This window comes from Chelmon rostratus, chromosome 12 (assembly GCF_017976325.1).
Source record: "Chelmon rostratus isolate fCheRos1 chromosome 12, fCheRos1.pri, whole genome shotgun sequence".
Lineage (NCBI taxonomy): Eukaryota > Metazoa > Chordata > Actinopteri > Chaetodontiformes > Chaetodontidae > Chelmon > Chelmon rostratus.
In genome coordinates this window covers 19,904,917-20,037,649 of record NC_055669.1, presented here as the reverse complement: position 1 = coordinate 20,037,649, position 132,733 = coordinate 19,904,917, and the positions used below count along the sequence as shown (strand labels likewise).

The 132,733-nt window shown below is 41.9% G+C and overlaps 1 protein-coding gene across 1 annotated transcript; it reads left to right on the top strand.

Annotated features, from left to right (window-relative positions):
- Positions 1–75,509: 75,509 nt before the first annotated feature.
- On the top strand, positions 75,510–131,856 carry LOC121615415 (netrin-G1-like). Its single transcript, XM_041949769.1, has 6 exons — positions 75,510–75,849; positions 98,849–99,492; positions 119,122–119,294; positions 123,306–123,332; positions 124,518–124,562; positions 131,618–131,856. The coding sequence occupies exons 1-6, from the start codon at positions 75,604–75,606 to the stop codon at positions 131,854–131,856; spliced, it is 1,374 nt and encodes a 457-aa protein (XP_041805703.1). The 5' UTR covers positions 75,510–75,603.
- Positions 131,857–132,733: the final 877 nt, after the last annotated feature.

The following is a 132,733-nucleotide window of genomic DNA, read 5'->3' as shown; positions in this document are numbered from 1 at the left end:
GATTATATACTGTCACTGACAGTACCCTGCCTTCAGTGAATGCCAATGAAAGCAGTCCATTGTTTATTTGTGTGATATTAACACTATATTTTTCATCTTATCATTCTGAAGAAGAAATCATTGCAGGGAGGTATTGATCCCTCACTCGTGACAGAGTCTTCATCCATTTTCTGGTCACTGGTGAGTCTCGTCAAGCCTCCTGCTTCCTCGCCCGATAGCTGTCACATCATATCTCTGTCACCACATCTACAAACAGGCCACCTTTAAGTACCCTGAAAGGTGAATCAGAAAAAAAACTGAATTAAGCTTTCACGTGTATACTAATTTAATGTAGAAAAACCTGGAGGAAAGACGTTTCTCGGTCATCAGGAAAAGAAGAGCAGCACGGTGGTGTCAGTATGAAAGTACCATCAACAATGAAAATACTGCAATATTCTTCACATATACAACAGCACAGTTTAAACCCATGGAGAAAGTGACATTTGACTTTTTTTTTAATTCTCTTTGACTATTCAGTGTTACCATAACCTTTTTTCACCAGCGCATTTAATTTGGTGTCTATGCATGACACCACATGACATGCAGTCGTGAGCTGTTGTAGTGTTGTTACTAACTGCTCTGTGAAAAGATAAAAAAACACTGTGGACACGACAAAGACTCAGGTACTGTAACTGGCAAGACAAACACTTCTGAGATCTCATGTTTTCTCAATGCAAAGCACACTTTTAATTTACCGTTTTTCTTTTTTTTTTATATAGTTTTGAAACTCATTTGTGCATCTTGGTATTATTCATGCTCATTTATAGCATGTGAGAGTTGCCTGTTTATATTGTTTGTATTGTATTTATAGCAATGTTGTGATAATACTTTCTTGCTGTCCCTTTGGCGAGGTCGCTCTTAAAAAAGAGATCTAAATCTAAAAGGCAATTTTATTGTGTTCTATGAGGGAAAATTCAATTAAATTAATGAGGATAATCACTATTTTGGATGCAAAATTAGGAAATACTGAAACTCTGAAAGTCTTGCATTGGCTAATCTGTACATGATGCTGTGAATTTTATATCATGGAAATATTCCCAAAGAAACAGAGCTATCATACAATATACAAAATCTGAACTGAGTCCTGCTGCTGTTTTCCTGGTTCGTGTCCAATAAACCTTCTCTGAAAATGCTTATAATATTCCATCTACAACGTAGTAAAACATAAATTAAAACAGAACGCGGGCATTTGCAAATGAACTGTGTTTGCAGACAACGATGTGTTCCCGAACCCATGAAGAGTTCTCCTTTATACAATCATGTGTTCACAAAGCGTTGAACCTCGCTCCATCCTCACTTGTGAACCACCGAGCCTTTTCCAGGATGATTCATGCCCAATCATGATACTATCACCTGTTACTAATCAACCTGTTTACCTGTGGAATGTTCCAAACAGGTGTTTTTGGAGCGTTCCACAACTTTCCCAGTCTTTTGTTGCTCCTGTCCCAACTTGTTTGAAACATGTTGCTGCATCAAATTCAGAATAAAGTTGAAACATTAAATGTATTGTCTTTGCACTGTTTTCATATAAGTATATGTGAAAAAGGACCAGGAAGTTATCACAATCTGTTTTATTTATGTTTTACAGAGAGACCCAGCTTCTTTGAAATTGGGCTTGTATGTAATTTAGTGATATTAATGCATCAGTCAAGTCAAAATTGAAAACTTTTCCACCAAAACACATTTATCAATTCAATCCAAAGTTAAGGAGAATAGAAAATAGCATGAAATGATGTTGATACATTAGTGCATTGGTCTGTGTCACAGTTACCCTTTTCCAACACCTTTCCTGTCCTTGCAGTGAGCATATTCATACCCCCCACCAACAGATTATACAGCAGCACACGGAGCAACGTGAAGGTTGGCCTTTTCTGTCCTCATACATTTCTCTGCTTTAGTCTTTAATGATATCATTGCCCGGCTAAGTCATCTTTTATAGCTGACACCCCACAGGGTGGCCAATATTTAGTCTATGGTGTGCATGTGTGTGTGCGTGTGGTTTGTACCCCAGGCGTCCTAAGTGTAGAGTGTGACAAGCTCTACTTAGCCCCGAATCTTATACCCAGACTCTAATATGAGGCTAAAATACCACTATGTGAAACGGGCGCCCAGCACAACTTTGAAATAATTGAGACAAACTCATTCAGTCCCGGCTCATTTAATGTAATGAGCAAAGTGGGCTGTTCAATTTGCATACTGATAAGATGCCTCCATCAGGATCCATAGCCCCCTCTCATAGTCACTGCGGATATTACATTCAATCAGAGCATGGATTTACTTCACAAACACACTAAGAGAAGTGCAAACTAAGGCTTTCAATTAGGTCATTGCCAAGTGTTAATCACCTCAAAGGCAAATTGGGCAGTGGGTCAACAGCTTCCTGAGTCATGTTGCCAATAGAAGCGCCAACACAGATCGAAATGATCGGAAGCACAAAGCAAATTTGGTCTTCAGAAATTTGTTTTAGGAAGAGAAATCCTGTCTATTCCAGCAGCATTTATATTTCATGTGTTGGCTTTGGGATCTTCTGTGGTGACCCCTTTCAGCTGTCGCCCTTGTGCTTTCTTTATTGATCCCTATTATTGCTGTGGAAGTCCGCCGCTGCTCATGTTTGCTCCCTCACACTCTCTCCTCATTCCAGCAGATTCCAATTGCACAGGTGCTCTGCCTGGCTGTTTGTGCCGCACGCGGCGGTGTGACTGAGCCCGAAACAGTGAGGGCAGCAGCGCTGGCTGGTCTAAATCGCATGTTTGTGCAGTGGCTCCAAGCACTGCTGGAGGAATTAGACCAGCGATGCAGCCCGCGGCCTGGTTCCAGAGCCCACGGGCCTGTGGAGCAAGACTCTCTGAAAGGGAGCAGATGGTGACATGAATAGTGCAGCAGGTCCCGTCCACCCCCGCCCATTGCCTTGCGTGCAGCACATTACCTCAACAAACGCTTCTCATAATTGATGTGCTGGAATGGCCACCTCATCACTGGAATTTGCAGAGTGGCAGAATCATCAAGGTCATTACTTCTTCTCTGACATACTTACTGTACTGTAATGCAGGTTCGGGGACTTCTTAAAGAGGAGTGGACTTCTTTGAAACTTCTTGAAGACTGCTGTGCACATACTGGATCTGTCTGCCCATGTGTGCACTGTGTGCGCTGGTGCAGAGGATGGAGGTTGCAGCATATATTGCTTACCTGACAAATGTAGGTGTGTCTCATAGCTCATGAGGGCCACATTTTAAATCAGGCTTTCAGTCCATATTATTTTCATTTCTGTGAGACAATCAGGAACACTTTCTTCACCTAATTCCCTATCTGACTAAGAGGCGTTGCAGGGGGGGAAAGCCCACACAAACACTTTAATTATATATGGCAGCCCTGGGCAACACATAACGTTAAACTTGTATGACTTGCTTTAGACAGACTATGTCAAAGTCTGTTTTGTGACCCAGCTAGCCCAGTGCTCCGTATTCCCAGTTTAATTTAGAAAAAAACAAGCAGTCTAGCAGTTTCCTCTTGAAATCATTTGGAAATGATGAACCTGAAATCAATTCTTATGCTTTCTACATCAATATTTAACAGCCTCCCTGATTAGCAGCTCCTCCGCCACTGCTGTGTCCATATGTTCCTCTCATGTTTGTGCAGTGAATGTGAAACTAGAGCCAGCAGCCGGTTAGCTTAGCTTCAACCCTGTGAAATGCCGATTTGCCATTTTTTTCACTTGGTTTCTTACACGGATGAAACAGAACATAACATGTTAATTAGCAAGCTTATTTATTTATTTTTTTTACCATTGGACCAAGGCTGGCTAGCTGTTTCCTTCTGCTTCCAGTTTGCCTGGAAGCTAAATGTTTCCTGTCTGTATCTTCATATTTACCTTACAGATAAGACAATAGTGTCTTATCATCTGAGGCAGTGTCCACACGTGTCCGAATATTTTGCACATTTGCTTCTACATTTTGGCCTCTGGTCCTCGAGCAAACAGCGTTTTTTTTTTTTTTTGCCCACTAAAATAAAGTTGTTTAAAAAAAAAAAAAACGCCTTCAGATTTTTCTTTGGAAGGAATGACATCATCACCTCAACTCGCACATGCCCATTGTTGCGTGTTGTAATAAAGTTCACCTTTGGGTAGTGTGCGAGTAAGGTGTTGAATATCGTGACAACAAAAAAGTTAATTAACTGCCATTGTTTGTGTTTTTGAATTAATCCTGCCAAAGGAGAATAAGTGTGGATAAGGCCTGACTGTCTGGCTAAAATGTTGGACTATTCCTTTACTGAACTCAGGCTCACACCCCACTTCGCCTTCTGAGTATAATACACTCCATCATCCCATGTCCCCCTCCCAACGTCTTTGTTTTCTCTCCCTTGCAGCGTGCAGGGTGCAGCATGTTGTGTCCACTGGTTACCGTATTTGTTATGACTGCTGCTTACTGTAAAAACGTATGCTACTGTATGCTTGCCATGAAAATTGAATTAGCAAGCTTCCTTCCCAACGTGGTTCATTGTAAGGTGTTGATAACTTGTCGCTCACGATGCAGCGCTCCCGAACAATGACCGAACCATGGGCTGAAGACGTGTAAACCCTGGGGAAGATGTCACATTTCCCAGGGATATTCATGAGCTTTTCTGGCTTTAAATCTGCATAGAGGAAAACAACAACAGGCAACCGGCCTCTCCAAGGTGAAACACAAGTGTTATTTTATTTATGCCCTACCCTTCCCCCCAACTCCTCTCCTTCTTTGTCTCCTCTCCTTGGGGAGCCGGGCTGCTGTGCCCCAGAAAGCTGACGTACCCAGGCTGAGGGGAGCGGGAGCAATGGGTGGAGATTGTGCAGCTTCGTGGTCACCCAGACGGAGCCGGCACTGAACACATGCAGCAGTTCTCCACCGCTGCACCAACACGCACTTTCCCCGAGCACCAGCTTCACCTCCAGGGACAACAAGAGGGTTTGGTGGGCGAGTACCGACTGAGGAAAGAGTCAACTTTTCATTTGGGAGATAAACGGTGCGGCGAAAGCTGTTTTTAACTTCATGCACAGTAGTGTCAGTCCAGGAGCTTAAATTCAGGTCATTCTGCTTTGTGCTTTAAACATGAATGCAAAAAATAGTAGCATTTTTAAATTAATACTATTCAATATATATATATATATATATATATATATATATATATATATATATATATATATATATATATATATATATATATATATATATATACATGATGGGATACGTGACAGGTCTTCTCCTCCTGTCTTTCTTAGAGCGGCTCCCCTTTCTGCCAGAGGTTGATTGGCTGAGAGCGAGATTGACATGTCAACGACAGCTGCCCGGCAAACTAGCCCTGTTAGGTCAATGCACCCTGACAGCTAGCTGACACCCCAATTTCCTGATGAGCCGCCTGCTGTGCGATGTCTTTTTAGGAAAGCTTAAGACATCCTCTCCCCAGTGCCCCTGCTTAATTTCTCTCCATCACTTGTCATCTGATTATGCGGTTGCTCACTTTGTTGTGTCAGCAGATGGAGAGGGGGTTAATGACTGGTGGCTGAGAGTGCCTCGGTACACCCCCGCCTCGCAGGACATGTCACTTAAGAGCATATAATGGATTAAAAGAGGAGAGGCGGGTACATGTATGTGCATGTGTGACTCTAAAAGGCCATATGTGGTCTCTTCAACCTGTTTACATGCGTGTTTTCTGCTTCCTGTTTCCTTGAGAATACTCTATGCTGAGAGATGGATTATGCGTCAAACGAGACATAAGTGAGTTTAAATAATTTGTTGTGACCTACTTTCTTTTTGGTAATTTAGAAACATATCTGTTATATATACTTTTGTTTTTGTTAAATTACTTTTTGCATTGTTACACCAAAGGTACTGCGATTTTTTTCAGTCTAGTTTAGTAATTTTTATGCACATGTGTATATATTTTTAAATAGTGTTTTTCTTGCCTACCTCATGCCAGCTTGTGCATGTTATATGTGTTTTGTGATATGTGAATTGCTACTGCAACACTGCAGTTTTCCCTTAGAGGCTCCATAAAGTATCGATCTATCCAAAATGAATGAGGACATAACAAGGAAGCTAAAATCATAACTGCACCGACTCACTTTCAAATTAGCGGGATTGTCCCCCGCACCAGGATCAAAGCTGGGGTTGGTAACATCGGAGAAACCAGCGAGAGGGAGCTTCATGTTGAAAGCATCCAACGCAAAAAATCCCATCTCCTCCCTTCCATCCTCCCTCCAAAGCCCCTCCCCCCAAAACACATGAAGGCTCACTGCCTGGCTCCCACCAGACACCTCGTGTCTCATTCGCACGTAAGAAAACACTGAATGAAGTGACTGGATGGTCTCATTACGTTCCTGCAACAGCCACAGGTACTAGGATGTAGAGAGATTTTCAACCAATTAAACAGGAAATGCATCGTATTTCAAACACACAGTCCACAAGAGTGAAAGTGAAAAGAGTAAAATACACACAGTAATACAACAGTTGGTTAAAACGACACACTAGCCTCAGACAGTATAATGTCTAGTTTGGGAAATTCTAATTCTAGTTCTATTCTAATCATTAAATTTTGATTGATCATGTCTATTAGAATTACATATTTTTTAATATATCCTTTTAACTTTGCATTAAATTTTTTGTAACCATAACAGACAGAGAGATGTTTGATATTGCGAGTGTGCCTTCAAACCAAGCGATACAGGACAGTGTTTGATGTCCACTCCCATGAAGACATCAGTCACTGAAGAGGGGAGACGCCATTAAATTTCAGAGAGCAGCGGAAAGCACCCAAAGTGAAGCAACAGTGTCTTGACAAGCCAGAGACAAATAGTGAAGGGCGCGCACTGAGATTAAAACTGCACATTAGGACGGGTTGGAGTCGGTGTAAGTGAGCGTGATGGTTGTTTCTGATTCAGTCGCTCTCGGGATCAGCTCACCTTATTGTGTGCTGTTTGAAATCTGCACAACAAACCCACCACATCAGACTCTGTCGACTATCAGTAATAAATCATGTGTTTCTGAACTACGTGAAAGAGGACCTGAACCCATCTGGCCCAGGTGAGGTTCACTTTTTCCCTCTGGAGGTTGATTAGCATTAAACTAATTGCAGAAAAATGCATGATAAAGTGATGCGAGTTAAGATGCTGTGGAAGCTAATAGCTTCAGAATAATACATAAAATAAAATTTCTAATCAGTGTTGTTTACTAAAAGTGCAAAATTCATTGTCTACTTTTTTGCGGAAAGAATTGAAACATTTGTTGTCTAATGACGGTTTTATCTAATCATCAAACTTTAAAAAAGAAAAACAATTTAACCAAGCTTATTAGAAAGCTTTTTTCATGAGGAAAAAGGATATCACACATTATTTCAATGAAAACGGGCAGATATGAGTAATCATTGGTTGGTATAACAGCTGAACTGAATATTTATTTTGATAGATGGAATTGCTTTATAGCTAGTGAAAAAAAAATGAACAGTGGGTCTTATCTTAGAAATATAAATCTGCACCAATTACATCAAAACAATTTCATATTGGCACATACAGTATAGCTCCACCTCTAAAATGACTCAAAATTAGAATGTAATATGATGCACCTGCAAAGAAACTGATGAGCTTTTTGTCCTTTTTCTAAATGAAGACAAATTGCATTGGTTTTTACATTACTGTTATTTTGTATGTTTTGTATTTTTGTGCAAATTTTGCAAGAATTTTTCCACAAATCTCCCACTGCACACTATTGCGGCCGATTCAGTGAAGCATTAACCCCGGGATAACCCGATAACAGTCACTATATGAGGCTCTAGTGTCAGGCCAATCTCACATCTATAATAAGCCATATCAGACATGGTTTAATGAGTCAGCCTTTTTCCACCCCTAGATCTGGTTACAAACATGCCACCCTGAACACGAAAACACTTCTGGGCCTTCCACGTCTTCCCGGGAATGAATTCACTTCATGCCGTATAATGAGAGTCGGTATGGGGTCCATATGGTTACAGCAGGGTTGGGTAGGAGCAGAGATTGGGAGACAGGAAGGGGGTAATGCACGTTTTAATGAGATGTTAGTCTCCCCGGCACACCTGCACTCCAGCGATCTGTGAGGACTGCTCACTAGAGCCTAGAGAGGTATAAGACCTGAGTAAAGTGCAGTATAAGAGCCGCAGAGTGCCTAAAATGCAGCACTGACTTCATCAACAACTATATTAAATGCATTAGCCTGACTGATTTGGACAAGGCTCCTGATTTGCAGCCCTGCTGAGTTCTCCCTCTGTTGACAGTGAGCAACACAGAAAGCTAATCAGGTATTACTTCTAATTCTATTTAGCATGTGTTTGATGGTCATTTGGCGGTGTGTAGGTTGCTTTACAGATTGGATATCGCCTCAAGTGGATTCTGACTCACAGCATCTCTGACTCAGCCCATGTTATCTCTCTCTGTAGCAGCTAGTTGGGCATTTGCTCGCCACATGGCCAACTCTGAGCGACTCACTTCTGCCATGTGCTCGCAGCTTGGTGCAGCTGCCTTTGTAGCGCCTGCGTCACATGACGGTGATGCGATCGTGAGGGCGAGCCGGAGGTGATAACGGGCAGAGTTCGGGTGCTGTAGAGCAGAGCACTTAAACTGGAAGCTGAATCTGTTCTGTAGGTGTTAAATGAAGTCATCTTTGATTTAACTCACCAAATCAGTAGAGACAGCTCACACACACTGCACAGCAGCGTGTCTGTAATTGTTTTGACCTCGACGTCTCGAAGGCGAAAGATCAAAGTTCCTCGGTGGCGTGGCCAGCAGCGCTCGATACGGTAGCGTTAGTGGCATTTCTTGCCATTCAGCACCGCTCTATGATTTCACTTTGCGGTCCGACTGGGCTAAATTATCGTGGTTTGACTGGGAAATAGCTGCTCAAGGTCAAACTAAGACAAACAGCGTGTTATCCTGAGCTAGAGGGGGGGCCGAGCCTACTGATCTCGCACAAGAAGACCACACCAAGACCACCGGGGGCCTATTACGGGCTACAGATTGTAGGGCCTTGTCACGCATTCACTCTATTTATGCCTCTCAGTTGTCTTTTAAATAATGCATCTCTGTTTAAGCAGAGTCCTGCTTTTTTAAACACTGCACCTGGCACGCTTTGGTATTCCGCAGTTTGCTCCCTCCCGGGGCACAGATTTTTATAAGGCTTTGTGAGGGGGCTTTGGTTCGGAGATGTGAGGGGAGAATATGACTGAACTGAGAGCTGCTGCATGACAATGATGGTTGGAGGAATGGCTGGTTTGTATTGTGTAGTAGCTGGAACGCACAATGCATAATGAGAGAGGAGGATAGAGAATAGAAGCACAGCAATGTAGCAATGCTGATTCAATGAGGATTTCTGTCATTCTGAATCTAGAAAATAAACTTATTTTCACACTTTCAGTAAAAATGCAAGAACTGAATTTCTGCAGTGTAAAGGACTGTGGATGAAAATTAAGTTTACACTCACGCTAATATGGTACTGTGTCCCTACAAATAAAAGAAATTGATAAACAGCCATTAATATTAGTTATTATTTTTGTTGGATTGTGCCTTTCACAAGAGGACACTCAGCATTAATATCTCATACACTTGAGAATATTTCCACCAGCAGGAGGGCAAGGGCCTCTGTCACAGTGTATGTGTGTGTGTGCGTGTGTGTGCATGCTTGCAATTCTTGGCACGCTCGTTTCCATTCCTTGTTTGTGCGCATTCGGAGTCTGGTATTTTTTAATTTTGAAGTTTCCTACGTGTTCTGAGATCTGAGTTCAGATGTATGTGGCTAATGAGGCCTCTCAAAGGCCTATTAGAGAAAGTGCTCTGGACACTCTGATCCGGGTGGTTAGCGCTCTTTCCCCATTGGACCTTTGATTCTGACCCAGTTTTTAGGAAAAGCATAATGAGCTGAATGAGACTAGGTTTATTCTCTCATTAGCTCTGACCTGTGCTCGACAGTATTCTGTGCAGTAGAGTGTAAGTCCCCTCTGTTTGCTCTCTGCTAACTTATTGCAGTTAAAGCTGGTGTGTAACTTCCAAACATCGTAGGTGACTGAGAATTTGATGTCGGCATTTGTCAGGTTTTTTCACCTGATTGTTGTTGCATTGTAAAAAACCAACCATGTCACATTAAGGCCACAGTGAAAGCACCATTAGAGTGTCTTTATCCTCAGCAATGTGCAGTATTGGGCAATAACAAATGGCCGACATACATGGGGCATACGTTTTCTTAATATTGTTAGCACCACAGTGGTCAACTCGCTTGACAGACAGCCTCTGCAACAAACTGAGGATGTGGAATTTGATAGTGTGAGTTTTCCAGACAGGGGAAGCTCTAACAACAGATGCTGTTGGGTTGAATTATAGAAAAGCAGGATCCAGGGGTTTTCTTTCCCCCGTCCACACAAACAAATATAATATCACTGAATGAATTCAAAAACATCATAACAATGTCTCGAGAGTTTACAGGTGATAAGTGATCAAATGTAATCCGCTGAAAGGTGCTTGTTTAAAGTCGTGATGCGCACCACTAATCCGTAACTCCTATTTGACAACGAAGCAAACAGCGGGAAGTTAATAATTAAAATTCCGAAAGATCTGAAAAGCAACATTTCATGATGCTCTGATTCCGAGAATCAAAAGGAAACTTCCACATTTTTCCCTCCCAGGGACTCCCACAGCATCGCTGTGATTGGCTATCAAGCGCATGTCCTCTCATGCACAGAAGGCTGCACAGTGTGGGGGCGTCTGACTCTGCAGTGGAACAAAAGTCCTGAGACGGGCCTTGGATGGAACTAGAGGCAATTAAACAGGTTTTTACAGTCATTTCAATTCACACTGCTGGAACCTGAAGGACTTTTTTTGACTTCAGACTAATGACAGACTGCAGACTCATGGGCGCTCAGGTCAACTGGCTAAAGTTCAACATCAAATATGGACAAGGTTCCCCGCAGGGTTTGTGGAAACAGTCTGGTTTGTTGACATACAAGGCAGGCTGTCTGAAACCGAAAGGAACTCAAACACTGACTGTCAGAACTGTATTTTATTTTGTTTTGGATAAGTTTTGTTCAAGGCACTTTGACATGGTTTGTATGACAGGTGGGACAGCCGGGCACACGTCACCCACCTCCCTGTCCGGTCCTTACAAAGTGAACTTTTCCCAAACTCAACACCAGCAGATGTCACCAGAAGCAAAAGTCTTAATACAGCTGAGAAGTAACTTCTGACCGATAAACTGCACATTAAAACAAGCTTTTAAACACTAAATGCAGCATAATCACAAGCTTTCTAGGTTGTTGGATAAAGTTATATAGAGGAAAGGCAAGTTGCAGTCATGTAAGAGTTTGTACACACACACACACACACACACTCAAGCACACACATGAGAACAGGAGAATGTGTGCACACACATCTTCACTATTAGGAGATTACATGTCTTAGTTGGAAAAGCCGTTTTGACACCTGCTCAGTATGAAAGCAAACATCAACAATGGAGGTATTAAGAACTTTAATCAAGGACTTATTTAACATGATAATTAGCTGGTGACAAAAGCAAACGACCAAACCATTCAATACCAGACGATGACAATTCTAAATCCTTTATTCGTTATATAATTCAACGCAGTCCTCCGCAGACTCACTCCTGGAATTCTGGGCAGGTAGTATCGCTGATTTTCAAAGCACCTCTGTCAGACAAATGTTTAGCATATTCAACACCCCTGGATCAATATGTTGTCCGGTAATAGCGTCTCTCGCGCGCCGCAATTAATTCACTGATGTCGACCTCTGGCTTGAGTTTTAGTGAAGCCAACATCATCCGCCTGCTGATGGGACAGAGAGGGACATAAAGCAAATGACCTGTTTTAATACTCCTCATCAAAGCCCACAATAAAAGATCAAACGGGGCAGGAACAACCAGCGTCTCTCACCGTGACCTTAAAGTAAGATGCTAAACATTGTGTAGGTTGGGACAAAAGGTCAGCTTGCTATTGATCTTTCCACGGCAAGTCTCGGCAACATTTCCTGTCATTCTTTGATGGGTGGCAATGTAGGCGTTTGAGGTGACTTTATAATAATATACCATACAATAACAATGGAATAGTTATGCAGTCTATCAAGGATGGGTGGCCTGTCTGCAAAAACATATGGATAATGAGCAACATTGTGAAGTGCAGTATACCATATGTGCTCAAAAAATGTTCTGCCTCATACCAGTTAAAATGTGGCCGCAAAATGCACCAAAAAACAGAAAGTGCGCTTTTTAAAAGCTGTTATTTAATGCATTCATGTTTTTGTTAATTAAAAATCAAGTTTAAAATGCTCTATTAGTGAGATTTTTAACATTAATGTAGGAGCGTTGTGCGTGTTAGCCAGAATTCTTGTGCATTAGCCATAAGCTAGCGAGCATCGACTGCATCTGAGGGTGTGTGTGTGTGTGTGTGTGTGTGTGTTCAGCATCTGACTAAACTCAGCATTCATTTGATACTCTGGTCCTTTCTGAGATTTCCCTCCAGTCTCTGTTGTTCTTTCTCTCTCATGAAATAAACTACATTTCCCCTCCAGTCAGCAGTCAACGTGGACTGCACCACCATGGCTCGCTGCTGCAGACAGAAGCAAGAGCAAAGATAAATCCACTTTTTGGTCCCAAAACTTTAAAATTTCTCCCGACGCTCCGGCTCAGCCCCTGGCTCTCTCCTCCAGAGCTCTCTGGCAGGCAGCTAGCGTTAGCAGAATAGCTAGCAAGCTAATACATTTACATCACATGGATTTAGGTTACTCAGCAGATTGAGAAAATAGCTCCTTACCAAGCTAAAATTACGAATACATGAGCAGGGAAAAACAAACAAAGAAAAAAAGTTTTGCTGAGTTTCGTTTTGTTTCTGTCAAGTATGAATGAAGTGTGTTTTACAATGATCTGTGAGGTAAAATTGCTGTTTTTGTGAATGGAGTCTGGTGGCTTTGAGGAGAGCTATAAAACGGCTCTTTCTGGTTCGGGAGACGGTGTGGTACATTTGTTTTGGTCTAGGATGTTGCTGCTGTAGTGCGCCATCTAGTGGCAGTGGATGTCATATCTACAACCTATAAGAGTAAAAGTAAAACAATAGGCCTATGCAACAGTGACAGCATAGGCTGCCGGTCACAATGTAGCTATATTAATCAGGGCTTTGAACCGGTTCAAGGAACGAAAACGAAAACCGGGAACTATTTGTATTCTACATGGAACAGAAACGAAACCAGAAACGTTATTATTTTTTATGTTCTAGAAACACTTATTAAAAATAATGGTAACGGTTTACGGTTATGACCGTTTTTATTTTGTTCCTCAAAGTTTCCGTAGCCTACAAATAAAAAAAGTAAGTCTTCTCTTGTACACGTTACAATGACCCGCTGGGGTTCACTTCCTGTGTGACATTCACTGGACGTTCGCTGACTGAATGGAGAGAGAGCGGGAAGGTGGACTGCTATCAAGTCTCTACATCTTAAATAAGAGGTAAATGCAGTTTAGCATTATTTAAAATGTCCATTTCACAACATCAATATATTTGTCTACTTTAATGATGGGCTTGCAAACATTAGGCTAAATGACGTTAACCTCTGTTTGCTAATGCATAGGGCCTGACTAGCTAGTCTTGGTAACACACTACACGAATGATCATACTGAGAATCCAAATCGCCAACATTTTTCCTTTGACCCAGCAACAAACAAATCGAAGTGCAACGTTGAGGGATGTGGAGCCGAAATAGCGGGCAACCATGGGGGGAATTTGCAGAGGCATATCCAAAGACGTCATCCGGACCTCCGAAGTCTTCTACTGACCCGGCACAAAAAAGACCTGGCACAAGGCAAAGTACTCTAGATGCGCTCGCTGTTAAGAAGCCAAAATTGCTCCATGTACCCATTACATCGGAGGCCCTCGTAGATGCATGTTTGGAGCTGGTCAGAGTGAACGGCAGACCATTTTCCTAAATGGAGGAATTTATTCATTTTTTCATGATAGCATATGACAGATTTCAGTATGTCTGTTTTTGCCTGTGCTATACTTCCTGGTTTGAAGTGGGTGGGGCTAAACTGGAAAAATGTGATGTCACGTAGTTCTACGTACCAATCATAATGTAGGAACATCTGATGACAAGCTTTCCGCTCTGCAGAAAATTCTCACCTATTCCATTTCTGATGGACAAGCTGCACAGAGCAGGTCGAGCCAGGCAGGAAGTCAGACACAGGAACGGCATAGAGAATCCGGTCGATTTTCAAAATAAAGCACCCTGTGCCTTGTATATCAGCTGTAAACACAATTAAAACATTGTAAGAATCCATTTAACAGCATAGCCTACTTAGCCATGGTAGAAGCACAGACCCTAAAGAAAATCACGTCATAGCTGGAATATGACACAGCTGCGCAAATTCAACTCTGAATAAATGTTTTTTTCTGAATTTACTTTTTTTCTGAACTTTTACTCTTTTTTTGATTGTTGATTATGTCGTCATGAATTTAATGATATAGCTAAATGCATAAGATTGAAAGCAAGTTTTGAACATTCGAATGTCGGCCAAATCTAACATATAATAACTATGTAATATGACCACAAGTATGAAAAAGGTGATTTAGGTTGTGTTTTTTTTCTGGAGTATAAAACCCTCCAGTAGTAAACCCAGGTCGCCCACCACCTCTAGTCATCACTGATCCAGGGATTAGCCTCTGCTGGTTATCTGACGCCACTGATGACAAAGATAGAGAGAAGTAGGCAGATTAGATGAGAGTGGTATATTTCTGTGGTCTCTGATCGGGTGAAGGAAATGATGGATGGACTAATACCTGCCTGCGTCTTCCTCCTCTCCTGGCTCGGGCTTTATTGAGGTCTTTAGATTCACTTATCTGCAGGCCCCCAGGTTATCTCTCTCTACTCCTTCAATGACAAGTACCACCTCAGAGAAGCCCTGCAGACTCTTTTTTTCCCTAAACAAAGGAATTCACACTCCTCCTGTGATGCAGATCAAGCGTGAAAGGGATGTTTTTCTCAGTCTCACAAACAACAGGCTCATTGTGTTGGATTAAGGTGAGCAATAATTGATCCCAAATTGCAATGTAACCTGGTTGTTAACACAATGTTGATTACACCTTCCACCCGGCAATTTTTTGCAAGCAGGAAGCTCGCTGTGTTTTGTGAGAGCCTGATGAAAATTCCCCCCTTTTGTTCTGACCATATGAGTGATAATCATTGTTTTCATTTTCAGTTTTCTTATCTAATTCGGCACATTGGACCGCAACCAAATAAGCAGCAATACCTTTGCATGGGTTTGAACATCTGTGTTTGATGATTGTCAATATTGTGCCAGTTGTCCTTGTTTTCCGCTGCCAGCGCAAACACACAAAGGGTGGAAACTGAGGTGGCAATTCAGTTCCGTTTGATTGGAGTTTATCCTTTTGACCAGGCTGTATTTAAACAAATGGTGTAATCTCACTGACTGGCATCTGTAAGGGGTGACCCAACACAATTACTGGTGCTTACATTTGGGCTATACTTCAGCTAGAATTAGTGTTATGTTTTGAGGAACCTTTGTTTGTTCTCTCTGTTTGAGTTGAGAGACACTTTTTCCAAGCCAGGTTTATACATCCATATGAATTTTACAGGCACATGAGTTTGAGCACTTTGCATGAATCAGATTCGATTGGATTTGGGGGGCTTTAGTTTCTCTATTTGTGTTTAAAACCACCTTTAGCAACAACACCCACAATTTCCTCGGCCATCCTATTCAGTCAGATGGGAGCCACACAGAGGATGCTTATCCTTCTCTCCCACTGCCCCGGGGGAAAGCAGCTCCACTTTTCCCCATATGAGGCTGGATGGTGTCATTATCCAGGATCAAGTCCAGATCCCTGCCACCACCACCACCACCAGGCATGACTCGATTGAGTATTGACAGCATGGACTGCTGTCTCTCCTCGCAGATGATAAATCAACTGGTAGGTGCCATCTGGTGATATATCCATTCAGTAACTAAATATGTCCCAGCATGCAACACATACAAACCGTAATGCAAGATATACACTCTGTTTTCATCTATTTACCCTGTAAAAACTGTTGTCATTTCTAATAATTAGTGTGGGCGTACAGAGAAAGAACTGACTGCTGTGTAGGTTATAAGAGAGTAAATGCACAAAAAGGGGGCTCATGTAATGATGAATATGTGCAGATATTTAAAAGCAGGAATTCATAACAAGAAGTATTACAACTAAGTCTTCCACTCTGGTGCACTTTTACCTCAGCGGCAGCATTTATATAAGAATCCACGTCCAAGAAGTTGCAGGAAAGTTTGCCCGGCAGTTGGCGAGTGTGACACTTTGCAAGGAGACAACAGGAACACCGTGATGTCACCTGGCCCGCTCACTTCAGATGTCCCGGCTTCTCTGTCTCAGATGGGGACTTGTTTCAAGGGACGCCCCAGGGCTACGGCGCCTCAAAGAACTCCACGAAATACCCTTGACCGTCTCGGGAGCGCTTCCTCTGCAAAGTGCTTGTGCATTTAAACAAAGAGCAATTGCTTAGCTGACTGTGCAACGTCCACAGTAATGTCAAACGCTTAGATGGGAGTGTTCTGGCCGTGCGTTGACAAAGGTGATTTTAAATCTCAGGACACAAGGATTAAAATCCATCACAGATATAGCATGAAAGCTAAAAAAGAAATACACTAAAATGTCTTGCTGTAATAACACGTCTGAATGTTCAAGCCTTAAGGCTGCTGTTATCAATATTTTTATATTGATAATTGGTCAAATGGCTACATGTAAAAGGGTCAAAGAAAAACTATTTTAGTTGACTCTGTTATCTAGCAAGTAGCTAGTGAAGCAGCTGGTGGAGACCAAAACAGAGCCTACAGACTCCAAATGAATGCTAATGCTGCCCTGTTAGCAAACATGTTCACCTTGTCAGCAGTATTGGGGGATAATACTGTATGTCAATGTTGTGTTTAATTGCGATGCATTCAAGTGGCCCAAAAATCAATGAATGCAATGTTCCTACATGTACACCTGGTATAAAAATGTGATCTGTATCTGGATACATTGTGTGGATTTTGTGGAATTTATTTATTTTTTTCACCTTTTGCAAGGAAACTTTGACTGCTAATGCTAGTTTTTGCTTAAACTAGCAGGAAGTGACCCTTCTAGAAGTACATGAAACTCTCTTGAAGTTGCACAGTTTGCTACATAAAGCGCCTGCATTTTCCAAACAAACTGGCACGGATTAAATTTTTAAGGTGCAGCATGATAACACGCACTGCTTTTGTCTTATTTGTGGTCTAGCGTCTCCATTACCTCTTACATAAGAAGAAAAATAAGATTTTGATGAAGCATCTTCAAGTTTCACAAAAATGCACCACAGCGATGAAAAACAAGGCCACTGGTGCAATGCTTAAGGTGGAGAGGGATGAGGTGACACTTCGTTGTTTAGAACATTTTAAAATCAATGTTTGGAAGATATTTGGGTATAAAAATATATGGGACGGATGTAATGCGGTCTTTTTTTGAGGAGGCTGATAGCTTTGAGAGATAGACAACAGTGAAAAATATTTGTCTAAAAGTAAGGGAAAACTGCTGGATCAGCACTGTCATGCATTTTGAAGATTAAACTCTCAAAGAGGAGCCTTTTTTAAAAAAAAAAAAGTATCTGCCAACTTACATCAGTGCATTCCCTGAATCCAATCTCGAGCTAGCAGCCACGGTGACAGTCACTGAGCAAGGGAGAAACAATCGGCTTAAACTCCAGGAAGAATACAGCCTTATTCCACTGGAATGGATGTAATTCATTTAACAGAGCAGGTGTTAGACAAAACAATTACTTCTTAAAGACATTTCTGACAAGAAATACACACTAGACACTGATATCCAAGTAATTACTGTGTGACACAGCTCCTTTAAGCCCTCTTTCAAAACAAATTCCCAGTCTGCAAATTTCAACCTTAAATTCATCATGAGTTGAAGGACAATGGCAGATGAAACATTATCCATCTGTTCTGCGTCCACTTGCACTTCTCCCTCTGCCTCTCCCCTTTCCTCCCCTGGTGAGGCTGTGGCAACCTGCGCATTACAAGTAGAAAGCTGATGATTACATTGTTGGACTGAGAGCGATGCTCATGGTGCTGTAATCCCAGCAGTAATCAATATCTCTGGCCGCTTCCCCGTCCCATCCCTTCTACTGCATGTAAAATATCCCCAAGCAACACTTAGCCCACACTTTAATTATTCTCTCAAAGTCATCAGTGGCTGGAACCAATACTGGTCTTGAGCACACTACAAATGAATCAGAGTTTTTTTGTTTTGGGTCGGTTTACGACGCAAGGGACCGCGACGATAAATGATAGTCACTGTGGAAGTTTTTATGGTGGAAGCATTTAGTGAAAATTAGAAAATGATTGTGCATTAGGAAGAAAACAACCTTTAAAAGGTGCTTCAGCTATGACAAACATATATAAATGAAATTAAACAGCATAGTACTGCACATTTGCTCCGTATGTTACATTATATATGTGCTCCTTTGATGAAAGAGAGTACACAAAAGGAAAGATATACATTTTTGGTTTCATGCATACAGCAGTGAGAAAGTTTTTGCTCTTTGTCTACAAACACAGAACTTCTTTACAAATAGCCAGTGAAATTATTTCATTTTGAACTAATTTGCAGTAACCTTCACCATTATAGGCTGACAGCAACATCCTGCAGCACAGCTCAAAAAGAGCCACGGATACTGAACCAAAAGCTCAGCAGCTTTTAAGGAAAAGCACCTCAGCATGCTTAAAGGAATAGTTTGACAGTTCTGGAAATATGTTTATTCGGTTATTATTAGTTGGAAGAGATGATCGATACCACTGCCATATTTGTCCCTTTCAGCTTAGCTCTGCATTAAGACTGGACATGGGGCAACAGCTTACAAAAAGAGGTAGCTCTCCATAGCCAGAGCACTAGTGCATCTAAGAACAGTTATTTAAAAAAATGCTTTGATAATTGTTTTTGATGGCTTTTGTGATTTCAGTTGGACTTGGAAGATATATCAGCTACTGTACGTTCTTATTTTGGTCATTTGCACGTTATCCAATGTTTCATAACCTCAAATGTAACCTTTTCAGGCCAAAGTCTATGAGCACATCTGTCTTACACTGTAGACGCAACCCTGTAAAATACTCAGGAGATGATGATGAGTCCGAGAGACCTTTTTCAAGCACAAAACTTCGAAAGTGATGATGGAAGAGCTGGAAGCTAAAATTAGACGACCACCTACTACATATTTTATCTCTGCTCATCATGTAAAGGCGAGCTGGAGGGGAGGTCAGCAGTCCAGCGCTGAGACAACTTCCCCGCCTCCATGTACCGCTGCAGACACCAGCAAATGTTACACGCAGGTCGAGCTCGCGCTCTTCCTGTTTGCTTTGCATCTGGCTGCCTGTATTGAATCAGCTTTTGTTTGCGTTTCCACTGTCACTGTTGTGTCTTTCAGTTAGAGCAATAAATTATCAGCATTGACTCGTTGAGGTGATTTCACCTTGGCTAATTTAACACAAAACATCACGCAAGACAGCATTTAAGCACGATGCTGACTTGTCCTCATTGTTTGTATTAATTCTATTTCGTATTCTGTACTGTTACTTTTTTGTTTTGTTTTCCCAGCATGCACTCTGTAACTTAAATCCATGAAAATATTCAGGCAGAAAACCAATTTGTGATCTTAAATTTATCTCTCGATGGCTGCAAACAGGTAAAAAGCTATTACTTCGGTTTTTGGCCTCAGTGCCCCAACTAAAGAAAATTTCTTTTCTTCCAGCATTTATTTATGTTGATGCAGCTATTGATCATGCTCACAAGGAAATTATGTCTCTAGGCTTCAGTGTTAGTAGGTGGGCCAGGACATTAATCAGGAAATCAATTGTGCTGTCGATTGGCCTGGCTGTGTTTGGAAAAGGACTGCAATCTGAGGCCTCGGTCGGATTGGAGAGAGAAGCTACTTATTCTGCAATTACACAGCCATATTATAATTTGTAAAGAATTTGAAGTGTTATCAGTTAAGGTGCTGAAGTGCTTTGTTGGCAAATATCTTTCTGCCTCTATCACAGCACTGGAACATATAATTATTGGTCATTATCTGTGAACCAGCATTTTTTCTTTCTGTAGTGTATGGTTTCACATTTCTAAGGGTGAGGCAGGCAATAGTCTGTGTTTTTCTTGCTGTCAAGAAACCACATGGAAACACCAAAACTAATAATGACATGATCCTTCCAGCAAAAATTGCCTATGGAACTAAAGCCTTATTCCTCTGTGCCATAGACATTCAATGCTGTTCAGAAACTATAAAAACTATGTTAGCTTGCAATTATTTTGTAAATGCTTTTCTCTCACGATCACAAGTTTATTATTTTATGAGGTTTTGGCTGATTTCTTCTTATTTCCTCATGATGTCAAGCATGTCGGTCTTAAAATACCTCCACAGGTACAGTTCCAGCTGACTCAAATTATGTCAAATCAGAAACCAGGCCATAATTTTCCGGAATTTTTCAAGCTGTTTAAAGGCACAGTGACCTTAGTGTATGCAATTTTCTGACCCACTGGATGTGTGATATAGTCAGTTATAAGTGAAATAATCTGTCTGTAAACAATTGTTGGAAAAATGACTTGCTACAGTTTGTTAACATGAAATCTGTGGTTGTCAAGTTTAGGTGGTTCAACCACAAGCAGGAAGCTGAGGCAGGAAAATTAGCTTTTAATAGCACAAAAACTGACATCAGAAACACAAAAGAGGAAGGAACAAAAACTGCAATCCAGAAAACACAGGAGATGTACAGATCACTAAGCTAATAACAGACCGGGGGCAAAACAGGCAGGAAAGACAACAAGGAAACCTGAAAAAGAAAGGGAAGACTAACGGGGGACAGGTGAAACCAATCCACAATCACAAAGGCGGGAAAGAGACAAAGCCAGGAAGTAAAATGAAACACATGAGGCGCTTGAGGAGAATCTCTTTCAACATAAACAGGAAATAACTCAAACTCATAACAATGGCATATTTAAAAAATGAGTTTTAATGAGTGTAATTCAATCTCTGACTTCAACTGTGCATCTTTTTTTCTGATTGCATGAAAGTTTGTTTACAACCTGAGTGATACATTGCTATGTATCACTTGCTATGTGTTACAATTTCATACAATTTGATATCTGTTGCCTTTCTCCATCGTCTAAAGCCTTCATCGATGCAAAAATCACATAATGACAATGTTAGACTTCCCTGAGTGCTTCAACATTTGGACTCATATGCACGAATCTTCCTCTCATAATATTTGGCCAAGTTTAAAGAAAATGGCAAAATCTCTCTACAGCAAACAACAGAAGGTGACTAGAAATGAAAATTGGTGCACTATTTGCAAGACTCTCAAAATCATAATGGTGATTGACAGCCATAAACACCTACATACATAAAGTGGAGTTCAAAGGGGTTCATTTGCATCCACAACAAGATGGTTTCTGACAATTTCCCAGCTGCTCACTGTGGGAAACTTTCGAGAGATAATGATCCTCCCTGACAGATTTGGTGCAATCAAACTTGTTTCTGCAGGTTCTTTTCATTGCGCATACTCCACCCTAACAAGGACATTTTCAAAGGTAGGAAGTGAGAAGGTGCGCAGCTAGGAGACAACTTGTGTGTCCAAGAGAAAGTTGAAAAAGATGATAATGCTGTGGGATTGCTGTGAATTTGTCAAATTACGGTGCAGCTTCTGAAAGAGGCAGCACTCCAGAATGTGTGGCCATATCACGACTTACCCACTTGAGCAACTACAACTTGTACATTACGGTAAAGGATTAAAGTTCTGTCCAGTTTTAAGGATAAGTTTACCTTCATGATGACTAGCCCTCAAAGACAGATGCAGCTGTCAAAAGGAGCTGGTATGTGTTTGAAGAGAGAAAACCAGGCAGGGAAAGATAGAAACAGAGACAGGTTGACAGATGGAATGAGAAACGCCAGTGATTCATAGCATGTCAAAGAGCCTTTGTGATGGTGAGGGGGAGGAAAAAGAGAACCTCAACCTCACCCTAAAGAACACTGGCATTGTTGTTCTCTTGATCATTATTCCAACCACATGTGGTCTGCATGTTGATGTGATGTGGTGTTAATGTTTGAACTACTGTGCACCTTACATCTCAATTTGTAACAACAAAGGGTAGTGGCATGGGAATTGCACTGGATGGATTAGCAAGCAAATGACTGGGAAAAAAAGAGCTGTGTTTACTTAGCTACTTATATTGCAACGATCTAAAAATACAATTGGCTGCTTGATATTTTACATAATATCTAGTGCAAATAAATACAGTGCAGACAGAACGTCAGGTACATTCTACAAAAGCACTTTGACTATTCCAAAGCTGGATGCAGCTACTGAGTGGCAAAAAGTACATAGTGAGACAAATGCTGTAATGAGGCTGGAGGTACTTCATATTTTTCTTATTAACAACAAACCCATAAAAAACCCCCATTGCATTAGTGGTAGTTCATGCTGAAAACAGTTTTGTCTATGGCACCCAACCCCAAGCCCATTTATCCCAACTGAGGATGTACATCTAAAAAAACGCGTCCTGAAATCTGTTATGCATGATTATTTTGACCATTAGGGGGCAGCATAAATAAGTTGTGGACACAGTATTGACTTACCATTGCCTTTCAAGTTGATATAGCTGTTGCCTATCTGATTAATGGAAGTCTGTTTTAGCTCCGTTTTTGGTCTCAACCAACTCCTGAGGGAAATCTCCAGCTCTTAATCGCTAAATGCTCCACTATGTTCACCAGCTAATCACTGTCTGTCTGCGCTCTGAGAGCAGTGAAAGTGAACCAAAACAATAAAGCTGCAGCCTGGGTAGTTTAATCGAGCGCAATGCATCATGTTCCATAAGATCATCATACGTTTGTAGCTGTCCCGCGAGAATCACATATACCTCTAAAATGTCAACTTTTCATGAGCTCAGAAAACCAGCTTGTTTTCAGCTGTGTGACGAAGCACTTTCCTGCTAATCCAAGAGGGTTTTTAAATAGTTTATATAGATTAAAGAGAATAATTTTATCTACACAAAAAGGAACATTTATTCCTTCAGTTTATTTAAAAAAAATCAGAATCACCACATATGGAGATGAACGGTTTTTAACTCGGGACATGAAAGGGTATGAAAAATGGCCTCTCTCTCTCTCTCACACACACACACACATATACACATACAGGTCATAACTCTCCTCCCCCTCAGCTAATGTGTGATGTGTAACATTTTTAATATGAAGCTAAGGTTACCTCATTATCATTACAGTGCTTGGCCTCCATTAGACTCCTCTGGTCTAATAATGTCGATATGGTTACTATGCAGGTTACAGGGCGTCACTGCTGGACCAGATAGTGAGATCAACAAACAATGAGGCTTCATACTAGCACATAATTAAGTAGATTTATGAAAAAGAGGGAATTAGAAATAATGATGTGTCTCTAATATTTACTGCTTGCTATTTGAATATTTTATTATGTATAGTTTGTTCTTTGTAGTCCTATTTCACAAATTTTACTAATTTTACTGTTTCATGCTGCTGCTGCACTGCAATTTCCCAGCTTGGGATAAATAAAGTCTATCTATCTATCTATCTATCTATCTATCTATCTATCTATCTATCTATCTATCTATCTATCTATCTATCTATCTATCTAATATAAGCCTGTTTCAAAATAAAGGCCTGGTCCCTTCTATCTGCTGGCCTTGACCAGTATTTGAGAGTTTGTGGTTTGTTATTTTACAGAGTATTTATTGGATTAAGTATTTTTGTATTACAAACTAAAGGCTCATGTGTCATTGCAATGCTGCACGGGTGAACTTTGTCTGCATCGATTGGATCTCTTGATTTGAGAACCTCCCAAGTGCCAGAGTAAACATATGGGCACAAATGGCTCCTGCAAAGCACAGATTGACAGTTTTTCCTCACAAACCAAAAGATGGTTTATTTTTCACACAATCATTTATCCTCATGTATTCTTCCAGTGAAAAATTCTGTTTTTGTCTCACACACTGACAAATTTGCAAAGCTTCCCTGTAGTTTGGTTGACTCCTGTGTGGGAGATGGATGTGACGAAGGTTCCCTGATGTTTTGGTCGTGACATATTTGGAGCGCAGGAGATGTGGAGATTGGTGAACTCTGAATTTCTAAATCTTAGCAGCCCGACAGTGATTTTACTGTTTAGGTCGAATGTACATGCTTAATTTTAAACTTGATTAAATAAATGAATATTCATTTTTGATGCAGATCATGAGGTTACAGTTAATTATTTTGTGCTTTTTGCACTGTTGCTAAATTGCAAGAATGCACTTATATATATACACACAAGTATGCTGGAGTGTGTATGCTCATGAATACAGTATTTAAAACAAATCACTCAAAGGAACTTAAAACACTTGAATCAACAAATAAAGCATGCCTGAAGATGACCAAGGGGAGAGATAAAGGTGTTCATAGTGATTTAATGCTGAATGTGCATCTGTTTATCTGACATTTATCTGTAATTACAGCCTACAATGTCTTCTGTGTATTGTATTAGAAAAGAAGATAACAGAATTTGTTCCCCACTGCTGCACAATGTGTCCACGCCCTTCATGCAGAGTCGAAATACTCGGTGTGTCAGTGCCTCTTTGAAAATGTAATACTTCTCACTCTTAATCTCAAGTTGCAGCATCATCTCCTGTGAATGCTTTTGTGTAACTGTGAATACTATTTATATCTGACTATTCTGCTTTAGCTGCATGTGATTTAGAAAGAGTGGAACTGTACTGTGTCTGTAAAAATCTTACCTCAAATATGTTTGAGTTTAACCCTTCAGTATCTGCTTGTGGACACTGGTTAAGGTATGACTGAGGTCACACAACTAAAACCATCGTGTACTTCAAGGAGAAACAATTGATTTTTATGACCTCTTGGGTGCAGCGGCTCAAGCTACTGCATAAACACAACATCAACAAGTTATCCCCTAATTAATTTGCCATGGCTAAGCGTTAGCAAACGTTAGCCGATTTACACATCCAGCAGAGGGAGTAACATTAGCATTTACTTAGAGTCATGTTTGTGGCCAGTCGACAAATTGCAAAACAAATCGCTCTCACAGAAGCAACATCATTCATTCGGGTTCCTGCTTGTGTCCACCTGATGAATGTAAGTCCAGTATTCACTCCCTTTTAGCTCCGTTTTGTTCTCAATCAATATCTGGCTCTTAACTTCCTATGTGTGTTGTTTGTTGCAGGCCAGTACGGTGAGGTAGTGTCAGATTTTAAGCAAGTTGTGGGGTGTAAAAACCAAAACAATGAGCTAAACGATTCTAAAACGCTGTGCAGAACCGACAGAGCACTGCAGAGGTGTTCAATAATTTTCTGTTGGTTTGTCCTCTTCTACAACATATAGCCATTTGAGAAATTGTTAATATAAAAATATTGATTATTGCTCAGACACTCAGGTAATTATCCAAGGAGGTCCAGTAAATTCAGAGAGTAAATTTCTTCACAACATCATATGTTTGCTCACGTATTTGTCTGCAGTGATGGAGTTACAACTGTTGGGAAATAAGCTCTGCAAACAGATTCAAGTGGAGTTTGCCTGAAGTATGATTGAGGCTTGTTTACTTTACAATCTTTGCGAAAGCAGAGAAAAAAATTTTTTTTTGGTGAATTCTATACTACTTTTCCCCTTTTCCATCCCATAAAACCACTGAAAAGTCCATTTTTGAGTTTGTTTTTGTCACTGCATTGTTTACATTTGTTTTTCAGCACACTGCATCAAACATAACCCACGCCTGCTGGAAACACGTTCTGTTTTCTGCAGGTGTAGGTTCCAGCTGACAGCTCTCTACACTAAATAAAAAAAGAAGAAGTAAACAAACCTCGAATCCAGGGTAAGTGCAAGTTCCTGTCACCTGCGCTTTAAATCCAATCTATCCCAGATTACCTACCTGTTGGTCTGTACTAAATCAGTATTACTTGAACAATCTGCATGCTTTCTGCAAAGACGTGCCTTTACATTGTTACTTTGAAGTTATTTTTCTAATGTTTATTGAACAGCCAAGGCGGCAAAATCCTCCCATCTGCCTCTATAGAAAAAAAAAACATCCATCTCTATCTATCTATTGCATATAATCAGTTTGTACATGCACCATCTAGAATTGCACCTCCAGACCTCTACCTATACCTACAACCAAACTAATGCTTCAGAAAATATATTGCGGATCATAATGAGGAAAGTGTAAGTGCACAGAAGCATTCAACAACAATTTCCCTTGTTCCTGTTTTTTTTAAATCTTTGAATACATTTTTGAGGCATGGCTCCCTCTGTAACAGGATGAGATTACACCAGTAGTGTAAAGTGCACCATATAGATCATTTTCACAGCAGACATTTTGACTTGTCATAGGTAAAGCACAGGTGAAACAGCTTGTGTAAATGATGTCCCAATAGGCCACACCAATGAGTTAGCATGTGTAATACCTGGACCCAGGAACAGACTCACCAATATGGGACACAATCACTTTTAATGTTATCAATTACACCTTTTCCTGCTATGAAAAACCAATATGTCTGTCGAGAGATCTATTGACTTGATTTCAGTTCGAACAGCAGGCAGCCGAAGCATAAATACTACAGGCTCTGTGCCTGTCAACACCTGGCACCTCTATTGTCATCATACTGGCTAGGTGTTTAAAAGTGGCTCAAAGAATTAAACCCAGAGGCAGGATCAGGAGGCAAAACAGGTGTGGTTAAACCAGCTTTTGCTTGGTTGTTATGGAGGCATACAGCTGGAAAAAAAAGGCAAAGAACTCCAAAGAGAAATGGTTCGCAGATGTTCATAAGAACAGGTGTGTGGAAACAGAAAAGGAATTAAGGCTGAGAAGTTCAGAAAATATAGACATCAGCAGCAAGGAAGTGGCACCGACTCAGCTCTCCTCTATGAACACTGAGACTAATTACTGATAAGGAGCAGCTGGGTGAGCATGTGAACGGGTCTGGCTATGAGCGGGAGCGGGAAACTCAGCGGCGATGGCTGTTGAGCAGGTGAGGAATGAAAAATCCCTATGTCAAGCCTCACCTGTCCCCGACCGTCCGGCCAGAGCCCATATAAATCACCTCTGTACTGGCTATGTTCATTGGGAGGCTGATGAGCCCGGTTCTGTGTAAACACCAACAATCCCCCAGAGCCCCGAGTTCTAAACTCAGTCAACTGACAGGGCCGCTAGCTGCATTGCTAACTGACCTCACTAGCTAACTGTGGCTAGAAGCTGCAGCCAAAGACAGCTACAGCAGAGTATAGTGAGCGGTAGCACACAGTTACCGCTAAATTCCACCTGCAGCATGGCCGGTAGATCTGATCGATGCCAATACGTGCAGTTCCACCAGCTGTGCGGTGGCGTGTTTCAGTCCCATAAGCAGCTCTCCACTCTGCTCTGTGGGGAATATGTGCCTTATCTATTTTTGATGGACGCCGTGTCAAGCTGCCCAGAGCAGATTGAGCCAGACACGCAGTCAGACGCGCATCCTGTGCAGACTCTGTATGGTTATCAAAAATAAACACAATTAAAACAGACAAAATAAAGGAATGATTAAAACACATAGCCTACAACCAATGTTAGAAGCACACATATCAGCTAAAATCTGAGCAACTCAACAAATTCAGGGAGGCAACCCCCCCCCCCCGGTGAGGTTTGAAGTCGCGTGGAGGACGGAACAAAACCATGTCGCAGCCAGAACGCGACACAGAATCTCCTCGGATGATATGCTGCCCCCTCTTCGTCTGGAGTGACCTTCAGCAGGTGGCCAATCCTCGCAATTTATGCCTTTACGGAAACATCAGTTTGCTGCTCACTTTGTGAAAACCACGTTGCATGAAACAAACATTTGTCACCAGATAACACGCTGCTGCATGTCTCTACCAGGGTGTTCCCCCATTAGCCTGTGGAGTAATGGCCACCACAGGGAAGTGTTTCTTCACCTCCTAATGTGTAACATCAGTCTTTAAATTTAAATATCCTATTATAATTCAATGGATGGAGAGAAAAGGGATGAGCATCTGAAGGAAAGGCTCTGGACCAGCCTGGGAATACTAAACAGATTATACATATGCGTAGGGGCCAGCACTCCTCGGTGAATAGAGAGCTATGGATTTGCCCAGACTCTGTCTCTGGCATTTTAATCCAGTGTGGAGATTAAAGCGGTAATCCACATTCATTTCAAACAATTTGACACATACTGTACACAAGGTCCTCGACATTGCAGGTTTGGTCTTATTATATTTGGAAAATCTTGATAAATATTGCCTGAGTACGTTTCTATTAAAGGACAAATGCAATATACAGCACCCCTTCTATCTCCAGGCAACAAGATTCTCAGTCTAATTTTATTATGGGCAAAGTGGATTTGCACATTATGTTCATGATTAGAAGAGGTTGTCTTGACATGATTCCCATCATACCAAAGCTGAATCAGAGGTCTCTTATTGAGAATGATCTGTAAAGGCTCAGCCTGTGTATTCCAGTCACAGTGTTGTTGCTGTGGCCAAGTTCAGAATCAACCCAAACTTCTCAGATGCACAGAGGGGGATGACACCAAATGTTTCAGAGCGAAGCGTTTTGGATCTTTGAGCTGCAATCTTTAGGCCCCGAGGGCAAAACACAGACCTGTCTTTCAGCCGTTGCCTCCAATGTATATAACTGCGAGAGATCTTGTGACACAGATCTCGACTGAACTTGATGCTGTAACGTTGTCTTGTGCGCTGTGTAGCTGGTATCGTCTTCATGGCTTTTGCTTCTTCTGCTCTTTATCTTGGACATGGTGCACTGCAGAAACGTCCAAAAATCTGCTCGCTCAGTGTATCCTCTTTAAATGAGCAAATCGCAAAAGATAAGAAAAAACAAAACAAAATATTACTTCCTTTCTGCATCCTTTCATATCCTGACGAAATGCATCACTATAACCCAATAAAAGTCTACTATTCAACCACAAATTTAAGATTGTATATTGTAAATCTCAGGTATAAAATAAATTAATATTATACATACTATCTATATATGATATCTGAGCAAAAATAGTCACTGAAAATCATACCTGAATTACATTTTAACCATCCCAATGTTAGCATGCTTTGCACCACCAAGGATGTTAGCCATGTCAACATGACTGGAATTACCATATACTGCAAATAACGATGGACGACACAGCTTCCTCTCACTCGGCAAAAATGAGGCCAAAATATGGCATCAATAGCCCAATCTTGCACACTTGCACATACATCAGTGTGATAAGAAATACACACATATATGTATTTTGATTTTTTAGTTTGTCCCATCCACTTACATGGAGGGATCAGGGTTTATGAGCTATACTGCAGCCAGCCACCAGGGGGCGATATGGAGATTTTGGCCTCACTTTTGGGAGCTGTCACGTAGTTCATCTTTAAATAGAGTAAATGGGAATTATGATGTACAAAGTCAATGCAACATCCTTGGTAGCTTACACACACTCAACTTGCAACTATGCAAAACTGCAAAAAGATGCTATAAAGTCACTCAGTATCAATCATGATGAGAAACAAAATATTGAAAAATCTTGTACCCTAGTCGGCCAGGTGCTAAACATCCTCCTAAATTTTGCAAAACACACCTTCCGTTTTTCACACGCGTCTTTTGCTTTAAAACAGCCCTAAGAAAACCTTCATGTCCTCGAAGCTCCCCGTTGGCCATAAGACCCATGGCCCTCGTAACATTATGCATATCCTTGAGAGAAATTAGAGGGAACTGTGTCTTCCTTGGCAATTCAATTCAATTTATTATTTGCAGGCAATTTATGCTGCAGCAAGTATAAAATCACACAGCATAACAAAAGAAAAAGCAAAATTCAGTAAAACATAGAAACCAGACCGAATGGCCACTGATTTACTAAACAGCTGCTCATTGAAAATCTGATTTAAACATCGGAACTGTGCTCCCACTATGTTTCTGGCCACCTGCGCATTCTTTGCAAGGGCATTTTTGTCCGTAGTACAAAGGTTGCCATGGCAGCAGATAACAGAAAATGAGATGACAGACATATCAGAACAGTGTCATTAGAGTCTTCAATCTGGAATTCATCAAGGTTCCTTAAGCAGAAAAAGAAAAGGGCGTTGCTGCCTTTCTTACACAACATTTCAGTAATTGGTGCTCAGGTATTTATAACTGGTCATCGTGTTCGCTGCCTGACCCTTGACATTTATTGTTTTAGAGGCATTAAGTTGTAGAAAAGCATTTTCACACTATGAAACAAATGTATATAAGTGGTGAATCTCGCTCCATCCCTGCTTGTGAACAACCCCTTTCACACTCAATCATGATACTATCACCTGTTACCAATGCACCTGTTTACCTGTGGAATGTTCCAAACAGGTGTTTTTGGAGCAACTTTCTCAGTCATTTTGTTGCTCCTGTCCCAACTCGCTTGAAGCGTGTTGCTGCATCAAAACATCAGATATATTGTCTTTGCACTGTTTTCAATTCACGAAAAAGGATCAGCAAACCATCACATTCTGTTTATTTATGTTTTACACAGTGTAGTTTCTTGGCTGACTAATATTAGAAGTTGGTCTGTCAAGCGGTTAAAATTAAGCTAATAAGTCTGACCTCTGAGCTCGCTGCTAAGTGCTTTACGTTGAGGTGATATTTCAGGCTTGAAGTACTGAAATGATGTGGAAAAACTTTTACTGTAGAAATCTGTTTTTTTTTTTTTGCTGTAATGTTTTTTTATCATCTTCATCATCTGCCTCCGTCATGTTTAAAAAGCTGCTGTGGACCGTTGTATTTAAAGTGACGTATGGGGTCATGCAGCATTAGATTAATAATCTGTGTTCATTTTTTTACGCTTTTTTATTAATTAATTTCAATTAAGAAACTATTTTGGCAAGTAAATACAAGCATATCATTCAACACATTATACTTTTACTCACATCCAAATGTGCAATTGTAATAATTTTGGAAACAGATCCAGACGAGGTGGTCGCTCTTGCAGATTTGCATATCATACAAAGAGGACTGTTGGCCATGATGGAGGTCTGCGCTCTCTGACTGCCCGTCTCGTTGTTAAAATGACTTCATGACCAAGGTGGTTAAGGCAACAGGTCTGAAGTCCTTAAGGGCTTTGGAGTGGTTACTCTTAGCAACAAGCACCACAATAGACCACTTCCATAGAGCAGGCACCCTCTGCTGAGTAAATGACAGTCACAGAGCTGTTGACTGCCTGTGTTGTCTGGACCTGGCCAGTAAAGTAACCAGTAATGGTGCACTTTGAGATTTGTGTTCAAATGTAAAGTGCATTATAAATAAAATCTATTATTAATTATTATTATAACCTTTGAAGCATTTGATCACACTCCACTCGTCATAGGACGGATTAAAGGGGAAAGTCCAGAAGAGACTTCCTGAGCTGAGTGTCAGTCATTGAAATCAATATTTTGTATTTGATTTTAACATGTTCATTTGAGGGGTATTTTGTGATTTGATGCGTATTTGCCCATCCCTGGACACTGTATTGATCAATGTAGGGAAATTCTCTCTTCACTCGTCCCGCTCACTGTGAGGTTAGAGCTCAAGGTCAGCCTGTGCTCGGAGCTTTGAAGGAGTCTTGATCTCACTCAGACCCACTTCAGCAGGAGCTTGACAGGGGCAGCAACACGATCCCATCCATCTGTCCATCCACCATCCATCCATCCATGTTGGGCTTTGCGACACACATGCAAATCTGAACTGGAGGGAAGGTATTATTTTCTTCTCTCCCTGTCAGAAAGGACACTGTGGGGTAAATCTTTTCTCTGTGATAGCCTCCGGCAGTCAGGAGCTCGCTGCTATCAGCATGCTCCATTGTTATAATCCTGCCTTATTCAAATGGTGACTGTTTGCCAATTGTTGGTATGTTTTATTTAATCCTCATGTCTTTGGATCCACTTGGCTGGATCATGGAGCTGGATGAGACACTGCCAAGACAAAACAATCACATGTTGAAATTAGACTCGAATCAGACTTGAACCAATTTCAGATAATCTTGTTTTTTGATTTTCAGAATTGAAGCTTTACTGCCTCTGAATGTGTCTTTTTACAGTCAAGGAGTTAAAGTGTTTGGGAGGAATTACAAAAAATGTGCCCTCACTAAAATATTCATGCATAAATGATTCTAGGAAAGAAAGCGCACTTTCAGCAGTATCCGAACCATTCACGTCTGCATTAAACATTCAATAATCATCATTAGCACAGTGGAATAATTTGTGTTGTTTCATGGCCTCCTTGTACAAAATATCCAAGTGCAGTTGTGCATCTATTGTAGAGCTCGCTGTCCCTATCGTTACTTTTTAAGAGTAACGAATCGCTGTGCATAAAATGAGCTTCCTTTTCCATTTAAATTAATGTTATCAGCAGCTAAAGGACAATGACGATGATGCATTTTATCCATGCTTCATTATTTTACTATGTGCTTTCTATATTCTTAATGAATCAACTTAACCAGTCTTTAATATAATAAATCACTAGGCAGGGCCAGAGGTGGGCTACACTGATTTTATTTTTTATTTTTTTGTACTCTCTACAATTTTTGTGTGTATCGCTTTGATCACAAGTGGACTTTTTTCTTTTTTTCCCCTGCTCTGTGTGCCATCTTCAGCTCAGTGGAAAGCCAACAGTCAGGAAAAGCCAAGACGGCAACGTTTTCAAGAGGATTATAGGCAGACTTTGTCAAACAACCCAGGACAAGGAAATCACTTTCACTAATCCCACTCTCTGATGTCCGCCCCACAAAACGTCCCTTTCATCAGCAATAATTGAACATTGAGCAGACTCCTATTCTGCCGGAGTCATTTCCTGTGCCCTCAGCCTTTTGACTTTCAAACTATCTTGTCTCTCTGTCCTGTCTCAGATTTGGAAAATGTTCTGTCAGTGCTCGGATACTGTGTGCTGAGTGATACAGTGCTGCAGGAGAGTGTACCATTGTCTGTCCACATTTAAATTAGCCATTGCAACTTAAGACATATAAAAATGACTTTAATCCCGTGTAGATAGCAGTTCCCCTTCCCTTAGTGTAGCTACATTTGTTCTCTCGTGGCATGTATGTTGTTGACAGTGGCAGGTTTACCACTTGAAATGCAGGGTTATTATTTCTAGCTAGCAGCTATCGGATTTGTCACTCACAGATTCAATCAGCTGTAGCTAGCAAGATGATTATGCTGTAATGCAATATAATGTAATGTAATTAATGTACATATTCAGCTTTTACTTTGTATTTCTCTATTTCTGTTGCTATTTTTTCCTGCTGCCCATATACCCAAACTTCCCTGGCTGGGGATTAATTAAGTCTGTCTTATCTTATCTTATCTTATCTTATCTTATCTTATCTTATCTTATCTAACATTAGCTCTGTGAGCTGGCTGAAAACACTGTGTCTCGCTGAAAAGCTAAACCCTTTAAGTGGCACGTCGCTCTTGCAACAGCCCCGTTCACTCCAGCATGTGGAGAAATCCAAAGCCTGACACACCTGCCATGCCGAGTTATGGTTGTTTAACAATGATTGAACAATCACTGTTCAGGGAACAGGTTTAGCGAACCGTCACTTTCTTAAAAATGTCATGCTAAATGTCTCATTAATGTGCCTCAGCTACAAAAATAATCCTAAACTGTGTATTGAGACAAAAAAATTACCCCACTACACATAAATGTAGATTGTTAGTAGCAAACTCAGGTATTGCACATTTAATCCTCTATGAGTCCACTTTTGGAATTCACGCTGACTTCAGTTTAGTGGGATATATTTTAGTTTAGCCCAGTGTAACTCAATTCAGCCGCACCTGCATGTGAACCTCAATTCCAACGTGCTCTAGCCCAAAGTGAGTTAGTGAAATGTCAAAGTGGGCTCAGGGTATTGCTCATGCATTTACAAGGAAGGACAGGGTGTTAAAGTTTATACATTTGGGCTTGTTGTTTTGTCTTGTTTCCCCAGCAGCAGGGAGTTCTCAGGCCTTGCCATCTTCACACGTGGTTTAGCCTGGGGCACTTTAAACCCTCTTCACGACACACACACACACACACACACACTCACTTCTCTCCCACTCTCCCTCTTAGTCTCTCTTTCTCTGTGTCTGTCACTCTCTCTCTCTCTTTGTCTGTGTCTCCTTCTCTCTCTCTCTCTCTCTCTCTCTCTCACCTTCTTTCTTCCCCTGTTCAGTGTTCAGTTAGTGAATCCCTCAAGTCTATACCGGACCACTTCCTTTGACACACACAGCAAAAGCCTGTCTGTCAGCTCCTACACTGACAGGATGAGGCCAAGCTTCCCCAAAAAGTTGTGTGGGTGTACGTGAGTATATGCAAGATTGAGCTGTGTGAATACAGTACTTCTTTGGATGCTTTTGCATGCATGCGATGCCACATAAGTTAAAGTGAGCGTATGTTACTCACAAGTTTCTGTGCAGTCCAAAAACATGCAGTGGCTGAAATGGTTTGGATAATAGCTAATCAAAATCTCAAATATCACATGACTTTTTTTAATTACTTGCCTCTTTCCACCTGTTTTTCTATGCTTGATTGTCATTCTTTTTACAGTCATGTCTTTGGGTAAAACTGTCCCTAATGCAGGACAGCGTGTTGATCCATCACACTACACATCACTGTCCTGAAGGGCTCATGCAACAATACTTACTGGAAATCTTAAGCTGGCGATGCCACAACATGCATTACAGCAATTCTATTGATTAAAGTACCGGTTCTGGCCACCAGAGGCAGCACTGAGCACAACAATGCAACAGCATATTTGATTTCACAAGGTTTGCATTGACTCTAACTGAAGTAGTCCATCATGTTTTTTGCCACTTTACATCAACCTGGCATTGATGTTTTCCAGCTCATTTAATCTTCTTATGAATCACTAAGATCGGCCGTGGCGAGTTTGGATTTTTGACACCTTCCGTGACAACTTTAATGAATGGCTGAAAATGTTTAGGTGCCATCTGTTAGTCCTGAAGGAGTGTGAGCCATGGTATGGTGGAGAAATGAGATGACGTGACGGCTACTGCAAAACAAGCTGCTTAGGCCTCTCTTTGATTCCTCTTTGTTCTTACCATAACCTTGAGCACAACTATTTCTGGTTCCCTTATTTCCTTGTACCGTGCTCATAATTAAAAACAATAAAGTTATGATGAACACAAGTGAGTGCCAGCATGGCTAAATACACATCCGTTTCAAATATGAGTAACATATAAAAACGTACAAACAAAAATAATCATGCATGTTATTTTGTCATGTGTGGGTATTTTCAGTTGCACTTACGGTCCTCTTGCTTTGACAATGTACCAGTGTGCACTGTGAGATCAGTTCGGAAGGGCATTTACAAATGAGCCACAAGGTGATTGTCAACCATTTTTGCACCTTCGCGTCAAAAGGCCTGCCCGGATAAATTGCCTGGTTGACTTTGCTCTTCTCTTCAAGGGCATTTGCTCCATCCTTACCTCTTTGTCTCTGCAAGCTTGACTAGTACAATGGAACAAAAAAAAAAAAAAAAAAACGTCGACACCTTGTTTGAACAAATGAGAAATGACAAATGCATAAATCATTCAGGCTCTGCCGCGTAGAGATTTCAGTTTGACACAGTCTCAGGCTGTTTGGTGGCTCCACTGATGGAAACTTCCGCGGAGGCCCGCGGAAGGCTCGTGCCACCGCGGATGCGCTAAAATGGACGACGCTGCTCAAGCCTAAAACCTTTATCATCATAAGACGCATGATGGTGAAAGATGCCAACATGTGCATGCACGTTGCTGCAGGACTGACCACAGCATGCAATTTCACACATTAAATCATTCGTGCATCTTACTTTAGGACATCATTAGTCAGGTCAAAATAATTTTAAAATAATACTGTGAATCAATAGACTAATGCATTCAATTTCTAACACAGTACAGCCTCATTGTGACTATATTGCTACAATATTGTGCTTGACCTCAATAGCGAAAGACTCCTCTCTGTGTCAGAGGTTAGTATTCCTCTGTGAACTGAAACAATATGTGAGATTTCCAGAGAGACATCACCTCATTGAATGAAGATATATAATAGTGCTGCAGCTTATATAATAATTTAAACACACTGATTCAGTATTTGCTCTTTGTTGAGGTAACGTGAGGGAGTTATTTTACTTAACCTGAACATACACAATGTTTAATTTGTGCCCCCAAAAAGAAGCTATTTCCTCTGGTTTCATTAACTTGCAAATCAGGCAACATTTCAATTATTCTCACTGCTATGAGTATGGGATGCAATTACTGTAAATGTCTTTCACTCCTTTAAAAAGTTACTGTATTTTCGAACAAGAACAATATTCCACAGATGCACTAATCTATCTTCAAGCCCATCCAATTATCTATTTAGTGAAACATATAATTACTTGTCTGTGTGCCTAGAGTGTTTATTAGGATTCCTCACACACAAATTAAATTGCCCATAAACAATTTCTAGGAGCCATTAGAGCATCTCAAGAAATGAGTCACTTAATGAGGGGGCGGGATGGGGATGTTGAGAAAAGGAGACGGGGGGGTTGTGGTGAATAAGCAGCATCCAGTGACATTGGGGAAATAGACAATTAGGTCTTGGCAAGCTAAACTGCTATACGCTATCATGATGGCTTGTTTGAAATCAATATAATGAGCTACATGTAGAGTGCTGTAACATTTTTTTTTTCATATGGAAGCAGATGGAAATAACCCCTCCCCTGTGCGATTTGTGAATGAGCGCTTGTATAGAAAGCCGAGTTGGATTTTAAAGCAAGCTCTGAGGGGTGAGCAGACTGGCGTATCCCGCTGGCATTATCAAGCGGGCATCTTCCTGTCGCTGACGTCTTGTTGAAGTTGGTTCACGACGCCTCCAGAAGGCTAAACAGTAGGTGTGTGAGTTGAATAATGAGTCTGTGTAGCAGCTGTCCCTCATTTATGATGATTGATTTACCCGCTCACTACCCTGAAGTTGGAGATGTGCACCACAGAATATATATTTGGATGAACAAATACATCTGGAATGACCCAGTCAGTGGTGGGAGAAGTACTCAGATACTTAAAGCATTAGAAGTAAAAGTACTTGTTCTGCAGAAAAATGGCCTCTGGGACTTCTGTTTTCATTACAGTATATATGATATTATATGTAATAGTTGAGGTGGAGCTGTTTTTCACTAGTTAGTGCAGAGTCAGGTACTCCAGTGGTTACCAACCTCAGGGTCAGGCCCCTGCAAAGGGTCACAAAATAAATCAGAGTGGCCATGTGATAATTAAAGAAGTAGGAAGAAAGAGAAAAAAAAAACAGAGTTATGCTGCACTAGTTGTACTTTTTTCTTTATTTTTTTTTTTATTATTTTATCCCAGGAGGCGTTATGACATATTCGTTTTACCTTGAACAGTCATTTCAGTCAACAAACGCAAGTTACTGAAGTAAAGATGATTCTTTGTAATGACTGATGATATGTGATAATCAAGTCATTGGCGTTGCCCCCCCCCCTTGGAGTCCAGACACCGGTGGTGGTGGTGGTGGTGGCTGATGACTCTGCAACTGATAGGCTGATGAAGCTGAATAAATGATGAAGCTGATGAATCTGCGAAGGGTGGGCGGTGACGGGGAGGCGGAGGGATGCAAAAAAAAAAAAAAAAAAAACAACAGCATGAACATCCTGAGGCAGAGAGAGAGTCATATTTAAAAAGACAGCAGCAAGATGATAGGCTGACATGGAAGGTGCTATTGCATAGATGTGACCAGCTGATGAGAACAGCTGATATCTCAATGACAGCCTCAGACAATGACCAAGGAAAGTGTGAGTGAGCATGCAGGATGGTGCGAGAAATCCACTACAGGCCTGAGCGTTCACAAGAAAAGTCTACCTCACTGAACTTTCTCTAGAGCTTCATTTACAGAAAACCATCTGTGAGGCTCGGAGGGTCAACGTCTCTTTGGTGGAACAGCTCACAACTCATAGACATCCGAAATGAGAAAAGGGGTCACAAGCCAAAAAAGTTGGAATCATTGGTTAAATATGGTGTTTTGTATTTTAAAAGCGTGACATATGTTTGCAAAGGGACAATTGTATTAGAGTAAAAATATTTCCCTCTGAAATGTGGTCATCAGAATAATAACAAGCATAAAATGGGAATACTCAATGAAAGTACATCAAATTTATACTTAATAGCAACTTTCTACCACCGAAACCAATGAAAACTTCAGTGTGTATGTAAGATAAAGTTAAATTAATGCAGTTTCTAGCCACTATGTTGTTATTACCATAGATATTTAAATTGTACACTATCGTATCTTCATGAAAGCTCATTGAACAGTATTCAGGATGTGTTTTGAGCTTCTTCTAAACAAACCTAGAGAAATAAAACTTTGGCCACAAGAGGTACCGTCATAACTTATTCACTAGCAAGTGAGGACTCGTGTTTTGACACCTAACTTCAAAGTATCTAGATTCTATTTCATGTTGGCATTGGAGGAAAGTCAAAAGGATGCCAAATGCAAAATCCGTCACCGAGGTCAAAGCTTCTCCCCAAGATGACAGAGGGGTCGACACATTCATTGTCAGTGCAGAGATACAATGCCACCTGTCCTTGAAATCCTGTTCTAAGCATTAGCTTTGTCTTTTCAATCCGGCATGACCAGCTCTCTTTTCTCTTTAGCTGCTCTTTCATCTGTTATTTAATGGAGGGATTGCCAGCATGAAAGACACGGCCACTTTGCCTTTCATCACAATGACATCATTCCTCTGGCTACACCTGAGAACTTGTCTCATTAAAAAGAAATGCTGCATATTAAGAAAAAAAAACCCTATACATCACTCCTGTTGTTGAGGAGAGTTTAATCAAAAGCCCTGCTTAGACATAAAGGTTTGGGATGTCATAAGGGGGTCTGAAGCTGCAGCACTCGTCATGAACCGGGGACAGGATGTTTGTTCCTGTCTTCCAAAATGGAGCTTAATTTGATTTTAATTTTAGTTTATTCATCTTTTTATTTATTTCACCACAAATTAGTTTAAACACATAATAAAAAAAAAATCAGGGACAAGAGGACTTGGAGTGGCAACAGAAAAGAAGGGAGGAGGAGGAGGGAAATGCTTCACCGTCCAGACCATGGTCACAGAGACGGTTTACTGGCAAAATCTTTTCAGATCAACGCAGGCCAAGAATATCCAGGTAAATAGCAGTGAAATTCATATTTTAGACTGATGCTACTTATATATACACAATATAATATAAATGAAAATGGCTGAATACAATAACCTTTTTGTGTCACATCATGACACACTGCTCTCTGCTATGTGAAAAGAACACAAACTGCTTTTGATAATAAAACGTATTGGTAAATGGTCAAAAACCAAATGATGAAAGTATGAAACAAAGACTCAAGTTATAGTAAACTGGAATCATCCTTTAACTATCTGGTTTCTTGATTTTGATTTGTTCGTGTGTTGTAAAGACGCATGCACCGTCACTTTAAATTGGCGTCTGCAGGGCAAACACATGTATATATATGGTATATTGATTTGACATTACCATCTTGAATGCAAATTACAATAATAAATAATAGCTCGTTATTTGACGGGGGAATATATCAGTTCTTGCCAAAAACTGAGCAAATGATTCTTTTCTTACTGATACTTTTGCAAGTTCAATACAGACCATGTGTGCACTGGTATGCCTCACTGCACGGTCAGACACTAACAAAAGCCTCCTCTGACTCCAACCTCAGCTGCTTTTACTGTATACGTTACCAAACTCACTGCCAGTCATTTAAATCGAAGCATTACAACCTTAAATCACGTTAAAAAGTCTTGAGACCATATAGGACGTCAGACCAGTGCACTCGACTCAACTAGACACGACTCGACTGCTGCCGATATCTGCTCTCATACATACTCGATTCCCTCGATGCTTCCCGTACAACCCGTCCTCATTCCCATCTCATCAAGGACCAACATTTAAATCAACAGAAAATGACTAAAGAGACCCCTTAGGGTCATCATCTGTTGGCCTGAAAGATGCACAAAACCCAATGCTTGATAACCTGAAATACTCAATACATATAGAGGGTCAGACCCGGGTGTGCCGCAGCAACATAACACTCAAACCTCCGAGCATGAGATCATACTGTACATCATTTTCTATTTTAGTCTGTTTGTGACTGTTGTTCTCTGCTGTTTCCTCGCAGCATCAGTTTCAGTACCAAGCAGGTTTTTCACCAGATGGTTATCCAGACTCTGCAGTCTTCTTATCTGGATTCTGATAAAACCTTTATGACCCGTGTGTCCGTAATGGTCTTTAAGTACTTGAGGAAAAAAATCAGTCTCAGAGGGACTGCAAAAAATTTACAGGCAATTCATATTTATCTTGTATCATCGGCGTGTTTGAGGAGGAGAGCGAGAGAAAGGAGGTGTTTCTGGGTGCGTCTTCTTAATCATTAATCACAAGGCTCAGACACACGGTAACATTAACGGTATGACTTTAGACTTTAAGTTTAACATTTATTGAAGAGAGAGAGAGAGAGAGAGACAGAGAGAGAGATCTCTTTTCTATTGAAGTAATAATGTTTGCTGTACTTGGTCCCGCTGAGACCATGGAAGCATCTTCAATAGAACACCTGCCCTTATCAGTGTGCTTGACCTATTTCCCCAGCTTCTTTGCTCCATTCCTCCCTCTGTACAGCATGAGCTACAGAGGACAGGTAATCCCGTTGACACCAGCAGAGACTGATGTAGTGCACCTGCGATCTGGTTATCGTGCCCCATCTTGATTGCAGATAAAGCTGGCAGCAAAACGCAGAGGTTCTTGCAAGAGTTATAGGGTCGTCATAGATCGTTGACTAGTGTTCAGCTAAGTGAGCATTAAATTGAATCTTATTAAGGATAACATTGCATGGGAGAGTTTGGTGATGCGGCTGATAATAGATGCAGAGAAAGCTGCACTGTCTGGGAAGCAAAAGAAATCCAAGGTAACAGAGCACTCGCTGTATCCATATATCACCGTACCGGAGGTGAAGAGACGACCTTTGGCAACACAGTGTGGATCATGTTTTATCATCTTTAGCCTGTGTAATTTATCTAAATACTGGAGTGAAAACTTAAGACTAAAACCCAATACTAAAAATAATGTTTTGCACTATATTTTGTTGGACAACCTGCGAATTAAACAAGAGATCTGCACGAAACATGCAAAATCTGGCTGGTGAGGGCTGCTGCAGCATGAAAACAAAGATGCATAAAGAAAATATTAGAGTAGCCTGAGCATGGTCAATAAAGTGAAACAGCTTAACATAAACAAACTTAAATATTGATGGAGGAAGTGAGTCTCCTGGGAGGGGAAAGCAAAGGCGTCCTCTGGTGCCTCTCCGTCTGTCTGAGCTGCAGCGATGCACAGGGAGATTCTCCAGCGATATAAAAGATGTGAGGCAGTGACTTCAGTCGCTATCGCTGCTGGGCCTCCAGGTGCTTAACCCATTTTTTTTTACTCATTTTAAAACATAATGTGCACTTTGTTTTATCGCAGCAGCGCAACTCAATCCGTGCAATAGTTGTCCACTCATTCAATTAATCGATTTTGCTGTCATCAGCCACTCTCTCCGGCGTGCTCGCTCTACCCCGAGCCGTCTCTCTTCCTCTCCGACCTCTCTGCGGGCTCTTGATGGCAGCCGAACGGTCATGGCGAGGCCCGTCAGGTATTTAGGCTTTCAACGGCTCAGGATAATGTGCATCTAGTGCATGAAGCTAAAAATGTAGCTACTCAGGCCTCCCTAATTCATTTAGCGAAAGCCCAAGGAGACTGCGCGCGGGATATGCAAAATCCATCAGCTGGCGGAGAGAGTTCAGGCGGGAGCACAGCAAACAAACTGCCTCCAAGAGGCTGAGATGAGTGCATGGAAGAGTTTTAATCCTCTCTCACAATGGCTGCTTCCTATCAGATGAGGATTGAAAAGTCGCACAGTCGCATAAAGGAAAAGGCAGAAGTGTTGATTAGTCTCAGTACTATCTATTATCTGTCGGTGGTTGGTGAATTTCACTGGTTTGCCTTTTCTGATGGTTATTTTTTCTCGCTACAGCAGAGCAGGTTGCATCTCCTGCACAAGCCTCATCTTTCTTGCTAAGGAAACCAGGGCAACCACCTTCTGACAACTCCCTCGACTCCCCTGGCTTATAGAGTCAGACAGCGAACACATGCACACACACAGGCACACGCCAACACATACTGTAGGTGGTGATAGACAACTAAGAGGAGGAACATATTCACACAAATACTGTATAAGGTAAGACAGGCATATGCACAGAGGCGCTGGCAGACGGACGGGGAGGGAGTCAGCACGACGCAGACAAATGTGCTGCAAAAGCAATTCATATTTTACTGTTTGTTATTAATCACACAATCCCATTACCTTTAAAAAATGCCTCTCTGTTACTGTAACAAAAATCTCTGTACAATCTAGAGTGCTACAAATATTGGCATCACTCTACAAGACTGTACACGAAATGTGAGTGGTTACAAATGAGCTAATAATTAGTCGTTAGTAAATAATTCCTGAATAACTGACAATTGCATTACCCTTTTTGTTCGGCCCTCAAGTAAAATGATACCTCACATTGAGTAGTTACTAAGTAGTCCCTCATTATTTCATGATTAGCAACAAATAGTTTTCACTGGGAGTTCACAATTAGTTCATTAACAACAAACCAGAGAGAGCAGGGTTCTCCCAAAATATTTTAATCGTTATATTCACACCACATGGTGATGTGAATATATATATATTGCCATGTATGCATGAAAACATTTAATTTTAGTTCAGTGGATGTAAATTTTACTAATTGATTACACATATATGTGCATACATGTGTACAAATAAGCGTGTTTTCATTCATAGCGGCATTTTGTAATACACAAATTTTGATCCAAAAAGAAAACAGTTGGACAGTTTGGGAAGTGGTAGCGAGGATGACACTGTGTGTGTGTGTGTGTTTGTGTGTGTGTATGTCATGAATCTACTCTTATAGAGAATAGATGTGCAGATTCTGATTCCTGGTGTGAATGGCGTTCTTCAGCCTATGAGCAACCATCCCACAGCTGCTACGTGTTGGGATCTGGTCGGAGCGGGTTTGGTTGTTAGCTGATATTAAGGATCGTTAATGATACTGATGACTGCATTGATTCCTCAATAAAATTCAATTTGACCCTCACCACCAGCTGTTACCACAACACACATGCACAAATAATCACAGATAGCTGCAGCCCATTAATTTCCCAACAATACAGCTTATACAACAGCGAAGCCTACAGTAACACAGTAGTATTGAAGTGTCTCTGCCAACACAAAAGCCTCGACTCAAGGTCACTTCAGCAATGTTTAACGTGGGTTTCAGTCCATCCAGGGGCCATGTAATCACTTCTTTAGCGGTTTAATGGCAGGCTGGTCCTCGTAGGCAGTGTCGAAAACAACGGAAAGTTGACTGAATTGAAAGAGAGCAGGGCATAGAAGTTATCCTTCTCTTTCTTGATAGAAATGGCTAATTAAAGTAGCAACTTGACATTGCAGTGTAAAGTTGAGGTGTGGTGGGGCACTGGTGAGGTGGGGATCCTGCATTCTGGTGGGTCTTCCATTGGGAATCCAGGATTTGTTTTATCAGGCTTTAGTTTTTACATGTGGGCCTTTATTCAGGCTTTTGGTTTTCCATGCAGGTCTATCTTTGTTCATACGCGTGGTGAGGTCCCAGCATACATGCGGACCAACTCCTCTTTAAGAGTCTTGATTGATTGAAGTTGTGCCACGCCGAGTTGAAGGCGGAAGGCAGGCAGCCAGGGAGAGCGGCAGCAGAGGAGTCCTAAGAGACCAAAACAGCAGCAGCCGAGTCGGGAGAGCGCCGACCCTTCGGAGGAGGGGCAGATGGTCTAAATCAGTGGCAGCAGGGCGGTCCTGACGGGCAGAAATCCAGCCGTGGGAGGCAAGCTGGTCCTCAGCAATATGGGAAATAGAGGGTAGCAAGTTCAGAAGGAGCTTCGTAGCAGTGGACTTTTATTTTTAAGGCGTGAGCGTCAGTAATGCTGCAGAACATGACTTGACTGTGAATATTGATGATAAAAATATTTATGGAGGCTCCTCCTTTTGTGTACCTTATTGTAAAGTGTTGCCCAAATATTTTCATTGTTCTCCTAAAATCTATTTTATCCCCAACTTGCTGTTATTCGGTCCACAACTTCTAGCGCGGTGGAGTTTATTAAAAATTGATCAAATCTTGTCGACCCACATGTATTCACGCGGAGTTAAAGAAAAATGTCATCCGCAAACTTTTTTTTATGCATTCACACTCTCACACCAAATTTTCTCTCATGGCGACGGAGATACTGAGGCCTGTCTTTGAGTGATGCGCTGTGGCACGAGTTGTCTTCGGCTGACATGAGGACTGCGGAGGGTTTTGACAGTGTTCACTCCAGATATCCTGCTCCAAGTGGAGCTGATCAGAACAGACGCCTCTCTCAGCACTGCTAGGCGAGCTCCACATCACAGTCTGTCACCACTGTCAAAAAGTGGGGACTGCAGCTGGATGCTCTCTTTACAGCATGGCGATGGCCTGTAACATCTTGTTAAACTCTCAAATACGTCAGTTTTTCTTTCCTCACACCATGCTTTAAATATAAGTCTGGAATCGTTATATACATATTAAGTGGAGTGGAAATTACCAAAACTATAACACCAAAAACAATGAATTATGTATGAATTGATGTGTAAGAAGCCTTCAAGTACATTTTAGGTACAAAATAGTGAAGCCAGTTTTATTTATATAGTCCAATATCACAATATTTGCCTCTAGGGGCTTTACAACTTGTACAGTGCAGTACCCTGTACCCTTAGAGAAGGAAAAACTCCCCCAGAAACCTGAGGAAGGATCCTTCTCCCAGGACGGTCATGCATGCAAAAGATGTCATGTGCAAAGATTAGATCAGCATGGTGACATGACAGTATGGACAGTCAGGATGACAAACAACAGACCTGAACCGCATGACCTCCTCTCCACTATGAAGACCCGGAAAGAGGACAGACTACACAAAACACACAAGAGACAAAGCTCAAGACCACCATTCACACATTTAGGAGAGAAGGACAACAACAGGCAAGAATCTCCTGGAGGACGAAGATCCAGATCCACACATCTGCAACGAGGCACCGACAGCCAGGAGAGGGAGAGATCCCTGGACGGCCGATGGAGAAATAATACACATGTCCTCCCATCAGAAGAAGGTTGGACCATAAATACCTCTGTGCTTTATTACTTACCAACACATCCAGAGAAAATGTGGTGAAAAGTTCTGATCAATGCTCCTGCAGGTATTCAGGTATAGTTACTTAAGAATTCCCCTGAAAACAGAATATTGCTCACGTAAAGGCTGTCAGCCACATGTTTGCTCAATAGTAAAAATCTATTCTGTCTTGTGACCTTGATACATAATATACTGCAGTTTGTCAGATGATTTTTGACATTTGCTCCATCAGTCTGAGGTACAGCTACACACCTCGCAGCCATTGAATGGCTTTTTCAAGGTTGCTGTATATCTCACATTCTGCTCCAAAAAGTTAAATACCCACTGTGGAAAAAAGTCACTAAAATTGTTTATTTGGGAGAAAACACAGGTGTGCTTTTTGATTGTGGCCCAAGTTCATCATGGAGCAAGCTTGGTTTAAGATGGTTTAGATCACGTTTTTAATGTAAAAGATTAGCCTAGACCACTGCAATTCAAATTCAGCTCATATCACTTGCCTTGTAGCGTCTCTACACTGGTTGCCTGTTTGTTTTAGGATTGATTTTAAGATTCTTTTTATCAGTCTACTGTCATTGCTGTCCATGCTCAGGCTCCCGACCCTCCCAGGCTGAACAATAGATTCTGATGATGCCATGTAAAGATGGAACATGCACCTTTCTGCAGGTTTTTGCACAATGTTGCAAGGAGGCATTTTGTTTTTTTGAATCAACCACTTGCAAAACTTGTGAAAGTGTGCCAAGATGCAAAGTATGATGCAGGTGGGCTTAGCTTTGAGTGCTGGTTTGAGGGCCTCAGGGCGGAGGGTGTTGTATGCTGTACAGACTGGAAGGAGAATTGTGATTTGGGATTCTGGGATATATCATTAAAATCTACTCGACTTGATTCCATTTCTTTCAATTTAAAACTGGTAAGAAACAGATTCCACGGTGCAAGCTCTGTTTCGAATAAGCTTTATTGGAATTGTCAGCAAGGACAACAAACCAATCAACATCTGTCAATAACAGAACAATCAGTGTGTCAAATCACAGTAAATGAGTAAGCTTGTGCGTTTAACAACTCTCTCCATTTAAATGCTCCTCTGCGCTGTACTTGAATGCATCTTTACGTATCATCTGTATTTTGGTATTTTCTTTGTTTGCTTATTTTTTGTCTTGTTTGCTTAAGAATAAAATCTAAAATTCGCCTCGTCACAACAACCTTCTCTGCAGCCATTTAAGTCTCCTTTCTCTAAAGACAGCCAGAAGGTAACACAAAGTACATGCTGCATTCCTGCTGAGCCCTCTGGTGATAATAGCCTCCCAACGTTCAGGTACTAACAATAGATGGTGTGAATTAGTAAAAGTTAAGGAAGGACAGAACAAGTCATTTGGGTAATAGGACCTTGTAATAATCTCATTAAACAGAGGGAGATGAGCACAGGGACGAGACCATTATCCCAATCCATTCCCTGTGTTAGAGGTATTTATTACTTTAGTTTTGCGGCGCTTTTCTCATCAGCACCTCGATTGGGATTCTGCGCCAGTGTTTGGCTGCTGGGCAGGATGGCCGGAGAGAGCTCCCATCAACACTCAGGTGAAGTGAAATCTCAGACTGACGGAGCTTTCCCTGGTGACTCGACAACATGGCTAATGGCCTTGCTCAGGGCCTGCCCAGGCATGGCTTGTCGATACAATTCTCTTCCGTTTTGCCACTTGCCAGCTCCCATCTGGAGCTGACTCCTGAACTGGGATGGTGTGTACCTTTCCCACGAGGTCACCGCCTGTCTCCCCGCAACACTTAGCCCCAGCCCTCCCCTCCACTTCCCTTCTGGTCCTCTCTCCTCTCGCTCCACTGAGCTTCTCTTCCTTGTGACAGGCTGTACAGTGCAGAGCATTACAGTGAGTCAACTTCCACTTTACTGTAAGGGTCTTATTTATAAAAAAAATGATAGAAGTGCTGCAGTGACTCATTGGATACAGCCAAAGCACCACTTCACAATATATGTATGTTTTTATCGCGAATGTAAACTGTGAACAGATGTGAGCACTATCGAGGAAGTGCTGCTGTGTATTATAGAAAGTGTGAAATAAATAAAGTTTTTATCCTGTGTTCCTGCATTTATTATTTTCATGCCTGTATGTCAAACATTTTGAAATATTTATTGATTGATTTCTCCGACTGGAGAACATTGAAACTTAAACACTTTTGACATCTCAAGGTGCAACAGCTTTTCACTCCCCATTTATTTCTACAAGGAAGAGGGCAGCACACACTTGAGAAATAGTGATTGTTTATATCCTTGTTAATAAATGTGCATGGTGAAACAATGAGAATCACAGAAAAGAAGAAATGCTGATTGGCTGCAGTTGATGATAGAGATTAATGACAGCAAAGTGTTTAATAAGAAGCTGTGTAACTTGTAGACTGTTAGCCCACTAGCCATGCTAGCTCCCACGGTTTTTGCTTCGAGCCTTACCCGCACAGTCTTATGTCGCCTACTTATCGCCTCATCATGTGAGTGAATTTCACCAGTCAAGAACAAGTCTGACTGCACTTTCATCTTGCACACATACATTTATCCAGTCAACTGTGATTTGAGGTGACAAGCTTTCATCACATAAACCACACTTGACTTCCGAAGCCTGTGGGCTGTAGTAACTAGCGGCGTGATATGAGCAGAAGGTATGCATTTGAAAAGCCAATTAGAGGCTTCAGTGTTCTCCTCCTCTTAAGACCACAACGGCTTGTTGGTGGTCTATTGACACAAATGCTATGTTTAAACTTTGTACTGACATACATTTATTGGAAAGCTAAGATTCTTGTGAATCGATTGATGAAAACCACCATAACAGCAGGTGCAATCAGTGCCAACAACAAACAAAAAGCTATTTATAAAAGTAAGTCAATTCACCTATGAAGTCTCAGAGTAATCCACTGATTGATAACACTGCAAAAACGATCTTGAAACATTTCCAAAAGTCCGGACGATTCAATCCAGTAAAATACTTTAATCAAAACAGAATAACCCACTGAGAGCTGTTCTGACAGGTTAATGTTTCACATTTTCACCATTATAACTCCGGTAAACGTACACATGCGCTTAAGATGACCACCGCACTGTCAACTGACACCTCATTTAACCAATTAAGATCCTCCATGTAGTCTCTTCAGCTAAAAATAGCCAGCAAGAGTCTGCACTGAACGGAAAAAGGCCTCGTTCTCTTCTTTCGTGTAAAGATCGTGCCCATCGCAACCGACTGTGCAGATGACCAGCGCCTCGTATCGCCAATGAACCTTTAGTAGGTAATTTAGTGCAATTTGCACTACAATTCAGTGCATGATGTGATAGTGATATTGCACAGGGTTTGAAATTATGAATAAATATAAAGCTATACAGGATAAGTTCCATGCTGTGATCACATTGTATTTTCCAGCTAATAAGGCCCAGATGTAGTCATCTGCAGGCATCGCTTTGCAAAAAAAAAAAAAGTTCAGGCTGAAATAAAACCCTTCTACTTCAATTCCAGTAACACTTCCAATTCAGACTGCTGGGGATACTTCAGAGTGTTACATCTCAAAAAGAGACCAAAACCATGCATGTACACCAAATAGTTCAAGAATAGCGTTCAATTAACATGGGGATGCCTTAGATAGGCGTTGTAGGTTAATATTACGGGAATAAGATGGGGTCCAAATCGAATGGTTATCTTGGTCCTGGCTGTCACATGTCGGCTTATTGCTATAACAAAAACACCAGAAAATAAGTATTCATGTGGCTACCTGGAACTCATCCTCCACAGTTCAGCAAAGAAACCACAGACTGTAACTTTTGCACAATACCGACTTGCTCAGACAGCTGCTGTTGTCCCCCATTTGTTACAATGTCGTTGCTCTTTGAAGGGATCACTGTGCTGAATCTAAAATATCCAAACTTATCTTTTAAGGCTTCAAACCATTTGTTCAATTCATGAATTTGCACGTTTAATGTACTCTCATTGACAAAGAATTGAATGCATCTTGACTGCAGCTGTTTGGTCGTTAAGACTCTGGTCGTGCTTATTCGTGCTTATTTAAAACTCCACCAGGCATATACGCTTAGACGTACATGCAGCAACTTTAATTGTCTCTTTTAACAGATTTGACTCTGACATTATCAAACTTGATTTTTAAGCTTATTTCTATATTAACTTATTCTGGTACTCATAGTTTTTATATATGCCAGCTGCCCCCATGTTGCTGGTCTGCAGGGACTCAGTATGCTTCTGGATTTCTCTTAGCAGTTCGATAACTGCATTCAGCTGTCACTTCAGGTGTAAATCACCATCATCCTGATGCACTAAAGAGGAAGGACCATAATTTAGAATAAATGGCTTAAACAAGTTGTCTTCGAGATATCCAAAAAGTATTGGACCAGTGCTTGTAGTGCATGTAGCCTCCCTTTCAGTTGTCCAAACACTGGAGCAGCTGAGTCGCCTTAACGACTTCATCTGAGAGAAGAAAAACAACAACTTTTGCTCATCTCATTTCAGAGTGGCTTAGCTTGTGATCCACCAAAACATACCATCCATAATAAAAACAAAAACTTTGTAAGCTGCCACAAGTCAAGTGCCGAACAGCAGGAGGCTGTCAGACGGCGTGGCTGAGGAGGTTACGGTTTCCACTCACCCAGTCAAAGTGCATATTCATTCACGCTGCTCCGCTCTGGTTCAGCACTGAACTGTTCAACTGTGTCTCAAGGGTGAGCGTCAGACAGGCATAATTTCAAGGCCATGCACCGTTGCTCTCATTACTATTCTGAGCCATATTTACCTGTTAAGCTGAGGGAAGAGAGAGTGAACAGGTAAGACTCAAATAAGGGTTTGATCAATTTAAACAGTGGGGACTTGTTTTAGATTTTATATTGGAAACTCGAATTATGATCTGCAAATCAAATAAATGAATTATAGAGAACATCTTTTTCAGAACAACTATTTGACCTTTTTAGAGTCCAGTGGCCTGAGCATATGGCAGCAGACATGAGGTAGAAAACATGGAGAGGCACCGGTCACTTCAACTTCAGGCCTTAAACACATGCACTGTGAGACACCTGTGAGTCTCCACAGGACTGGTTGTTATGTATTTAGCATATGGAGGGAAACAAGTCTGAAAAACACATGCAAATAGAAGGAAAGCACCCCAAAAAGATTTCATTAATGTCTGCCCATTAAACTGCTTGTGTTCACGACTCAGTGCTCTGAGTTTTGCATGTGTCCGTTCAGCCAGTACTGATGAGCTCAAACATATGGAACTGGCTGAGTGTATGTTGCCCACTCCTCATTTGTCTTGAGTTAGTGGAGCAGTGGGATGGCAGGGCTTTGCCTCTAGAATTTGCTGCCATCCTAAACCACTGGCTTCCAACCTTTCGAGCTTGTGACCCCCTCAGTAAAGCCCTTGTCACCCCATGTGAGCATATTGCTATTGGTTGTGAACTGATCAAATCACTACTTAAAAAAAAAAAAAAAAAAACATTTTAAAGGCCCAATGTGGTAAAATGAACAAATTATTCACAAGAGAACATTATTGGAAAGCCTAAAAAGAAATGAAAAAAAAACAGCTTTTTCATTGTGTTAATCATCTGCCAACCCTTCAGATCTACAGACCAAAGATGAATATACAGCTGTATGGGAGCTGCGGCGGACGACACAGCTGACACAGGTCTGGTGTCAGTGCATGACATTGTAAAAGACAAAAGCACCTCTCTTTCATGCCCACAGGTCTCTCCCTGGAGCGGAGCTGTATCCGACACACACCAACCAGATCTGCCACTTCCCACGTACTTCTGCCTCTCAGCAAAGGTGGTGGACCCGTAAAGTATATCACACAAGTTTTGACTCAGTGTGCAGCACTGTAGGCCCTGGCATCTGTCTCTCACACCCACAGGTCTCTTCTTGGTCCACAGGTCTCTTCCACATCAACTGTACTCAGGCAGCAAATGCCACCCACCAGCTATCCCAGCTGCCAAACAGTAGGTGGTGGGAAGCGAAACAGGCAGGTGTACGAAGTACAACAACACCTCAAAACACAAAGCACAGTCTCAAAGACACACAGGTCTCCTGCCGGTGCTATGTAAGGACACAGTGAGAGACCTTGAGTGTCATTTGCAAACATTACTTACTCCATGCAAAATTATAGCATAAAACAAGCTTAGTGAGTTTACGGGACACCTCCATGCAAGCTTAGGCCAATGCAAAGTTTGTCCATGCTGAGAAAAATGACATTGCTGACTGCAAAATAGAGCAAATTACACAGCGTTGTGAGAAATGCATACACATCACAGTGATCACACAGACCTGGCTGCTGTTTTTTTGTTTATATTTATAAAAAATGGAAAGCGCTCTCTTTGCACACAAGGAAGCATCGGCCCATTAATATCACAGCAGGCACACCATTCGCCAGATCCGTGTCTCCTTCCATCTGTGGAACAACACCATTTATGATGCAGTATCCAATTACAGAAGGCAGAAGCTTGTCAAGGGCAATGAGCTCTGGTGACCCCCGACCCCACAGCCGATTTATCTGTGCCTACGTCTTAATATCCAGAATGTCGCTGCAGATCACTGCCGCTGTGACATTCTGACATCCAGCTAATTTTCCCTCTCTGGTCATGCAAAAGAAAAAGTTGATTTTCTGCACAGTCAGGAATGACTTTATTGGAGAAATGGTGTTTTGGTCATGGACCTTTGTCAGGCATCAAATTCACATTATGAAACAACAACAACATCTTTAGACTTAAAGGTTTTTACTAGAAATACTGACTTGATGTTTTGTGCATATTTTGCATTGCACACTTTTTTTAAACACATGTGCAATAAGCAACACTTAGTTTGACTCCTACTTCATGCCAGAACTATAAAACAATGCAGCCTATCTGACCCTAAGCCATCATGTTTAACTCTGACTGTTATGGTCACTTGTTGAGTTTCCTACCAGTGGCTTACTCTGATGCACACAGCACCATTTGGCCCTCAGTAGCTGGGAACGCTTGCCGGCACAGTGGCATGATGACGCTACAGATTTTCATCCCTGTGCGCCTCGTGTCATGGAACGGAGACTCAGTGGTGAGTTGTCAGGGAGTTGCCGCTGTTCTTCTGGTCACTGCTGTCATCATCATGCGGCTCACTGAGGGCACGGCTGCCAAAATGCTCTGACTGCTGCCAAAACACCATAACACTGGTGGGTCCTCCAGGCCGGTGGTGAGGTCGCAGTCGGGGGTGGGTGGAGAAAAATAAGGGCTGTGCACTTCAGAGTCCTGGGTTTGCAACCAGACTCCCGTGTGGGTTTAGGCTTAGACAACAAAACCGTCTTGGTTAAGTAAAGATTATAATTTCAGTTAATTTTTTAAAGATTATTTTTTATTGACAGGAATAGGAAGAGAGAGACAGGAAGGCGGAGGAGAGAGAGGAAGGATGACATGCAGCAAGGGGCCGGGGGGCTAGAATCAAACCCAGGCCGCTGCAGTAAAGACACAGCCTTGAAACATGATATGTGTGCTACAGGTGAGCTGCAGGTTCATCCCTGATTTCAGTTAAATATTAATAACAATGTTCTGTCTTAAATCAGACCAAGGTCTTTCCCAAACTTTAAAGGCCTTAAAGGACCAGCGTGTAGGATTTAGGAGGATTTATGGGCAGAAATTATGTTCTAATTAGCATATAATAACCTAAAAATAAGAATCACAGTGTTTTTGTTACCGAATAATGAACTTTATATCTACAGAGGGAGCAGGTCCTCTTCCACAGAGTCCGCCATGTTGCACCGCTGCATCACCGGCACTGGAAAGAGCCTTTCAAGCTTTTTCACAGCCACCTTGGTGCAGGAAGAGGTGATGAGTGCTCAGTTGGTTGCAATTTGCAAGCTCACAGCCAGTTGCCACAAAATCTTACACACGGGAGCTTTAAACGCTCAGAGTTTAATAACGCCGCAGTCAATACAAGAGGACATTTTGACAGAAAACAAATGCATTAAGCTGACAATTTTACTGACACATTCATTATCTGTAGCTTCCCAGATACATTTATTAACACATTTCCTCATTATGTTAATAGAAAATGTTATCTGCCAAGCATTAGGTTTGCTTCAAAACATATGGGGTGATGCAAATTAATGTATATACATTTCCTGGAGACAGGATTGAAAGAAGTGTAAAAACACCCTTAATTCAACTCGCAGGCATTTTCTCAACCGGCGTCTCACTGTGAGCAGCAATAAGGTCCAACCTGAACCTTTTTTCCAGAACTACAACAGGCTGTGCTTATTTCACATGAGAGATTTCTGTATTTCTTTTTATCTCTTTGCTCTTCACACCTTGTGAAGTGAGCCGAGCTCTGCTGGAAAAATGGTGATGTCGTGAGCTTCTGTGCACCAAACAGAATTTAACAATGCCTGAATCAAAATGTGACTGACAGCTGTTTTTTTTTTTTTTATTTGTTTGTTTGCTTTGTTTTTGTTTGCTTTTGCTGCCAGACCACTGTCAGTCAAATCTGATCCAATCACAACCACACGGTGGCTTTGAATCTGCATCAGCCAAATGTCCCCTGAAATCAACACAATGCTGTGGCATCACTTCTTTGCTTTAGCACAACACGCAGCACATGGATGTAAATTCTGATTCCTGCAAACAACTGTTATCCACACATGCAAACCAATCAAAACATTCAAACATACACCCAGGCTTTTCACGCGGAATGAAAATGGTGGATCCTCATATCCCTGCACACCTGGCGCTGCCGCTACTGTCTACCTGCCAGCCTCTCTGAGGCAGGGGGCAGGGGTATTACATGGCTCTTTTTTTAATGTTCTCTGTAAATCCTGTGGGGAAATTACCCAAGCCCGGTCACCACCGTTTGTGACAGATGGAAAACCTTTCCAAAGGGATTATGATGCCCTAGACTTGCTCTCGTTCTCATTTCTTTTAAAGCCCAGGTATCAGTTATCTGTCAGCCGAGCTCTGGATTGCCTTGACAGAGGTGCACATGTCTCAGCGCGCCCCTCGCCACAGAGCGGATGAAATTCCCCGTTATGACCTCTCTGTCTCTGCCATTCACAGCTGTCAGCAACACAATGACAGGACGGTGACATTTGAAATGCACCGTGATAGTGCCCTGTTGGGCCTTGTTACCACTATCACCCCTAACCAAGAAAAGGCTCTATATAGTGTGCCACATTCACAATTGCCCCTAAAAATGGGATTAACTTTTAAGTACACATCTGGGATGACACAGTTTGAGGGGAAATTGACGGAGTGCTCCATTATAGGGGATGTTGTTGACTTTTCTTTTATTGAGATATAATGTAGTGGTGGGAAAAGGTGGTTCACGCGTCAGTGGGTTTGAATCCAGACTGCTGTCAGCATGTCAGGGGGTTTGTTCATTGTCACTTATCCAAGAATATTACCAGAAAAACACGCTTAACATGCTGTTAACAGCGTGTTTTCGTCTGAAAATAACAAAACAGAATGTTAAACAGTGATTCTGTAGAATGGGAAATTGTTTGCAAATGCAAAAAAAATGATGTAGAATATAAGAAAACAAAACAATTAAATTTAGATGTTAATTTCTTCATCTGTCTTGATATTTATACAGTCACATTGTGGGGACTCGCCTTCCTTATGGGGACAAAACACAAATCCCTGCAATGTAAATGATTAAATTTGAAGGTGAAGACCTGGGTTAGGGTTAGTTTAACGTTAGGTTTAGGTTCAGGTTAAGGTTAGGGTTAGTGTTAGCCAAACCATAACCACTGCTTGCCTAAGTCTCCAGGAGAACCAAAAGTCAAACCAAAGTCTCGAACTTTGCCTAAAACAGGATGAGGTTGACAAAATCTGATAAAAACTAGCAAGGTCGTTTAACATAGAACTAAGACTAAATAAAAAGTATCCAACAAAATTAACACGAGTGTCAGTCCATCTGGTGGAAACATTGCTTCAAAGCCACATTCACATCTGGTCGTTTGCAAAACTTAAAGCTGTTCAAGAGTGAGACCGAAGCACAACAGCACCTCTCTGTTTTAAGTTGTTTTAGTCTCATATGTCTGCAGTAAAAGTCCAAGAAGTCTGCGGGTTATTAAATCTGTACTATGTTTGTTCAGAGGGTTTTGTTATTGGTCAGTGTGTTAGAGCAAAATAATAAATGCTCTGTCCAACAAGCTCACATATAAAATATTTGTGCTGAGATGAAACATTCATGTGCTTTTTTTTGTTGCAGTTTAGGCCCTGCGTCCACAGCGGGATCATGTGTTTTAACTTCATGGTGGATATATATGTAACGTTTCGTATGGGTAGCAAACAAGTGGAAGCAAGCGTGAACCCAGAAACGCAACTCAGAGACCAAAAAGGTAAAGTGAAAGTTCAAATTTGCAAAGATATCCAGAAAGGAGCTGAAGTCCAGAAGGCCAGCAGAAGAGTCCTGCAGTTGGATCACAAGATCACAGTCACTGACTGCAAAGCAGAAGCACTGAGCTCTGGCTGAGTGACCGGTATATATACTGCAAGGCTGACGGGGAAAGTGGGAACAGGTTAGCAGGTGGGCGGGGGAGGTCTGGTGATAGGGAGTGGCTGGAAAAAGGGGGTTACTGCAGGGCAGGAGGGAGTGGCAGGAGTGACAGGGGAGGCAGGGAGGCAAAGCAGATATGAGAATATGAGACGAGGAGTCAGCTGGAGTCCCATTCATTCAATTTAACTATTACCTTTATGACAATATCACTTGATTCCAGGTGGAAACATTCTGATACTTATGATTCTTTCTAGCACAGATCTTCATGTTTCTCAGTTATTCTCCTCTCTTCTCACATACTTTATCTGCAAAAGTGGTCTGCAAACACTTCGCCTTCAAACTCTCAAGCACCGGTGACGTCTGAAGCGTCTTAATTTGACACAATGCGTTGAAACGTTGCACTTCATGAGAGTGAATCAAGTTCATCCGCCCCTCTACTAAAAAACAAAACTGTTAATGCCATAAATATCTGTAAAAAAATAAAATTCATGACAATCTATCCAATAGGTATTTCAGCCTGGATCGAAGAGGTGCACCGACCAACTGACCGACACTGACACTGCCGCTAGCTGCTGCTACTACTACTATTAAGATTGTGCACAAGAAGAGACAGAAGTGTAACGTGCTTTTTGGACTTTGGACATCATTTTTGAAAACATGCAATCAATGAAAGGTTTTTAAAATATATAATATATAGGAAAGTATTTATCCTGCTTGATCTGGCATGTTAAAAAACTGGTCACATAAACGCAACACAACTGCCACTGAGCTGTTGTCTCGTCCTGCCCTCCTTTCTCTAGTGTTCAAATTTGTCCATCTAAAGGTGAAAAAATCCATTATTTAACTTGCGGTTACACACAAGCAGGAAAAAATAAAGGACACACTTGACAACATGAGCCCTAAGCCTTGACCCCAGGGAGTTAGGGGACGATTCAAAGCTTGATCGAAGAAAATCTTGAAGGGAAGTCTGCGTTTGCTGTTCTTGTAAGCATTCGCTTTTCATGCAATGCAATATTCCCATTGGTTGCCAGACACTAATACTAGACTACGCACAATATTAGAAAGAAAAAAAGCCTGAAGGAAGCTCATTTCCATATGCTGGCTGCCTCGTCCCTGCACTGGCTGAGAGCAGAGACTGAACTCTATATATTCATTGTGTTGAGCTGCACCGGGGGTATAGATATACCTCCTTACATCTTTGACATTCATACAAATGACATTCCCTGTCTCAGCTGCAACAAACCACCCATTATTTCCTGCTCTCCCATTAGCTTCGAAGTAAGACAAAGAGAAGCATCCACGAGGAACTGTTTAAATAAGTCATTTGAAGAAAAGGGAATGACTCGATGCACACAATTTGCATGTCTGCTCTGTCGAACTGCAGTAAATACTACAGCTTAGAGGGAGAACAGCAAAGGCAAAGGGCAGAAAACAGAGCACAACTATGGCAAAATTAAAGGAACAGTTTAACATTCTGGGAAATAAACTTGAGGGTGAGACGAATACGGCGAATGCGGACGGACCTTCACGCCATCACCTCGCTCTTTGGTAAAGGTATCACACATAGCGTTTCACATGAATACTACATTGCATAATTATACATAAATGTCTTAAACATACTGGAGCGTGCAAAGACTGGAAGCCTTTTCTAGCTGCTGTAAGATTTAAGGGAAAAGTTAACTTTTTTAGCCTTTTCATTAGCAGAGAAGAGTTAGCCGAGGAGGTTGTCACCACCTTCTTGTTTGTGTGTTACGTGCAGAGCTGGAGCCGAGGTGGAGCTGACTGGACGTCAAAAATATGCCTACCAACACATATGACGCTCACTCAGTATTACGTTTTATATCTGATTACTTTGTAAGACAGAGAAGTTTTAAATATGGGATTTTAGGGGGTTTTATCTGCTGTTATCTGCTAACTGTTTCTCGACGAACAACAGTTTATAATTCTGGAAACTGAACTCGGCTGCTGTTGCATTGTCACTTTATCATTTGTACAAATTAATACATTAATGAGAAACTTTGCATAGAGCCAGGCTAGCTGTGTCCCCCTGCCTGCAATCTTTATGCTAAGCTAAGCTAATCACGTTGTTTTGCAGGGAGTGAGAAATCCAAACTCAAAGAAAAATCTAATAGGGGTTTTTCAAGCAGCAGCAGTAAATGAGTTGAATCTGGACTCATGAGAACTTCCTCTTCCTTTGGACCTTTCGGGTACGTCTTAAATATTTAAACTGTTAATTCTCGCTGTCTTTGGGGACTGCCATTACGGGAGCATTTTGTCGTGCAAATTTAATTTGTCTGACTGTTTATAATTGGACCTAACCAGCGTAGGTACATCTGTGATTCCATCTTCTTCCATCTGAACAGAATATATTCTTTTACCTGATTGACGCACAGCATGACGCACATTGTTGCCATCTTTTCTTAGATGTCACCGTCTAATTGAAATACATAATGATTACGATTTAAGAAAAAAGACAGATTATCTCATGAGGACGCAAAAAAAAGCTCTGATTTCAAGTTGACATCTAAAAATTAAGTCTTTTAACTGGCCAAACCTCAGAAATAGAGGGAAAAAAGAAAGCAGCGGGAAGGGTAATCTTTGGAGACAGGGTTGTAATTTTGCTAAGTGAGTCATCAAAGATAGCCATTTAATCCCAGATTTATCCCAGACAGGAAGAGAGAACTCTTTTGATCAGGAAATGAGGCCAACACTGGGCCTCCAGAGAAATGCACAAATCCATTTTGGGGATTGAAGTCAATTCTGGGAATGAAAAGATCAACAAACTATCTATTTGTCAAATGCAAAGCCTGTGGTTATCTAATTAAGCAAAATATACACAAATGAGGCTACTGCTGCACGGCAGCCACGGCTCGAGGAGGAATGTGTAGAAATTTGCATTTTGTTCACATTTTAGCCATCAAAAGATAAAAAGAACGAGCTGGCAGCCAGCAACTCAAGAGGCGCTCGTGACATTTGGGAAACCTGGTGATTCAGTGGAGAGCAAATTATATTCATTATTCATCCATCAGGATCTACTGTACATCCTGCTAATGACATGGACACGTTTGGCTGGTTATGTTTTGGTGTTGCTGTAAACATGCTTTGTGACATTCGCTGTTATGCAACCGTCACCCTCTCACACGCAGAAATATCGCAGCTTCGACGGCTGTCCTCTATTATTGAATAGAGAGAGGGAGAGAAAAACTGCAGGTGGTTGGCGTTTAATATTTAAGAGCATTCGCTGGATTCCAGCACCTGCCTTGCATACTGAAGGAAAGCTGAGGATTTCTCAGCGGACCTGGCCTGCGGACCCTGTGGCCTCCGCACCGCCCCCCCATCCCGCAACACCCCCTTCCCACCCAGCCCTGCATCTCTCAACCCAACCCTGCCTTCTCCGCAAAGCCTGGTCTGCACCCAAACACTTCGCCTTCATGCTTTATTCATTTTCCATAACATGAACATCACAGGTAAGTCTCTGTCTGTCAGCCACTCTCCGGATTCTGGGATTAATGTGAATCCCGACAAACAAAAGGGATTCGGTAGTGGATGATAATGGATCTGTGCTATTTGCATTGTAATATGAATTCATTAGATCTGTCTATATCCAGGAGACGGCTGCCTATTTCAGCGCTGATGTGACGTTTTGTTCCTGCGGAAACGTTTCCTCCGGATGAGGGGTGGAGATGGAGGTGTCCTTGTTGATCTGGAGAAATGTTTATCACGATACCTACGCGCTGCTTTCTTCTTTGACAAATCAGTTGCAACACATCGGCACCAACATTGTGGGGGGAGATATGCCGGCACGTTCACTCAGGACCCTGATTCTGAGGCTTCTCGGTTTTGTCCTCTCCGACGCTCCCAGCAGGGGAGGATGCAGTGTTTTATGTCTAAAATGAAAAGAGGTGTCATGAGGCGTCACTAAATGCACGGGGACTGCGTTTGATTGCTTCACTCTGGTATGAGGGGCTGTTCTCGTGTCTGTTTGGTGCCTATCACTTGCTGCCGGTTTGCCTCATCATAAATAATGCAGCCTGCGTCCTGCCCACCCAACAAACACCTAAATGAAGACAGCCTGCATTGCAGATTCTCAGAATGAGTAAGGTTACTTCAAGGAGCACGGTGAACCCGAACGAGAAAACAACAGGAAACGCTTGGCGAGGACGCCTCCGTTTGAGGCTGGTGTTTACAAATATGTGTATTCTTGTTAGAATGATGTGTGTGTGTGTGTGTTTGTGTGTGTGTTTGTGTGTGTTTGTGTATTGGTGTCAGCGTGCTTGTGTGCACATGTACCTGCTCGTGTGGGTGGAATAAATAAAAGTACCATACATATCGGGGGTAGTATAGAGGAAGAACAGAGAACTCTATGGATGAATACGTAAGCCTGTAAAATACAGTAGCTCTATCTCCAAAAATATCATGTTTTGGGGGGGAGGGAAGATTGGCAGAAAAAAATATGTGATGACAGTTATCTTCCACATAAAAGTCAGCTCAAGCAATGCTCCAGAAAACTTGTGGCTGAGACATTCCAACAATCGAAAATCTGCTTCCCCTCTACTTTTAATCACCTGAGTTTCTGATGAAACACCTTAGCTGGAGGCATGTCAATGCCTGTTAATACCGGGAGTAAAGACCAACCAACTTCTCTGACTGCAGCATACCAATGAACGCATAAACAGGAGCAGTTATAAATGGTAGTAAGTGGTCATAGGCTTCTTCCTTCATAATAAGTCATTAGCAAAAGTTAGCCAGTCATCTGCAATAGTGCATGTTAATAAGTCATTAATAAAAGGTTCCTACAGCTTAGTCTTAGTTTGTAATAGTGCTCCAGATGCTACGCAGCTCTTTTCTAAGAAGGTGCTGGAACTGGTTTTCTGGCCTTCCTGATGAACTAAAGAGCTAGTAAAAACGCTGGAGGAGGATAAACACCAGCCTGGATTATTCACAGCCTGGAAACCCAAAGGTTAGTCTTCTTAATGGCTTATAAATTATCTATAAGGTTCAGTAAATAATTTGTTAACCATTATGAAAGTTATGAGTCAAAACTTAAAAACACCTTAACCCTGTAAGACCCAAATACCCCCAAAGTTTGCAGGTTGCGTGAGTTCATGGCCTGGTGGCATCCGATAGCATCGCAGGGTTAAACAATAGGACCCACTGACTGTGAAAAATTGTCTTAAAAAAACAAAAAAACAATTGCAGATGTTTTTCTTAGCATAGTGAAAACTGATGTTGTACTTCCAATCCAATCCAATCCAATCCATCTTTATTTATAAAGCACAGTTTAAATAAACTCAAGGTTTCCAAAGTGCTGTACCTTAAAATAGGCAGTAAAAACAGACAATAAAAATAGAAACTTACTACATAAAGGGTAAAATACCTGTTATTTTGCAACAGTGGGCCTTACAGGGTTAAGGAGTGCCTTATTAAAAAGTGGTACAGTATAGATCAGGCATGTCCAAACTATTCCATCAAGGGCAGTGTGGCTGCAGGTTTTTGTTGCAACCAGTCAAGAGGTCACCTAATTATCAGCTGAAGAGTGAGATCAGATGATTAAATGAGTCCAGCCTGGCGTGCTCCTCCTTGGTTGGAATGAAAACCTGCAGCCACATGGCCCGTTATGCCTGGTATAGATAAATTAATTTATATAAATAAGTATGTATATATCAGTGAGCAATATTCATCAGGGTATGTGTTATATAAATAATCTAGTGAACTGAATACCTTCAAAATCAAGATATATCACCACATCTGTGCAAAAATCATACAGAAAGCTGCCATAGAAGAGTTCTGCTCGTTCATTAGCAGTGCCCCACAATGGCCTCATGTAACTAGAGATATTAAAGGGATACCCAGGAGGATATAAATGGTGCAGCAAAGTCTCTTTTTATGTGAATACAGTATTAAGCTACTTAACCTCTGGTCTTGACTTATCTAACTTGACTTTTCTGCTCTCAGTTGTTTGCATAATATGACAAAAACACAGATGATACCCGTTAAAAATGTCCTGTTGTTGTAATCTTCTCTTCCAAGAAGGAAACATTTAGATGCAAGGGACATTTTAAAATCACTGAATTGATTAGTCAGTTCCTCTAAATAGCTGGAAGTGGGAGAACAGAAGACAGATGGAGAGCAGGTCGATGTTTATTATCAGGACAGTTTATTACAAATAGTGGAATCATCACTTAATGGCCTGTACAGACAACAAGAACAACTTACTCTGTCAGCGCGTATTTGCGCATGTGAGCATTCTGATCCTGTCCTTACAAGGTGCTTTTACATTTAAAAAGGCCTTTATGGACCAGGTATTTATCCCATGCCCTGAAATAATCTGAATTGCAGTTCTCTCTGGACCTGCCCTCACCCCAAACTTGACTGGATTCACTCTGAGAACTGACTTGACAACTAAGGTTGTCTGGACTCGATCCCCGAGGCTGCAGAAGCCATGCTGGGTAATTCTTCACTATTATATAACAAAATGTTTCTTGGTCCACATATGTTTAGATATACTAATATCTTGCTATGTTTAGTTGCTGAAAACAAGCTGCATAATAATCTCAGAAACAGCAGTAAGCCAAATTTCTCTACTCTTTTCGTTTCAAAGGGAAACGCCTGCAGTTTAGGGAAGCTGGTGGGAGCGAGAGGTTTGTTATTCATTGAGCCGGCTGGAGTTGTTGATGTGATCTCCTTCCTCCCGATGCAACAGCAGCTTTAGCGATTGAGTTCAGTTTATAAGCAGCACGAGTCCCTGTGGTTCATAACATCCCGATATGTTAACCTCGATGAACAGTGGATTAGACGTGGGTGAGCGAATGCTTAGTCAAGCATTTACAAACACAAATGAAGAATATGGACTTTATTTTACAGTGTATTGGTGACCTACTGGATCGATATTCTAAACATTAGCGAGCAGTCTCCACCTCACAATCTGTTACCCTCAATCAAAAGCAGATAAGGGTAGGTCAGCGACTACCTTGTCAGCTGCTGGTGGTCCATGTAGGAAATAATGAACCGCTCAGAACATGTCAGACACAAACAGCATGATGTATGAGAGTAACATGCTCAGTACGGTCTGTGCGGGGCTTAATTGATGGTCAGGTGATTAATAAGGCAGAACACGAGAAAAATCCAATCAATTAATAACTTCATGTTTGCGGGACCACGCCCACGCTGCACTGCCCCTGAAACAGACAGAGATGTGTAGTAGCAGACAAAAAATAATGAATGGCTGCATGAAAATTTAATTAATGACAGTGGCAACGTTTGTCTGTGCTAAACTGTGTTAAATTGTGCCCAGTGTTGGTTGGTTACACTCTGTTGAGTGTCTCCCGAGTGCCTCTACTAGACATATTCCTCGCCACCGTTCTCTGTAACACAATCCAATTTATGGATAATTGATTCTGGGATATATTCCATCCGAGTCTGCCTTCTGGGAAGCAGGGTAGTGGTCACACAGCTACTGAAAAGCTTCAAGACACGACTGTCAAGCCAAGAAATACTATCTTGGCCTGATTCATTCTAATGATTTTCTTTTGCACCCCCCCTCTGACAGAGAGATATGATTTAATAAACTTCACAATATGCTCCAAAAACTGACGCCACGGTTTCTCAGGAATCAGGCTTTAAACCGCACCGAGTGTCAAACCCAGGCAAAGATCAAGCCACGCAGCAGTTAACACGTTATGGTCAGCTGTCATCTGAAATACAAACCCAGCGTACGCACCATAGACTGCAGAGTGTTTATCAGCACGTCAATCCACCAGAAATCTTGCAAGGAAATCTCAGCTCTCCACTGCACCACATAAAAGGTCTAAACCTTGTCAAGACACAGCAAAAGAACCTCAGGGAATATGTGGACTTTTTGGCGTGCCGTACCTAATAAATGTCAAGAGGCTCACACGGGTTTGTAGATGTGCGTATCAAACTCAGAGCTATCGGAATCAATGCTTTGCCACAAAAGAAAAAAAAAAAACATGCAAATGCTCCTGCAGTCTATTACCTAGTGGGATGCTATGTTACACCTTCAAAACCAGCAGTAATTGTATAGCCTCGCTTCCGAGCTTGTTTTGCGACAAGCACGTCGATTTTATCATCATCATTATTCTTATTCAAGGTCGTCTTGCCATTAAAATTTAAAAAACGCCTGTGGTGCGTTGGAGCCGTCTACATGTACATACAGCCTCAAATTAAACACTCAACAGCATCATCTCATCTGGCCACTGAAGCAAGAGGGCAGGAAATGATCTGAACGTGTCAATTGGCCTTTCGCTCAGATGGGAATAGTCCGCACTCATCACCTCATTAGAGTTTAAATGTTAGCCTTGATCCTAAAACGCTTTTATCTCCTCTTAAATATTAAGTAGGGCCGTTGATGAGCTGATTTGTTGTTAGGGTTCGAAGTGACTCGTGCCATCCATCATGTTTTGAAATGTAGCACAGCTCCCAGAGAGGTTGGCGCTGTGCCCGCTCCTCTCAAGGCAAGAGTTGCCGGGCTCCAGCTGCTTGCATGCCCTGGTTTTGGTGCAGCTGAGGTGCCACCCTCTTGCCTCGCATACCTGGCAGAGAATGGAAGTGTGCCACCCACTCAACAAGACTTTTCATTCCAGATTCCAGCATGCAAAGTGCAAAGAGTACAGTCTTGGCCATCTATCTATCAACGTAGAAAGTAACAGGAAATAATGATGAAGTATACCAGGAACAAAATGAATCCCTGTGTGTTATTTAAATTGCTTCAGTAATGAACTTCATCCAAAATATTCCATTTTACACAGAAGTCGTCCTCAGGGTCCTTTTGGGTTTAGTTCAGTCAGCCGCCTTAATGGGGGTTGTTGTGCATAGACCGAAAACACTGGGTTGTTCGCTTCAAGTACAGATTGAGCCATGCATGCTTCCCGAGGCTTAAAAGTGCATTGATGTCATGACATTTGTCATGTAAAGCTGTCGCATGACTCGTATCAAAGATGCAGGCGCTGTCATCTTTTACTGGTCAGTCTGTGCAACAGTGATCAAGGGTTAGAGCAGCGGCATCAAGGTCCAGCCTGTACATTCCATCGCCACCATTTAATGATGGGATAGGGTTAGCTGTCGGTCGTTACACCTGCTTTTATAGCATCAAATTACTAATTCAAACCAAAGTTATCAGGAAAATGAACACTTGAACATACATCAGCGTGAAAACAACTACTTAAAATGGGAAAATCATCTTTGGGAAACGTGTTTGACCTCCATCCGCTAACAGGGAGGGGGCGGGGTTTAAGACCTATAGTGCAGCCGGCCACCAGGGGGCGATCAAGATGCTTTGGCTTCACGTTTGAGGAGCTTTCTTGTTGTCCATCGTTGTATGTACGAGTGCAAAAGGATTTTAATTCGAAGGCTTTCAAAGGCCCAGTGGTGCATTATGAATCATTCACCTGCGAAAAGATCCAGAGAGATGCCATTAAAGAGAGGGGAGCAAAAAAGCAGTGACATGTTCAGAGAGCTTCCGCAGTAATGTGGTCTACTTCCTCAGAAGCATTGGTGGAGCAACACCACCAGTCTTAGCCCAATAATCAGACTGAATTGCTGCAATTTGTTCATGTTTTCTGGACTTTCACACCAAGTACAAGCGCAGCATGGAGCAAAGTAAGATGAGTATTTTCAATAGACGAAAACGATTGCACTCTCTTGCACTACCATGATTTTCCACTGCAATCACAGCCAGAACAGTCGAAGGAAAGTTTGTTGCTTCGTTTTAAACAATCACTCGTAAGTGAAGCATTTTAATTAGCCAGCTAGCTTTGCACGGAGATGACATCACAGTTTTAATGCCTTGTACAAAGCAGATTGATCAGTTGTTTCTCCAACTTGGTGCCACTGCAGCATACAGAACAAAACTATTGCTGTAGACTGTTTGGACAAAACTATCAATCACCATCAGCATGGTTTGATGTGTTTATGGCAACACAGTTAACTGATCATATTCTTAACTAACAGATGAAGGACTCTAAGACAGAGAAGTACTTTCAGTTAGTTTTTTCTCTTCAATTTCACCGTAGACGTAAATAAGGATGTTTACAAACTTAACAGATAAATCTTATGATGAGCGTAATTCAAATGAGCGTTAATTTCCCCGGCGCACACACACACACACACACACACCCACGCACACATGCACATACGGACACACTGCAGTGCTTGAACTAATTCCAAAGCGTGTTTCCTGACTCTCCCATCTCCTTCCTTACCCTGATCACTTCCTGTTCTAAGCTGCACTGCAGTGGATTTGGCATACTCTCCAGAAAAGTGTCACATATTCCTTGTACACAGAGACTTTTATGTGCGGTAACAACCCACTCAAACTCACAACTATGCCTCACTCGGTGAAAAGCTACACTGTCATATGCCACCGCACGGTCGCTCAACTTGTCACTTTAAAGATGAAGTTTCACTCCAATTATCAGCCGGCTTCTCGTGATGCAATCAGGTAAACAGTTAGAACAACTGTCCCACTCAAACTCCACAGCAGATGAGTGATGTTTGTCAGCCGTATGTGAATTTTGCTTTAATTATAGCCAGAAGCACTCTGAGATCTTTATGTAAATTACCAATACCTGAAAAAAACAACTTTTGGGTTCACTTTCACAGGGAATTGGGAAGTTATCTAATATTTATAGCTCCTCTAATTGCATGCCATAATTACAACCTTGGCCTTAAGAAAGGCTTTGGAATAAATTGAATTAATTTGGCAGCCATAAGTTGTGCCTGCATGCTGATTCACTCTACTCACTGGAGAAGATTCTGACTAAATACACTAATAATACATTTAGAAACACTTCAGGAAACAAAGAAGCCTGATGCTGGATGGACTAAAAAACTGTGTTTTTCCGAATCTCAGCGCAAGCGCAGAGAAAATCTTAACCCACATACGGTTTGATGACAGCGGTGTTGAAAAGTGGCTCGACAGACTCATTCTTTCTCCCCATCTTATCTCTTTAGGCGTGAGTGTTTCTTTATCCTCGCGCTGTATCTGCCTCTGCTTCGTCTTTTTCTCTTTCTCTTGACTGCTCGCACACAAGCAGCACAGACACAAACAGGGTGGCTGATCCCGTCCCCCCCCTCTGCGGTCTTCCAACATGCAGCCGGGGTCACGGATGATTAAAGCAGTGGCAGGTGGACTCCACTTTGAAACTATCAATAGACCCCCGGGAGCTGAATCAAACAGCAAACCCTCCATCTCTGTCAGCCCGAGCTCTCGGTGGTACCGAGGGAGAGGACACACGGCGGGTGAGAGGGCAGACTCCACCTTTGCATCCTCATCGTACAAAGTAGCGAGCTGCTGAGACACTCTGGAGCGGCTATGGAGGAATATCTGACTCTCTGATGTGATTTCAAGCAGGCTTTGTGGATTCATTCAGCTGACCCTGCAGCCTTTGACCAGGGGAGTTGAGGGCAGGGTGGCAGCCAGAGCTACCTTCTGCAGCATTTTTTTTATTCTCACCGCTGTCGTTTGCAAACACCGATATTCAATGAACTTAGGTCTAGTAGCTGCTGCTGTGCTGCTGTTGGTGGACCAAAGGGGAGAAAGCAAAGACCGCCGCCCACAGGGTCACTTTTCACAGATAATTGCTTGAATCTCTCATCTGGATTGTTTTTAACTTTGGGATTTTTAGCCAAGCTAGTAGCATGGCTCTAAGGACTGCAACCACCACTTTGATCCAGTCTGAAATAACTCAGCCACTATATAATGTATTGCCAGTTAATGATGTACAGACATTTGTGGTCCCCAGAGGATGAACCCTGTCGACTCTAGTGATCTTTTGACTTTTTCTCTAGCGCCACCATGAGGTTAACACTTGTGGTTTTCAGTGTAGGATAGATGGCCATGAAATTTTGCACAGATTAATCTGAATAACCTTTTAGCGCCATCATTTTGTCCAATGCTTCAACTATAGAGGAGTTGTCATCCTCAGATGTACTTTGTCTTTGATACAAATTAGCAAACATTAGCATGCTAACAAGCTAAACTACAGTAGTAAACATGATTAAGATTATAGCTGCTTAACATCAGCATGTTAGAATTGCCAGTGTGAGCATGTGAGCATGGCGACGTTAGCATTTAGCTCAAAGTATCAGGCATACAGATGCATACTCTATCTATCTATCTATCTATCTATCTATCTATCTATCTATCTATCTATCTATCTATCTACACAGCTAGGAATCAAAATGGGTGAGCACAGTCATGTATGTGCCTGTCAGGGTGGTATGGTAGTATTTCCAGGAGGAATGATTTAATGGAAATGTCAAGAGCAGCAGTCGCTCCAAGCAAAGGCTGAACCCTCTGATACAATGTGAGCCACTCTACCTCAGTGGGGATGAGAGACTTGTTGTCATTCAGCTCCGGTCTCGACCAAAATCTGCCTTTATCAGAACAGAAATGGCATTGTCACTTTTTAATGGGATTACGGGTCTTTCGTTGCATATTAATTTGCGAGAAATCAATACAGGCCGTGGTTCTATTTGGGGGCATTTTAAACACTTAGCCGCTTAACGTGTAGTCTGCGAAAGGAGCGACAAAGAGCAAACGAAGGAGAGGTGTGGAAATTAGACGAGTATATCTGATTTGTGAGAGGAAGAGATGGAGCGAAAGAAGGTCGGGATGGACCCCTTGAAAATGAGGTGGTTCATTCCAGTGGGTTTATTCTTACATTTTGAAATAAAATGGATGAATGCACGATGGATGTAAGGAGGGGAGGAAAGAAGGATGTCTTAATAACTAAATGTAAAAAAAGGGGGAGGAAGGAGGGAGGGAAGGAACCCAGTGGAAGCCCCAAATTAGTTTTTACTACAATGAACTGTGTTCATCAGAGACTTCTTCTCTAAACTCTTGCAAAGTGCTATAAAGCATCATTTTAGTCAGTAATAAAGAACTTTCTTCACTGAAAATCCTCTTGTGCACTTGTGGTGAGCGTGCAGGAGCTGTCCATGGTGCTGAAGATGCATGCAAGTTGGATTACAGTGAAATCAGCATCATGTAAGAACACTGCTTATTTTGCAGCTTTAATTGCTTTCACAGGATCAAAACATGCCCAGTCTGCTCTGTCGTTGAAGGACAGTCCGCTTGCACAGCCCTAAACACATGAACGGAGAATAAAAGCGTTACAGTGGCTGCTTCCACGACTCGTTTGTAGTTTTTTTGAACCTTTACTGCGCCGACATGAGCTCCAGTCTGCTCAATTACTGTGGTGACCTTCAGATGGGCGCGGTTGTTCTTATCGTGCAATCTCCACCAGTTGGCATTACAGCACAATTAAAATGCGTGTTCAAAGCGACCTGTCAGCGCGGTTGTTTGCCGCGCTGCTTGGCACCCTGTAGTGGAGAGGGTGACATCTATGACTCCTCGCCAAGGGAGCTCGGTAGACGCACCTAACTGTAGTTATTCCTCCAGCTCTGCCTTCAAAAATCCACCGAATAATTACAGCAACAACTCCGGCCAGGGGAGTTTTCCTTTCCCTCATTGTTTTTTTTTGCAAGCGCAGAGCCAATCCCCCACATTCTCAGATGGAAGGTAAGATCTTTTTTATCTTATTTTATTTTATTTTGCTTGTTGTTGTTTGTTTTCCGAAAGCGTCGAGTCCTGAAGCGGTGTTGTTAAGGGAATAATCTGCGTGTGACCTCCGGGCGATCATCGGCGTGCAACCCAGAAATAGTCTGATTATCTTTCCAGAGAGAGAATTTGTCTCCTTTTAAACAGTCGTATTCCTACAACTTAGGTTGCACCCGGATTGCGTTGCGCTGTGAATTTCTCGCCTCTGTCAAGTTTCGGCGGATTTCCTCTGCACATGCATCCCTAATAATAAAACTCAGCGAGTTGTTCCAGCAGGTAATATACGCGGTGTGCCTTATTACACTGTATGTGCCATTGCTGTGTGCCGTATTTGACGGTGTTTTAACTGTTGTGTCTTCCATATGACATCAGTGCGTTTCAGCTTGCAGCTGTTGGGGCCGGGGGAGAGTTGGACGCTGCTGTGGAAAGCGATGCCACTGCAAGAATGCCCCCGTTCACAGATCAGTTCGTGTCGAGTTACGCGTTTATATCAAATTAAAAGAGAGAAAATACATTTTCAGGAATGTTCAAAAAGCGTCACTGCCAAAAACAAGCATTTGCTTTCTTGAATTCCTGCGATGAGTCGCATTTTAAACACAATAAAAAGAAAACCCTAACATCTAGAGGATCAGTCGCTAATTAGAATAAATTATTCTGAATGTTTTGCGCACAGCTCGAATTTAACAACCGCCTAAAAGCAACGTCTGAAGTTCAGCTTTACCAGCCAATCATCTTTAGGACCCGGCGGAGCGCTCGCATGTAACTGGACATAGTGGCTCCATTTGAGGAAGATAGCGCATCTCTCTCCTCCTCTCCCGTCCACAACTCGGCTGGGCTGAGAAATCTATCTAATCCAGACAACCCCGAGAGTTGCTCTCCGCCGGGATGTCTTTTAATACGCGTTGATGGACTTTAATGAATTTGCGAGCGGTGTGAATCCCCTGAACGGCCACTTGAAGTGTTTGCCGTGCGCCATTCCAATGAACGCTGCGCCAAGAGCAGCGCCGCGTAAAGCCAAACAGCCTGCGCACACCAGCCGGCGTGCGGCGGCGTTTGTGAGCGCGAGAGACGGGGTCTGAATGTGAGCGAGTCCCGGAACGATATTTGGAAGGAGCGGCTGCTTTAGCCAGACACAAAAAGTTTAAGGAAAAGTTGAGAGAGGAGAAACCGTCGCGTCGTCCACGCGAATGTGCGCTTTCTGCGCACACATCGCTTTTATTGATCCCAAATTAGAATAAATTAGAAAAGGGAGAATTGGTCAAAGGCGTGTGAAAATCTTCCTGCTTCTACTCTCGGCTGTAAATAACTTGTTGAATGAGCAGCTCGTCCACGGAGCGCATTTAAATGTAAGTATTGTTGTGCTTTAGCTTTCAGATGGTGCCTTTTTCCCCCTTTGTGCATACCGTCACATGTATGATGATGACAATCGTGACTAAATGGGCAATAATAGGATAATAACAGTGGGCTGTTTGATGGGCGGAACGTTAACAGCGATCAGGTCTGAAGTGGGTTAATTAAAAAAGCGGCTCGTATGGAATTTAACAAAAACACCGCAGTTCATATCCACAGCGATTTAACATTTTCCCTCTTTAGGAAGTTTTACTGTGTTGATGAGATTTTCTTTGTTTGGTAAAATGTCTGAGATGATAAATCTGGATGTAAACTTTAGGCTGTTGTCATTTTAAATGCGCCCTCCTTATCCTCAGTCGTTTGATAAGCGGAGTGATGGGACTGTAACCTGTTGCGCAGCAGGTCAGTAAAGTCAGATCTAGGTGTGCCTCTCCTCTGCGCAAAATCTGACCCAGAACACAATGAACACAGATCCTGCTCGTGATTGAATTCTGAGAAACGGCTGTTTTTATATTGAAATTGCGCATGTGACCAGACTGATTGTAACACGTTTGTACTTTTGTGCTTCTGCTTGCATGAATCTTACATGTGCTTGATTTGAAAATGTCTGCAACATGCTCTGAATTTTTGCATGTCGGGGGTTCAGGAGGAGAACTTTGAATAATGTATGGCAACAGATTTCATGTGTGGCGGTGGTGCAGGCTGGCTGGCTGTCTGGCTGGGCTCCACGCTGAGGGACCCCTCACGCTGTCACCACATCGACCACATCCTCTCAGGGAAAAAGCTCTTTCGGGAAGGCACAGCCAGCCCTTGTTGTAAATAAAGGAGTGACTCCAAGTCGCAGAGGTTAAAAGTGCAGCCATCGGACATTAATTGCTTGTTTTATGTGCCTGCGGATCTAGAGCAGCAGGGATGCTATTGACAGACAAAGACATGGAGAGGATTTGGTGAGAGAAAGACCAGAAGAGAGTTTAAATGAGGGACCCAGAGAGGGGGAACGTAGGAGACAAAGACAATAAGAAGACAAATGTGTGCCAGTACAAACATGCTTCTGCCTGCCAGTGGATCCCACTGTGACTCATATGGAAGGGTTGGTTCTTGGCTCGGAGAATGTTGGAAGCATTAACCCGTTTATTGTTGCACTCATCAGCCAGCTATAAAGCACCAGTCTGCTCAAACTGGCTGCGGATCAGAAGTGATTGGTTGGAAGTCAGCGAAATCAATGAACGCAGCGAGGCGGCATTGTGTGCGCGAGCATCCAAAATCCTGACCAGGTGCTCGATACAGACAGACAACAAAATAGCGAGTGTTGCGAGATGAACCGAAGAGGGAGCACCAGTCGAGGCGGTTAGAGTCTTCTTTTGTTTTTATTTCAAAATCAATAAAAGTGTCATCTTGCAGTCACTGATGTTAGACTTTAAGGTGCTGGCCCTCCAGTGCGGAGCACAGGGGCAGACCTGTGTTTCAGCACCATGGACAGCCCCCCCCTCCACGTTGCCCTGCATGAGAGCCAAGAGGGGATCAGAAAAGCCACGCTCGGAGACCGAGAGCAAAGCCGCACTTTAGCGGGATTACTGTAAAATGAATGGAATACATCCGCCATGGTTTTTAAGTGTCTGGCTGGGAGTGTGTGACCAATATCAGCCACGGGGCACGGCTGCCTGCTGACTTTTTAAAACACTCCGCCATGCTTGAGCTGCCCAGGGGATGGAATGCAAGCGGACACAAGGGGGTGTTTCAGAGGCTTCAAAAACAAGTCAAGGAAAAGAGAGAGAGAGAGAGAGAGAGAGAGAGAGAGAGAGGTGAGGTGGTCACCCTGGGCTCCAAGCTCTCTCGCTCTCGCTCTCTTTCCCTGCATACGGAGAGCTGCTCAAATATTAATGACTTTTAATATAGAATCTGACCTCATATTTTTCTCAGTGAGATTACAGCATTCCTGAGTTGCTCCTTGAATTGTGAATGCGACTGTGAGGTATACAGTCAACGCAGGGACGCAGGAAAGTGTGCATTCACTGGAGTTCCTGTTCCTGTGTCATGTTAGGGAAATATTTTGATATTTTGAGAACCAGGAAGGCACAAAGAATTGTCATGAATCAGCTATTTTCATCCACTAATTCATCCGCTGCAGACCTCCAGAGTCTATGAATGAGCTGTCTAAATGGTGTCAGAACACTTATTGTATGCAGAGATAATCTCTTGAGCAGAATACAGATTTGAAATATTTTATATTGTGTGGCTTTTTTTTCCCACCTTTGCTGTCACCTTGGTAGTGCTCTGATGTTGAACGTTGTCTGTCCACGGAGGCTCATTGAGCATCCTGACACCTTGCTTTCATCTGTATAGATTTCATTACTCCAGGTGTCTATGAATTAAATCCAATACTCCCGAGGTTAGCTCCTTTTGCTGTCGCTTATTAGCTTTGAATATTCCCTATTAAATAAAAATAAGATAAGCGACCTCCTCCGCCCTGCCGCTGGTACCTAATTTGACTGTTTTATAATGAAAGTCAACCTCAGTATTATGAAAGGGGGGTTGATCTAGGTGTGTGTGTGTGTGTGTAATTGTGAGATGAGATTGGCCCATCCCATGATGCATCTCTGATCGGGGACTGACATTTATATTTATGAAATTTGATACTCGCATCCCCATGGAAGAAATGGCTTATTCATCGCTCAGAGCTCCAGCCGTGTTATCAAATTTGTAATTGGCCTCTTCTTAGGGAGTCTCTTTGATTGACACAAGCATGTTTAAAGAGGCAAAATTCATTCCCCGTCTCCCCACTACTCTTCCCCCTCTCCCAGCAGAGGTGTGTCGAATGCAGCCGGCCGTCCGCACCCCCGACATGGCTCACTTTGAAGGGTCTGCCGAGCCTGAATAGCAGCGCACATGATTTCTCCGGCTCAGATGAACATCTTTCACTGCAGCTGGAATGTATTCAAGCCTGTAGTCATTTTGTAAAAGGGGCATCAGGTTGGGAGAAGGAAAGCAGTAATTGCCTTAGATGTGGTCAAAACCCATTCAAGCTGGCCCAATTTTCAGCCCAAGACAAAACGGCCAAGTTAAAATACTGAATTCTAATGCCTCCACGTGTCGGCGGGGAGCACAGGCAGCAGCCTGCATGTGTGGACTGCAGCGACTCATTAAGATGAGTTTCTGATTCCCAAATCAGATCTGAATCTTTGTCCTTTCATATGATGAAGCTTTTATTAAAACCCTTTCCCTAATTAATTTGATTTGACTGGATAGTCTCCTGATAAAAACTGTAATCTTTTGACACAAATTGAAAAGTAGCTCTTTCCTGTGATCATAAAAGACTTTCCACAAGCCTCAAACCCCAGCTTACCTAAAAAAAAAATCAGCAGTGACTGTCAGTCACACGGGGGCGGCTGTAGCCTGAAGGCCAGAGGATGAAGCTACTGACCGGAAAGTTACTGGTTCAACTGCATGTTCCGGCAGGTTGTGCCAGGCGTTTTGTAAGTGTGCATTAGAATAAATGATCTGATGTCTCATTGCAAGCTCGCCAAAAAGAGGATAACTGTACACGCTTGTTAGAACTGCACCCCGAGTCGGCAGAGGTTAAATTGAAATGTAACTCCGTTTTTCGGAGCAGCCACATTCGGGAACACACGCTTCTTTTCACCGAGGCGAAACCTCAGGCCGTCTGAGCACATCGACAGTCAACAGTAACTTAACTCCTATTTACAGTGTCATTACTCTGTTGGAGGCTGCCGTATATAGCTGCTCCATTTTGGTCCCCCCTCTCCGCCTCCCGCACACGCTCTTTACCTGCGACACGGAGATCGTGCAGGTCTCCACTGACTGCTGCCAGGCACCATTACCTGACGAGTTACGCCATCTGACTGATGGCTTGTGATGGCTCAGAGAAATGTACAATCCCTCAAATAGACCATTTCTGTCTTCCAATTTTGCTTTAATATTTCCCAAACGCCTCTGAAGGCACTGGGACAAACGCAACTCCAAATTCGGCTATTAAGGAGCAAGAGTCAGAGAAGGTGATACCTTAAACGCACTGACTTGACACATGGAAATAAGCCTTTTTGTATGAAAATCAAATGGAGATTAGGCTCTGCAGAACAAGCTTGATTTGAATTGTATACAGTGATTTTGGCAAGGCTGTTATTGAGGGATCCATATCAACAGTGGAGCCTTGAATTATGCTTGCTTGTACATTATGTGTGTGTGTGTTAGTAGGTGGTACGAAGCACTATGTATTCACCTCAGTGCCCTGAAGCCACGTTGAACCTGTCTTAATATTTTAATAGTGTTTCAAATGTTTTTGTGTGCTTACTCGATCTGTTTAATTCACCAGTCTTTTTCTTCTGTCCTTTAGGATGCTGCCTGTGGCCAAAACCACAACAGACAGGAGATCAAGCTAAGACATCTGACAGCCCCTGACTTATGAGGAGTGTCACTCCTCTCTGCACATCCCATCTGACCGTTAGTTGACCCTTTCATCACCGCTCATCACTCGTGAAGACGCTCACTTGTCGACACACCTCATCACCCAGGCAGAAGTGGCGGCAATCGAAGGCAAAATAACTGAAAGGGGGCTAATCGCTGCCTGAAGCTGCTCACGCTGAAGTAGCAACATGCTGCCGCAGTTCCCAAATGCTCCACTGCACCATTCAAAGCTGCAGGTAATTTAGAAAACTCCCAGCGATATTGTCATTTCTGTGACAAAGCAGCAGCTGTAAAGACAATAAGAAGTTCCCCAGCAAACATACAGAACGACATCAGCGATGCTTTGGCCCGTGTTGTTCACCCTGCAAGCCGTGTGCACCAGCGTGGCACATGCCATGCAACATTACCCGGCGGCCTGGGGACACTATGACGTGTGCAAGTCCCAGATCTATACGGAGGAGGGCCTGGCGTGGGACTACATGGCCTGTCAGCCAGAAGCCACCGACATGACAAAGTACCTGCGAGTGGCCCTCGACCCCCCAAATATCACGTGTGGAGATCCGCCAGAAACGTACTGCGCTTTGGTGAGTCGTAACCTCGCCTGTCCCCTGATGGAGACAAATGAGGCTGTGGGCAGGATCACACAGCATACTAGGTCAGGGATAGAGGAGCAGCGCATACAAGGCAACTTGCCGCCGCTGCAGCAGAGATTGATGTACACACAGACCTGGTGTGCATTAGGATACAAGTGCTAACATCCCCCGGCACACTCACAAACACACACACACACACACACACACACACACACACTCAGAAGCACATCAATATATGCACCAGTCTTGGAGCATATAGCGCAGGTGTGAAAACACAGAGATGCACATTAGCACATACACACATGACACACACATACACACTTAAACAAGAACTGGACATACAGGCAGCTACCGGCTTAAACACACAAACCTGATCATGTGTGTGTGCACAAGTTCACAGACATGAACAAACATGCACATCATAGAATTACAGTAAAATTATTTTAAAAATCTGAATATTTTAGATGTATTTGGGTTAGGAAAAGTGTATTTTTTCTGCAATCTTCAGCAATTTCATAGATGTGGAGAAAAAGGCACTTTCTTTTTGTTTGTTTTTTTTGCAATCTCTTGCAAAAAATGTTAACGTTCCCTTGGAGGATTTTGTGTTCTCGTGCAAAACGTTGCATGCAATTGGAGAACATTATTTATTTTCCTAATATCTAAAATATTTTTGGCTTTTCTGGTGTTCTGTTGTAAGCAGCAACAATTTTTAGAAATATACACAAAACAGTGTATCAATATCAAAGTATTTGACATGTACATGACTGCATATACACAGTCAAACCACACTGACAGCTGCACACACACACATATTGACTTCAGTTTTGGGGCCATTGCACAGACTTACATTCATTCTCTGGAGACCTAGCGTGACCTGAAGCATAACCACTATGTGCCTAACCCTAACCTTAACCTAACCTGAACCGCTGACCCAAAAGCAGCTGCTTTCTAATCGAGGGCACGGCTTTTTGTCCCCAGCTGGACAAGCCGTCCCCAATTAACTGGTCTTTAGTCTGAAATTTGTCCCTGAAAGGAGCCTATGTCAGGAACACACACACACACACAGGATGGATCAGTGTTAACGGTGACAGGGTAATTGTACTGCCGCAGTTATTATGCACTGCATGCTCACCACAGTGTTTAGCATTGTCTTTCATTGGCCCTTATCAAACGTTATCAACAGTTCAACCCCAGGTTGAATTTGTTTAGAATCACACTCAAAGTAAGCAGCGAGAGCCCATAGGCTTTAAAGTGCTTCATTAGAAGTCGTGTGCGTGCCCACCGAGAGCTCCTGCAAGTAAATATTTACCAATTAAAATGGGCATCTTTAAAAAGAGAGTTTTCATTCTTGCAGCTCCAGATGGCATTGAGACATTTAATGCCACTGTAGGATGAAAAAGGAGCCGGTCTCCAGTCGCGTGTGTCGTTCTGTGAAGCTTTATATCAAAACGAACAGTGACACCTTTATCAGCCCAGAAGATTGTCCTGAATACACAACATCAACATTACACAGAGAGTGTATAAAGCAAAATGAAGACAAAGAGAGTCAGCGTGGTCGGACTGATGCTTCATTTCATCATCATTGCCTTATCACAATTTAATCCATGTTTTCGCATTTCTATTATAGTGTTATTTTCCTTTTCACAGTATGTTGTATAGTCCTTGTTACACAGTTTTGCATGTATTACACTGTGGTTGTAAGTGGCTTTAGCTCAAATTAAATAGTTATTAAAGTTGTTTTGCTGGAGATTTGATGAATTTTAAATCATGATACATTAGTTAAATGTATAAAAGCTGCAGGATGTTGAAAGAGAGCTAAGCTAATATATCCAAATAATGTATCTGATCTTCCTGACACCGGTGGATGATGTGGTTATCCTGATTATTATTGTGGGATAATGTCCCTTGCATGAACAGCTGATGCTACACAGCCAGTTAGGTGCTGTGGTACTGTTGGGCATCTGATTTTTAGCCAGCTTAGCGGCACGGCTCTCAGTCAGTCTTTCAGTCCACTTTTGTGCAGACATTCATGGTTCCCAGATGATCAACCCTCCATTTTTGATGATCCTTTTCTTTTTTCTCCAGGCTCTCCATGAGGTTGACCAATTAGAAATAGTAATTTCAAACAAAAGTCTTAATCATATGGATCGCTGTGAAGTTTGGTTCCCCTCAAGATGAACTGTAATCATTTTGGTGACCCCCTGCATTTCATCGAGCACCACCATCAGTTTGTCATGACCGAACACCTGCCAAACCAACGACACTCCCAGCAGCCTCAACGACACTTCTATTTAGTGCTAATCAGCAAATGCTAGCATACTCCTTAGCTAAAATAAGATGGCAAACATTACCTGTTAAACATCAGCATGTAGCGGTCCCATTGTGAGCATTTTGGCATGTTGACTTTAGCATTTAGCTCACAGCAACGCAGTGCCTAAATTCAGACTCAGAGTAGCTATATGGCTAAACGTTCCTGGGATAAGATGGAATTTTATAGATCCAAAAAACAAAAACACTTTCATCTTGCTCATTGAATAGTTGTATATAATGTTTGCTTTTTTGTTAAGAATGGAAAAACACTTGACTGACGCATCATGTAGCTTAAACTGCTGATCGGTGAGCACACTGAGGCTGGACTCAATTTTTTTTTTTAAATTTATTTATTTATTTATTTATTTTTTTTTTTTAGGCTGGACTCAAATGCAAGACTCAAGACACACTTGGAAATCAAAAAGGCTCGAAGCCGGTTTAATAACAAAAAAAAGCTCAATGACAAAAATACAACAAATGGAGAAAGGTGAAAACGGTAACTAAAGGCGCTAAGGTTTCTCAAAATGCAAATGATGACCAAAAGACTCTTGAATAACTAGGCAAGGTAATAATGCAAGGTAGCAAGGACAGGACTGACGTGAACCAACGACTATACAAGACAATCTGGCACAGGACAGGGGAAAACGCAGACACAATATACACGAGGTAACGAGCAACAGGTGGAGACAATCAGGGCGGGGCAGACAATCAGACAGACAAACACACCAGGAAGTCAAGGGCCTGAAACGAGAGGAAAGTTGGGTTTCACAATAAAACAGGAAGTGCAAGACACAACATGACGCCAGTGAACAAAACGTCAAACACGACGAGACATGACAGTTTTTTGCTTAACTTATGGTGAAGTAAATGTTTATTTCAAAGTGTCATGGCTATACAATAAATAATAAAGTACATGTGCCTTTAAACTGATTCCCGACAAACCTCACTTCATTCCGTCTGCGAGCAGACTTTTGAGCAAGATTATGACAATTTCACTTTACCTCTTCAGTGAACTTGCGTCTTTCTTTTCTCTTATTTCCAAAATAGTGCAGCCATTGATGTAACTAGGAGGTGGAGGAATACAAATGAGGGGACTTCAGCGATCTTTGTGTGGTTTCGTCACGTGACTTGTCAGATGTCCTTACTTGTGACTGCGTGTCCGTCACCTCCGACATGAATCTTTGAGGTCATCATTGTTCGGATGATTAAGGACACGGGCTCCTCCTGCGCTCGCCTAAGCAGCCGTTGTGTGTTTGATCTGTTTACATTCTCGGCTGGCACACAGGCAGGCTGAGCCCGGTGACCTTATCCACGGGTGCTTCCTGAGAGTTCGTTGGGGATGAGAGGGGCATGCAAATGAGCTCTTTTAGCCAATCACCAAGTTGCCTGCAGTTGTGAGCCTTGTCTAATCTCTTTGAGCAGGAGTTGGTTTGCCTCTTAGCGGACGGTCAAAGAATCCTGGATGGCTCGTCCCTCCACCCCTCTGCCCTGTGCTTACTGTATGATTCCCGTCTCTGTCGCACAAGGATGACGGCTGTGCTCGTAAAAAGAGCATTAATCATTCAAGAGTGGATTTATTTTTTCACAATTCAAGGTCTGAGTTTGTTGCTTTTTGCATGAAATAGTAAAGACACCCTTTTGGTTTTGGGCTCTAATTCCAGGTGTGCTTTCTCTTAAATGTTTAGGACAAGTATTAAAGACAGTCTAGGATAAACAGTGTCTAGGACAGGTGTTCTCCATCAGGGAGTTAGCCCTGTTTTTATTTTTAGCTGCAGACCTTCAGGGGCTCTTCAAAATGTGTTGGTATTAAGGCTGCTCTCCTGTGGTGCACCGTGGCACTGTCACTCAATATCATCCAACACCGGTGGAAGGTCTTTTTTTTTTTTTTCAACAATCCACAGGAACAGGCAGTGTGTCAGCTAAAACATACATACGCTGTAATTAAAGAGGAACGTTGAATTAATTGATGTATTGTGCCATTACTTTTTATAAATTTGCATAATGTTTCTTAGTCATGCTTTCTGTTGTGGCCAATGGAAAAAAAAACACATTTTGGATGTTCAGCATTTTCATTGATTAATACAAATTATACTAATTTGAAATGGTCATAGGTGAGACAATTATTATTACACTATTGCACCACGTGAGCCCTAAAGAACAAAGCCTGCTGAAAGGCATCTGCACCTAGAACCTCTCATAATCATTTTTGATACGGTTAACAGACATGAGAGTGTTTTTAATTACAGCACTTTTCTCCCTCTCTTAAGTCCAAATCAGGTTAGCTCTGGTGGATTTAATGGCAATTCACAAAAGTGTCAGGCCATTAACTTCTACTTCATGGAGAGATGAGGTTTAATTTTCATGCAACTCAGAGCAAAAGCAAATCATTTGTACTCGCCAACTAATCGGCGTGGACATGTTTATTCCACAAAACATAAAAAGGCGTTTGGCAGATGGCGGCCACAGCGTCTCAAAATGTTCAGAGTCTGAATCTCCTGGGTAAATAAATTCTGTTGTGTTTAAACAGACCACCCTGTCAGGCATTTCTAACTGTGACTGCCATTTTCACCCAGCGGTTCGCAGGTTTTGAAAGGTGGCTGGGAAAACGTTGGAGGCAGAAGTTGAGAGACGCTCCGTTCTCCAGCGATCTTGCAGTTGATCCAAATGAATGAATGCTAGCTTTGGAGTTAGCTGTCGTCGGCCCACATGCTCCACAGTATCCGCGGCCACGCTGATTCACCCACGTCATGTTGGCAACGTATAAACATTTGTGAGACCTGAGCAGCGATGGTGCTTATTCCGGCTGCTCTGAGTCTAACTGAGTAGATTCTTGTAATTCCTCTGAACTTTATTCAGTTCTCTCAGAATGGATGAAAGGAGCTGTGGCTGCCAGTTCACCACACGGCCTCCTCGGAGGCTTAGGGAGGAAAGACGAGACGAGAGCTCCCGCTAAGCTGCTCGGAGACTGCTGCGTTATTGACAGTCAATGCAGAAGACTTATCTTTGCTGACAATGGCGGGACTCATTGTGAACTTTCAATCTGTGTCTTACATGCCCGCAAGAACTGACGTAATAGACTTTAGAAAGAGAAATAGATTACAGGCGAGAGAAAGGGATACTGGAGGCTGTGAGGTCATTGTCAGAAATAGTGAGGCTGCAGTGTCTCAAATGAAATGCAGTTTGTATACTAATAACTTTCTTTGCCAGTCATATTTTGGAGGGAATGTGCAGTAAATGATGCCTGGATTAAGTTCACTGGCAAGATTTTTCTTTACAACAGGAGACAAGAGCTTGTGTTAAATTTAAGATGGTAAAACACACAGTTTTGTTCATCAAGTTATCATTAACTCTTTCAAGATTCAACTAAGACCAGAATTTTTCTCTTACTTTAAAGCTTCTGTCATCATTTTTGTAATATTGACAATGGAAAGAATTCCCACTGGTTGTAATAGCTGTAACGTTCGCTCTCTGTGCTTTCGTCGACCTCGTTTTAACAGCAGCTGGTGGGAATAGTGGAGCATTTAGTAGCTAAAGAGCCAAATATTTCCCTCAGGGGTTGGTTGAGTGAAAAAAAAAGGAGGGAGAATATTGAGCTTGCATTCCCTGGATTGCGAGAGACACATCAAAATATATGTAAATGCTGCTCTATGTCATATATATCATATCACTGCTCATATCATATCTTATCATATCTTATCTTATCTTATCTTATCTTATCAACTTCACATGGTAATAATTTGTCAGTGTTGTTTTCAGCTTTTTCTCCCAAAACCAAAATGTGGCCAAAGAATGAATTAATGGTTTAGCCAGCATCACGCTGCCTAAACATAAACACACAAACACGCTTGTTCATTTCAGGCAGGAAGGTCCTTCCATCCACGAGCTATAACCACTTATCCTTCAGAGGGCTGCAGGGGGGCTGCAGCCCATCACAGCTGACACATGCAGACAGACAGCCATTCACGCTCACATTCACACCTACGGGCGATTTAGGGTCACCAATTAAGCCAAACCGCGTGTGTTTGGAAGCGTGACTACCCGTAGGAAACCCAGGCAGGCCCGGGTGTGAGGTGACAGTGCTCCAAGACTGTGAGGTCAAACTCTCCTTGCGACACCGGTGAAACTGCACTCTGGGATTTCCTACAAAACGTGTTTGCCTTTGCAAAGAAGCTGCGTGAGAATGATTTTTTAGAGGCAGAGCTGATTAAACTAAACACGAGGATCGATCACCTTTTCATCCAACTCCTGTTTTTGAGCCTATAGCCGTGATCAAAATCCGTCCATCAGTTCTCCCAACATAAGAGACACGCAGTCGTGATCTCAGTTCGCAGCTCACTAAACTCATAAATCATCATCGTTTTGCGTCATCGCTGATCGCGTCACACAACCTGCAGTTCAGAAAAAAGGACTGCATTTTGGGAACGTGAGCAGAAAGTAGTATTCATGCCACTGACGTGTATTTTTCATTCTATTGGGGATTTTTAAGGGCGCTTCATGGTGCATATATCTCACACAGACCTCTGGCACGCAAAGAAAATGACGTATCATTATCATATGTAGGCCACTGTATAGCAAATAGTGATGCACACCAGTTTGAGCATCAGCATCATAGACTCCAGCTGTGGAAATAAGTGAGCAGTTCAGAGGTCATAGCAGAAACTGCCATTGCCCCTCTTTGATCCCTGCACTCTTCCTTTTTTTGGGGGGGGTGGGGGGTGGATTCACTCATCCATATATTTGTTTGGGGACAGGGAACAGTTGGAGCGTTTAGCTTCCTGTCAACCCTCTGCCCTTGACTCTGTTCTGAACTGGCCCTGCCCAGCACATCATCACCGCACCACTGCGTACCAAGACACCGAGATGACATGCAACATGTCCCCTGACTCCGGGAGAGGGGGGGGAGTCATCATTTATTCCTTCACTCGGCTGCCACATCTTTTGTCTCCTGGCTTTTTAATTTCCCCGTCCCTTGTTTTCTGTCAGCTGATGATGCATAATATCCATGCCTTGTTTGAACATGCGGAGGTTGGATGCTCCATATGAGGTGAAGCACTTGACAGATAGAGATATGTCGGCATTATTCCCCGGGATCTGTGACAGGTTAATTCTTAGAGGGTTGTAAATACAAAGTCAGATGAATTATGCATGGAGATATAAAAAAAAGTGATGGGCTTTGTGCCTCGACTAGACAGAGTCTTTCTGGACAGCTTAACATTTGAATGCATGTTTTCTGTCTGAAATGGAGCGCCAATAACCATTTGCCTAAGTGCCTCGTTCTTTTTAATTTTTTTCCAAAGCAGACATAATACATAAAAGGCCACCTTGGAATATTTTTTCGTAGGTGTGTGCAGGATTATTGCTTCCTCAGCCAAAAAGATAATAACTGCAGGTTTCTTTGTGTCACTGTAAACTTCACTTACAAGAGCATCACTAATACAAATGCTGCCTGATAGTCATGTACATTACTTCTTTAATTCAAGTTCTATAAGCAGTTATCGTTGTGTGGAGCAGTTTGCACAGCATAGCTCATACTGTATTTCACACTCTGCTACTCTCACTGTCATGCGATGGAGCCTAGCTGCTGGCACGCTGTCAGACCTTGATGTAGTTCAATATTATGTTTGCCCACTGTGTTTGATATTATGAAGGGAAAACGTGACATATGCTTCCACTTAACAAAGCTGGGGCCGAGGCGCAATTAATTCACGCAATGCAGACGGAAGACTCAGCAGAAACAGGAGGGCACATTTTATTATTACGACATGGTCAAGCAATGCTAGAACGTGTTTAATTTTATTGTAAGCCTTATGGCAGTCTTTAAGCTTGCTAAGTCAGGCTGAGCTATGAGATAATGTGCATTACTCCGAGTTTCCCCACAGTGTTATAGAGCAATGGCACCCAACACCACTTAGAATAAAGAGCGCCTAACGTCAGGGGAAATTATTCAGTTTTTATGAAACATACAGGAGCTGCACAACTACATCACATAGCAAAGGCCACGTGTTTATATTTTACGTATGAGTGAGCATCATAATGAGGTGATGCATCAGGATCTGCGTGACTCAGCTCGGCGGGCGGGCGACTGATCGATTCCATTGTACGTTCACTTCGCTGTGGTTAATTAGAGCAGCATGTTGCGGTGGCGGGAAAAAAAGAGCTGCTGAGTTTTTTACAAGTTGGGAAAAGTAGAGACGACCAGCTCAATCAGTCACAATTAGTCGGTGATATGTGAGAGGAAAAAGGAAAAAAATCACAGCTGCACTGCAGGTCCCATGTTTCTCCGAAAGCATCGAGTTCAGTGTGGAAGCTGCAATCAGACTAATAGTTCATGGCCTCTTGTGAATATTATAAAATATTCTGGTACAAGTAAAAGGCATGCATTAAAACTCTTTCTTAAGTAGTGCAAAAGTATACTCAAATATACTTAAAGTACCTAAAGTACATATTTCAGAATACGGGCCATCCTGTGTGTTATATTATTGGCTTATAGTAATTGATGCATTATTATTTACATAATTTTTTACTTTATACATCACTGGGTAGTTTGTGAATATCCCCCATGGATCAATAAAGTTTATTCTTAACCTATAAAAATCTATTTGTTGATTATATTTAGTATTGTTAGTCTGAATCTGAAAAGTAACTTAAGTAATTAAATAAATGCAGTGAGGTGAAAAGTACAATATTTGCCTCTGAACTGTTGTGCAGTACAAGTATAAAGTAGCAGAAAAAGAGAAAACTCATGCGCAAGTACCTAAAAACTGTACTTCAGTCACAGCATGAGTTGTAGCTGATAGAGGAGACGCAGGTCATATATTATCATTATCCTTCTCTGTAGAAGATAATGTTTGAAATGTGCAATTATTATCAGTAGTTTTAATTTGTTACCTCCTGCAGGGGAAAAGTGTACCTGACATAATTTACAATTAACATATAGATTAAATCTCCGGATGCGAACAACGGGGACACGCTCCATGTGATTTGGACAGGGTTTTTTTTTTTTTTTTTACACACAAAGTTTGCCCACTTTACTTTTAAGTTTACATTCGAGAATGAGCAAACGGAGAGTGAATTGGCTGCATCCTCACCTCTCATCTCTTCTCAAATCCTCCATCAACAAACTTTACATAAGATATTAAATCTTTTTTTTTTTTTTGTTCCCTTCAGGCTTGAATTTTGAAACAGGGTGACAAAGACTAATCTCATTAGCATTTACTGCTTGAGGACCCAAATTGCAGGAGATAAGATGGTATTTTGGAGTGATTCAAAGGAAATCCTCTTACCTCACGATATGACTCAGCTTCCTTTCTTCCCGCCGTCCAGCTGCATTTCACTAATTTGCTGTAGATTCACATGCCAACGCATTTCTGCCGCTCGCCTGGCAAAGGCACGCTGCAGTACAGGCATGAATGTTTCATCCGTGATTCACCGTGTTTGTCTTACACCTCAGTACACAGGAAACAATTAGTTATTTCAGCGTGTGGTGTCTGTCAATACCAGCGAGACAGAAGCTCTTACAGAGCGACGGCACACTTCAGAGCTTTGATGGAACTATTTTTGATGACGACATTGCGGCGACCCGTGGCGCTCACCTAGTTTGACATGCTTCCTGTCTCTCCCGTTCTGCCGTGTCCATCTCAGCCCTCCTACCTTTCCAATGAAGAGATGAGAGGGTACGGCCGTGACGGTCCACGCTGTAGTTTTAGAAATAAAAGGAATTCCTTACACCATTAAATTGAATTATTTTCGCTCTCCCAGCCCTCAGTGCTTGCACACGCATTCAGCACCCCCTTTATGCCTGACAAGCAGACTGGGATTCTTGTAAAAGATACAGTAATTGAATTACTCAAAAGCTATTTGGCAGGCTGGCTCTGTGTTGCTGTCCAAAAAAACTCAACTTGGCTCACCCTTCTGCCAAAGGTTTTTTTTTTTTTTTGCTTTTTGCTTTGCAGGGAAGTGCATGTGCATGTGAAGGACTTCCCTTCCCTCAAGACGCTGACTATAATTTTGGCCAAACTGAGGAGTGTCAAGCAATCAAGCCGTGCTCTCACGGGAGAGGAACACTTTGGAAGCTTTAACCTCAAAAGTCTGTGTTGGTGGGAAAACAGCTGTGTTACAAGCACAGCTGCTTTTTGTGAATTCATCTATTTAACATGAAGATAAAGCGGATAACCTCATCTTGATTGTAACACTAGCAGGAATCTGTTAATGGAGGATAGCACAGATCTGTAGCATCTCTCGCAGGGTTGTTACGGTGAAACTTCAGTCTCTGGAAACAGATCTAAGAGGCAGCGATCAGCAAGTATGAAATCAAATTGGAATTACGAACATGATCTTTATCATTTTGACTTCAGAGAATCAAACTGATTGCTGTGCAAAACATATTTTCATGACCTGACACATGCAATCAAACTACAACGTGTTCTCATACTTAAAGGAAAAGCTTAACATTTTGGGTAATATTCTTGAGCTTGAGAGCCGAAGCCAAGATGTTTAGCCAAGTCTTATTTATGAGATGTGTCTGTTTTTTTCATCCTGTGCATGAATACAGATGTAAAATAGACAATTAGGGATTTTAGGGGAGTCATGCATTGAGGCTAACCTCATTCACAATCATACTGATATTTCAAATAACACAAATAACCAGAAATCCAAAAGGGAAGCGTTATTTTACTCAATAGCATGTCTTGTGGAGGACGTTAGTTTAGTCTAATGGTGTTTATTAAATGGTTCTGTTCTGTGGCTGAACACCTTTTAATGAAAACCACCTAGAATCACCATCACAGGCTAAATGTCACAACTCGACAATTGCAGCAAATCTGAGCCGAGAGCCAGCGGCTAGTTCAGACATGTGTTGATGAATATCGTGGGTTAGGAGTTGCAATGATGCCGAGCTGGTGAATTTTCTTGCCACAGGTGTCATTGCATAATGTAACAACTTAATCAGAGCCAGAGGAATAGCCAGAATAAATGTTGGTTTTGTATGTTGCAACTTTACATTTCTTCTTCTTGTGGCATTACTGTGGTTAAACCACCTGGTTGGGTTTCGGAAAAGAAACCCAACCAGGTTTGAGCAGGAGTTGGTTTGCCTCTTATTTAAAACACCCATTTAGTCGCCAAAACACACCTGGAAAATGCCCAAAAGTCTCATTGAAAATATGCTGTTTTGTTGCCAAGCTGCCACCACCATCTTCTCCTCCTGAGAAAAATTCAGCTGATATGAACGTCCCAGTAACCTGAGTGACGTCACTATGATACCTATTCTGGCCACTGAGGCTGTTTTTAAAATTGCACAGGTTTCATTTTCTTTAAAATTGTTGATAGGTGTTTTTTTTTTTTTTCTTTTGAAAGAGAGACATGCTAGCTGTTTCCCCCTGTTTCCAGTCTTTATGCTAAGCTAGGCTAAAGACATCCCAACTGCAGCTTTACACTTAACACAGAGGTGAGATTTGATCACTTTCACTAACTGTTGAACTTGGCCTTAAAGGTGTTCATATGTGCAGCACACCGGCGCTGTGTTGCCACTGAAATCCCCCAGAAGTGAAAGCGCAGGCTGCGTCTTCTGAAAAGGTCAAGCATTACAGGGCAGAATTTCATGTGTTTGTATTCCATTTTGGATTTTATTTTTTGAGAAATCATGAACTGAGTGGAAAAGGAAAGACTTGAAAGAGAGAAGCAATGGCGAGGTGACAGGCAACTGTTGCGACCCACCTCCCCTTAGGAAATCCAGCCATCATGTTGTCAGGACATATCGATCTCTGAGAAAGAGTGAAAAAGACTGTGCTGTAGAGAGAGAGAGAGAGAGAGGAAGGAATGAAAGTGCAGAGGGGAATAATGTTCATATCCAAAAGTGGCCGGTGTGATTTTATCATGCTCCGTGAAAGGGTGACATTTCAGTGATGCTTTATTCCTCACTTTGGCATTTCAAATTAATAAAAGCCTCTAATAACTATGCAGATTGAAAAGATGGAGGATGAGTTGACACACAATGAGCTAACACACTGAACAATGCAGCAATTTCACTCTCGCTGTTCTTTCTTTCGCTTTCTCAATTTCATCCCAGTTTCTATCAATTTCTCTGCGATGACCCCCGCCTCTCATTGTAAACGGCTGAGAACTGAGTCCGTGTCCTCTGATTTTCCTCTCAATGAGAGCGCATTTAAAATCCCACAGTGGCAGACTTTCATGTGTTTTAAAGCTGCTTATATGAAGCTACCAAGAGTCAAAATCAATAATACGATGACTTTAGAATAGCTTATCAGTGTATTGTTAGGGTGGAGGCATTCTGGGGTAATGAATGGATTACGCTTTCATTTTCGTTTGTTTTAAAGCGGTTCAAACCACATTAAATGAATGTGGGTTGCTTAGTAAACTGTTGTGAGAAGATTTATAAGACAGAAGTCTGGTGGCTGAGCAAAGGCCAGCTGTCCCTATCAAGGCATTTATATCAGAGCAAAGTTGGGCTGAATTCAGTTATTTTCAATGGAATTGTCATCAGTGCAGTCAAATTTATACAGTGTCTTCACCCAGAATTTCAACTGGATGAGATCAAGCTGTGTTTTACATCCAAATGTATCACAAGTTTGAACCAAATTTAGAGAAAAATCCTCAAAAGAAAAAGCGACGGAATGCTTGTTGCCATCCACTACCGCTGTGCTAGGTGGCGCCAATTCTCCAGTCGAACCTCAAACAGCGAACAAAAATGTAGACAACCCGATGGAAATATGACGTTTCTGACGGTGTCATGTATGGATGTGAGGGAGGTTTTAATCTGCAGAAAACGGCCTCTTCTTCTCTTTGCTGAACAGTCATGTGACATAAAAGTTCGCTCAGAACTTGTTCGGCGAAAGTGTTTCCATCTCACGTTAAGCGCGTTAACTCAAGCGAGCATTAAAACTTGACGTTTCCATCATTCTTTTCTCATGTGTGCACGTAGAAGTATTATTTTCTGTCTAAGAAAACCAATTCAACACTAAGATAAGAAGATTAATGCAGCTATCATGTCTGTGCATCATGTATGGAGCAAGAGCCGAGATGCAATTATTTTAGCTTAGCATAAAGACTGTGAGCAGAGGCAAACAGCTAGCCTGGTTCCTTTTAAGCCACTGTTTGTGTATAGAATAAATTGACGAGATACAAGGTGTTACATGGTGAGTTTTAGAGTTTTTCAGTAACTTCGTAAAGAGTCAGACTGACTCATGCCTTTAAACCAAGCTAAGCTAATTGCCTCCTGACTCTAGCTTCACACTCAATGCACAGACACGAGACTGATATTGATCCTTTCGTCTAACGCTTGGAACAAAACCAAATTAGCGTATTGCGTGAAAAATTAATGCTGCTCCTCGTTTCTCAGAAAGGAAATGTTGAGGGAGTGGAAAAACCCAGCCAAGACCAAAGAGGCCATTTGCATAAATGGGGACTAAACTGGTGTACATTCATGTATAACTATGTTGTTTGAAATGTGCAATTATGCTGGACACAATACTCAAAGAAAACTGACACATACATTTTACAACATATGGATCCTGTCATGTGAGCGAGGCCATCTTTAGTCCCATTCAGAATGATGAGTATAAATATTTTTGGCACAGCGAGACACAAACATACAGCACTGGCATTGTTAGTGTCATGCACTATCTAAACAGGATCAAAACAGATTTATGTGATGTGTTTATTTTACCACAGATATCAGCCCGCATTAAGCATTCCATTAAAGTATCCTGACACGAGAGATACCAGTTTTTTACCACACAGGCGGCGTTTTATCCAGTGGCTGTTTTGGGAGACAGCAGAGAGACTGAGAAATCAAGCAAAGAGAATTAAACATTGTCTCATTATAGCAATGTTAAAGCTTTTTATTGAATCCTGACATCAGAGGGAATCTAATCCCACACAGCACCAAGGTCACATAGGCAGAAACATGCAGACGCACTAATACACAGGAAGATATGCGGGCTTGCTCACATACAGAGAAACATATGCAGAACAACAACAAATACACATGTACAGAAGACTTTGATTCAGTTTTCCCTATGTAAACGCTCTGAGATTTTCATACACGCCAACAAACGCACACACACATGAAAGCCCACCACCATCCCCCATGATAATAAGGCGGTGTTAAATTTACCCCAGTGGGACTCTGCCACATGGGACAGATAATGAGGCCAGGTGTTAATTAATGTGGAGTGTGTTTCCCCTCATCTGCCGACGCCCTGTGAATCCCAATCAAGGCTGTGGCCCTGGATGGCGGAGCGGCTGATTTGCCAAGCAACGTACTTCAAAAGGCCAGACTGGCTGTGCTGCAGTCCTCAAAGGGACTGCTTCGGTGAGGGCTACGTTCCAAAGGGCGGAGTTGTTGGCGTGTGGCAAATCGAAACACGAGCGCCGGGAGAAGTTTGTGTTTCGGGTTTGATCAGACGTCTGCGCCGATAGCGAGTTACAGCCGTCACCTCTGCGCGCTCTGATGTGCTGTTTGCACCTGATGCATGCGTTTGCATTTTGTTTGCTGTGTACGGCATCACACATGACGCTTGAAGGAACATGCTAATGCAGATTTTTACCTCTTTAACTTTAAATCATGCATACTCTGCATGTTTCCGGACCGTTTGCTGAATTCATTCTGTACAGTTTTAGATTTATAAAACACAGAGTTCTGGTCCTTGATAATGACTGGCTGAGCCGTGTTCAAAGCCATTATATAATACTCTATAAACACAGATTTATGCCACTGTGAAAAACAGGTAAACACGCCAACAAATACACCAAATACGCATGTAGTTTCCTTAATGGCGCCCAAACTACGAGAAAAGGTGCTGAAGTATTTCCTCCTTCTGGTTAAAATGCACCTGTTCATAGTTAAACACCCAGTACCAGCAAAGAGGAGTGCTTCCATAATTGAACACTACTTCAACATTTGCACGATTAATGGCAATGTCCACATGCATGTTAATAATCGCCTCAGTCTTTAAGCATGTTTTCAACTGCGTCTCTGTGTTGCCTGACAACCACTCTGCTAAATGTCGCTAAAAAACTACTTTGCTTGACGGAAGAACTGCTTTTTTTGTGTTGCTGAGTGTTTATTTTATGAAACCTTGCCAGATATTTGTGGTAACCGTTTTATAAAAGCAGTTTAACAACGCCCCGTAGCTGTTCTAAAATCCCTGTAAACCACAGCCTCGCGGGGCGTATTGCTCCATTTTTGCACCGTTCCAAGCAGTCACTGATTTCCATTTATTTCTGCACAATATGAAAATCAATGGTCAGACTCTTGAAAATCATGGGAATTAGCGACCCACTGTTATTTCAGGACAGGGGTGGAAATAAAAGCACGGGGACAGCTTCTCCGGCCCAGGTCCACTTTAATGACCGTCGCAACAGCTGGAAAACAGAACTCTAACAGCTGATGTGATACATCACTTCACTCTCTTCTCGTGCTGCTCTGACGATCTACACAATTACTAACTCTAAATGCAATGTGCAAAGTGTTAGGTATTAAAACACAAAAATAAGCACTTTTTAAGTATACTGTACTGTGTTGATTGTGAAGGATTATATTATTGGCTTCCATGAAACAATGCTTAACCGTTAAAGGTTACAATGTTTTTCCTTCTCTGATTGTTCACATTTTTAGTGGCTTAAAGAGCTGAAAGCTGAAATCTCACAAGAAAATAGAAAACATGAAATATATTCATTATATTTCTTTCGATACAAAAATTTATGTTAGACAGTGGTTGCCTTAAGTGGTATAAACAGTACGTTTAAAGTCCCATAGGGTAGCAGCACACTGTGCAGGAGCAGTGATGTAAAGAGTATGTGATTTGTAGTAAATGGGTTAAAACTTGTGAAATCAACGGTAAGCTTTAACACACTCAAATGTCAGGATTTCTTGTTAGGCAATCCTTCACATGTCGTGAACATTTAGGGCACCAACCAGATAGAGTTTCTCTTAAATGCACGATATTGAATTGCAATTACCTGTTGTCAGGTCTCAGACGTTCACAACCCTCCAACCTTTGATATGATATGATGGAGCACTCACAGGTCAGATGAGCAATCCTCCTGTCCTTCATTCCTCTGAAGGTCAGAAGAATGAAAAGCCTGGCTCTGTTGTGAGCCACTGCTGGCCCTGACTGCAGGTCATTAAAGCTCTATTGAGTTTCTGCCAAAGCTCTGACTCTCCCAATATCTCACCATGGCTCATCTCAGCTGTCTCTTCCAGGGCTTATACCAAGCCCTGAAAGGATCAACACCCAGTCTCTGTGTTCACTATACACTTGAGCATTCGCGCTTCTAAAAAGCTGACCTAGATCTACCTTGATATCATCCTTTTTGGCCTCTCCTCTGTGTATCACCGCAAACGAACCATCCTCAGTTATATTGAGACACCATGTCAAGTGCAGGGCAAGGAGAGCTTGTCTTTTTGCACTGATTGAAAGTTGAGAATTTACTGCCGTGTCTGATGGGCATCTTATGATTTTGTCAAGTGGTACTTCAGCTCCAAGCAGTGCCATTTTTGTTGTCCTGGATCAACTCGCTGAACACCGAATCATAGGCGAGTTATATCACCAAGCTGTCATTTGTCAAATTCTCCTCCCCTGGTGCACCCCGTGAAGGAGGATGGGCATCCGGAGGTGTGATAGAGGGGGTTTGGGCCAGCGACAGGTCCGCAGGTGTCATGCGGCAGGTTTGGAGGTGTAAGGCCGAGCAGGATGATGGGCTGATTAATCCAGCAACACCTCAGGTCCGGTGGGAGAGACTGCTCTCACAAGCTCAGAGGCTCTGTAACGAGGAAGTTACTGCACAAACTAGTAAAGCACACACAGGTCGCAGACTCATTAATGGTATATTACTGGATGTTTCACACTGTTGCTTTAATTCGGCATCTTTATATGTAAAGCCAGACGAAGCCTTGGGTTTATTCAGGTTTATTGCAGTTTTTTTTCTTATTATCATAGTAGTTTCAGCTGTTATTGCCTTTGTTAACCAAGTGCTGAGATTGGGGTATGCAGTGATAATGCTACAACAAAACCAGAGGGACAAAGAAGGCAGATGGGTATGCAGGTTCTGAACAGACCCACAGGTTAGCCAAACTGAACTGGAAGAGCGAACGCTAACATAATTACCCGATTAACAGATAAACTTCTTCGCTTCAGTTTTGACCTGTTAGATGGCACAGTTAGTTATACCTGAGTGGTTCAGGTAATCTGGATAAACTTGTACAACCTCGCTGATTATCTGACCTCTCGTGTTTATAGCCTCTTAAATTGCACTAAAATGTGATTATCCTTCAAAGCTGAAGGTTTCTTTCATAACTCAAATCATACTTATCATTTTAAAAGGTTTACCGTATTGTATCTGTGCATTGAAGTCATTTAATTTAATATAAAAAATGTATAAGAGCATTATGCAGCATCCTCCATTCATCTATAGAGTATTTATTAAATGTATGCATGCACAGTGTCAGTGTAGATGTGCAGGCCGAAAATGGTTTGCAAAGGTCGGCTGAAGCCGTAACACAAATCAAAACTGTGTGAGTCATGGTGTGATTGACCAGCGGTTTGATAAGTTGGAATTGCTGCAACTGACTAACAAACTAATTATCATTATTAAGCCGTGTTGTGGCATCTGACAGAACTGCTGTACAATTTATGGACTGATGTCTTTATATGCTGCAGGCCTCAGTTCATACCCATAATAAATTTCCCCTAAGACTGTTTGGTAACTGATAGCATAATATTTCTTACTTTTTTGTCCTAAAAAGGTTGCATCAGTCAAACAAAGTCAAGCCAAATTAATTTAATAAGCATTTATTAAACACTGTCTCAGAGTCATTACCAGAGAAACGAAGCAGCGAGCGCATCTCAAACTTGAAGCTAAAGTGTCACAACAGTGAAATAACACGCTCGCCTTAAGGGAGACGGCTTGAGTGGAAAACCGGTGAGTTCAATCTCTGATCCGAGCTTCGAGTCCAGAAATCTGTCAACTGAACTGATTGGTTGGATTGCCTGAACCCATCCTTCAGCAGGAGCTGTCACTGGCCAGAGAATTTATCTGCCGAGCCACATCCTGTGTCAGAAGGCGCATCAACAGGTTGCACTTTGTCAGTCTCATAGGCTGTATTTCAGTCATTTAAACATCTGTCTGACATCACATCACCACGTGTACGTGTGTGCGTGTGCTTGGTGGCGTTTGCGTGGATTTTTGCATAATGTGTGTTTTTGCACAATTTCGGATGTTTTCTATTGTTGCACTTTAAGCACATTTTTCTTTCAATGTCAAAGATTTTCATGATGTAATTGATGTGCGACAAATATATTCTTTGCTGTGTTGTTGGTTCTATCAAGGTTCACTGATTCCTTTAATAGAACCTCAACAAACTCCTGAACACAAGCATGAAATTACATCCAAATATCCACTCAGCCTTCATGACAGTCTGGACACCTGATTGCTATTCCAGTGACTGACATTTGGATTCACATTCCCAGCTCAAGTCCCTGTCTCTCCCTCTTCCTTGTTCTCTTGTTCTCCAACTGTGTGACACCCTGATATTGGATTGACCTTATAGGCTGCAGAGATCGGGACATCATTAGCTGCGACCAGCGGCAGACTTGCTGTTCGGGCCTCCTGCATTAAGCCACTGCCCCCGGACGGATCATATAGCATTGATAGAAGCCAGCTGGGCTCGGTTACACAGCGGCCGTGGTGGCAATGGAGATGTCAGCAATACCAATAAGAGACATGACATTAGGAGCCCTTGTAACACTGTGTGTAATGTCAATAGGTGTGGAGTTAGAAAGACTGTCTGGCTGCCGTGACATGAGCTCGTAGGGATCCTTTAAACACACAAACACAGAATAAAATTAAAAGAATTATAATGAAAACTACCTTATGTAGAATAAGCAGCAGCTTGTGTGGTGTCGAATAAAAAGGCTGTTTGAGGAATTTGTAACGTTCTGTCATAAATTTACAGTCTCCAAGCCCCAGTTGAGATAACCCAGGTGACATCACTGTGATGTCATCAGGGTTGTTTTTCTTAGATTTTAAAAAACACTCCAGAAACTGGTCTTCATGCATAGAACTGGTGGAGAGCCTGTTTAATACGTAGCATATTTTATTTACAGTGAGTCATATGTAGTATGCATATGCATGCACTGTTCACACACACACATTCACACACATAAATATACATGCATATATATATATATATATATATATATATATATACACACATATGTACGTATATATTGTGTTCCTATACATATATTGCAAATATAAAATACATGCAGGATAACATAATATAACAGAATAGTAGCATGCCATAGTCTGATGCCATTGTTAATGATAAACATGCGACATCTTGGTGAAAAGTGGCACCACAAAAAACTTTTAACTCAGATGGTAATCCATGCTAAATTATACTTTCAGGACAGCAATTCTTTCATAAGGACGGCTCACATTTTTCAGTTGGTCGATATCTCATTTTGGTACAAAACTCTTGTTGCTTTCTGATTCTCTGCTGACTATTTCCCTCTCCCACAGCCATGATCACAGGTAAAGGATCAAGCTGAGAGGGCTTATTGTTTTTCAATAGCTGCCCCCGGCATAGCGCTGAAGCCTTGGGTCTTAAATGACCACAGAAGGTATTGATCTTCATAATGCACTGTTTTTGTTGTTAAATAACCACCACAGGAAATCAGATGAAAGGTCCTGACCTTTCTCTAAGTCTCTATCATCCCACCATCGCTGGCTGTATGAAACCATTCTAGTGTGGAGACAGTTAATACTATCCATGTCAATTAATGCTAGATTGGTAAAGTGTCTTCAGATAATTGAGGGTTATTAATGATGGAAGGGGCTAAGGTTTGTCCCCAGCCAGCTCCCACATGTGAACCGGCTCCTTGGTTAGAATGATCACTTCCCCGAAGGCCTGAAGTTGAGGCAGGTGGCGAGAGAATGGTTATGGATTGAATTTACGACTGCTTTCGGCTGGTCTCCGAACACTTCTTCTGCTGGTGTGATGAAGCAAATTTCTCTCTCTTTAAAGCTTCTATTTACTCCGCTCCTCACTGTTCAGCCGGGAAATTGTTTTTCTCATTAGCCATGGACGCTGCGGCCCGAGTTCTTTATATCGTCGGCGAATAAGGCTCCCATTTTGGAAGAGGCAGCCAGCCCCTGCTGCTCCCTCGAACCTAACCGTGACAAGAAATGAAACAAATATAAGTGAAAATTCATGCTGTTGAATTTCAGCGGGGAAATCACTCTCTCTCGCGCGCCGTCCGTGTCTATCTTCCTCCCTCGCTCTCCGCGGTCAAGGTCTGAGCTCTGAGCAGACCTCCAAGGCTGCTGAAGCACAAGACGGGAATATAACGAGCCTCAGCACACATCATTGGCAAACAGTTGACACTAGAACAATTTATTGTCCCTGTGGCCAAACTCAGGCGGCCGCCGTCCTCCCTTTTACCCCTCAACGCTCTCCTTCAGATCTCTCTGTCTCAGTGCTTCTGTTTTCAGGCTACAGTGCGCCCTTTCAGGCTTCACATTGGCTCTGCGTTTGTGTGTGGGTGTGCATGGGCGTGAGAGGAGAACACTTTTAGCAGCTGAGATCTTCCTTGAAAAAACACGTTGCGAAAAGGTTCCCTCTTACGATCTCGCCCTGCCTCCCACTCGCTCTTATTCTCTGACTCTGTCTTAGCGGCACAACCCTTATTACCCTCCTAATTATATCATGCAACGCTCTTTTTGAGTCATCCAAGCAGGCCCGCTGACCCACAATCCCTCCCTTGTTCCACCTCGTCGTACAATTATCGCCTGTAGCTGACGAGCAGGTCGCTGATAGCGCATCAGTCCCACAGGAAACAAAATGGACTGAGAAGATGTGTATCTAAAAACCGGCAAGTCATACATGCATCTTCCTGTGTAGAAGATAAAGCATCAAGTAATGTTTTTCTCTGGCGGCAAGAGGAGTTTAGGGCACTTACTCTTAAAGACAAAAAGCAGCCATTGGTCTTTTCAAATAAAATATAATGGCGTCTGCTTATCAGTATTCCTGCCAGTGATCTTCACTCCTCAAAGTGGCGGCCTGTGTTGAATGGACTGCAATACCGGAGAGATAAGCGAGTAATGTTGCAGATAGCACCGCGCTCACCTTTAGATAATTTTGCGTGTAGAATGTCGGATGATTGCTGATTATCGAACCGCTTTACAGTTGATCTGAATCTCATCTGCACTTAACCTCATTGTTCCTGGAGCAGAGGTGAGAGGAATGTCAATTGGAGTGTGTCTTGTGCTCTCTGGCTCTGTTTCAGCTCTCTCTCTCGCTCTTTGCCACTCACTCAAACACACACAGGGATACACACTGCATGTGCACACACACACACACACACACACAAGTAAACACAACCCCTCTATCCCTCTCACAAACAAACGCAAATACATCAAGAGCTCCTCTTTCTCCCCCATGAACACGCTCGCACAAACATCCAGACTCGGTGGACGTCCATGGTACAGAGCAGACGCGGGCCCATGAAAAATGCATGTCCCTTTGCGTATTTCGTAAGAAACACTCATCGGGATTCCATCCCCATCTCAGCTGCAAAGCCACACAGGAATATCAATTACACTGGCAATTTGGGTGGCAGTGTAGGCAGGAATGGCGATGAACGAGAATATGGGATCCACGGTGTCATCTTAATGAGAGGGTCACTGTCTCCTGCAGCTCTAGGGCCAACATTGCTTGGGAGGATTATAAAATGCATGTTGGAGTAAATGTGACAGAATTGCCATTGAGCACCGTGGTGGAATCATGATGGGGTGGTGAGGCAACAAGGCGCAGGAAAAACAAATAACCTTTCGAGGCAAAGTGGACCAACAGCCGACCTGGGAGATGCTTTGGGGTTTGTAATAGTGAGAGTGGGACTTTTACAGCGAGCTGCTTCATAACTAACAAGTGTTCCAGGATTCCACTTTTCCTTTGAATATTTTATTCAAAACTAAATATTAAAACACTGCCTTCTCTGACATTTCAATGGCTCAACTTTTCTTTCTCTAACTACAGAGTGTAGCTTATACCTACTTTTTTCAGCATTTGTCTCTGTTTCTTTGTACAAAACTCTTCTTGCGCAAAGGTAAAGGCATGTCAAAGTCAGGATTTTTGCAGCCAGGGCCTTCACATCAAACCATTCTGATCAATTCTGATCAAATTTTCATCAGTTAGTTACCTACTCCTCACCTAGCAGGCAGAGATGATACAATCCAAAAGAGGCCGACAGGAAACTCAGTGTAACACCGTCACACTCACAGTCGAACACAAAAAGCAATTAAATCCTGCCCTAAACAACCTGTCAGCAAATTGTGAAAAATTAATTTTCTGGCCTGGCTGTCAGGTGTAATTACAGTTTTTGTTTTGCTTATATATAACAGTGAGTGCTCCACATATTCAAATGTTGAAAATTAAATTAACATATCCACAATTGACAATGTCTGTGCATGATAAGCAAAAGGATAGTAAGATAAAAGCTTTGGGGCTCAATGCTATTTGTATTATTAAGGAAACTAAGGAAACATCATCTGTCTTAGTCTCAGTCATTAACATCCAAGAGTTGCACAATACACGTTTTTATACCCTGATTGCGCCGCCCACTTACACATGTCTATCTGCTGTGTTTGTTTTGTGATATAGGAGAATCCTTATATGTGCAACAACGAATGTGACGCCGCCACTGAGGAGCTGGCTCATCCTCCAGAGTTGATGTTTGACTTCGAGGGTCGCAACCCCACGACTTTTTGGCAGTCCACCTCATGGAAGAAATACCCAAAGCCCCTCCAGGTTAACATCACGCTGTCGTGGAACAAAACCATCGAGCTGACTGATGACATCATACTGACCTTTGAGTCCGGCAGACCGGAGCAGATGGTCCTTGAAAAGTCACTCGACTACGGCCGGACCTGGACCCCGTACCAGTTCTATGCCACCGACTGCCTGGACGCCTTCACCATGGAACCGAAGACAGTGAACGACCTCACCCAGCGCACCCTGCTGGACATCATCTGCACTGAGGACTACTCTCGAGGCTACGTGTGGAAGAACGACAAGACGGTGCGTTTTGAGATAAAAGACCGCTTTGCCCTCTTTGCCGGACCTCGGCTACACAACATGGCCTCGCTGTACGGCCAGCTGGATACCACCAAGAACCTGAGGGACTTCTTCACCATCACTGATCTGAGGATTAGGCTGCTGAAGCCAGCCACTGGAGCCACCATGGTGGATGAGAATAACCTGTCCAGGTACTTCTACGCCATCTCTGACATCAAGGTGCAGGGCAGGTAAGACCCATTTTCAACATGTTAAATTATACATGGTTTACATCTATGTATACTTATTAGGACTCCGCACCAAAACTACTTTGTTAGGCTAGGAAAAGATTGTGGTTTGGGTTACGCAAGATAACTAACACCCCCTTAGGCCCTACGTAAATCAAAATAAGTCAACATGGACTTTTGTTTTACAGAAACTCCAGTTTTCCTGGGTAAAAGTCCTGTGTTTCAAACATCCATCCGCCCCAACCTCCCCCATATGTAGACTTTTTCACTCTTTGTACTACATCACCTTGCTCTGAGCATCTATTATTGCCGTGCCAGATTACTGATTACCAGAGGCTAAAGGGTACCTTGTGCATCTGAATGAGATGCCGAGGGGAGTGATAAAACTTCGGTAATTGACGACCTGGGAGGGAAAACGGTCTGGTGCACCTCACGCATGCTACAGAGCAGGCCTTATGGTCGCTTATGGTAAAACATTGTTTGTTGAGGTTCTTTTCCAGTGTGTTATTATTCTGTAAAATGTCCCTCAGAGGGACATCTATAAACTTACTTTTAAATTATCTATAAATTTTATCATTAGTTTAATTTACATTTGAGTCATCAATGCCCTGTTAATGATCTCTTCATTTGACGCTAAATTGTGAAGCACTTTAAAGTCTGTTTCAATATGAGCTCTAATGAGTAATCATCCCTCTGATGTTTAATAATGATGATTGAGGTACCACTGAGATGATGGTTTACAGATCCATGTGAACTGGTGGTACGGGCGCTATAAATAGCCACAGGGTCTCTGATGCTGCTGCAGAACCTCGCGGATGCAACAGTCGGTTAAACTGCACTTTTTCTTCTTAGTCATTCTTCTCATTAGACAGGTCTACTGAGAGGTGGAGGAGGCACTAGTATTGATATGAAAAAAAATGTTTGAGGCTATTTCTGTATCCATTTATTGATAATTGTGGGAGTAGAAATGATGCTCCTACGTGTGCACAGCGATTTCAATTTATGAAACACAACCAGGCATATGTGCGACCTTATAAAACTGACAGAATGAATATGTCTGCATGTTTCTATCTTTGTGTAGATTCTCAACTAAAAGAGTTTTATACGTCTGGCCCCAGAGTTCTGTGATGAGGAGCTCAATACTCCTCAAATCCCTGTAGTCCTCAACGTTTGATAAATCCAGATCAATAATCATTGTATGGAGTTTTGGACGGTTTTATACATTTAATGGAATTATGATTATCAGAGACCATCAATATTGACTGTGGGTGGCCAGCCTTGTGCTATTGAGAGCCAACAGTTTGCATGGTTTCATTCCAAGCAAAGATACCACAGACTAATTAGCGCTACTTCAAGTTGAGAGGAAGAACTGATCAGTGAGATCCCTGCTGAGGTGATCAGTGGGGATGAAAAACTACACACTGTGACTTCTTCATGGTACGTGCTGGACCACCCCTGGAAAACAACCTTTCAACATGAAAGCCTCAAGTATTTTGTGTAAAAGTTGTCGCTTCTTGGAGTTGGTCTGATGGTCCACAAGCCAACATGTTATCTGTTATCCCATTTCCACAGTGATTTTAGAAAGCACCATCAACTGACCAGCAAAATAAACCGCCACAGTCCAAACATCAGGAATCAGGAATCAGGAAGCGTTTATTGTCATTACAAAAGTGCAACGAAATCATATTCGGTTACAACCTGTCCCAGAGGACACAAAGGCACAAATAGTACAAATAATTGACATGGGAAGACAGGGACAGGAGGACCACGATGCAGCCAGCAGGGCGGTGATTCACTTACTTAGATGAGAAACAAATGAAAACAGGAGGGGGAGGGAGGGAGAGGAGACAAAGGCTAATCTCAGACTGTGCACCAATAAACATGAGTGGAAGTCTATGGTTGAATTTTGCTAAGGAGGATCCCTGATTAACACATTACATTGCTGATTACAAATGTTAGAATTTTAAAAATGCAAAAGAAAGATGCTTCAGTGCCTCCCTTCATTTAGTGTTGCACAATGTGGCTGCTCGGTGTTTACAAGCACAGTGTTTAGGTGGCCTAGAATAAGTTCAACCCAGTCCAAAACTCTGTTCCTAAAATAAGTCTGAATCAGGAAAAAAAAAAAAAGGGCAGTCTGAGCAGATACTGAACTCTAGTCTCCTAAATTACTTATTATAACCCTAACTTGACAAGGACAGAGGGCTGAGATTGCCTCCTGTGAGCCGTGGCGAAGAGAAGAGTTTTAATGCATGTCTCTCTTAATTTTTTATTGCAGACACACATCAAGACTCCACAGACATCTCATAATCCCATAATATGATAGCACGATCATTGGCTCAGGTAGCACATAAAGTTGAACTTACTTTGGTTGCTTTTAAATGTTGTTGTCAGTTCAGTTCAATAATAAAATACATCATTTGATTGCGAGGGCTTCTGATGAACATGAATGTTTTTACATTGGTTTCTTATTGTAATTCATTAACCTTTCCCAGGCATATTACAGATTCAGATTATACCATGCACAATTCAAACATACATTTCTCTACTCTGTCCATCAGCAGAACTACCTTAATGTCTTACCTTCTAGCATCAACCTCATTTTAGGCAAAAATGTTGGAAGCCAAATTATATATAATATCATGTGTAAAATAGTGCCTAATAGAGCCTTATTGAAAGAGAGTTAAGCTAAAAGTCAAAGCTCTCTGTGCACACACACAGACATCCACGTACATTACCATTAGCTATAGAAACAGGCTTAGTGGTGAAGCGCTGCTTGACTGACGATGAAACCGATTTCATGTTTTATTGCTCAATATACGATGATTTAAGAGTTGCTCTTTTCTTTTTGTAAAATGCCTCTTTCTGATCACTTCCTCTGCATGAACACTTCAAAACTTTTTTAAGAAGGGAATAAGGATAAGTAAGTCTCATGAAAGCTACATTAAGTGCTTTTTTTGGCCACTTGGGGGCAGCAGAACAAGCTGTAAGTGCAACATCGACATATTACCATCTTATACATAAAGTCCTTACGGCAAACAGCATTAACGTTCATTTAGAGTCGTGTTTCCGGACATCTGACTAATGTAAGTCTAATTTTCACTCCTGAGGTCAAAATTTGACTGTTAAAGTTGCTAACTGCGCCACTATGTTCACCAGATGATAGCATGCATTTGCAGGCCAGAAAACCAAAACAACACTCCTAAAAAAAGTCAGTCAGTTTATCACCACAAGCAATTAAGCAATTCCAGACACTCATTTCATTCATTGTTAATGTAAATTATATTGATTAGAGAGCCACTTGTCAATTAGAACTCTTTATCACCTGTTTGAATTTAGATCCTCCTCCATCTCCACTTAAACTAAAAGTTTAAGCTTCACTCCTTTTCCAATTCAAAAACCTACATTTTTTGTAAAATTAAGAAGACCCCCCCCTGCATCTGCCATTAACACAGCTTGCAATGCTCCAGTGTGTAATATTTTCATCAGTGAGTCATCAGAATGCCTCTGCGATTTTCAGGGAATAGAAACATTGTCGTTTCATGACGCATGGAAATGGCCCACATGATGGTCGTAAAGCCTCTACAGCTGCTCTCCAAATGGGACCTGTGTTGCTTGCTGCAGTTGGTTTATATGAGGATAACTAGGTTGGTAATGACCCATTAGATGGGCCCTGGGTGAATTGAAACAGTTAGTCTCTAATTAGAATTCAGTCGACTTCAATGGCAGATTAGAACCATTAGCACGTTGGCTAATTGGTAGGAGACTAATCTTGTAATTAAGAGCATTTGCAGCTGATTAAATGGTAATCATCGGAGACACATCAATGAAACGTGGAGACATTCAGAATTGCCAGGCTGTGGTTCCAAATTTAGCTTTGCCCTGTTTAATGATGAGTAGATATATGCTTTAATCTACAAGGTCTCCTTTTTGTGCAGGGTGCAGATTTTTGCCTTAAATAACACAGATTTTCACAGCTCTCTAGTATTTTCCACTCATCTTTGACTGCTGTTTGCAATATCTGAACAAATCAGTCACTGAACACGTGCTGTCATAACGTGCACAAAATGTGACAACACTTCATGATGTTTGATATCTTTGATCATGCCTCAACAAGTTTTTCATAATGGTGGCATGTGATTTTCCCAATGCAGCCCCACCAGAGAGATATACGTGTTCGGCTGCAGTCAGACACACTTTTCCAATATTCACATTCATACTGTAAACACAAATTGATGAGTTCTAAATTGCGACGCCTGCTACCCAGCACAGAATAGCATCTCCCACAGATATCTTATTTTGCCATTCATTACAAAGAGTAGCAAAAGGTTGGAAGGGGGGGGAAATAAGTTATTTTGCCCAATTTTCCATCCTGCCCCTGGGCATCAAATTCAATTTTCCACCAGAAGTTTGCAGTGAGAAAGAAAAGAAAATAAACATACGATTTCTGTCCAGAGGTGGATCAGTAACTCACTTGAAAGGGGGTGATGGAGGCGGGTGGGAAGAGACTGATTAGAGTTCCCACCAGCCTCAGCAGCCTTCTGGCTACAACCAAATGTGAAAGCCTTATCACAGAATGGCCATCCTGTCGGAGAATTCCCAGAATGCTCCACAAATGCTGATAAACTTTCACTCATATACAGCTGAACATTTGCAGTGTCAGGTAACCTGCGGATATGTTCATGAATGTCAGAGCTCTGAATGGATGGATACTGACACGCTTTAGAAACGTCAAATTATATTTCCACAATGAGCTGGGACCGAGACCTGCCTCGTTTTAGGCTTACATTTCGGAAATGCTTTGCAAAGATAAAATGACGATATGAAAATTAGTCACAAATGAATAAGTGATTTAATTTGGGGTGAATGTAGAAGGAAGAAAAATCAATCATGAAACAAATTAACTCTCCTGAAATCTAACTATGAGGACCACATTTTATAAAAAAAGAAGAAGAATCATTTTAACACAGGCTGCAAGTTGTTGCTATTACTTTTACTTTCACTTAAATACTTCCAGATACAATAAGGTTGCATGGCAGGAACTTTAAGCAATTTAAAACATCAGCAGTAGAGGATATACCAGTTTGTCCACCAGCATTATGCTCATATGCACCTCATGATTTATGTCCAACGCCAAAGTTCAATATCATTGAAGGAAGTCGTGAGTTCTTTACGTAGTCAGGGAGGAACTTGGAGCGGAGGTCAGGGTGGTGGATGAGCATGTCGTAATTCTGATTTTAGTACAGGAGTCTGGACTCTTCGTTCCTTCACAGACCTTGCAGTAATGTTTGCCTTTTGATTAACTGCAACCACAGTCTTTCGTGAACTTTAACCAAGTGTATTACCTGCCAGAAGTTTCACTTATATTGCTGTTTGAAGGTATAATGCCGCACCAGGGTCTGCAGGCTGTGCTGCAGCTGATGCGCACATCCTCAAAAATGTAACTACATTCTGGGCAACAGCCGCGAAGGAGATACCACATAGGCACCACATAACCTACGAGTGATCAGGTCGGACTGCTTACGTTTTCTACGTCCTACATGGTTCTGTTGTCGGTAGAGGTCAGAGTGAAAATCACATGTTGGAGAAGGTATCCTATCCTTTTAAGTAACGCACATCTAGCAAAGCAGTGTAAAAATGCTGTTGGTCACATATGTTAACCCGTCGAGTGTTGCAGTAGCGCTATCAGCAGGAGAAATCTGACCCTGAACTATAAAAACTTATGCTGTAGGTATCCACAGTAAAATTCTCATCAGCCTCTTGCACCAGCAATAGAATATAATTAACCATAACCACATCTTAAGTGTAGTTTATTTGCTATAATCACAATATTTCCCTAGCTTAACCTACTGCAGATGCCACCCACAGATATTGATGGAAGCAAAAATTGTAAAAATGTTGGCGTTTGGCCTAAAACGCATTGTCACCGAACCTAATGCAGAGTTTTGCAGAGCCGTTCGATATTAACTACCTGGTCTGTGTCAGGGTTAAACATTTAGCTCAGTGATCCTCAACTGGTGGCTCATGGGTCACATCCGACCGACCAAAGCTTCCCGTCTTGCCCGCAGAATATTTACGAATTCAGAAAATGCATCTTTTATCACTCTCCAGTGGAAGGGGCTCAGTCCGTCTACAACCAACTCCCGGCAATGAGCCAAAAAGTCCGTAATTCATAGTTGACGCTCTACAGACTCAGATCCTCTCTACTCCGTGGACCCACCATCAAATCTCCCAGGCTGGTCATTCCCTGGAGCTGTGTCGAATCATTCATTCATTGGCAGTTAAACTGTGGGTTTTGGGTTGAGCACTGGCTGCCTCCTTGGTGGAGGTCTGAGAACATTTTCTAGTTAAGTAGTAAGTACTTGAAAGTCTCAGGCCCTCTCAGTGTCTGCTTGAAAAAATTCTGGTTCTTAGACAAATTGAATAGTTGAAATAGTTGAGGACCCTTGATTTAGCTACATTAGACCAAAGAGCAACACAAGGCATGATAAGAAATATTAAGTTTTCGTTGGAAATTTTTCTGTAGGCGTCTGCAAAATCAAGCAACCGTATGGCTAAAAAAAAAGCTTTACTTAATGTCATGATCACTTCAGGTAATGCAAAGAATCTGCACAAAACTACAAATGTGTTGGAGTAAATAAAACAACATGGTTCATTTGTGTTTGTGCACAAGTTGTGCGTACAAATCTTTAATGAATAAGGTTCATTATCTGCACGCTGTTGGAATTCATCACCAGAGAAAGAAATCCCAAAATGACATCTCATTCAGAAATAGATCGTGGGATGCTTCAGATACAAACATGATGGCATAAAAGAACCGTAGCAGCTTCCTCTTCAATTATCTAAGAATTGTTACAGCGGACAAGTTCATAAAACTGGCTTTACACGGCTGAGACTCACCTTGCTCTGACAATACTGAGATCTTCATGTACAATTATCTGGTATGATAGAAAAGTGATGCGTAAAAGAAGCTGAAAGGAGAAGGTGGAAGGGGGATTAATTTTTCCACCTCTTTTGAGAAGAGAGTCAGAGAGTGCGGCGGGGCCAGCCATGCTATTGATTTCTAATGTTATTCCACATCAATGGAAAACAAAAACCTTGAACCGTGCAGGCTGTCCCACCTTTCATGTCTCCCTCTCCATCGTTCCTCACTTATTGATCAGATGTCTGCTCGTTAATTAAGACATGACCGCTAACGGCCGGCTGCGCGGTCAGAGCTGCACATCTACAGGGCTGCAGCAGGGCCTGGGAATGAGAGGCAGCTAATCCATAAGTGCTAATGTGCTATTTCTCTTATCCCCCATGTCATTCTCTATTTTTCCCTAACCTTTTCTCTGTTTTTCTTTTTCTTGCCTCACTGTTCCCTTCTTCTGTTTTCCTTTTTACCTGGTACACTGTGCAGAAAGTAACCAATTAAAAAAAAAAAAAAAAAACCTTAGCAGGGCCACAGGTCTTATGTCAGGATACAGAAATGCAGTGCAAGACCCATATATTACAACTCTGAGACTGGTCAGGTTATGGTGTTCATCTGCATGCAGTTGATGTCAAAATGTGTGGAATATAACACCCCAATTTCCCTGTGAATGCATTTGTTTTCCATGCAGTAGTAATTCACTTTGCATTCAGTCCAGTTACATTATGGACTCGCTTGGACCACTTAGCTGCTGTCTAAATTCACTTTTCAGTATCTCTTCTATGTAAATGCACTCGCAATAATGACAATTTGCATAACATTCTGTAAACGATGCGAACGGCCTTCATGAAGCCTTGGCCTAATTCATTATATCATGTCCTCACTTGTTTCCACTGATAGCGGCGCAAGCTATTCGTAAATCTATTCAGTTTGTGTCTCAAGTCCTTCTTACGTTATTGCTGTCCAGCTAGTTTCAAACTAGCACCATTAAAACTTATGAAATGCCTTAGCTATCAAAGACATCTGCAAGCGTAAGTTGATTGTTAGGAAATATCCGCAGCACCTCCAAAACTCAGTCAACAGTGTAAACACTTAAGAAGGCATCACAAGCCGTAAGATAACTGTGAAAAAGACGGTTTAGGGGATAAAATGAAGCACTAAGCTTCATTTGTCTTAACTGTGTAAATCATCCATAATCTAAACAGGTCATACAGCAAGCTAACGTTAGCTTTGTCTTTTGGTTCAGTTAGCTATACGACAGCTACACCTACACCACTTACTGAGTGTAAATGTTAATTAACAGCTAATCTCTAGATGGGGGCTAGTTTCTGTGCACAAATTAATGATGCATAAATCCCCAGTTAGCACTTGATGTTAGCTGTGACGAGGCCAAGTTTAGGACACTTGTTGATTGTTGTCATCGACTTATAGATCGCAAAACCAGAACATTAAGTCATTTTTTATTTAGGACAATGTGCCATTTTTGATACTAGCATGTCTCAAAACTGAAAAGGCTGCTTTGTAATACATAAAGAAGTTAGAGTATCTAATGTTAACATGACTGCAGGCTTGTTGAAATTAAAAAGAGGGATGTTTTAGTCCCAACTGACTTTCTATGCTGACAAATGTGAAACAAAAGCAAATTTCAAAGACAGAAAAACATATTTTATCCTGAACGTTCCCTCTGAGGTATACATGAGAGTTATTCAAAGGCAATTTTGATACAAAAGAATAATAGTTTTAGATAAGATATGAAACATTTTACTGTTATTATACGCTCCCCAATGTTCCCCCCGAGCCATAGACAAACTCTGTATCTCCCTCTCCCCATGGGAGTCCTGAACTCATAAAAGTACCGTATCGCACACTTCAAATGTATCTTGCACTTAAAAAGAGTCTAAATTTGTAACTCCTCCACAGTGCATTCACATGACGGGCATCGCACCCCGCTGAACCACATGAGGAAGATCTAAACCCTGAGGACATCTGCAGTCTGTGCTCCCCAGTGGTCGCATATAGAAATTCAAGAAAAAGCAGTGTAATGATATTACACCATATCATCGACTGTATAATATGTCTCATTTCAACTACTGACATTTGAATATCCTTCCATCCTGAACTGTCTGCATGTGTCTTTCTCCCTTTTAAAGCCTGCCGGTTCATGGCAGAATGCGTCAGGAGGAAATAAATCAATATTCCTCTAGTGTGTATGAGTAAAGGATGTCGTCGTGTAGCTCGATGGAATTTCTTGCCGATTTTTAGTTCAGTGGGTGGAAAAGATTTCATAATTTCTGACTGTTGCAAAGTATACTGTCCAAAACCAAGACATGTCATGATTGTTTTGCAGAAAAAGGTGCAGGCTCGCATGTGTTTGAAAGACTGAGCCCTTATTCTAGCTGTGTGCCATCACCTCGTTTTGGACCCTGTTACCAAATGACTCTCATGCACTGTTATTAGTCTCTTTCATCCGTTACCCAAACCCGTTGAATCCTTTGTGAGTTCTGAATACAGGCCACTTTTGCTCGGCTAATGCAGACGTAGCACAGGAGGGTAATTTGTGCAAATACTATAGTACATGTGTGTTACTGTAGTTTGTCGCTCTCTAAAAAGGCTGAGAGGTAATTGGTTGATGTTTCAACCGCTACAAAGACTGCAGAGCATCCGGAGTCACACGGTGTGTAAACAGCTTTGTAGCTGGGTTCTTAATCCAGCCCATGTCTTTATATGTTTTCCTTCTTCAGTGCTTTCATATGCAAAGATTTTTTTCACCCAAATTCACCTCATCTTTGAGCAATTACTGTTCCTCTCCCTTTTGCTGTTTGCTGCCTCAGATGGATGCTTTTTCTTTTCATGTTTGGTACGGACCTTGTCAAACCCCGCAGTTTATTTCAGTCAGACCTTGCCAAAGTTCAATTGTTACTCCTCTATTTGCATTTAATATCATGCACAGTTAGCAGTATACACTAAATGGTTAAGAAGTGCAGCATAATAAGGGGCTTTTAGTGATCTTTTACCTGTATTGACCTATATAGGTGATGGAAAGATGCAGCAGACTGTAACTCAGATTCCACATTTGAGACAACTGTAAATAGCTAACGAGCAAGGCGGCAGCTATCACTGAGGACACAAGATAAAAATGAAGGAAATGTGGCCGGTTTAACAATAGATGGTGATTTTTAAGGCAGCTTTGATGTTTTTTAAATAAAATATCTAAATTCTAGACTCAATCTCAAAAATGATTGAATATTATGACCTTCGAAGCAGCTTTTAGACCATCATTCAGCGAGATAAGATTAACAGGAAATGTAACTGCACTGCTAAAGAATAAAGAAAATGTGAAAATGAAGATAATACAAACATTTCAGTGGCTAGTCCAGAGATTTGTTATGGGGCGTGGTCGTGTTTCATAAATCCTTCATGAACTAAGCATTTCTAAATATTGGCTGCAGGCTTGCTAATAAGAGCACAGATCCAACAGAATTGTTTACTGAAGAGGGTATCTTACATTGTCCATTATTTAGCAGTTGAAAAAGTGGCAAGTGGAGAAGAGATAAATTTGTATGGCTGAAAGCCAAAGCAAACACTCAGTCAAGCCTATCAAACGCAGGACGCCATTTTTTTAGCACTGGACTGGAAGCTTCCTCGTCGTCCCTTTAAATGGCTCGTTGCAGTCTTGCCCTTCACACAACCACACGAGCCAACACAAACCGCACACACAAACTCCCTGGCTCTTATCCAGGCTCTCACATACAGTACACACACACACACACACACACACACACAATCCTCCAAGCCCGTGCCCTGTGAACCATGACAGCTGTAGCCAGCTTGATTGACAGAGTTTGAAAGTCAGGTTCAAGTGCAGGTTCACACGACCCCCAGCGTTACTGCGCTACCACCGCAAGGATCTCACCGGCTCTGCCAACGCCTGCTCGCTTATCTTCCACCAGATGCCTGTCACATGCTGCGATGTTTTCTGCCAGTCATCTCCCAGTCTCCAGCGTTTAATTAGTGCTCATTACGGCCCAGGCTTTCTTTGTAAATAATATATGGAGAGAAAGTACGCCGACATAAGCTGCCTCTGGAGGGACAGCAGCCATGAATAGTGAAATCGTCAACATGTCCTTTTTGCTACAATTATTATATGATCAAGCTATGCTAGTAGTGGAACAGACAAGGTTCTTGTGGCTTTATGAGTTTACATGGTGTGTGTGTGTGTGTGGGTGTGTGTGTGTGTGTGTGTGTGTGTGTGTGTGTGTGTCTCCTCGCTTGAATAATGCAGTGGCAAAGCATTTTTCTTCTCATTAGAATAAAGTATTAACACTACTTTCCTGAAAACAGATTTTACCTGTATTTGTACTTTCATCCTTTATACTGCAGTAGGTGAGTGCATGCAGGAGGCAGCACATGCACGCTTCCACGCTCACACACACACACACACACATAGAGAGAGAGTGCACAGAGCATGCAGCCGGCCTCTGATTTCCATGTTAATATGTCTTTCGCATTGCTGATTTCTTCACGGCTTCCTCCTTGTCTCAGCGGCTTACATCACATGAATGAGATGGCCCTCCACCATGAGGGCCGAGGTGGAATGAGGGGGGCGGGCTACACATTACCACACTGTATGCTTACATCAATGCACAACTTCAATAATAGGCCCTGTCATTGAAACAAATCACAGTCTTTCAGTGGCAGTGGCCCAAGCCACGCAAATTCAAATTTCATTTCGCCTCGGCAGAAAATTGAAGCAGGGGGAATTAACTTGTGATCCCTTCCTAATATTTCTCCAACAATTTGGGGAGCCCTGGCGGGTCTACTTTATATTTCAATGGGGGACGCAAACAATTTGCTTGAGATGTATTACATTACACCCCAAAGAATGACAAAATTGGCCACAGCACAGAGCGACGAAAACAAGCCTAATCGGACTCTTCAATTTCACGGTGACACAGCCTGGTGTAATGAGGTGACTCTGTGACTCCCCTCCTCTCCTCGTGAAAAAGTTCAGCGCCATTCGAAATGCGAAAGGAGGAAGTCAATGCAAAATAACGCCGTCAAACTCATTATTTTCAGATGGATTTGCCGCTCAAATTACTTTTGTTGGCGTCTGAGACTTTTGTCTTTTCTTTCCCTGCAACTACAGAGTGTGTGAAGGAGTTCGCTAAAGGAAGGCTGGATGTCATCTGTTGCCTTGTGCTAAATGTATGAATCCAGACAGATGCTGCACTTATTTTACTGCTATGAAGCTAAAAAGCCAAACCACATTAGTTTGTACATTACAGCAAACGTCCCTTTTTAATAATTTCTATTAACATTTTAATTTGTTGGCTCTAATTTATTATTAGGTCACATTATGCGAGCTATAAGATTTATTTGAATATGCATGAATGATATAACCTTGAATGTTTTCCCACATGATGGTATGTTTGTATAGCAACTTTCAACGGGATTGCAGGATTTTTCATTTAACTCTTATATTCTATTTTCCATCAATATTATTTTCCAACATGAAGGCCTAAATGCCGTTTCTGGTGGCAAAATACTGAATTCTTCATTTGTGGCTTTAGAAGTAGTCAAATTGTAGACTGACAAGGTGGTTTACATAAGACGTAACAGATGCAGACAAGGTTTAAAAACAGCAAAATAAAAAAGAATTTAAACACGGTTGCAGTGCAAGACAAAGAGGAACCAGTCCCAAAATGTAATTTAACAAAAGGCTAACAAAGGTTTTAAGCCTTCTTCCCCCGAAGGTCTGAGAGGCCTGGACGGTTCACAACATAGCAGCATTTTCTAATGAATTCTCTGACACACAGGAAGTCAGTGCAAATCTCTGAGAACTGGATTGATGTGGTCCGCTTGGTTGGTCTTAGTGAGGACTCTGTATATTTATCTGTCTGATCGACATGTAAGAAAGCCCCGTAAAGACATCGTCGCAGCGACAGTAAAGGTGATTTAATTCCTGATCATTCTGCAGGTGATAGCAGGCTGATTTAAGTCTAAATTTATGCCTGAGCCAATGACTACATCAAGATTTCTGGCTTGATTTGTGGTATTTAACATTGGTCTTCTTTGCCAACAGACGTTACTGTTTCTATAGCATTTTTGATTAGCTGGAGGAAATTTTGTGAAATCGCAGTTTATATATATAATAATATATAATAACTTTTGAGATTCTACTTCAGTGAAGGACGGACTGAAGAAACAGGATCCCACAACCAGTAAACCTAATGGAAACAGGACCAGCTTCCTGATTTTTCAAATGAAATTCTCCCATTTTGCTCCCTGTGTAGCTCCCATGTATCACAGCATTCCTCCCTCTCATATAAAAGACATCAAACTGAATCTCTTTCCCTGGACGGCACCGGCAGGTTATTCTGGTTTGTCCAGGTAACACATTGACATTCATCTAAAACTTTCAGCAAGGCCAAAGTTTCACTCAGCAGCCTTGATCTCTCCATATCTGTCAGAGCCATCACGGAGCAGGATATGTGAGGCTCTCCAAGTGTCTTGTCGAGAAAAGTTTCAGGAAGCCTCAGTATGTATTTATACAGCATGGAGGCGCATTACAGGTTCTGACCATGGGCGACTTGTGCGAGGGAACAGGTGAGATACAGAGCTGAGGGAGCCCGGTTTGCTCAGTCGGTCTTATCAGTCAGAGTGGCGGTCATGGGTTAAATCTCTAATGGAAAAGCGAAAGAAAAGAGGCTCTCCATTTTAGAAATACTGTATTTTATAAAATTCTCAACAAGAAATGTCTGCATCAACATTTTAGGCTATGGTCTTAGGAGACAGTGCTTTTTTTTTTTTTAAGGAAACACTTTGTAGGAGTTGCTGCCACTGTTTTTTCAAAGGTAGATAACATGCATTTTATTTTCCTTATCTTCATAGCTGTGAGGAATAATGCACAGACAAACACTGTAGCTACCAGCCCTTCATCTGTGTACAACCTCAGGATTTATACCATACCACAGGTGCAAGCAATCACATCATTGCCTCAGCAAAGAGAAAGAGCTGCCAGGTTTAACCACAGGAAGCGACGTGAAACAGATACATATTATTGTCTGTTTGTCAGCATGTGGAATTAAAAGTGATGTGAGATTTACAGCAGCAAGAGCGCCATGAATTTAAAGTAGAGAGTGCAGCCTTCGGTGTGGTGATCTAGAGGTCAAAAGACTGGCCAATACTGATCGCAAAGTAAACTTTTGGGAGACATCTTGTTTCAACAGCATTTCAGAGATTATATTTCAATCAATCAATGCTCATGTTTTTCTTCTATATTGCCAGTGGTGGGCTCACATGTATGAAATTCCCTGCACACCCACACAGGTGCTTTCAGTTAGTCGATTAGAGCTCAGCTCAGGATGAGGGACTCCACCAAACTCCATCCAGCAAAAGCCTTTTTCACAGCAGTCATTTTGATTGGACATCCAAAAGCACCGCAAATTTTAACCCAATTTCCAGAAAATCTCTAAAAAGATTTCCATCGAATACTGTGTAACTGGTTTGTGATATTTTGGCTTTTTTTTCGCAGTGAAAACGCATAAAAATCAAACAAACAAATCTTCATGTTGATGGCCGTTTGTGTTAACTACTTGACCTTTTACCACGAGTCGAGAGAAGTAGAAAACAGGTCAATTTTAGTGCCACCTCCTACTTACTTTATGCTGTTTGCACGATTCATGATCAGCTCAATTTATGTGAATTATTAACGTTAAAACACCCTCTGCTGCTGGCAGCCTTTTGAGTGGATCCACTGTTAAACCGAACTCCAGTCTATGTTTTATGGTAGTGCTGTGTTTTTGCAAGTAAAAATTATAATCACACCATCACTAAAACTCACTTCAGCAGCATCATTTCCTAACCCGTGATGCATATTGACTGACCAGTTTACCATTTTCATCCTCTCTGCGGATGGCCTGAAGCCACAGATCTCTTCATCCACTGTCCTTTGCTCTGTATTTATCAGCAAAATGTGATGCAGCAGCTTTTATGCTTTTTTTTTTTTTTTTTACGGCACTTTTACAGCACTGTGGTTGTTCTCACCGCAGGAAAGTGATGTAGGCCTTCTCTCATGTATGGGAACTGCCAAGTTCGCAGAGACGAATAAATAAGGTTTTCAAAGCCAAATATCTCCTTATATTTTTCATGCATATTATGAAATAATGATGTCTCTGCCAAATGGCCTTGATTAACAGGGCATCACATACCTTTAACTTTAATTCTGTGACATTCTTCATCTGCTCTTTAGACTATTAGACTTTCATAAGCAAACATTTCTATCCATGAATAGCGCGACACCAAGTTCACTGTAATTTATTATCAATTTGTCTCCAAGGTAATGCAACAAATGGTAGTTATGTCACACTCTTTAGTCTTCCACGATTACCGAAGTGATCTAAGCTTCAAAGAGACAAAGATTATTAGATTACAGAAATGCAGTTTATTCAATAGCAGTTAAAGGTTTGATTACTGTAAATGTGGCCAAGACCAGGGACATGCATTTGCAGTTGTTTATCTTCCGCAAATCCTACACTTTATGAAATCAGCTGCTCGAATGCATTTTTTTCCGGCAAGTTCAACTTGAAAATGAGAAACAATAAGCAAAATGAAAGCTTCGCCGTCAGCTCAGGCTCTTCCTGTTTGAGGCTCTTATTTAACGAGTTCTGTGCTACTCTTTTGTCTTGACTCAGAGATGCTAGAAGCTGTCACAGGCAAGAAAAGCTGTGTTAGACATGGTGAGCCTGTCACCACGGTGCCAAACAGCCAGGAGAAACCAAGGTTAGGCAGCAGCCTGAGGAGAAGACACAGGGCACTGCTGCTGTCTGCTCCAGAATATCAACACAAACTAGACCCTCGCCTCACCGTACTTCAGCGTGGACATTTGTTCTTTGTTGCCTTTAACACGCCAATTTATTTAGTAAGAATAAAGAGCGGAAATTGCAGCTTCTTTTTTCAGTGTGAGGATTCAAAAAGGTAATTTCTAACTAAGGTCATGACAACATTCATTATAGATGAAGCCTCAAGTCAACCCTGCAAAAGTACTGGTTCGTTCAAATAAGTGGTATATATATATGAATTTATTCCAGCAGATAGTTTTGATTTTATTTGCTTAGGGTATGAGATATCGTGTCTGGTATTTCTTCCTCCACACCAGGTCAAAGAAAGGGAAAATCATTTGCTGCATTCACAGCAATCAAAAATTTCATTTAGAAAATTCAACAGAGGAAATGTCCTGGTTTCTCTGGCTGATTCAGTAAATAGTCCCAATAAAAACCATCGACAGCAGTCAACAGTCACCCGTGCACTCTGTTCTACTGTTGACTTTGCAGTACTTCCATTGTACTGAGGGGGAGGCCAGATCCTCAGGTACCTCAAAACCTGAGCAAATAAAACAATCAGAACTATCTTCACAGTTAGATACAACTTGAGGAGAGAAAATGTTTGTTTTGTTTTTTTTTGTCATTTTGATGATCTGACCCTTTAAGTATTTTCTTGTATGACCCCAATTCTGCACACACTCATACACCTGAACAATAACGGACACACACTTCATTCTTTCTAAGAGTGCTTTTACCTCCACCTGAAGAAATGCAGTTGATGGGAAGGACAGAGACCCTGGATGATCTCCACTGTCTCCTAAGGGAGGGTCGATTGTTTGGATAATGGATAATACCAATTGCTATCAGGCTGCACATGGGATAAAAGGTCATTAAAACTTTATTAAATGTGTCTTTGTAATGGTGCAGGTTCAAAAAGCTGGACTTACAGGGGATCTCTTCCCTCTTGTGACCCAAACCGGGGACAGAAAAGCTCTCTGATTTCAATATGACAATGCCAGCGGCAAAAGCATCACATCCCAGAGCTCTCCTGAGTGCACATCCTCTACTCTATCAGCGTGCTACCTGCACCGGATGGGCCCGATGATCCAAATTTTGCTGGTTTTTAATTAAGTGGAAGGTCAAATCTCATCGCTCGTTACTTCAGGGAGCTGCTGCTGTCTGCACGGCAGAAGAGCTACACCCAGTCATTAATTTTATGGAGCAGGGACTTTAATTGATTAAAAAGTTAAGGACTATGGGGAATGCGTGGTAAGAGGCACTAGCATTTAGTTGCTGTGAATGTGGGCTGGTGTTCAGTGACATCCATTATTGCTGCTAATATTGTTGGACAGCGCGTATCCCGAGGAAAGATGGTGATGTTCTTGTACAGATAGACTTAAGAAGTCGTTTTCAGCTTTAATTTTGCTGTAGCTGCGGAAGCCCATGTAACTGCAAATGACTTCTTCTTTTCTCTGGCTTGAACTGTAAAGGTTTGCACGCTCACTTAAGATTTTTGAGTTTCATGTACTTCGAGTCATTGAAAACAGTCAAAAACCTATTGTATTGATGAAAGCTTGCTACACACTAAAATTTCAGCATGCTATCATAAGGATATATTTCATTTAAATTATTTTAAATATTCATATTTGTGAACAATTCAAGCCCGAATCACCTTTCATTTTAACCATACAACTGTGTGTTAGAAATATGTGCTTTTAGTGCTTACAGGCGTTAAACAGTAGAGTGTTTCCCGTATGTAGGTGTTACCAGACATCCACATTACTTTCGTCCTTATTCACAGGCTTTTAAGTGCTGCTTATCAGCTACACAGAAGGGGCTACAGTTTCCCTTGTTTCCCGCAGTTATCCATCATTAATGTGAGATGTCACAGTAAGGCCAGGAAGTCAATTAGAATGGATGTATTTCTGACTGCTGCTGTCATTTCTCTGGCTCATATTCCCTGACGATTGTAGGCAACAGATACCCGGCTCCTCGGCCTCAAATGGGAGGAATCTTCCCTCGGAAGCACTTTGTAAAAACAAACATAGTCATGAAGTGAAACCCTTAGCCGGCCAAACCCCTGTGGACGGGTAGAGTGTCAGATCCACTCGATGCTCTCGCCTCCCCAACTGTTTCTGTATCAACCCCCAACCTCTCGATAAGCTGAGGTCACCAGATGTAACCTTTTACTCTCTTAGGAGTAAAAATCAAATATGGGGAATTATATTTGGAATAAATGTGGTATATGAAACCGTAATATCTCAATGTGGCAACAAACACAGCTGTTTTTGCCTAGGACAGGCTCTTCACGTGGAGTTAAAAACTCCCACTACAATAAAGACGCTTATATTCTGAGAACATTGAATTTACTCTAGGAGTATTTAGCAGTGGTGGGTTCAGTACTGAAAATCTTTACTCATGTAAAAGCACAGTTACTCCCATAATGAACTGCTTAAGTAAAAATACTCAATTAACGGTACTTGATCAATAAAGTAATCAGAGTATTTGTGTTTTTATGTTGTTTAGTGTGTGCAGGCCAGAGATCCTCACAGGTCATTTTATACAAGTCCAAGTTTCAAGTGTTTGAGCTAAGTCTCTCTTTGCAGTAATAAGTGTTGCATCCGCTGTGTATCAGGTTACAGATAGCCACGGTGCAACATGCTTATTTCTAGTGAATGCACTTTGCTTTGCACGTTGATGATCTCTAATTTAGCTGTTTTTGTTTATGCAATTATTTTACTTGTTTGTTTGTTTTTTCAATCTGCATGAAGGTATTGATGAGATCACTTTAAAATATAGCCTGTACGCTGCCTTGCCGACTACTGTTGCCTGTATCTGCTGTTGATGTGGACATGTAACCAACCAAACCACTTAGGGCGCTGCTTATGATTTACCTCGTCCAGCAGCACCAGTGATCATCTCACTTAGATGTTCATACAGTGTGTGGCCTATATTTGTCCTGCATGGACGAAATGCGCTTTCAATGCGCCTTTAATGGAGAGTATTGGAAGGTATTTCTGCAAAGCTTTCTGACATGACCTCAAGTGTCAGTCACTTGATTTGAGTTACGTTCGTAGAACAATAAAATGTCTCAAATTTTGCATTTCCCCAGCTCATCAATATCTGGCACAATCTCATGCTTCTGCAAGGGAGGCTGATTAAACCTGTTGCAAACACGCGCACACAGCTAATGGAGTCAAACGAATCACAGATAACAAGGTAGTTGTAACGGAGGCAAAAAGTTAAAAGCAAATTACAGAGCTAAAAAAACTCAAGTTTTTCCCACACGCTTGAAAATACAAGCACGCTTGTTCCATGTGGTCAGAACGGGGGTGGATTTGGTTGAGTGTTGAAAGCCGTCGGGCCTTCTCTCCTCTCCTGTCAGGAGCATCTGTCAGCTCTGCCACAGATCTGTCTAATAAACCAGCTCCGTCGACCAGTAGGGTTTCCTGCCTGAAGGCTCCCCTGCCAAATAACACGGGAACTTTGAAGGGAAAGAAAAAAGGCAATTCTCAGGCTACGCCGCTCCTCTTTATGCTATCATCTCTCTGTCAGATTCCTGTTTTGTGCTCAATTAGTGAATCTTACAGAGTGCCTTTCATTTAGCTCTTAGAGTGGCAAAAGTGACCTTATTCTCGTCGCTGTTCTCTCCGCAGGGGCAGCAACAAATGAGGCCTCGTTATTCTAAAGGAGAGCATAATGAAGCTTTGTGGAGGCCCGATCCAAGTCAGATAACCCACCAGGATTTCAATTTACCCCTGTCAAAAAAATCTGAAAAGCACAAATAAACGCCGCAGCAAGGGCAGACTTTGTGTATTCCTTCCAGAGGGTATTGACTCAACGGGTGCAGGATGATGCCTATTCATGCGTCCGTCTTTTGTTGTTATCTTTATGTCTCAGGTGCAAGTGCAACCTGCATGCCAACAGCTGCGTGTTTGACAAGGGGAAGCTGGGCTGTGAGTGTGAACACAACACCACAGGGTCAGACTGCAGCCGCTGTAAGAAGCACTACCACGGAAGAGCCTGGAGCGTGGGCTCCTACCTCCCTATACCCAAAGGAACAGCAAATATATGTAAGTATATCAGCACTTCTAATGTCGGTCGATGTGGACTGGCCATGCAGCTAATTTGGTGCTTGCACGTACTTACCATTTTCAATCTGGGTAATGCAGATGCTGGTATCTGTGTAGGCGGCAAAGAAGAAACATCATACCTGGAAGTCTTGAACAAGTTTTACTCTTTGCCCTTTTCCCAAAATGTTGTCTTGAGCAGTTATTCGATTTCTTCAACTCTGCTATCAGAGCCAACATAAATGATGTAATATGTAAGTATACAGTGTGTTTAGCATTGCAGTGTATACCAGAGAGTAAAATGAGATCTTTCGCTTGCTCAAACTCTTAGAATGACTTAAGTTTATGTTGTTCTGACCCATAAATTCCCCAGGCGCATCTGTTCTGTCCACCACACGTCCGATGGAGCTAATCGCTGCCATTCTAATCAATGCATGTAATCCACAGCGAATACACGGCGAGTCTATTTTTGATGGACAGAATGTCAATCTGCACAGAGAAGATTTGGGCTAGACAGGAAGTCAGACACAGGAACGGTGTATAGAAGCCAGTTATTTTTCAAAATAAAGCACCCTGTGCTGACTCCTGATCATAAATCAACAATAAACGCAATTAAAACAGAGAAAACCAATTTAACAATGACCTGCTTATCCATGGTAAAAGTACAGATATCATAAGGAACAATGACCAAATCAGCTAAATCTGGGCAAGTTACCAAAATCAGGAAGGCAAAACACTGCTTTGAAACGCATGTGGTGGGATTTGCAGCCGAAAACAGTTTACGAACTGTCCAGACGTCAGCTGTAAGATGGCTAGCAACAGATGCGCTGATGTGTCTTTCAGTACATCTGTTGTGTCTGCTGGAGTGTGTCTTTGCATCTAACTGCGTCTTCCATTTACTTCGTTAACATTCTGGTGGACGGTAGAGCAAAAGGTGAACACTGACACAAGAGGGCGCAGTTTGCACCCTGCACCTCCCAATAATTGGTAATAATAATCATTGTTTGGGCTTCACATAATCTTAACTAAGTCATTTTATGAGAGCATGAAACTTATTTCTTGATCGTGGATATGGTAGTTTATTAACAAAATAACATTAACTCAAGGTTTGCTTACAAGCTCTTTCAGGAGCTTTCAACCCAATTCACAGTCTTCATCGGCAAATGAAGCTCGCTTATATCACTTCGCCAACAATAGTTACGGAACTGATAACAGTTGTCTGTATTTTGGGGACATATAGAGCTCCCCAAAAGGCTTGTCAGCAGACCTTGGATTATTTGTCAAACAGGTAGTTGTCTTCACATCACTCACTAAACTATTGGGGTAGCCAATCAGAAAACACTGATAACAGTCATTTTTAGAACAGTCATATGGGTTATTTTGGACAGCAGTGTTAATAAATGACCTGTTTTGTTATCTAGATATGAGCACTTGCTTGTATATCCACTTTGTTTTTGTAGTTGACAAGTCAAGGTATGTTACATTCATTCAATGCAAACATTAACAGCACTCCTTCCAATACTTTAACACTGAAATTAGTAGTTCCGCCTCGACTCCTCAACAAGTGCGAACTCACGCTGCATATATTTCTGCCTGTTCACGTGGTAACTGTGAGGCAGAAGGTGCTCTTTTGCATTATCCCCATTATAATCTTGGACGGGAGTTGAGTCACATTTATCAAATCCCATGCCTGAGGCAGGGGGCTCATTGCCTCAATAAATCTAATACAGCCACTCAGGGAGGTGGTGGTGGACGGCCAGGCGAGGCCAGATGGTGGAAGATCTAACCCTCTGGTCCTCCGCTCACACTGATTCAGCCTTTAGAGTCAGAAACGCTCGTGGCAGCAGTCTGCTGGGATTGACAGCAGGTTTTTCAGATGCTCAGTTTGATTGTCTGACTTGAATTCTCAGACATGCTGCTCTGATAAGATTTGTACACAGATATGATATTGCTATTGATCCACTGATTTGGCACATTCGAGCGGTTGCGGTGCTCTTTCTTGCTCTTCTTTGGGCTATTTGTTGATCATGACTTGGAGCGTTACACACTCGTTTGTGTGAGTACGCGTTTTATGAGTCTGCGGTTGTGAATGCATGCATGTGCACAGAACTGTGTGCTTGCGTGTGCATGCACATGCAACACGTTCGATTGTGTGTGGGAGTTTGTTTGTGGGAACGCTTGCAAACTCCGAGGAGATATTGCTGGATTTACCCCCGCACCTCCTCTGTGTTATGAGTCTCCCTGCGATGTGGCGCTCACTGTCAGATTGACAGGCCGATATTAAAAAATCCAACACTTGGCCGCATCTGCAGTGAACTGATGAAACCAAGGTCTAGCCATATCAAAAGCAATATTAGCACTTGTTTGGCAGTGGCATAAAATGCAATAATGTTGCACGTGGAAGTGACGTAACAATATTGGTCCCCCAGGTGTTGAACGAACACACTTTTGTCTTAAATTATTCGTATTTCTCTCATAAGTAAAGCCCAGGCCACCGAACATGCCTTTATCCATTATGTGAAGCTCATATTTCCTATGAGGATATTAGACATACAGCCCTCGTTTCAAGACAAATATGCTGAACATGCAAAATGTAATTATGGTTTAATAGCTTTCATCTGTCATCAAGTCTTCCTCTTTAATCATGGAAGTCATTTATCTCGCAGGTAGGAGCAGGGCGAGGTCCATTACATATTCAAATCCCTGCACATGTAGATATATGGACATACGTGACCCTTCATCTAATAAATTAGAGAGCCCAAAATGGAGCCGTGTGTTGCTATGGGCCGTAGCTGTCAGCAGCAGCCAGTCAGCGAGAGTGATTCAAATCCAAGGCCTCCCTAAAAGAAGGAGGAGAAAAATCTTGCTGCCCGCAGAGCAGAAGAGGAATCACTTCGGGAATTATGTTGACAGTCCACTTTGCAGGGAGCGTCAACTCATCTTGTGTTCCAAAGCAGGTTCACAGGTTAAGAGGGGCTGTGGCCGAGAGTTTGATCAGACTGTAGAATGTGTTTTGGCTTCAAAGGGCAATATTGTTTGCCCTCCATTTCTCACATGGAAAAACTATTGGTTAGGAATGGCGGCTTGCTTGCTTTCTTGCAAATTGGAGCTTAAAATCTGTGCTATTTTTTTCCCTGCTACTGCAGTGGTCTGCACCCGCCAACAGTTGCTGCGACAGCTTCAAGCTGGTAATGAAGTGATGAATGGGGTGCAAACAATATGAAAACCCTCAGTGAAACATAATCCCGCAAGGACGAAGCAGTAAAGCTTGGAAAAAGGATCAGAAATTGGAGTAATTGTGGGGTAGGATTTGTCTTCTGATTACATTATTGTAACACAAAGATTGCGGGTCCACAGCCAGATAGCTCATGTGTTTCGGACAAAAAGCCGCAGTATGGCTGGCACATTCTGCTCCAGCTCACAGACGGGGCCCATTTCGTGCTTTTAAATACGCTTTTTACTTTTCTTTCTGCTTACTGTTTGTAATTTACAGACAGGTGATGTTTTCCTTCTGGCACAACATCATTGAAAGTATATTCCCACTTACCTGACATTCGCAGAAAATTGCGCTTTGAATTATTTGCAGATGCTGTTTGACTGGTTTGATCCAGCTGAGTCCATGATGATATAGGAATGATCCACCTTTGAGGAGAAGCTAGCAGCAGTAAAGGAAAACAAACTGTTAATAACATGTTTATTTCAAACATAAGTGAGAATTCTGATGAAAAGACTTTTTGGGACTTAAGAGTTTTGATTCTGCTGACATTTCAACGCTGGCAGACCTGTTATTATCATCAGAAGAGGGTGGGTGTCGGACCATGCGGTGGTCACATGCGGTGCTGTTAATCAGTGGGCACAGTGGAGACTAACTGGAGACCAATTGGGCTTTGAATTATTCAAGGATAACAACACACACAAAGATGTTTTCCCCTGAAGCTCCGTGACCGAAGTTTCAAGAGTTAAATGACATGAGTCATGCTTTATTTAAACATTGTTTCCCTTCTGTCTCTGCAGGTATTCCCAGTAATCATGGACCAGTGCGTAAGTTGATCAAGCTCTTTAAAATGGCATGCTGACTTATGGTTTGACTAACTCTCGTTTGTGAATTTGTGCCATACATTAACATGATGGCTCAGAAGAGTGTTTTCCACACTGAAAAAAATATAAAAAAAAACAACAATTCTACTAAAGCAAAAATGTAGAATTTCAATTCAAATATCCTACTTTTGAATGAAAGTGAACCAATGTGATATTGAAAGTCACAATTGTTTCTAGGAAATTCTTACAGAATTAGAAGCAAGTAAAATTTCCACATCCTACTGACAAAATTTCTATTTTTTTGAAAAAAAGCAACAGATTTTTCATGTTTCAGCCCACATGCTGCTAACAGTTTTGCAAATTATGCTGTCCTTTTTCCTGTCTTGGAAAAAATCGAAGCCAACGGCTGATTTCTGATTGTTTCCATGTAGCATTGAAGTCAATGAGCAGTTAACCTAATGACCATGGAGCTCTGTAAAGCTTTGTGTTGAATTATAAACCCAAGCAGGCCCTTTGATTTTCATATTGTGCAGAAATGAATGGAAACCAAGGGATGCATGAACGATTTCCTAGCCTGCAGGCACCCATTGAAGAAAATACCTTCAAACTCTGCAGTATGGTTTGCAAAATGATCAGCAGTTATGTTAAGTATATGATTTGTATTTAACAAGCTAAAACACAGATACTGTTTAAGATTAAATGACTCACTAGCTGCTGAATTACTGTCGGAGTCCTGCATGTTTGGGCGAGCGTATCAGCAGGCACTATTGAGAGTCATTTTCTCTCTACACTAGAATATTTGCTCTAAGCGCACAGACAGATATTTGCCCAAAGCCAGAGAAGAGAATAACATTTTTATAAGGACGTGGTTCCCACCATGCATCCCTACACATGCCTGAAGGTGACTCACACACACTGCATAACAAAAGCAGCTTCCTTATGTACATGTCTCTGCCTTTGTCTTGTGGAACATTCACTCATTTAAGCTGCATGCCTTCTACATTAGTCCATTTATTACTCCAGACATGTGCCAGAAATCTTCCAATAATTCAGAGGCAAATTAGCCCAGATAACAAACGGTCATTATTGCAAAAAGGAGATGCATGCAGTCCCTGTGCTTTAACTACATAACAGCATGAATTATATGACAACTCGGTGTAATATATAATCTTTCCCATTTTTACACAGATCGAGCAAATGCTTCATCTCTTGGTGTTGCAAATCGTAACCAAGGTAGGCTTATAGGCTTTGTAACTTCAGCATGACACCAGCAACACATAGAAAGACTTGATCACTTATTGATTGGGAATTTGAAGGAGAAAGTGTAATGTAGAATATGCAAACAGCGGCATGCAGTAGGTTGTTTTCCCAAAGCCCAGACGCTTTCATCCCGCATACACACAAACACATGCTGGTCCTTACAAGGCAGACCTTTTGTTGTGAGAACACTGCAGGGAATGGACCACATGCCTCGTGATCACAGAGTCCACAGCCTCCTCGCCCCTTTGATCATGCCCTCTTTTTAAATACCCAGAATTCTCTCTGGGGGTGCGCCCTTTCTGCCTTGCGCCAAAGGGAAAAAAAAAAGGAAAGAGGAGAAGGAGAGGGAAGGAGAGAAGGAGCTCCAGGGGGGTTTATGTAGATTGATCTCCAGCTATCTCCAGCTAATCCTTAGGCCCAGATATATCCTGTGTACTGAGTGTTAAGTTGCATCTGCACCACTGCTCTCACAGCCAGTAGAGAAAAAATTAAAAGAGGGCTTTCAGGATTTCCACAATCAAAGGAGAGCATTTGTGTCTCTCTCTTCTGGACTCACAAAGCTGGGAGCGAGTCAGAGGTGAACAAAACCAGTAACCGCACTGCAGTGGATCGCAAACTATGACATGAGCAGTTCTAAACAAGGGGAGGTGACAGAGCAGTGGCTCTGAAATAAACACAGGGAACCTATTTAGTAGGTGCAATGCTTGTTATTATGTGGGACTACTGGAAAACTGGCATTTATTTTTGATGAATTTACAAATTTTATTGATGAATCAATCGATAGTTATAGGCACATGAAACGTCATAGAATAAAACCCTTCAAATAGAACAAAAACTGCCTCAAGAGTCAAATGTGGCGTCTTTAAATGTTTCATGACATAAAGTGAAAAAATCCTCATATTTGTGGAGCTGGAGGCAAAAAATGCTTTGAGTTTTTGATTGAAAAATTACTTCAACAATAAATCAATTAGCAAAATAGGTGGCAATTTTCTGTTGATTGACAACCTGACAGCTTTGGTGCAATGTCTTAATAACAACGTACTTAAATCTCAGCCTCACCAAGGGTTGATTGCAGTTGTTAATGCACCAATCATTTAAACAATGAAAAAAGTAATTATCCCAATACGGTGCCTCTTGCATTAACATGTAACATGAACAGTAAACCAGTGTGGACTTGTGGCATAACGGATATTCTGTACAGATTTATAAATTATCTTAAAAAGCAACAATATTTCAAAGGAAGATGTGATGGGAAATATGTTTATTTGCTTTCTTGCATATCTTAGCTTAGCATAAACACTGGAAGCAGGGGAAGGCAGTTAGCCTCTGTTGTAAAACTACTTTTTGCTTTAGTAAAGTCCCCCTCAGTTCAACTGAGATCATTACAAACTGCATCATTTTACATTTGTGTTTGTAAACACATTAAACCATTATGTGTGCTGATAGGCATGTTTTTGAACAAAGCAAGGTTTCCCTGTGCCTCCACTCTTTGTGCTAAGCTAAGCTAACAGGCTGCCGGCTGTTGCATCACATTTAAGTCCATGAGCGTGGCATCAATCTTCTCAACTCTCAGCAGGAAAGGCAACATTTTGACTTTCTACTCTCCCAATTGTGACTTGTCAGTCATTTATTAAAACAGGACTTGAGTCAAAGGGAAATCAGAAAGGCGCTTTCTGTCTTGCAGTATTCTGTTCGTGCCACTGTCAAGTGCTACTGTGCAGCTGTGAATTTATATTGAACTTCAGCGCCTCGAGTCATGACTAATGATGAAGCCTTCATGTTAATATGATAACGGAAGGCTGAACGCAGGTTTCAGTTTACCCTGACATCATGGCAAAAGGTATTGATTCAGTGTAATTGAAGCAACACTATTCTGTCTCAGAGCATATAATTAGCAAATCCTGTATCTGAAAACTGTCTCCAGCTACAGTTAATTGCGCTGCTGAATCTATAGTTATAAAGGCTTTTTAAAACTATTAAATTAATCACTATGAATATATATTTTTTTCCCACTGTGTGTAATTAAATGGAGGCTGCTGTCTCTCCAGGGTCTTTCTGGTAAAAGAGGGGAGCTTCAATGCCATAACTCCCTTTCAGCCTTCACACGACTGCAACAAAACAAAAAGATTCAAACGCATTTCTGCTACGTAAGATTTAGATCTTCCACGAAAGGAGTGACGGGAGCTCCGGTCTAGGACATCCATTTGTGACTTATAACCTGATATCACGCTGATATTTGCTGCATCTCAGAGACTTCAGTTGCACAGAGTCTGAGGCCATCAAGAGTTCACTGAGATGAGAGGATTAGAGAACTGCCTGAGTATGTCGAGGACATACACTGACTGCCAGATCCTCTAAAAAAACTCACAACAGAGGAACAAAATGTCTAATAGTTCAGTATCATAGTAGATGAAATGTGTCCTAACCGACCAAATAATCCAGTCAATAGTGTGTTATAGAATGAACGTACAGCTAAATTGCATCGTGCCTCCAGTCACACAAGCAGCAATAGCAGCTCTTTGTCTTTTCTATCTATCACTTCTGTGCTGTTACTGTGTTGAATTTTCTTCTTGTTACTTTGTGCAACACCGAGGCCCAGAGGTGAATCTGTTATAACAGTTATACTGCTAAAATGTCACACATGTGGCAGACGTGTCAGCCGCACATACGTGTCGGAGAGAGTGCGCCGGTGCTCAGCCCGGATTTGAATTGCTGTGTTCTCACCGTCTTCCTGCACAGGTTTGAGTGTGAGTGATGTCGAGTAAAAGTCGTACCTAGAAAATCATTCAAGAAGCACGATATTGTACTTTGGTATCTCTGATCAAAAGGTGATTTCACACATCGGGTTCGGTGCACTCGTCTCAGCCTGTCAAAAAGTTGTATAAAGAGTTACCATGATGATGTCATCAGGGTTATTTTTGACTTGAGACTTCTTGAGAGTCTTTAAGCAAAAATCCTGTATTACAAACTGGGGCATGGAGTGTGAAAAACATGTTCATTTGCCAGGCAGGAAGCGTCTGACACAATACAATACTGATTTGGATGATGGGAAATGTAGGATCCAGTGTTTTGGGGGCTTAGCCTACACTTATGAGATAAATGTGAGGATATCTCAGGTTCTGCCGCTGGTTCTATTTAAAGTGCCCCTTTAAATATTCTTTATGAGATTAGAATTATATTTTACATTTCAGGTTTACATTTAGAAAAACTTGTTTACTGACGTTTGCACATGATTTATTTTTTCACCAAAGTCCCACATTTTGCCTCACTGTGTCGGGTTAACACCAAGTATCACTGGCATGTTCATCTTATCTATAACTGACAGGACTTTTTATTATTTCATACATAGCCTGGGTAACATAATAAGATAATTGACTAAATTTGCACTATATTTTGTGGATCCACAAAGACGCCACAGGCTTCAGCCTGTGGAAAAGGACACTAATTGGGCCACAGATGCTTTTAGAAAGACAATGGTCCTGAGGGTTTGCTGGAGGACACACAGATTATCCTTTGGCCACCGGCAAGTTAATGTGTAGGCTCGACGATGGAGATTTAGCTAATCCCATTGAAATTTTGACCAAAACAGACAGAGCAGTTGTTTTCCATTAGCTGTAAAATTAAAAAGATGACATTGCTGATCGTGTTGTAATCAGAAGGCCATTAATATTTGAATCCACTGAGGGCCGGGCAGCACCACTCTAAGATTCAGAGATCAAGTATAGACACTTTGGACTAGTAACCTGTGTTTGTTGGCCATGAGTGGACTGACGAAAGGTCTTGGTCCTGTGAGACTTGGACCAAGACCTGAGACATGTTTGGGCTCGACTTAAGCCTACTTTTTCGGGACAGGTTCGGGTTTTACAATTAATTGATTAACCCTAATCAATTACAATTGATTTTAGAATTAAAGCTGCACTAACTAATTTGTTGGCCTCTTGTGAACACAACACTGACATGTCACGCTTTAAGTTGACCTGGTGAACTCATTAGCAAGTAGTTGAATTTTTAAAACATACACCAGAGAGCAGCATTAGCATTTACAGTCGTGTTTCTGTTCACCTGGCAAATGCTGTATTTACTGCGCTCTGGTTTAGGTCTCCACCACCTTTAAAGCTAAATATCTGGCTGTTAAGCTCTTAAACGCTCCTCTGTTTTTTACCAGCTAGTTGCTAAGTGTCTGTCTACTTGCTGGGCATGTAGAGTGCACTTGATTTTTAGAGCTATCTTGCTAAAAAAAAAAAAACTGTTTGCAGTTGCTGAAAGTGAAGCTATGAGAGCAGTGAGAGTGAACTAAAACAATAACGTTTCAGACCATAAAACTGAAACAAAACCAAGACACTAAATTCCCGGTAGAGCTGAGGGGGACTATAGAGTTCACTTTACATATAGTATTTCAATCCATTGTTATCACAAAGCTTTGAATATAGCCACTTATAGTATTACATCCTTGTTTTGCATCTCCAGGCAATTGCAAAGTATATAAAAAATGTTGCATTGGTGCAAAACCTGCAGAAGCTGTGGTCAGGACAGAGAGAGCAGGGCTTTTGCTGGCATTAAATCTCTAAAAACTCATCTCTGTTCATCAAAATTGCACATTTACCGTAACCCTAACCCAAAGTCACGTGAAGTTTTCTGCCAGAATTATCGTAATGAATATATATCCATCATCTAATTATCAGCTTCCCGATCAAACGAGCTGTTTGGAGAGATGTTTGCCGTAGCTTTCCTCATCAGCTTGGCAGGCTGATGCTGGCTAACATTATCTAGCACACTGCACATGTGTTTGGACACAGTCAGCAAATAAAACACAAGAAAAATAATCTTACCAACAGGTTGGCTCGGACTCGCTGTGTCCTCTGGATGAATGGATGGAAATAGTGTTGGGTTTCAGCGAAAGTTTGAAAATAGTGAAACTTAGCTCATTTTATAAATTACTGAATCATAGCAACATCTGGCTTCTCCTCTGATACCCCGTGTCTCACCGGGACGAGATTGGTTTTTTAAGTACGTTTCATGTGAAACCCTGGCTGTCTGAATCTGTGTTTATGTGTCATTGGTCCGCTGCAGTTCCAAGGCTGTGGCGTGGACTGCTTATCTTGCTCATGATTTGTCCTGTAGCATATAAAAAACACCATATGGACATGTTAGCAAGGTTAAAATCTTGATTTTAATTGGAGCTGGTCTTTCAAAGGAATGAGAGGAGTTGACTCTACAAGCAATGGCTTATGCCAGCCTCTATTATACCTAATAATAATATAATTCTTATTCAGGCCCTTTCACAGCTGCCTGTAATTATGAAAATGATCAAAAATGTGTTCATCACACTCACTCACATCTGGACCGTAATTCTTTTTCTTGCTCAATATTGATTTGGCCTTTAAAGGGAGAGGAATGTAAACAAACAGTTTATTCATGCTACAATTTGCAGATCAGGGTCTCTTGTGTTTGTGTGTGTGTGTGTGTGTGTGTGCGCATATGTGTGTTCAATCTAAATATAAACATTATGATGTTGCGTTCCCAGCATCGATTCAGAGTTTTGTGGCCGAAAATGTTTAATCTATCTAAAACATCAATTGTAAATGTCAGATTTCAGTGTCAGTCTCTGAATCAAACAGCAGTGGCTTCTTGGCAGACTCATTATTTTGCACCAGTGTTCAAAAATCATACAGAGAGAAATCTATCATGCAACGCGGCTCCAGGACCTGCTGCATTTTAAGTAAGGACTTTGACTGACTGGAAGAGCTGACACATTTGCTCTTATAACGCTATCATTATCAATCTTTCTAAAAAAAAAAAAAAAAAAAAAAAAAAAACAAGGCTGTCACACCAAATCGCTCAGGGTTTTCAAAAGCAGAGGCAGACAAGGCAAGGAAAGCGGGTTCGCCAAAAGAGTCGTTTACAACAAAATTACTTAAAATCCCATCCTGGCAATGAAACCCTACATCCACAGGTGGAATTTCCATTTAAAGCACAAAACAGTGGCGTCTGTTTGAGAGGAATTGAAATATTACTTAGTTAAATGCAATGCTGATGCCTTTTTAATCAGTTTTGGCAGGAGCAATGATTATTTTTTTGGGTTTATTCTGATGCATGAGCCACATTACTGAAAACCAAAAATGTGATTACTATTTATGCAGGGAGAGATATCCAATTACACTGAAATCTCTTGGCAAATATTACCTCTTCCAGGATTTCACCTCTGCCAGCAGAGGGGCTTCCTGGGATAATTGAGTCGTGAGTTTTTGTCTGGAAATGTGAAAATCAGCTTATGTAGTCCTAATCAGTCTATATCAAAACAAATAAATGTTTGGTGGCCAGCAGAGCGATGCAGCACTGGATGTTACGTCCTGTTCTTCATGCAGGGTTTCATTGTTTGTTACGGGGTTAACCGCAGAGACCAAAAACAACAGCAATTGGAGGATTACCTGGAAATGCTTATTTGCATACCAAAGGTGGTGGTGGTGTAGGTGGAGCCAGGTATCCATCCCATGTTCTCTCCTTTTTCTGGTCTTTGAGTGTCATTGTGCCAGTGGGAAGCAAAATTAAATGCTCCTGTCCAGCATAGAGGGCCTGTCTCACAATACGCTGGCACCCTTTGGTTCACTAATCATTAATTTCACCTCATCACTGCCATGGTTTGTTTGCTCTTTTGTTTTGCCAGGATTATTTGCTCTGAAGTCCCTTTGCTGCACCTAAAAATACCCATAAAATGTCTGTCTGTGTTCTTTTGTCATAAGCAATCATTCATAGAAAGGGTTTTCACAGGCTCTGGGCTGCATTCTAGTATTCATACAGCATGTGCCCTGGTTATCTGTCTCCTCTCCGTCTGCGCACTCCTACACAAAAGTCCTTGGTTTCACCCTCCCTGATGTGTCAGCTGTGCTCGAAGGACATGCAGACAGGACAAGAAGAGGCAGCTTGTGCCCCGTGAACTTGCCTGTTGATGTTCTCTGCCGTTCTATCCCTGAGTGATCTATTAATCACCCCTCCCTGTCTCCCCTGCCCTTTTTGCTCCGTCTCCACAGCTCGGGTGTGCGACAACGCGATGCTGCGCTGTCAGAACGGCGGCACGTGCCACCACCACCAGCGGTGCCATTGTTCCCCCGGCTTCACGGGCGTCCTGTGCGAGAGAGCTCGCTGCCAGGGCCCCGGGGAGTGTGATGACCAATTGTCTGGACGGGGCTCCTTCAATCATCCCCCCATCGGCCGCCGGCTCGCTCTCACCCTCGTAGTGCTCCCGCTTTTGATTGTTTCCCTTTGCTGAGAGATCTGGACCTCCCACCCTCTACCAAAACCCGAAGACCACATATGTTGAGGCTGAACTCTCAACCCTAAGGACATGAAGGACAAAGGATGTCTGAACAATGTGCTAAGAATACAATATAAGTAACTCTTTTATATCTCCAAGGCCACAGTGGTGCGTGACAGTGTTACTTGTGCAACAGGTTGTGCACTGATTGGTTAGACTGAGTACTAGTTATGAAAGCCTTGGTGAAGTCACCACTGTCTCAGCCACAGAGCAAACTGTTGGAGCCCTCGCTGTGTGATTGTGTCATTGGCTGAAGCTTCTTTAAAGGCAGGCTGGAGACTCGGACAGAGCTACCCACATTCTGAGAGCAAAACTGTACAAAACTAGACACGTGATTTCTAAGTATCATCTGAGGTTATTAAAAAATAATAATGTGGACGGGGACATCTTAAAACATCCTGCCTCACTGCCTCCTTCCTTACTTGTTAACCTCCTTCGTCTCTCCTCCTTTCCCTCACTCTTCCCCCTTTTCCCTCCCCACCTTCTCCCCCCTGTGCTTTGGTGACTCTGGTGATTTTACTTTGCTGAAGGGTGTCTGTTGTTTTGCCAAATGCTGCACATGTATTATTATCAAGCCCCTCGACAAGTACCGATCTAGTACTTTTTCGTTTTCTTTTTCAGAGGCCGTGTAGTCATGCTTGAGCTCACCTGTATAGGGGAAAAAAAAAGGTGTAACATACTGTAACTGTATTTAATTTTTGTATAAAACAGATATTTTCATGACTACGCAAAACAGAAAGATGTATTACTTGTTTTCTATTGCTGCCGACCTGTCCTAGATGTGGACTCTGAGTGCGTAAGGAGTTTGGTTGTATTATTTCTTTGCTTGTGT

Bases quoted from the DNA above. Each gene is read 5' to 3' on its own strand.
- LOC121615415 (XM_041949769.1), top strand. From the start codon at position 75,604: ATGCTTTGGCCCGTGTTGTTCACCCTGCAAGCCGTGTGCACCAGCGTG. The intron at 119,295-123,305 runs GTAAGTATATCA...CTGTCTCTGCAG, and splicing joins CAAAGGAACAGCAAATATAT to GTATTCCCAGTAATCATGGA. The intron at 123,333-124,517 runs GTAAGTTGATCA...ATTTTTACACAG, and splicing joins CAGTAATCATGGACCAGTGC to ATCGAGCAAATGCTTCATCT.